Genomic DNA, 135364 nt, shown 5'->3' on the forward strand with positions numbered 1-135364 from the left:
ACCATTTGCTAGCCTTGGACAAGTGATTTATCTTCTCCTTCAATTTCCTGTTGGGTAGCACGGGGAGAATGTAAAGGTGCCTCAAGGGCACTTAGTAAGCATCGTCGGAAGTAAGGAATGGAGGCTTTCGAAGAGAGCGAGGCTTGCACACGAAGAGTTTCAAGCGAGGAGAGAGGTCCCCGTGGGGGCACCTGGCGGCCGGCGGAGCGGGAAGGCGCCCCAGGCGGCCGGGGTGCAGCGCGCGGAGCCGGAGCCGCGGTGTCGCCGGGCGGGCGGGCGGGGGCCGGCGTCGCGGGAGGAACGCGCCCCGGCCCCAGCAGGGGGCGCCGCCGCGCCGCACTGCAGCATCTCGGCGGCGGCGGAGCGGCGGCCCGGCCGGGCTGAGCTCGGTCCTGCCGCAGTCCCGCGGCCGCCAGTCCGGGGAGCGCCCGCGCCGCGCCCGCGCCCGCGCCCGCGCCGAGACCCCGCCGCCCCGTGGGCTCGCAGCTGCAGCGGCGGCTCCCGCGCCCCCGCGGCCCCGAGCCTGGGGAACGCCAGCGGCAGGCCGGGCTGCGCCGCGGGGCGGGGCGTCGCGGCCCCGGGGGGCCGATTCCCAACTTGCGGGGGACCGCGGCTCTCCCGGGCCTGCAGAGTGTGAACAGGTGAGTGTCACGCACGTGCCCAGGTGGCTCTGTCGGGACGACTTCCCGCACACCCTTGGGGACCCCCCTTGCCCCCGAACGCGTGGCCTGTGGGTCGGCCGTCCTGGTCACCAGCACGGCTTCGGGGTCCGCGGGGAGGGAGGGAGGTGGGGGCGCCGGCGCCCCGAGCTGACAGCGCCCTCCCGGCCGGACGGAGCCAGTGCCCCTTTGGCTCAGGCTGCAGGGCAGGGCTCTCAGGTGAGCGCGAGTGGCCCGCGTCCGCGATGGGCTTGTTGATCGCTCTGGGAGACCTGTTGCTTTTGGAGCAGAGCTGTCCCCACAGGGCGTTGCACCCTTACCCTGGTCGCGGTGGGTGCTGCGTTGCAAGAGGAGGGAGAACTGAGCAAGGGAGAGGAGGAGAACTTGACCTCAGAGCTGGAGAAGAGGATCTCATTCCCACCGCCAGGCTAGATGCTTTGCTTGCCTGAACAGCTGCGCTTTATTTGGTGACAAATACAGAAGTTAGAAAAACTGTTATCTTATAAAGATGCTTGCTTGCTCCCCCCCCCCCCCACTCACCCACCAAAGAGGAAGTGGAAAGCAGAAATTTTGATAAGTATAGTCTTGGAAATGATGAATGAATCTTTTCTTTCAATAAATGTAAAAAAAAAAAAGAAAATCAGGTTATTGGTGACCGAAATGTCACAGGTCTAACAGATTGTAAGCTCCTGGAAGGTAGCCACCTTTGTTTGTCTGTGGTTAGCATGATTGTGGAATGATCAATGAATGTATTAATAATGACTTAAGATTTGGAGGCTAGCTTTTTTTTTTTTCTTCTTTCTAAGCTTTCTTTTAATTCTTTTATGTTTTGAGGGGGGCAATCACTATGCTTTAAATCTCTTAAATATTTACATGTGATTTTAGTTTTAGGAGCGATAGAAACTCAGAAGTTTTTGTCTTAGTAAAGCACCATCCACATAATAAGTCAATGGCAGCTCCTAGACCCAGCCAGGGTATTACTATACAATAAATTAAAACAAATGTTTTTAGGCCCATGTTATGGAAGATCTTGGATCATAAACTATTTTGAACATCAGAAATTGGCAAAAGGTCACTTGTTGCAACAATATGCACATTTATCTTTGTTTTATATCTTTGTCAAATGTAACCTCACATTTTTATGTGAAAAACAAGCTGTTGAAAGATACATGTCAGCTTGTGTCTTCCTTTAAGTGATTTTTCTAAACATAAGCTTGACAATGAGCAGCTGTATCTTTATAAGTGAAAAAATTAACCTACACAATTTCTCTCTCTTATGTGAAATTCCTGTACTGCTGAGGCCATTTGGGAGTTAATGAAATACTTGACTTAGCAAATGTTTTTTTACAAATCACATTTGATGGCTACTTTCATGAACTATAAATCAGATAGATAATTACTTAGGTTTTATGTGCATGGGAATGAGCGATTTTGCATGAAATAACAAATTGTTGTTTATACAAGCTTCAGACCCTCCCATGGTCTATGTTTCAAAGAAATGCTTGCCATTCTCATTTAGAATTTATATAGTTATGTATCTCAATATATTCTGCTTTTGTGATGCTTCTGTGATGAGGCTCTGAGGTTTAAGCATAGGGTCTTTCCTTAATGAATACATTAAAATGACAAATAAGGAAATTCTTTTATCTTGAGCCAAAAGTAGGGGCCTGGACAAATTGCAGATGTTAAAGCTTCTGGTTTTCATACTATTAGCGATTACAGAGAAATTTTTTTTTGTTATTGGGGGTGACATAAACAATAGCTAATTTAGATATTGACCTCTTTATCCTTCAGAGGAAGCTCTGGCCCTTTGGGAATCAGCAAGTTCAAAGTTAGTTAGGTCCAAGTCCATGGCTAAGATACATCAGGAAGAAAACAATTACGCATTAATGTCTTTGTAGAGTACTTTTCGCAGGAGGATTTTTACTTTATCCTTTCTTTTGAGAAACTCTTTTGAAAAGTTGTAGATGACAAAACCCTGGCAGGAGCCGTTTACACGTTAGATAACAGATTCGTGTTGCAAAAATATCTTTGCAGTCTGAAAAAAAAAAAGGAAGAGAGGATGAAATGAATGAATCACTGATGTGATTAAGTTTAACATGATGAGAGTGAAGTCTTATATTTAGGCTTAAAACCCTGATTGCTGAAGTTCAGAACGAGGGAGTCTCCAGTTCCTGTGAGAGATGTGAGTCTTGCTGTGAGTGGCTGTGCAGCCACAGTGCCAAGAATAGAGAGAATCGTGATGAATTTTGATAGGTTAGTTTGTCAGGTCATATCTCAACTAGTGAACGCAGTGGATGCCATGTTTTTGGTGATCACATGACAAGTACCAGCAAAGAGGACTGCATGTGGTAAAGAGAGCAGGCAATGGAATATTCCTCAGCCATTAGAAACGACAAATACCCACCATTTGCTTCGACGTGGATGGAACTGGAGGGTATTATGCTGAGTGCAGTAAGTCAATCGGAGAAGGACAAACATTATATGGTCTCATTCATTTGGGGAATATAAATAATAGTGAAAGGGAATAGAAGGGAAGGGAGAAGAAATGGGTAGGAAATATCAGAAAGGGAGACAGAACATGAAGACTCCTAAGTCTGGGAAACGAACTAGGGGTGGTGGAAGGGGAGGAGGGCAGGGGGTGGGGGTGAATGGGTGACAGGCACTGAGGAGGGTGACAGGCACTTGACGGGATGAGCACTGGGTGTTATTCTGTATGTTGGCAAATTGAACACCAATAAAAAATAAATTTATTATTAAAAAAAGAGAGAGCAGGCAAGAGTCAAAAACAAGACCATACAGCTCATAAAGAACAAGGGAAGTACCAGGTCTCATTTTCCTAGGAAGTAGTAGCCTAGGATGGGACAGAGGGTCCTAATAGCTGCTAGGCTATGTGAAGGCTTCTGAATGAATGTAAACAAAAATTTGACTTGATGTCAACTCACCAGCACTGACCCCAAGTTCCCGCAAGTGGTAAATCAGACGCAAGACAGTTGTCTGATGGCTGGAGGATTCCTTCGGTTGACCCCAAGGCTCTTTCCAACTTCACATATTCGTGGTACTAAGAACCTAGGTGTCATTCCTAAAATACTCACCTCTATATAATGTGCTTATATTGTATGTAATGTCATTTCCTAAATTTTGGACAGTGTTCAGTGTCAAAGTTGTTATAGAAAAGGAATCAAATATGTGTACCAGGGGCATTGTGCCCAGAAAAATATAAAAATATAAACTAGATAGTATATATCAATTCCTGGAACATGTATACCTGTCACATGACCCAATCATGTGATCTAGTATGAACTGAGCTCAAATTTGACCTTGAAGTACAAATCTAATCATTACAGTAGGATAGATTAAGATGAAAATATATTATTCAGCCCCATGGAATAGAAAGAATTCCAAATGTGACTCTCCCCATCATACGAGTTGTGTATTGGGTATTTAATGATGCATGATAAATACAAGTAATCACATACTTCAAGTACTTGTTATCAGTTAGTGACCAAAAAACAGTGCCTTCATAAATACACGACTTAAATAATGCTATTTTGTATGAAAATGCGTATGTTTTAGAACCAAAGAGAACTGAGTTCAGGTCATGAGTCTGTCACTTATTAGTTGACTGGTTTGTAGTAGATGACTATCACCCTTTCACAGGATTGTGATGGAGATCAAAATGGAAAATGTTGATCAAGGGAATGGTGGCTGGCATGTATAAGGTGCTCACTAAACACGAATTCCTTTCTTCAGTCACTTATGAGTCTCCAAATCTCTTTTGTTCAGGGATTGCAGATTTACAATGATATGGTGAATCCTAAGGCTGGAAGCAAAAAGATTTTCTCAGCTTTTTAGTTTGAACGACAGTGAATTATTTACGGACACCCGGCATGGCTAAAAGTGCAGAGGTCAAACTGGCAATATTTGGGAGAGCAGGTGTGGGCAAGTCAGGTAAGTTTTTTGTTATAGTCTTCGTACTCTGTGTGTGTGTGTGTGTGTGTGTGTGTGTGTCTTTGATACTGCCTCCTGGGATTAGGATGATGGTTGGCATTTCTCATAGTCTCATGTGTTGCTCTTTTAGGTGAAGTCTCTTTCTCTTTATCTAGAACTCTTACTTTGCATAACCAGGTTTATGTACTGTTTTGCTCATTGATGATGAAGCAGCTCTGCCAACAATACACAAAGCAATGGATATATCATAGGTCTTGGTATTCTGAGGAAGTGTATAAAATAAACCTCCAAAGAAATCAGATTGTGGAAATGAAAAAATATAGTTTTCCTTTTTTCTCTATGCAAGATCCTGTGGGGCCAACTTTGTATCTCGTTCATCTTGGTATTTGTAGCAGCCAGCCCAATGTCAAGCATGTGTTGAGTGCTTAATAAATCCTTGTTGAATGAGTATATCCTTTCAAGAAACAGAATTGGATTATTACCCAGCACTTCTAAAATTTGGGGGTTAGGATTGGGGAAAATGTAGAATTCACAACCTCAAGCAAGATAGCTATTGCCAGTGTCTCTGGAGTGAATTTAAATGATCGTATTGTGGCTTACACTAGTAATTCAGAGACTTTTTTTTTTTTTATTCCTCACCTAAGAAAAGTCTTGTAAGACCTTAAAGATTAAGGGGGGAATTACAGATGTGAAAATGTATCTAATCCAATTTTGAAAAATGTATCTCAGACTTTATAATTAAAAATACTGCTGAAGTAGATGTTGCTAAAATCTAAGGGCAACATGGCTTCTTAGACCACATTGTCTTGATCTCTTACTGGAGGAAAGAACCATAATTGACTTTGCACACAGAGCTCTGGGGTTAGGAAAAGACTCAAACAGATATCTAGTAGGAGCCTGTGTATAGAGGGAAATGCATTTGGGTCGTCCAATATAATAGGTAATCCACATAATCTTAAATAAACACACATGAGTAGTTTTTAATTCTGTGACCAACCTCTCTTTGCTAATCCAGCTCTCTGGTTTAAGTTCAGCAGTAAATCTTCCCTCTTCTAAGGCTTTCTCTCTCTCTCTTTTTCTTTTAATTTTCTAAAAAGTGCTCTCTTCTGCGTCACCCTTTCTTCTTACTGCTCACTCTTGCCTCTGGCAGAAACCAAACAAAGAAAATAGATAGTTGGCAAGGCTTAAAAACTGCCAGCCTTCACAAGATTGAAGATAGTTGAACTCCTCCCCATTAATCTCCTCAGTGTTTTCCGATGGCGTGAGAACCTAATTTCCGTAGCTGGTGGAAGGATCTGGAGAATGAGGAAGCTGTTCCAGTGCATGGAGAAAGAAGGGAAGGGACTGTGTGGGAGCCTGTGCTGCCAACAATAGCTTGTCTGAGTCCTTCGTGAGTGGAGGGTCTAGGCCTGGGGCTCCCTGTTTATTACTCATTCATTCAAACCTTACCATAGGCAGTAAAAGAAGGGAATTTTTAGAACTTTGATCATTTACCAAAATCAATTCCATATGGTTGGGAAAGTTAAGCATAAAAATTAAACTTTGGTGGAGAGAACTAACTAGCTGTATGTATAGCCACCCATTTCCTATCTTTACTGTCTCAGAGCAAGCTCCATACATCCTCTTCATCAAGCTTCATCAGCCTGAACTCTACCTATTTCTCTAGTCTTCTCTCAAATTGTTTCTCTTACTGCTTCAATTATTTCTCTCATTCTCCACCAACAGTTTCCCCTTAAGCATTTCTTTCACCACTGCACCATCTTTTTCTCTTTTCCAAACTTATAGAATGTGGGCTCTGGCCTTACTGTCTTAACTGTTTTTACCTTTCATTCATTACCTAAAACATGGCAATCTTCCACTGTGGTCATGTTTCTGAAACTGCTTTTGCTAGGTCATGACTGATCAATAACCAACAAATTTAAAGGAATGTTTCCTAGTTCTAGTCTTCTTAGAACTTTTTTTTACTATTTGGCACAACCACTTACTCTTTCCTAAAATTCCTTCCCTCCCAGGCTCTCATGACTTCACATTTCTTGGCTTTCTTGCTATGGCTCCATTGTCTCTAACCAGCTGCTTTCATGGAGGGCTCTTCATTGGCCCACTTCTCAGAGCCCAGGGCTTTCAGGGTCCTACATACCCATTTTATGTCTTCTCGCTCCATAATTCTCTCTAGGGGCGGTTCTTCACACCCACAGCTGAAGATACACCTGCATGCACAATCTAGATTCTATTGACCATGGTTTTATTTTATATAAAATACAGAAGTTGGACTTGTTCACTAAATTTCTAACTGAAAAGTCTTATAATTCTTAATGCATGTTCTTTGGACTGGTTTTTCCATCCACCTTATATACATTCTACCATTTGTATTTATTTTCATGTAGGCGACAATGACAATGATAGAATATATGCCTTAAACAATTGCTTTTTGTCTGTCATCGATACACAGTGTTTACCTATTTCGACATTACACTGTCTTCCTGAGACCTGGTGACCACACCTCACATTTAAAGGTAGTACTGGTTTGACTTTTGCATGGGAGACAATTCTGAGAGCTTTTCGCATAATTAAGTGAAAAGAACCAGAGAGTGGGGATCCCTGGGTGGCGCAGTGGTTTGGCGCCTGCCTTTGGCTCAGGGCGCGATCCTGGAGACCCGGGATCGAATCCCACATCAGGCTCCCGGTGCATGGAGCCTGCTTCTCCCTCCGCCTGTGTCTCTGCCTCTCTCTCTCTCTCTCTGTGACTATCATAAATAAATAAAAATTAAAAAAAAAAAAAAAAAAAAAAAAGAACCAGAGAGTACTTCGTATTTATCAACACTGAAACCTGATAGTAGCAATGTTGAAATCATGTTTATTCTAATTCTTTATTAATATAGATATATGATATCTCTACCAGTAACTGTACCACACATTCACTTTTCTATCCTACAGGCTGTATCAATCTTTTTAAAAACTTTTTAAATTTAAATTCAATTAATTAATATATAATGTATTGTTAGTTTCAGAGATGGAGGTCAGTGATTCATCAGTTTTATATAACACCCAGTACTCATTACATCACGTGCCCTCGTTAATGCCCATCACCCAGTTAGTTACCTCATCCCCCACCCCCTCCCAACCAGCAACCTTCAGTCTGTTTTCTCTGATTAAGAGTCTCTTTTTTTTTAAGATTACTTATTTATTTATTCATGAGAGACAGAGAAAGAGAGAGAGAGAGAGAGAGGCAGAGACACAGGCAGTGGGAGAAGCAGGCTCCATGCAGGGAGCTTGACTTGGGACTCGATCCTACGCCTCCAGGATCAGGCCCTGGGCTGAAGGCGGTGCTAAACCGCTGAGCCCCCCAGGCTGCCCTGATTAAGAGTCTCTTATGGTTTATCTCCCTCTCTGATTTCGTCTTATTCTATTTTTTCCTCTCTTCCCCTGTGGTCCTCTGTTTTGTTTCTTAAATTTCACATATGAGTGAGGAAAAATGAAATCTTGCCATTTGTAATGACATGGTTGGAACTAGAGGGTATTATGCTAAGTGAAATAATTCAGAGAAAGATGCTTAGCATTATGATCTCACTTATAGTCTGTATCAACCTTATACGTAGCTTTTTTTTTTTTTAGTCTGTACGAAGTTATACCTGCTAGGATGTCACTGCAGCTCCTTGTTTTCTCAAATGCCTCCCCACAGATCATCATGATCTTCCCATGGGCTCAACAATCTGTTTCTCTCCAGACACCCAGCAGAGGAAGCATTCTTGGAGGGAGCCAGCTTGTGATCTTGGAAAGTGGAAATGGAGTGTCTCTGATTGCTCTGATTCAGAGGCTTCAAGTCTTACATGTACCATCTACTTTTTCCCCACACTCACTACCAAATTAGAAATTGGGATAAAGATCATGTTGTCCATTTGCAATTAGAGAGCAGTGTAGACTGGAGTTGGGAGTAGGAGGTCTGGGGTCTCACCGTTAGTCTGACTTCCAATTCTACACTTTATTAGTGGTGTGAACGTGGGAACTTTGGCAAGTTACTTAACTTCTCAAGTCCATCAACTATAGAAAGGATATAGGAGCACCTGAGTGGCCCAGTTGGTTAAGCCTCTAACTCTTAATTTTGGCTCAGGTCATGATCTCAGGGTTGTGGGATGGAGCCCCCCATTGGGCTCCATGCTGAGTGCAGAGTCTACTTTTCCCTCTCTCTCTGCTTCTCCCCCTGCTCACATGTTCATAAATAAATAAATAAATAAATAAATAAATAAATAAATAAATAAAATCTTTTTAAAAAAGTATCTAATCGTGCCTATCTCAAAGAATTGTTAGGATTGAATCACCTATTAGATGCAGATGTCTTAGAAAAGCACCTGTAGTAAATGCTCCAGTATTAGCTTATAATATTATAGCTTTTCGAGGTATGCTCATTTTAATTTGTAAGTTTTCTAGTGAAAACATGCAATCAAAGATACATTTACATTCAAGTGGGCGTTTTAGTTTTCATTAAATTCAGGAAGTTTATAAGGCAAAAATTCTATATTGCTACTTTGCATACCCTAAGCATGTACACAGGCACAAACATACACACACACATGCACACACACAGATTTTCTGTACATGTTATGTACATGAGATTGCACATATATTAAATGAAAACAGCAATATCAAATTTTCAGCAGTATCCAATTTTCTCTGTCTTTTGAATCCAAAGTCTGGTTAATGTCAATTATGGTGTGACTACTAGTGATCATAACAATACTTCTTGTGGCTTATATCTTGAAAAACAGCCAGAAATATGTTTGTGTCATCAATAAATCATCAGCCTTAAATTTGAAAGTGCTTCTGGTATGTAGTAGACAGCTTCTTAAGCCACGTAATAGATAAGCCCTCTGTGTTTAAAACAGAATTTAACACTAACCAGAAATTTTTGGTTGACAGGCTGACCAAGTGTTGTTAGCACGGGCATAATTTAATAATATGTTGATTCTTAAGGAGCACTGAAGGAACATGTGATGTGTGTGTGTGTGTGTGTGTGTGTATGTGTGTATCAGTATTTACATGGTCTTCTGTATTGGGGGGATTCTTTCCTTTTTCCTTTTCTGTCTAATTTTACCTTGCAGTTCTGTCTTCAGGGGAGCTTGCTTGCTGACTCAGCATGGTGAGCGCTGTGGGGGATGCTGCAGACCACAGAGCCACAGTGTCCCAGCCCATTCCATTTTCTCTTGCCCCAGCAGGGTAAACATTTCCTTTCACTGGCTGAGAGTAGAGCGCTAATAACATGGCATGTGGGACATAGATTTCCTTACTTGTGTGTGTCAGCCTATAATTTGACAGGCTCCAAGTGATTAAAGCAGTGCTACCTGCAATAAAACCTAGAATGCACATCATATTTATTTAAATGCTTCCCGGCTTCATCTTATTCAAATTTGTAGTAAGTGCGGGAGTAGCTGAGAGAAAAGCCACTGAAATTTTAAATTTAGTTTCACAGCTGACATTCTCATTTTAGAATTGAAATATTGTTGTGCCATCGCTAAATATATTTCTTGAAAGGGCTAGTCTCAAAGTTAATTGAGTAATGCTATCCTCTAATTCAAAAGCCAATTGGTGCACTCATCCGTGAAGGCTTAAGTTCATAGATTCAGATTGCTGAGTTATAAATTGGGGGCTGAAGACAAACAAGCTTGTGATATATTTTTACTTGGCACAGAGAGGAGTGATTTATTTCCCCCCTTTTTAATTTGTTTCCTTGTTCTGTTTGTTTTTCTCCTCTCTCTCTCAATTATAAAAAAGTTTTGAAAACCTTTTTTTCATTTTATTTTTTAGTAGGACAGAGACAGTTCTGATTTTAAATATGACTCTTCTAGTAAGTACCAAATACTGCTTTAACATATATGTGTGCTTTATGACTGGGGTATGTACATGAGATTGCACATATATTAAATGAAAACAGCAATATCAAAAGTATCTTGGGGAGGTCAGTTTCCTTATGTTGTACAACCAATCTTTGCATTTTAAAGATTTGTTTATTTATGTTAGAGAGAGAGAAAGAGAGGGAGTGTGAGCTTGGGGAGGGGAAGAGGGAAAGTGAACCTCAAGCAGATACCCTGCTGATTCTGAAGCCTGATGCAGGACTTGATCCCATGACCCTTAGATCATGACTTGAGTTGAAACTAGGAATCAGTTGCTCAACTGACTGAGCCACCCAGGTATCCCCCAACCTTTGTATTTTAGAAGTTTTTCTCTATATGTAGCTATATGCCAGTTCATTCCATTTATTGAGAATGGTGTAGTATGATGCTTGAACATCATTTTCAAAGGACTTCTGAAAGAAGAAGAGAAAGATCTAGGCAGTTTGGAGTATATAAGCATCTCATTATGATCATATAATTATTTTCCATGCTTTCTCAATTACATAAAATCTAGGCAAAACTTAATATTATTCTATAATGTTTCTATGTTTGAAAATAAAAGTGATACCCCCACCCAAATAGTGACTAAAATGAACTCATTGGGAAGATAAAACAAGTTGATCTGTGACTTCAATAACATGTAGGCTCCAGGTCCAGTTTCAAAGCCACAAGTATAGGAAATGGCCTCAGCTGTGTATATCACATGAAAGCACATGTGATTTGCACTGACAACACTCCTGTAGCACATTTGTTACCTACTTACATTCTTAATCAGCTCTTCAAGTTCTTGGTCATTCTTGCTTTAAAATTATATAACCTTAATGGTAAATTTTCTTTAAAAATTTGGGTAAGAAGAGGGACAGATTGCGTCTAAAGGTGGGTACAGAAATTCCACAGCTCCTGGACATGTGTATGTGTGTGTGTGAGTGTGTGTGTGTGCATTTCCTAGGCGGTTGTTGAATTTGAAGGATTATCAGAGATGAGGCCCATTGGTGGTTCCTTGTATAGTTAGTTGGTGGTTAGAGAAAAAAAAATTGGCTTTTAAAGGGCTAGGCCAATGAGAGGAAGTTGGCATTGAGACAGGTTTGGATGGGGCTAGAAAACTAGCTGTTTTCCTGTCATAAAATGTTAATGATATGGTTACCTGTGGCTTTCAAGCATTAAGACTTTCTTTTACCTGCAAACATAGAAAAGCAAAAAGAGATGAACAGCCTAGGTGAGTTGATTTTCATTTGTTTCTTCTATCCCAACAGGAACAAAGGGGTATTTTCAAATGACAGGTGTATGTGTAAAAACCAGACTTTGGTGCAAGCTATAAGTCATGCTGACCTTTATTGTATGCCCAGGAAGAAAAGCAAAGATAGGAAATGGTGAGGGAAAGAAAAAGAAATGATTAAAAGGAAAGAAGAAATTAAAATCAAAATCAGTTGTTAGTTGGTGGGTAAGCATCTTTTAGGTTGGCAATGACCAATTCTTAGATTTTTGTTAAGGAAAATATAATTAAGGAGGAAACAATACTGGAAAACAAAACAAAACAAAATCAAGATGTTTATCAAAGCCAAAGGGACATACCTCTGTCCCTGCATTTTTCTATTGGAATATATTATTAAAATTCAGGTGTCCTTTATTTTTAACTTATGGCTAATTTATTCATTGGAATAGTTTCCTGTAGTTAATTGTCAATCATCGCTTGGTTCCATTTTGCTCTCAACTTGTTTTCTTGGCAACTGACAAGGACTAACTTTAAGGAAAGGGAGTGAAGAAAATTGTAAATCATCCATGTAATTCCCCTTTTTATTCCTGGTATTTCTCCAACTTATGAGTTTGGGGAAATCAGCCAAATTTTCAAAGTGGTACTGTCCTTGAAGCCAAAATTCCAGTGCAAACGCATCTCTGTTGCTACAGCTGCCTTTGAAAATTGATGTGGTTTCAGAAAACTGGCTGTAATTTCTTCCATCCCATTAAAAAATGAGAGCAGTTACGTTATAAACACAAAGCAGTCTGAAAGGTAATTTCAGCATGGAGCAAGCAAATATGTAAAGCTTCTGTACATACCTATGAGTGAGAGGTTGTTACATAGATCACCCAGCTTCTTGGGGCACAGCCAAGTCTAGAATCCTAGTTTATGACTCTTGCAGGTTTGCTACTAAATGTTTTCATTCTGTATCACCTCATTCTTTTCCACATTCTTTTGAACACCTCCTTTTAGGGAATGAGGTGATCATTGGAATTTTAGGATATGAACCTTGTAAAACCTGATGAGTTTTGTTTTTATAAGAAATTTCCAATAATCAATAAATAACCAATGCATAGCAAATCCTCCTGGGACTCCTGGGTGTGTTGCCAGCCAGTACAGCTATCTGAGATTCTCAGCAACCTGCGTATGTAAGAAAGTTCCCCTATAATGTATTTCATATCTTACAGCATTGAATCAAGTGTAAAAAACTGATGAATCATCCTCTGCTAAGGAATACATTTCTTATTTTTTAAAAAAGAAAGAGCATGGGTGGGATGGACAGAGGGAGAGAATCCCCAGGAGACACTCCGCTGAGCATGGAGCCCAATGTGCAGCTCCATCTCATGACCCTGAGATCACAACCTGAACTGAAACCAAGAGTTGGATGTTTAACCACCTGTGCCACCCAGGCGCTTCAAATTTCTCATTGTTATCAAAAGAATGTTTTATACTATGTCCTGTCAATATGATCTCATTTTTTTTATAAAAAAAGCACTCAACTGTACTTACTGAAAGGATTGGGGTTAAAACTTCAGGTTTAGCACTGCCTTCAGCCTAGGGTGTGATCCTGGAGACCCAGGATCGAGTCCCATGTCAGGCTCCCTGCATGGAGCCTGCTTCTCCCTCTGCCTGTGTCTCTGCCTCCCTCTCTGTCTCGCAAGAATAAATAAATAAATCTTAAAAAAAAACACTTCGGCTTCTTCCTGTTCATACCTCTTTTTATCATATACATTTACTTGCTTGCTTGCTTATTTGTTTATATAGCAATACAAGTAGGAAGCTTTGAAAGTACTTTGAAAAATTACAAGTGTGATATGAATTCGGTCTTCATACTATCATGCTCTTGTTGTCAGAGTCTATGTAGTTCTTCCCCTATAGTTCCTTCACATTTCTGTTTGGACAAACAGTATGGTGAGTTCTCTGACTATCCCACTGCTGGAAGCCCGAGGAGAACACACAGTCCCGCAGGTGGCTGTTACTGCTCCTCTACCGAGTACATAACATTCCAGACTGTTCCGAGGCAGCAGTTTCTATGCCTTAAGAGTTTGCCCTTTGAAATATGTGAAATGAATAAACATTGAGTTGGGGTTTTTTTGAGGATCAGTATGGAAGAGGTCAATATGCGAGAAGAGTTTAGGAAAGTAATTCAGACTTATGCCTTATCGGGGAAGGAAGCGTGACATGGTATATATATTTTTTGAGGATCAAATCCTATCCTTATTACAAAATTAAAGTGTAAGACATGAAAATATTTTTAATTGAAAGGCTTCTCAAATAATATATAAATGTATGTATCCATATATTTCCCTACAATCTTAGAATATATTTCACATTCATTCAGTTACTCATTTAACAAGTATCTGTTGGACATCACCTTTATGTTCTAGAGTAGTTGCATATGCTACAAAATTCATGTCCATTCCAACAAAGGAGAACAGTAGATATATACCTACTCATCATTATGTCCCCAGACCCTCACACAATATTTGACACAGACTGGATCCTCAATAAAATGAATAAATTGAGTTAGACTCAGTGTGGGCTATCCATGCTTTATAATTTTATTAACAGAGATATATTTTAATGATCTCCTTATTATAACTAAAGTCATTTCCTCAGCTGTGCCTGAATATCTCCAGTGAAAGGAACTCAGTATGACTTGATGTAGACCATTCTATCCTTGAACAGTTGGCAGTCTGTTCCAGAGAAACAGAACCAACAGAATAAGGACACACACACACAATTTATTTATTTGTTTATTTATGCTAGCAAAACTGTTATCTATAGAGCAAGCTGGCAGGCTGGAAGCTCAGGCAGGAGTTAATGTTGTAATCTTTTGGCCAAATTTCTTTCACTCTGGAAACCTACGTTTTTGCACTAAAGGCCTTCCAGTAATTGGATGAGGCCCACCCACATTATTAAAGCTAATCTCCTTTACTTAAGGTCAACCGACTGTAGATGTTAACCACATCCACAAAGTACCTTCACAGTTACTCTTACCGTAATCTGTGATTAAATCACTGGGCACTGCTTTAGCTCAGCCAAACTGGTACATAAAACTATCACAATAGTTATTCCTGCTTGTTACTTTACCTTTGGAACCAAAGGTAGTTCATTAGCTTCTACTCATTGACTTGAAGCTTACCCTCAGAGTTACATGGGGCATTTCAATGCCTCTTCCTTGTGACAGCTCTTAAGACATTTGAAGATAGCTAGCATGCCTGGACTCATGCTGAGTTTTCTCTTCCACAGTCTAGTTACTCATAGTTACTGCATTTGCCCTACAGAGAGTGGTTTCTAGCCACAGCACCATTCTGGCTGTTTCATTTGATCTGTGCACCCCATGAAGTATGGGACCTGGAGGAGAATGCAGACATTTCAGAAATGGGACATCCAGACCAGATCAAAGCACAGCTCTGAATCTGTGGCTACACATCCTGCTTTTGTTAAGACATCCTAAGGTCATTGTTGCCTTCTGGGTGACAGCAGATGCACTGTTGGCTCATGGGGAGGTTACTGCAAATGAGGTTTGTTTTGTTTGGTTTGGTTTGGTTTTAATATATGGTGTTGCTGTGTCAAATCTTCCCAAACTTATATTTTTGTACGTTTAGTCCAGGTGTAGGGATGCCTGGGTGGCTCAGTGGTTGAACGTCTGCCTTCAGGTCAGGGTGTAAATCCCAGGGCAGCCTGGGTGGCTCAGTGGTTTAGCGCCACCTTCAGCCCAGGGCCTGATGCTGGAGTCCTGGATCGAGTCCCATGTCAGGCTCCCTGCATGGAGCCTGCTTCTCTCTCTCTCTCTCTCTCTCTCTCTCTCTCTGACTCTCATGAATAAATAAATAAAATCTTAAAAAAAAAAAAATCCCGGCAGTCCAGCAATCAAGTCCCCCATAGGGCTCCCTCTGTCTATGTCTCTGCCTCTCTCTCTGTGTCTCTCATGAATAAATAAATAAAATCTTTAACCCAGGTGTAGAAGTTTATTTTCATCCTTTTAAACATAGTTTCGTTAGATTTCACCTATTCTCCTGGCCTATTCTGGAGACTTTTGGATCTAGTATATGTATCATCCTTATTTATTTTCTGTTATCTAGAAATATGTTGGTTTTAAACATTATGGGCCCTTGATGCTCTTATTCATGCATAGAATTTTCCACTTTGGTATAATTTAGCTCATTGAAATGATTAAGAATCCCAATGAGTTTTTTGGGGTAATTTATAGCCAGTAAAGAAAAACAAAGGTCTTTGGCTCTAAGTGTGGGGACATTACCAGCATATCACATTACTTCTGTGTTCATTAAATAAATTCTATTTAGATTTGCCTTAGAAAGAGTGATGTGGGAGGATGGCTTACAGTTATAATCCCTTGTTTAATGTTATATTTAGCATTTCTTGTTTTTGTCTCACATTCTTAGGATTCAAGGTATATCATTATATAAAGTGTATAATCGTGATCAGCTTTTATTGGTCCAAGTATCTCTTCTCTACAAAAAGTTGTTTTTTAGGGGCACCTGGCTGACTCAGTCAGCTAAGCATCTGACTCCTGATTTCAGCTCAGGTCATGATCTCAGGGTCTTGAGATAGAGTCTGCCTAAGATTCTCTTCTTCTCTCTTTGCCAAACTCAGGCCACAAGCACTCTCAGTCTCTCTCTCTCTCTCTCTCTCTTTCAAATAAATAAATCTTCTTTTTAAAAAAAGAAAGGAAGTAATTTTTCAGACACTCATCCAGGATTTGAATGTAAACTTCTGTACTAAAATGGAAGGATTTATGTGATTCGGAACTGCCACTGCAAATCCCCACTGAGTTTGGAAAGAGATTTTCTTCATTAGGTTATCCCAGTTGCTAGCAAACTTTAGCCTACCTCAGAATCACATGGAGGGCTTGTTCAAATACATGTTTCAAGAGGCTCTGGTTCAGTAGATCTGTAGTAGAGTCAGAGAATTTGTATTTCCAACAAGTTCCCAGATGATTCTGATGCTGCTAGTCTGGGGACCACGTTTTGGGAACCATTGTGTTAAGCTTGCTAAGTACTCAATTTCCATTTGAAATAGGTGTTTGCAATATTGAAAATGCATAGAGCTCTTCTCCAGCTGTGTGTTAGAAACAGTGAGTGCCAGTCACTGCCATAAGTACTGGTGATACAGTGGTAAAAAAAAGGATGGGCTATCTGCCCTCATGAGGCTAATCTGAGTGTGAGTGGATTAGGTGAGCCAAAAATACTCTCTGGGACAAAGCAAATGTGAGGTTTTTCTGAGGTTCCTTACAACTAGAATTTTTCACTCTTATGGTAAGTTTTCTTTTAAAAAAAGAATATATACTTCAACAACTGTGACGTGCTGAGCTTTGGTTTTGGGATGAGATGTTTGACAATAGTAGGGGTCAGTTCAGCTAAACTGCATTGTTAAGTGTCTGGAAATTAAACATATAGCCTAAGACCACAATACTGAACTTTCTACTGAGAGAAGCTAAGCAGTCCACATAGGAATTGAACCCATAACCTTGAACTTTTCATTAACACCAAGCTTCACCGTGTCAAGTTAAGGCAAATGTAGAACTAAAGTAAGATAGTTTGACTGTTGGAACAATGACTTGGAAAAATGATTTTTAACTGCTTTTTGACAGTGGCATTTATAAAACTTATGGAATGGTATGTAGAACTCTATTATTGACAAAAGTTCCTAAATTTCCACTCTGGGGGTAGAAAGATAACATCTTTTTCTCACTGATGCATTTCCTGGTTTTTAAAAATATTTCTTTTAATTCTCTTTTGTTCAATGCCATTGGGCAGTAATTTAAGAGGTAAAGCCAAAAATTTAAAAAGAATAAAAAATTGTGAATATTTATTTGTCTGAAAACTATTTGACTTTTTTGTGCATTATGAACCCCATAAATTACAACTGAATCTAACAACTGAGCCAGCTTCCTAGTCATTTGGCAACACATGTTAAGTTAGAGGTTTTAAAGGAAGATTCAGCCATGCATGGTGATATGAGTAATGGTTATCTGTTCCAATGTCAGGGACATTTTTCCATTCAAATATTTTATAATCTTAAATTAATTTTTCTACAGTGTTCCAAAAGAGATGAAAACAGGAGCATAGCAACCATGAATTTGGATCTTTGAGTCCCAAAATTTAATCCATGATTTCCTGTCTCTCACTTATCAATTTACAAATGTTTATGAAATTTCCTCCTATGTTCCCAACTCTTCCACTCTCTCCGTCCTCCTATCTATAATGTCAGTATTTGTGGGGAAAGTCCAGAGAACTATATCCTTGTTTTTGTCTTCCAAGACCTTAGTGCTTTGTTGGATATGTATGACTTACAATAACAGGAGCATAGCAACCATGAATTTGGATCTTTGAGTCCCAAAATTTAATCCATGATTTCCTGTCTCTCACTTATCAATTTACAAATGTTTATGAAATTTCCTCCTATGTTCCCAACTCTTCCACTCTCTCCGTCCTCCTATCTATAATGTCAGTATTTGTGGGGAAAGTCCAGAGAACTATATCCTTGTTTTTGTCTTCCAAGACCTTAGTGCTTTGTTGGATATGTATGACTTACAATTAGAAATCAGCTAGCGATAGTTTGTGTTCCAGCAGAATGATTGATTTTTATAATTTTTTATCCTGAAATGTTTTTAAAAAGAATTGTCAGAGTTGCAAAACAGTACAGAGAGTTCTCGTGTATGCATCACCTAGCTCTTCCTGGTGATAACATTTTATATAATCACAACGTATTATCAAAACCATGAAATTACATGGACAAAATGCCAATTGCATTGCATGGATACAACTAAGCTATAGATCTTAGAATGATTGATTTTTTTACTCAATTCTGGCTCAGGGCCCATTTGGAAAGATAGTTGGGGAGGAATACAGAAGGAGAGCCTTCGAGAAAGGATGGAACTCTTCATGAGTTTTCAAAAAGTGAAATCTGATAAACTACTTATCAGAAATTTATAGAGGTATAATTGCAATTTAGCAATTTAGATCATACATAACATGTTCTAGCAGTTTAGTTCAGACCATAAATGCTGGAGGAATTGAGAAAAGGAAGAGAAATCAGTGGAAAATACTTGGAGAGACCTTGAAGGAGGCTTCTCTCTTATTTCTTATCTTTCAAGATTATGATGTTTTCCTCATACCAATTCACATATGTCATGAATGTTGGGAATTAGAAGGGGGGAAAAGGACAACAAAGTGAAAAAAGAGATAGGAACTGAATGGTAGTCAGGAGAGAAGAGCTTTCACCATCATGCTGGTTCAGTCCCAGGAAAAGTCCTCTAAAATATGCCCAGAGCTAGTTCAGCAGTCCTCATTCCCTTCAGTGGCAGAAGCACAGTCTTGGAGCCCAACAGATCATTTGGGAAGTGTATGTGTGATTAGCTTACTTACCTTTGGGGAGCCCAGTTTCCTCTTCAGTAAAATACAAATGATAATAATCATCTTATATGTGGGCTCTGGTGCACCCAAACCAAATGAGATCTAATAATAGTCAGCAATAATAATAACTAGCTAATGCTTACAACATCAATTATAAGCCAACCACTATTATAGGACACAACACATATGACCCCAAATAATTACCTCAACTACTCTATAGATTTGGCCCTATTACTATCCCTTCTTTACAGATGGGTAGCTTGAGGTCCCAAAGAGTAAGTAATTTGTGCCAGGCCACACAGGTAGTGACTGGATTCTGGCAAAGCTGGAATTCAAACCCAGGCATTTTGCCTTCACTGTCTGTCCTTTTATCTATGATACTTGTGAAGTTTTCTAACAAAATGTCAACCACAATACTAGAAATACTCAGTGAGTGTTTTCTTTCCCTCTCCTGCCCCCCTTCTCTTCCTCAGTACTTAGAAGCACTCATTTAGATAATTTGGTATCTATGAAAACTACTTTATTTACTTGATCCATTACTAAGGAAAATGAGGAAACAGAACAGAGAAGACGGTGATTACTAAGAGATCTTATTGCCTTATATTACATTTTTATTCGGCTCAGTTTTAAAAATAATATTTCTATTCCAAATTCTGCCTATGATTTCATGCTAAAACCTCTCATTTGGCTTTTGAGACCCAGCAGTATGTGAAGGAGGTGCTAAGGGAAGAAGATGGAAATTATAAAGACAGAAGAGCCTAACATTGCATATGTGAAAAATGTGAAGTGTGTTAAATATCCTCAGTGGGAAGGGAGGATACATTAATAAATTGACCTGGAAGAGCCCCAAAAGCAAAACTCAGAAGCTTTTTAAAAACATGAAAGTCCTAGCATGTCAACATTAAGGAAAATGTATAGTCAAGTCAAAATTTTAAAATGATGTTGTGTGTTAAAAATATTGGATTGCAGAGATTTCCTCCATTATTTGTCACAATAGGAGAGTGTTGTTTTTCTTCACTGAAATACAAGATGTTCTTGTGAACCAAATAGCTGAAAGAACCAGGCTCCTACACAGGGCAAAATGCCAGAAGGCTTCAAACATTTTATGAGGGCAGATTGGGCAGGTTTGGATCCCATCAGATAACTCGAGATCCTTTATCTGCTATGAATAATTCGTGATTAATTATTGCTTGAGACTTATAGGTCAATAAATTTGTTAAAGTATGATGCTGCTTATAACTGCAAGGGACTACCATTATTTATTGTTGCCAATTATTTTTAATCCGATAATTGATAATTCATTTTATATTGTAATTATTCAAATTACATTTTGGTGGTGCTATTTTGGATGAATAATTGGCATAAACAGTTGTGATGTCAAGGTGGAAACTTTGCATATAGTTTTTCAGGTCACTGTTTCAGATTCAGTAAAAAGGAGGTTTTTTTCAGTGCAAATTACAAAATTCTCAAACCAACCATCATGAGAAAATGTAGCTTCTGTAAGTGCATTTTACTTAAAGTATCATGAAACAAGATTTTTAAAGATTATCTTTTATTTATGCAATATTGCATTGCCATAGTTAGTAATTAAACACTTCTATATTATTTGATACCCTATAGAATAGTCATCAGAGTCTCCCAAATTCCTTTGCTTAGTCAAGCTTATTTTAAGCACCTTGTATTAAGTTCTGACACAATTTGTACTATTGATATGTTTATTTCTAACATGTCCTGGTTTGAATGACTCCAAATTTACTATAATTTTATGACAGTGAAAGGGTTTTGTTTTATTGGTAAACAAATGCAAACATAAAGAAAGCAATTTCCAAGAAATATCAAGTTTATTTTAATCTTGGAGTATTTTTCTATGAAGATATATCAATAAAGGTGGAAACGAAACTGAATTTTAAAAGATACTGGACTAGCCATTCAATTAAATTAGGTAATTTTCTAATCTCCACTGTTACTTGATGAATGTCTGTGTGTGTGTGTGTGTGTGCATGTGTGTGTGTTGACTAAGAGTATTACTCCAAAAAGTCAAAACCTAAACCCTCTATGAGTACTAGTGTTTCCTAAGTTTGAAATATATGGAAAATTCTGAGATTCTAATGGGCTTAATATTTCGTCTTCATTTAGTTTCATATGTAGCTTTTTAGAGCTGAAGACAGAATGGAAAGATTAAAGTGGAATGCAGTAGACATATGGGGACATACAGAAACAAAACAAAACAAGATACCCACTCATAGTCTTTTGGAATAAACAAAAGGAAACAAAATACCCACTCATGGTCTTTTTGAATGCCATCACCAAATGGAAACATTTGATAAAATATGTTAACTATAGAAACAGTAACAACTGTGTTATTTTAAAATATTTGCATTGGAAAAAGATTACCTCCTGTTGCCACCCAGAGCCTCACCCATAGCTGGTTTATATGAGGTAGTTAATGAGATTTGGGGTTTTGGAGCTGGTGAGAATAATGTGAGCTTTGGGACTATGAACAGATATAATAGACTGTAAATATTGAGAACCTTAGAATGTAGTGAATATATTTGCATGTGGAACTCCCATTGGGGGCTGTGAGAGCATTGCAATGGGCAGAGTAATGACTCCCCAAAGATATCCATGCCCCAATCTCAAGAACCTGTCAATATATTTTCTTACATGGCAAAGGGGACTTTACAGATATGATTGAAGTTATGAACCTTGACCTGAGGAGATTCTTCTAGATTGCCCAGCCTAATCCCATGATTCCTAAAAATTGAAGAACCTTTCTAGGCTGAGGTCAGAGATGTGCTGCAGGGAGGCTAAGGGAAGATGTGACTAAGAAGGAATGGTCACAGAGGTGTAATGAGGTGCTGGCTTTGAGGACAGAGAAAGGGGACCATTGGCCAAAAAATGTGGGTAAACTCTGGGAGCTGGAGGAGGCAGGGAAATGGATTCTCTCCTAGCCTCCAGAGGAGCCCTGATAACTGTCAGGGGCCTACAAAAGTATAAGATGATAAATTTGTGTTGTCGAGTAGTAAATGTGTAATAATTTGGATTCTTGTGCATGAAAATTGAGGCTCCTAGAAAATTTGGCTGCATACAGTGTGAAACTGCTGAGAATCAATATGTTCTATCCAGAATAAGTTCTCTGAGTCTGTGTCTACATTTGCCCCCTTGCCCCGAAGTTCAAAATAGTCTGTGAAAACTCAGGAATGGAGTCCTAATAAGACTTCATGGAGACCAACTGAGTGGAGATGACCAAAATCCTAAAGAATCATAGCTAGTTAGTTTCCAAGTACAGGGCATCACAGTGAGTGATCATTTGAGTGACGCATGTTCTGGGTGGACTGGAGTCCTGCACCCCTCTTGGAAAAGGAGGGGCTACCTTAGAGAATGGTACACATAGGAGAGGAGGCTATACCCATAGTTGTTCAAACCATGCACATATCTCAATGGATGCATCCTCACCAAGGGAGAAGACAGTAAGAGAAATAAAAGGGAGAGTTTAGTTCACCACTAAAGAGAACTGAAGCATTGAATATGGGGATCCAGGCCAAGTGATATCCTCATAGACAAAGCAGTTTATGATCTTTAGGCATCTTGGTTTTCTATGGGCCCTAGATAACCTGGGCTTTTTTAGGGCAGACACCTAAAGGAAGCAAAGCTGGTGGCACAGGATGAAAACCAGTCTCCCTAATACAGGTTGCTCAGCCTCTGAGTCAGGCTAAATAGTGCCCTGGGTCAGGCAGGGCAGCCTGTCCACTCTCTGTGCACTGCCCACCCCCATGAGCACACATGCTGAAGACAGATGGGTGTAGTGTGCCCTGGTCTGTGTAGTCAGGAATTTATAAGGTGCAGGGCTCACATTCCTAAAATGACTTAAGTTAGCTTCATGAGAACATTCTGTTGTCTAGCATTGAGAGCCCCTAAACAGTGAATAATAAAAATAGCTTCCTTCACAGAACACCAGGCATTTTACAAGATACTTTACTTATAATACCTCACTTAATGGCTCATCATAGCACCACCATTTCGGTCTTGTTATGATCTCTGTCTTACTGATGAGTAAATGGAGGTTCCAAGAGGTTTAGCAACTTGCCCACAGCATAGATGTAGTGAATGGTGGGTCAGAACTGGAACCCAGGAGCTCAGACTGCAAATGCTAGCTCTCTTCAGTTCTAGGCCTTGCCTGCTTAGACTGTCCTAGTCGAGAGTAGTTCAATTTCGCCAATCCAATAGTATCAGAGAATGCAAATATCTCCCAATTGTTTCACATTTAACTATTGGTGATTTATGAGATCCCCATTGGCCTCCAAAAGAGTCTGCATTTTATGATACCTTGCTAATAACTATAATAATTTTATAGCTCAGTAGCCAGACTTCTTGAATTCGGATCCTGGCTGCACTGCTTCTTGGCTTCCCTGTAATGAAAGCTACAGAATACAGGCATTTTTGTGTTATGACACGTGCAACAGCCCCAGCATCCAGACTAGTGTTTGACACATTGTATGTAGTTGCTCAATAAATATTTGTAGAATGAAAGACTGCCCCAGGTGTCATTGTAAGTATTAAGTGGAATAATCTATGAGCATACTTAGTGCCTGACAACTACTGAAAGCTCAGTCAGTGTTAGCAATTGTTATTATACATGAGATGGAACCCCTCGACCTTACTTTGTGATTAGAAACTTTCTCCCTTGTGCCTGACTTTGCTTTCACCTCTCTTCTTGCTCTCACCTAGGACTCTTCTGTTTCAGTGTCAGCAGTTAAGAAGGATCACACAGTATTTGTAAAATATAAACTGTGAATGCTGAAGAATAGCTATTCCTCTCCAGTACAACACAATAGGGGTAAAAAATCCCTTTCTTTGAATGAACTACTGCCTGCAACTGGGGAATCACCACTTCTGCGGGTCTTTAAAAAATGATTTATTATCCGAGAGAGGTGGCATGGATTTTGTTTTCAGTGTGAACTAACTATTCACCACTCACCAAAAGCTTTCTCTTCACTTGTATGTTTACTTGAGTTGACTCGGCATATTTTGGGTGCGAGGTCCACAGTCTTGGAAGTAGAGGAGACCTGACTGACCTTTGCACGAGGGCTTAAAACTCAAGCACAGTCACTCATAGGAAGCCTGAGCTGGGGGTTGCATCTGTTTGAGAAATACTTCTCAAGGGAAAAGATCGGCTAAGACAAGGGGTCATTTTCCAGCATATCTCTGCCAGCCTTGTAGCAAGCTGATGTTAATTATCTTCATCCAGGGTCAACTCTTCAGTCAGAAAAGCTGTGCCTGGGTAGAACAAAATGTTTTCCTTTTTTCCATCAACAAACAAAACCTCTGCATCCACACCATTTCACATGGATGGTGTGCACATCCCACATATCTCTAGGCCTGGGCTGCTTTCTAACTTGACTCAGGATGGATCCTGTTCAACAAATTGTTGACTGCAGAGGGCTTACTGACATAATTTGTGGAGGAATAGCCATTTCTTTCCCAGATTTTAAATGTCATGAAGGGAGAAGAGATGTCATTGGCTCATATTCCTCAGGTAGTCAAAGGTCACACAGCTTTGAGAGTGTTGCTGTGGGTAAAGCATGCATGCAGTCCAGTGAGCATTCTGGGTAGACACCTATGTCCTTTTCACATGCTTGTCTGTCCACCTTATTTTAAATATCTCAAGATACATAAAACACAAAACCATCTGATTGAGTGGCTCTCCATCTTAAGTTGTTCATAAATCTAATTTAAATGTGATTTGGTAATGGGAACATAGGATGGTAACTGAAGCTGCAAGCCTTCTGGGGAGGAGGCATGTTAATAGTGTATTTATCATCAGTGATGCAACTTCTAGGTATCTGCTTGCCTCAGTTTGGTGCCATATGGCAGCCAACTCTGATTTCCTCCCACCTTCCTGAACTGATTTTCTTTTGACCTCAGTTCAGTTTGAGACAAATAAATGCTGATGGATCTGGGCAATTAACTAAACCAACAGTTAAAAAAAAAAAAACAGCCAAACTTGTTGTGCATTAAAAAAGTAAATGGAGATTTTCCATGAATGGTTTCAGAACCAGGATACACAATCATCCCCAGAGCAGAGTGAAGGCCACCTACTTAGCAGGAAGAAGATGAGTAGGCAGGAAAGATTGGAGATTAATAATGACCTGTCTCTGATGATCCAACTCTTTACTTCCTAATTAGGTACCTTTGGCATTTGGGACAGTGGCCTTTGTACATAACATGGGAAGGACAGGTAAGGGGTCTCAAAGAGTTTGTACCTCATTCCATCCGTATTGGGTTAGGCTAATCCTTAGCCCATATTGGACCTTACCCATAGCAACCCTCTTGAAGGCAGTGAGGGAATCTCTGCCATTCTGCCACCATCTCTGGGTGACTCATTAGAATCTTTCCCTACTTGTCATTAGCCACAACTATAATGATGTTCAGGAGGACTTTACCCAAGTCACTTTGCAAGCATTAATTTGATACACTCTAACTTTCTGGGGAATGTGTTAAACCTTTGTATATTGGAAGACAATATATTGGAAGACAATATATTGGAAGACAATATATTGGAAGACAATATATAAAGATCCTTAAGAAACACACACACAAAAAAACTCTCAATTTCTGATACATGTTGAGGGTGAATCCTTGATGTAAGTTACTCTGTGCCATCTAACAACCTGGAAATTGATCTTGCTTAACTGGTGGATATTGAGATAGTTGTGGAAATTATACCTGGAGAACCTGACAACCACCAGTAGGATTTTCTTAATGGATTTCATCAAGTTCTCAGTGGTCAGACAATCAACCCAGTATCGTGCAGCAACCAGAGGGTGAAGTATGGACACAAGCAAGAGGTCCTGCTATGGTCAACAGAATTGCTTTTAACCAATACAGCAAAATAGCACTCCTTTCTTGGCAGCTGTAAACTGGACATCGTGTTAAGCATTCCTGGAAGAGATGGGCTCCAGGCTTTTAAACAACACCAAGACTGTATATATAGTGCATGAATCTGAGATAATGGAATGCTAGTAAAAGAGCGAAACATTCCGACTACAGATTTTACTGAACACCAACCTTTTTCAAGAGATCAGGCTTCTTTTTTTTTTTTTCTTAATTAAAAACATTCCACCTAATAAAAGCTATTTTCAAAAGCATAGGTTCTGAGGGAAGAACATATATATTTTGAGACCTAGGGAGCAGCAGACAATATATGAGACAGTAGAGAAAGAGTGCTTCAAAAGATCAGTTTCCAGTGACTTCTAAATGATCATTTATGATCATACTTAAATGTCTTTTGCCTTTGCTCCCTTAATAGCAGGCCTGGAATGTGCTGTTGAAGGAAGTCAGTGTTTGTTATTTAGAGTCCAGCCTGGATCCTGTGAATGTGTGTCATGCAAGCATAGATGTCCTACAGCTGCACACTCTCTTTTACCCTTCAGCATATTATTTAGCATAATCCCCCCCAAAGTTCTCAAAACAGGGAAATAATCTTAAATCCTTGCACAGTTTGTGAGTCATTGTTTTGATTGTTCTTGAGGTACTTACTTTTTTTCCTGCTGGCAAAGGAAAATCTCAGATTCAAATCCTTTTGGGGGAGGGGTGGGAAAGTAGAGACTAAAAAGGAGCAAGGCTCTTTTCACCGATTCACTCCTTTTTGTAGTATAATAATAACCTGAATCCTTTGCCTTCCATTGAAATTTAGGAACAGGAGAATGCATGCAGGGAAAATAATAGCCAAGTGTTTTTAGGCAGCGTTCCCTCCTTTGCAATGATATTTATACTTGCTCTTACTTACAATATATTTTCTATCCAAACCAGACTCAGAGTTAAAATGCTAGATTATCAGGAATATCTTCCAGCTCTAAATTCAGCACCCTTTCTATTATTTTGTATTTTCATATGTCTGTTATTATGTCATGGACCCTTATAGGTTTCTAAAACTGTCATATTAAGGGGAAACAGAAGAGAGAATTTCGGTGCGGGAAGTGTGGGAATGGGTGTGGAGTTCAGACAGGCAAGTATAATTCTCTAATAAAAGGAATCAGGATTCTCTGGAGAAGTGGTTGGTTCCAGGGCTGGGGCAGACAAATGAAAGATGAGCATTGGATATCTTGTGGTGTCAGAAAGTAAGGAAGAACTGAAAAACAGAGCATGGAGGCATGCCTACTAACCTGAAAGGGCTTCCAGGGGTGAGAACTGAAATCATTTGAACAAAATACGAACATAAACCCAGTACTGATTATAACCCTGGGGGAAAACATGGATATTCTTGCATCCATACTGATATAAACAAACTATAAAATGATCCCTGGAAGTATAGTCTTCACTTGATCTTAGCCAAAAGGCCGAGAAGCGATTGGAAGTATAGTCTTGCAACAAGTAAGTGACTAAAGAAATAAAAGAGGAAGAAATGACAAACCTTCCTTATAAAGAAATTCTAAATACTAAAGAATGAACAAAGGAAATAGAACATTTGAACACCATGGTAATAATTGCTGCAGGCAACCATGGGTGGGTTTAGTGGGTAAAAGTTTAAGCAGAAACAAGATATTTGCATAGTCTGAATGTTTCACAGGGAACAGGGGCATCCCTCCATACGTTGAGCATCTGGCTCTTGATTTCGGCACAGGTCATGATGTAGGGGTTGTGGGATACAATTCTTGTTGTCCCATGTCCCATGTCAGGACCTGCACTCAGCACAGAGTCGTTTGAGTTTCTCACTCTGCTCTTCCCCCCTGCCCATGTGCACACACTCTCTCTCTAGTAAATAAAGAAAACTTCAAAAAAATTATAAAGGGAACAATAGTAACTGTACAGTGAAGAAACCTGGCAGATACCACCTTAACCAAGTCCTAGAGATTAGCATCACTAGGAAGAGGGCATAATGCCATAGTGATACGATGCCCTGAGAAGGACACATCATCTTGGTGGCATTCTTTCCAGTAACCCCAATAATCTCATATCTGATCACAGATTAACATCAGACAAGCCCAAATTGAAGGACATTCTATATAAATAGCTGGCCAGTACTCTTTATAAATGTCAAGGTCAAGAAAGACAAAGAAAGACTGAGGATCTGTCACAGATTGGAAGAGAATAAGGAGATGTGGCCATCCTATGTGCAGCATGAGATCCTACATTGTATCCTAAAGGGGAGAAAAAAAGGGATATTACTGAAAAAAACTAGTAAAACCAAATAAGATCTGTAGTTTAGTTAATGGTACTGTACCAATGTTAATTCCTTAGTTGTGGTCATTGTGCTATGGTTATGTAAGATGTTAACATTTCATGAATGTGGGTGAAAGCAATAGGGAACTCTACTATTTTTACAACTCTTTTAAGTCTAAAATTATCTCCACACAAGAAGTCTTTGCATATGTGATATTTAGTTATCTCTCTATACTTTTCAACACTAGAAAATAAATGTGAGACTTTTGGGACAGTGGCAAGATAGCTGCTAATCATAAAACTTGTCATTTATTCATTCAACAGCTACTCAGCAGCCCTAGGTTGAATCACTGTTAGTTTCAGGGATTTAGCAGCTAATAAACCAGGTAGATCCTGATAAAGCAACTAGTGCCAGGAAAGGGGATGTGCATGCTTCTGTGGGGACACACAGAAGCAGCACTTAATTTAGGCTTGGGGAATAAGAGATCACAGAGCTAAAGATGAATACAAGTTAGCAAGTCTGGGTTGTTTGGGGAGAGAGGAGGCAGGAGGGGTATAGGGATATGTTTCAGGCAGAAGAAATAGTAGAGCAAGAGTGGAGGCAAGAAAAAACATGGAAATTTTGAAAAAACAACAAGCATCGCCAATTGGAATGGATCATGGAGCTCAGGGGGAGCTAAAGAGGTGAAGCAGAAACCAGACTATATTAAGAAGTTTGTAACTAAAATGAAAGGCACAGCTAGTAAAGCACTTTTATTGGGGAGCTATGCTATCATATTTATGTTTTAGAAAAATCATTCTGGCTTCTGTGTGAAGAATAGATTATAAAGAGGGATAGGGCAGAGGCAGAGGTTCAGGGAGACCAGTTAGGAAGCTGATCTAGCAGTCCCAGCAAGAAATGGCAAAGACCTTGACATGTGGTGAGCTTTATAGAGAACCTGGACAGATTTGAGAAATTTCCGGAAGGTATAATGAACAGAAGCTAATGTTTCTTTTGTGTGATGGTGGCGAGGGTGAGGGGCGAGGGTGAGGGACACTTCCTGTTTAGAATGCTCAGTTCCCCATCCAGAATCCATCCATCATTTCTTAGTCTACACATAGATCCACACTATCATATATGGCAGTGGCAGCCTGTGACTCAAACGTAATCATCTGGAGCTCTATGATGATGCTTGTGTGGGTATGACAGACATACCTGGAGAGCGTCTCTAATGAGTTACATCCCCTTCCCTGGAGCTTGGGCATAAACTGTAGCTTGTTGCTAACCAATAGAAAATGGCAAGAGTGGGATGTCACTTCTATGATTAAGTTACATCATGTATGACTCCATCTCAGCCAACTGAAGTGAGAGACCCCTGTTCTGGCTCTGAAGGAATAAGACACCATGTTGTGAAAGGGCCTCACGGCAAAAAGTTACAGGTAATCTCTAGGAGCTGACAATGGCCCCTGACAGCCAGCAAAGAAAATGAGCATGGGTCTTACAACTGCCATGAATTGAAATTCTACCAGCAACCTGAAGAGGCCTGGAAGTGTATCTTGCCCAAATCAAGCCTCTGATGAGACCACAATCCCAACTGACTCTGCAATCTGGTGAATTTCCTGACCCAAGGAACTTAAGAGATAATCAAGGGTGTTTTGAGCCTCTAAATTTGTTATGCAGTTTGCTGTGCAGTCACAGAAACTGAATCTACTTGCTCTGGATGACTTTGTCCTCTCTTTTGTGTTTTCTATCTTTAGCTGTCCATTATTAAACTCTTAAACCAAGGGTCTTTCTTCTTGTTTTTATCTATACTTATGTTTTCAGGCACTTAACCTAGATGTTCCAAATATCAAAAACTTCCTTTGGTTCTAGTATTATAAGTGTGTTAATTTACAAACCAAGAAACATCTTACCACCTTTGGATCTCTCTAAAATGATGGGCACCCATTACCAATGACATTTGCTTTCAGGTGTTTCAGCATCCCAAAGGCCTTCTCTCTGTTTAAATCCTGAGGACCCACTGTAGACCCCAGCTGGCTTCCCATGTTATCCTGTATCACTTGCCACAGGCACTATGGACCTAATGGGTGTTTACGGTTTTATTTAAACTATCACTATCTGCTTTAATTCTTACAGTTCTTCAAACCCCTCTAATCGTATCCTTAGCCTGGACTCTATATAGTGTAACCTCAATTCTTCCCTGTCTTCCTGTTACTAAGAAAATTAACATTTTAAGTTAATGCTAAGAAATAAATAGATTGGATGCCTGGGTGGCTCAGTGGTTAACTGTCTGCCTTCAGCTCAGGGTGTGATCGTGGAGTCTCCTGATGGAGTCCCACATCGGGCTCCCTGTAGGGAGCTTCTCCTCTACCTGTGTCTCTGCCTCTCTCTCTGTGTGTGTCTCTTATGAATAAATAAACTTAAAAAAACACAAAGCATTAAAAAAATAGATTGTTATGAAAATAATTTATTTGGGGATGTTCACAGTCTAAGAAATTATAGAGATTTGTTAATGTCAAGCTCCCTGGTTTGTATCCTTACTGAAATTGGTGATAACTAGAAGGCTATAGCTTTCTGCCTTTTCCATGAACTTTTGATGATGAGGCTCACCAAGCTCTCCACTTCTTAGCCCTCACTTTGGTGAAGGTCATGCAAATTCTCCCAGAAGCTCCTTCTTCCTCATATTTTAACTAGAGAACATTTATGCAACCAATGTTTATTTACTACCTACTGTATGCTAGACACTGTCCAAACTCTGGGAATATAACAAGGAACAATTACTTAAAAATAATGGAATTTGCATTCTAAAGGGGAAGAAATAAAATAAGAAAAAATAATGCAAATTATGTCAAATGATCATAGCTGTAATGGAAAAAAATTAAAAATGGGAGTAGAAACAGTGTTGAGGGTTGCAATTTTAAAGAGTGATCAGGGAAGATTTCAATGAAAAGATGTCATTTAAGCAAAGATCAGAAGAAAGTGAGGGAGTGAGTCTTGTGGTTGGCTATCTGAATAAAAAGCATTCCAGGCAAATGGAACAGTAAGTGCAAAGGTTCTATGTATGCAAGGACACTGAAGAGGGAGGCCAATTTAGTTGGAGAGGAGCGGAGTGGAATGGAGGAAGGGAAAGAGGTCAGAGAGATTCTAGAAGATGGTGAAACCATATAGGTGCTTATAGGTCAGTGTAACAACTTTGACTCTTACTGGAATGAGATGAAAAGCCACTGAAATATTTTAAGCAGAGCAGTGATACGATATGGTTTGCATTTTAATTATACTGTTCTGATTTCTATACTAAGAATACAATAGGGTGTGTACTTAGGGCAGAGAGATTTGAAACAAGGGTGGGACAGAGAAAGAGTTAGGCAGCTATTTCAATAATCTGGGTAGAACAAAAAAAAAAAAGAAAAAGAAAAAGAATCTGGGAAGGACAGTGTAAATAGAGAACATTTCCATCATCACAGAAAGTTCTACTTGACTTACTGGGAAGTGGTACAATATGGGAAACCTTGGCTTCTTTTGATCACTGATGTCAAGAGACCAAGAGTGCTCTCTCTCTCTCTCTCTCTCTCTCTCTCTTTCTCTCTCCTGAGAGGACATGTTGTCTGGGGTGTTCTTTAAACTCCTGCCAGTGGTGAGTAGAAAACTGTGGAAGGAATAATAGGTTCCTCCTTCTCTAGAACATTTATTTCTTTCTAATAATTATCATTTTGGCTGGAAAGGCTCTGTTAAGGAAAAACAGATAAAAATCTTACTATTAAGTACACATTACATGCTACATACAATTTTAATATGCTATTGGTATAAACACACATTATATGTATCTGTTATATGCTACATACAATTAACTCATTTTTTTATCTTCACACTAAATATGTAAAATGTATTCCCATTGTTTGGTAAAGCCAAAGTGTAGAGAAGATAAATTAGTGTAGGCATTAGTGTTAGAGCAAGAACTGATCCCAAGACCACTCCCTTTTCATTGATATACTTCATACTGTCTCCTTTCTGGACATTTCTTCATGCATGATGATCAAAGAAGAATGTCAGTAGGTTAGAAATCTTTGTACATGTGTTTGTGTAACTTCCTTATTATATCAGTAGAAACATTGTGACCTTTTCCAACTGACAGTGCTTACCCAAGCTTGGATCTTTGAGCAGAGTGTGCTCTCTTGTCCTTTGTCAAAAGCTTATTCTATTAGAGAATGAAAGATAAACATCTCTTCACCAAGGAGAAGCTGACCGTGTGAGAAAAAGAAAATGCTGGTAGAAGTATATGAACTTTGGATTGGGTGGGGGTGGGGACAGAAGTTATGGTCTTGACTTTGCCACGATTAGCCTTGTGACCTTGGGCAAGCAAATAATCCATGTCTCTGGATATCTATTCCTCATCCTTAAAATAAAACTACTGCCTGTTTAAGAACCCATACTAGTTCTGGAACTCTGTGACCCAGCTTGGCATCATCTATTCTTATTTACTATAATGGGAAGAAATTTTCTAGGTCCTTGTGTCTTCGGTATTTTTTTATTTCCTGATAATGCAAAGGAAAGCAAGATATAATCCTATAAAAGAATAATAAATGCTTACTTCATTGTAGTTCTCCTAGGACAATTGAAAAGGTCTCAGAGTATTTAGTTTTGCTATTAAAAATAGCTAAATGACCAAGAAGCAGCAATAAATATATTTGGCTTTAATTCACATTAGTATCAGACATTGTCAGACTTAAGAGTTAACAGTGGTATAGCTGGTCGTTGACATATGGGCCAATTAGTAATGGTGCTAAGACCCCAGACCTAAGGAACTTTCTGGCTGCCAGTCAAGTCAAATTTAAATTTTGTATTAATATGTTAATATTTAGCATATGGTTGTGCTGAATATTGCATTTACTCTCCTTTACATTGTAAGCCTTATTCTCCAAAAAGAATAGTATCTTTTACTTGGGGTTCATCATGGTCTCATCCTACTTCTTGATCTGAACACCTGTTCTATCACCTCTTAGAAGCTCAATTTTTATAACATCTATTCTTCTGCCCTTCCCATCTTTTCAACAATTATCTTGATCCTAACCCCCAGTGTAGTGGAAGTTTTATCCATGGTTAAGAGACTTGGTGAGAGATAAATTAGACGGTCTAATTATCTCTGTAGGAATCTTAATTGAAACCAAGCTATCCCGTGTTAAGTTTTTTTAAATAGGAAGAAAAAGGAGAAAACAAACCAGGCACCCAGGTCCTCCACCATTTTCTGCTTAATAGCGAAGTTAACAAGAGGCTTTTCCTGGGTATTATTCATTCACTGGGATCATTTCGGCTGTCCCCAGGGCCATCGACTCTTCCCAGCTGCTCCATTAATCTCCAGGAAATCCCCAGCGCTGCAACTGTCACTGTATAATTAAATGCTTTGTTATTTTCCGCATGGTCCTGGACTTTGGCAGCTTATTTTCATTAATAGCAAGGCCTGTTCTTTGTCACTTATCTCATATGGCTGTGAAGAAGTAGTCTCCAAGTGTTTTTTTTTTTTTTAATTTCTTCTTTTTTTTTTTCCTTTTTCCTTTTAAAATTTTATTTTAGAGAGACAGTTTATGCGTTTGTGTGTGAGGGTGGGGGAGGAGGGGTGGAAGGAGAGGGAGAGAGAATGTCAAGCAGATTCAACAGTCAGTGCCAGGGCCGGTGGGGTCGGGGGAGGGAACTAAGAGAGAGGGCTCCATCTCACCACCCTGAGATCATGACCTGAGCTGAAACTGAGAGTTGGACACCTAACCAGCTGAGCCACCCAGGTGCCCCTCTCCATCTTTTTTCTGAGTCAGTCAGCTTCCTTTTCTTTCTCCTTCCCTTTTACCTTCTCTTCTCCTTTTCTCTTCTTTTCTCCCCTTGCATCTCTCTGACTCAAAACCAGATTCTCTCATATATCAGATGGATATCAACTATTTTTTAAATTTTCCTTCTAATCTCTTCTTACTCAGAAGGTTTTAAGTTTTAGAATTAAATATGTATTGCTTTTAAATGTCTTTCTCCACAAAGGTTAATCTTTGGGTTGAGCACATGGTCCAGGAAATATCCAGATGATATGGTTGCTATAAAAGCTGAACAGGAAAAAAATAAAGAATTTCACTATTTGGCATTATGGTAGTAATTTTTTACTTGTGATCACAAGGACCACACCTTGACAACACAGGAAGGTATTTAAAAAGCATTATTTTTTCAGAGATTCCAATCTCAGAATTTTCCCCTTGATGCTCTGTTAATGCTTACAACTAATGCCATTGCTTTCACATAGATAGAGAGGTTCTTGGCACTAAATGAGATGCCTTCCCCTAGCAGAAGGTAGAGGCATCCAAGGAGATCTAGCAGAATCAGGGATTCTAAGAGCAGATGGTCACAGAATTGAATTGCAAGCTCCCTAAGGAGCTTCCTTACCCATGCTTTGCATCTCCTCTCCATTCATTCTCAGCCTTTGGGTACACATTAGAATTATGTGGGGGGGGGGGCACCAGAATGTACGATTGGTTGATCATCTGGCTCTTGGTTTTGGCTCAGGTTATGATCTCAGGGTCGTGGAATCGAGTCTCGCATCATGCTCTGTGTTCAGCACTGAGTCTGATTAGGACTCTAGCTCCTTCTCCTTCTGCCCCTCTCCCCTACTCTAAAATAAATTTTAAAAATCTTTAAAACAATTATGGGGGGTGGAGCTTTTACAAATCCTGATGCATAGGTCACACCCAAGACCAATGTGACAAGGAATTAGAGGAGGAGAGAATTAATTGAATAATTCCAAAGAAGAAATAGATGATAAAAATAGCAAAGAGTTCCCATTGGAGGCCATTATAAATTTGGCACCTGCTTAGCTGTCTCACTTTCTCCTTAAAGAGGACAAAATAGAAGTACCTGGATGGTTCAGTCAGTTAAACATCTGCCTTTGTCTCAGGTCAGGATCTCAGGGTCCTGGGATTGAGCCCTACATAAGGCTTCCTGCTCAGCGGGTAGCCTGCTTCTCCCTCTCTCTTTGCCTCTCCCTTCACTCTGCACACACACACACACACACACATTCTCTCTGTCTCTCTTTTCTCTCAAATAAATAAATAGAATCTTTTTTTAAAGGACAGTGTGGTGGAGCAGATGATGCTTAGCTTCTGGAGTCTGACCAAATGCAAACTAGCACTGCTGCTTAAAATATGAAACAACACTCTTGACCTCTCTAGGCCTCAGTTCTCTCATTTGTACATAAGAATAATTGTATCTAGTGCATATGTGTGCCATGAAGTTTAAATGAAAAAGTTATAAGGCGCGTAGACAGTGAGCGGCACTTGCTAAGAACCTAATCAGTCATTCAGGTGTCATGTAGCATGATAGTCCTTTCCCACACTTTACTCTTGTTTTTATGCTTCCTCTACTCCCACGGACTCACTGTGTCTGGTGCATTAGTCACAATTCTCTTTCCTACCTCCATAGTTTTATACAGGGTTTGTACCCTAACCACAAGCAGCTATCCCCTTTGCTCACTCAGCAAAGTAATATTTATCCTTCAAGGATTAGCTCAGTTTTTACCTGCATAGTGTTCCTCACCTTACCTGATCATACTTAAGTCCTTTTGTGACTGTCTTCCTATACTCCGTACCCATCTTGTCAAGGGTAAAGTATGTTAATGGTTTAAAGCCCCATCTGTCTTCCCATTCAATCCTCAGTTTTTAAGGGCAAGAATGAAATCTTTTGTCTGTAAAAATACATGGAACAGAGTAGGCATTTGCAAATATTGTTCAGATGAATAAACAAATGAATTCCTTTAATGTCTTTTTCAAACACACACGAGTGGTTGGAGTTACCCAGAACACTGTCAGGAGTGAGAAAGGAGAGGGAGACCCTGAGAACTAGTCCTACAAAGAAGGAGATCACCTGGTAGTCAGAGCTAAGAAACATGGAAGTTGAAAAGGGGAATCTTCAAATAACATTAACCTCTCAAGAAAATAAAAATGTTTTGATTGTGTATTGCAAAATTTAATTCATTAAGCTGAATTGAATTGTAGGCTTCCTGAGGAGCTTCCTTACCCAGGTAGCTTCCCTTTTTCTACCAACTCTAAACCAGTGGATGCATATTGGAATTATCTGGGAGCATTTAAGAAATCTGAAGCCACATCCTAGCCCCAAACATTAGCATTTTTCAGTTTCCCTAGGGACTTCATTGACAAGCCAAGTTTGTAGCCATTGCCCAGCACAGAACTTAGGTCACTTCCTTGTTCACCATTGGAGGCTCAGAATCTGTTCCCTGATTGTACAACTGAGCTTTCATTCATGCCCCAGCTTCCTCATCATAGCTAAGAATGAGAGCGAATTTCAGTGTTTTCCAAATACTGAATTCATCAGCCCTATAAGTCTTCAAAACAGACAGGGAACAACTAATTTGTAGCTTCAGGGAATGAGTCTTTGTTATTACTGGGTTTTGTTGTTGTTGCCTGTTCATCTTTACTGTCAAACTAATATATTACATCCTTAAAGCAGTAAGACAACTCTAAAACTCTTGTGGCAGAAGGAGCGAAATAGAGTAATAGCACTTCTGTTTCTGCCAGTTGACCATTCAGATGTCCTCTGACCCTTACCAAAGCAAACAGGAAATGCTCCATGTACACAGTGGCTGTTCAGCATATAATGGCCACTAGAGTTTCTCAAAACTGTGGCTTGGAACTTAATTGTTGATATCAGTGTAGAATTGCACAGCATCGTATGGTAAAGGGAAGAATTCATGAGGATCAAGATTTCTTTCACTCCTAGAAGCAAAAAAGCGTTTGTTACACATTTGAAAGTGAAGGAAAAGAAGAGAGGAGGAGGAGGACTGTTTTAAACTCTGACTTGCCTTACCATTTTGGAAGTCAAGAAATACTGACTTCCCGTCAAACTTGAGAGCCTATGGTTTCATGTTGAAACGTGCAATGCCAATATGTTGCTGGTTGCTTTTGGAACCCTTGCATGCCATAGAGAGAAACTGTTAAAAGCTCATCTTTCATCAGCATTCCTTGAGGGGGTGGAAAGGATGTTCCTTATAGATTGGCACAGATGAATATCATTAAGCAGATTGCCTTCCCCCTGTTCAGAAGTGTATTGCCATAGAAAAGGCAGTTTCACTCTTTAATCTACACAGATGTTTAATGTAGTAACTTGTCCCTTGTGTGCTTAAAACCCATATATTGTAGGGGTGCCTGGGTGGTGGAGTCAGTTGAGCATCCGACCAGTGGTTTCAGCTCAGGTCATGATCTCAGGGTTGTGGGCTCAAGCCAGGCATTGGGCTCTACACTGGTCGCAGAGTCGGCTTGAGATTCTCTCTCCTTTCTCCCTCTGCTCCTGCCTCTTGTGCTCTCTCTGCCTCTCTCTCTCTCTCTTTCTCTCTCTAAAAATAAATAGATCTTTTAAAAAAAACCATATATTATAAAGAGAGTTGAATCTGTATTACTTTTCTATGGCTGCATAACAAATTACTGCAAATTTAGTGACTTAACACAGCACTCATTTATTATCTCACAGTGTTCATGGGCCAGATGGCCAGACTGATCATGGGTAGGTTCTCTGCTAAGGGTTTCATGATGATGTCATCCAAGTGCATTCTCATCTGGAGGCTTGACCAGGAAAAAATCTGCTTCCAAACTCATTTAAGATTTTGACAGAATAGTGAAAGGGAGCATAAGAGAAAGGAGAGAAATTAAATGGGGAAAAATTAGAGAGGAAGACAAACCATGGGAGACTCCTGACTCTGGGAAACAAAGAGCTTCAAAAGGGGAGGTGGGTGGGAGAATGGGGTAACTGGGTGACAGGCACTAGGGAGGGCACATGATGAGGTGAGCACTAGGTGTTACACTGTATGTTGGCAAATTGAATTTAAATAAAATGTTAAAAAGTAAAAAATTAAAAAAAATATTTTCACAGAATTCATTTTCTTGCTGTCAGCCAGTGATCTCTCTCGGCTCTACAAGCACCCACAGTTCCTTGCCACATGACCTCCTTGCAATATGACAGCTTACTTCTTCAAAGCTGGCGAATAAATCTCTCTCACTCCGGTCTGGGTAACATAACATAATTATGAGAATGACATCCCATCACCTTTGCTGTGTTCTATTGGTTAGAAATGAGTCACGGTTTTCACACTCAAGAAGAGGTGTGAGGGGAGGGGTTTCCACAAAATTGTGACTCACTGCTGTGACCCTACTGTGTGTGTTCACCACAGTATTCTAAACAGCTGCTTTCCTGAAATTGTTAATTTATTAGAACCAACTTGATAAGGATGGCACAGTGTAAAATTAAAAAAAGAATATGAAGATTATGTGCTCTATGCTTGTCTAGCTCCATGGCCTTAGACTAGTTACTTAAATTTTGAGATTCAGTTTTATTTCCAGTAAAATGGGAACAACTAACATCTCCTATAGGAATTATAAATACAAAGTTACACATGTGTTCAAAAGTTTCTGAAAGGTGTTCAGTAAATCTTAGTTTCCATTAAAAACAGTGATCAGCAAAGATTATTTTAGTATGTCTATCCTTTAAACCCAGGATCAGATCACTAAGATTCAAGATCTCTTTACCTCAACTTCTAGAATTTTAGCAATGAATCCGGAAACAGCACTTTATAACTTACTGTCTTTAGCAGGTATGACTTGCTATAGCAGGATCAAGTTCCAACGGAATCCTTCAGGACGAGATTATATAGAGGGAAAAATAATTAGGCAAATAGAAGTATCCTAATAACTTTAGACTTTTCCCCCTCCCTGTGAAAAAGATGAAAGAGGCACATTTTTCAGCATGGAGAGATAATGACGATTCTAGAATATCAAGCTTTAGGTCACAAAATTTCATCCCAGCCTATATTATTCCTTTTTAGATAATGTGTTTGAGGTTTGGGTTGTAAAAGGACACAGTTTTAGGAATATAAACCATATCTCAGGAGCAAAGAAAATAAGTATTTTGTGTTCTATATTCTAGTTGTTGAAACATTGCAGAATTTAAGTTCAATTTATGTGCGTTCTGGCAGTTGTGGCAATCAACATAAGATCTAAATGTTTTGGGGGGAATGAATATTATATAAACATACCATCAGAAAAAAATTGTGGGCATATGCTTCCCTAAGATCTTGTCTGCTTAGGAATGAAGTAAATGTTGGGGAATCACATGGAGGTTATTTGTGCAGTGATTAGTCTATGTTTGACAAATTGTTGGAGTTGCTTTTCTGTCACTATAAGGTTAAGGGAAAATAAAATTACATGTAAAACAGATTGTTGTTCCTTATGTCTACCCCCCCTCTTTCTTGTGATAATTTCAAATCATACGATCTAAGAGAGACTTTATAAGCACCTTAGTTCATATTCTGAAGGAACTTCCAAGAGTTGGCCCTTTTAAGAAGAATTACAGGAAAATCACAAGTTGCCCCCAAACTGACTTGATATGCATTTTTCACAATTCTTCTTAGACTGCTTTTATGACACACTGTCTGTCATTATGATTTGCTGTCATTGGATGCTTGCTATTTAATTCATCGGTTTGATCACACTCTGTTCCCAGGTTTATAGCTTGTAATAATGATCTGGGTCTCTGTGAATTCCTGATAAATTAGGCCTGAATGATCATGTAACTGGTATGAGTAAGAACGTTTGCTGGATTAAAAAATTTCAAAAATTCTGGTTTATTACCTCTTCACTAGAAAAAAAATTATAGTTTATAGTCCTTTTTTTTTAAAAAAAAAAGATTTTATTTATTTATTTGAGAAAAAGAGAGAGAAAGCAGGAGCAGCAGGGAGGGGCAAAAGGAGAAGCAGACTCTCCAGTGAGTGTGGAGCTCAATGCAGGGCTCAACATCAGGACCCCTAGTCTATGACCGAAGGCAAAGGCAGAAGCTCAACAGACTGAATCACCCCAAGCATCCCTATGTTCCTTTTTTAAAAAGAAGCAAGCCACAAATTTAGGAACAGTAAATGACATATTTGAAGATAAATAAGACCTTTCTGCAAAACTACTCCTATATACAAAGGAACATCTCTCGCTTCTCTTGGACCAGGCTCATTTGGGTTAACTACATGTCACTACCACACTCATGTATTATTCACATTATAAAAACTATAAAGTGTAGAAATTTTTAAAAGATGAGATTAAAATTAATAGAAACAGAAGTTTGGGTATGTGCTTCTTGTCTCCCTTTGGAGACTACTGGTATGGATGAAAAATGGACTAAAAGGTGTTAAGTGATTTACCCAAATTTTCCTTTCTCCAGTTTGTGCTCACCGTCATGTTCTGACTCATGAGTGTCATTGGACTTGACATATGTGTCTTGGTTGCAAGAGATGGAGGGTGATAGCAGGATAAAGTAGGTTTCCATAAATTCACATCACACATTTTACTTTAAGAAAAGTTACTTGGCTTCCTACAAAAATTTGATAGGAAAATAGAGATATTAAGTGTTAGTTTACAGACTCCCCAGTATGTTCTTCAGAGAAGCTGAAGAAATACATAGTTCTGATAAAACTGGGCATTATTCCCAGCTGGATTTGTGACAGGCTTACCCTGAAATGTGTGTAGTTAGGGTTAATCAGGATGAGACTTTGCTCTCCACACTCTTAAAGGGCCTGTGTAAAAGCTGTGCTTTCTATGGATTTAGGATAAACTATAATAAAGTGATTTTTCTAAAATAATACATGAAGGCCAGTTATTTAAAGAAAAAGTATCCTAATAGCTTTCCAATTTTTTGACATCCCAGAATGAGATTGCAAAATAAATATACCGTGCATAAAACTTTACATAACATCAGGGAAAATATTCTTCCTGCATTGTACACCTGAACTAGAAGTTTGGATCAAATGTGATATTTTATGCCTTCATTGGTTTTCTTTCACTAAAAATTGAGTTAGATGCCTATATTTTCTGGCTACCAGAAAGAAAGACTTTTATTTATTATATATATTTCAGAAAGATGATGCAAATTTTTGAGTTGCAAAAATGATGTTGAATAAGTATACCATTACACATTTAAATTTGTAAAAAAAATTATTATTTGTGTAGATTTTATTTTTTATTCATGAGAGACCCAGAGAGAGAGAGTCAGAGACATAGGCAGAGAGAGAGGCAGGCTCCATGCAGGGAGCTTGATGTGGGACTCTATCCCAGAACTGTGAGATCACGCCCTGAGCCAAAGACAGATGCCCAACTGCTGAGCCACCCAGCCGTCCCAACACAATTATTTTTATTCAGCATTTACTATGTATTTTTTAAAATTTAAATTCAATTATCCAACATATAGTACATCATTAGTTTCAGATGTAGTTTTCAATAATTCATCAGTTATTATATATATCATATAACACCCAGTGCTCATCACATCACGTGCCCTCCTTGATGCCCATCTCCCAGTTACCCTATCCCCCCAAATCCCCTCCCCATCAGCAACCTTCAGTTTGTTTCCCAAAGTTAAGAGTTTTTCATGGTTTGTCTCTCTCTCTAATTTTTTCCCATTCAGTTTCTCTCCCTTCCCTTATAGTCCTCTGCACTTTTTCTTATATTCTGCATATGAGTGAAACCATATGATAATTTTCTTTCTCCAATTGACTTATTTCATTCAGCATAATACCCTTCAGTTCCATCCATGTCAATGTAAATGATAGGTAATCATCCTTTTGGATGGCTGAGTAATTATCTATCTATCATCTATCTATCTATCTATCTATCTATCTATCTATCTATCTATCACATCTTCTTTATCCATTCATCTGTTGCACTTGATCTTAGACAAAAGGCCAAGAAGTGATCCATTAATCTGTTGAAGGACATCTTGGCTCCTTCCACAGATTGGCTATTGTTGGCTTTAGCATTTAGTTAAAATCCTCAACTAAATTTAATGAGTCAACTTGATCACAGATTATTATTATATATTTTCCTGCCACTCTCCTAGTTTATGTTAAAATTTAAATGATATCCTGACTGAAAAGACATTTTCTAAACTATTAAAAATGATATGATAACAAGTTATTATATTATGCATTATTACATAATATTATATTATTATTACATTTCAGATTATTATCATTCATTGAACTTCTGGTCTTCCATCCCATATCTCCCATCACTTTTTCATAATGTTTGGGCAAGCATCTCCCATTAATACCTTCTTAATGAGATAATGTCTGTAAAATATTTTGAGGTCATCAGGAAGTGAAAGATCATTATTATTAAGTTAGAATATAGAGATGAACAGTTTATATCACTTGATGTTGGTATCATTCTGGAATCAACATGTATGAAGAAAGTACATGTTTTATAATTTAGCAATAGGCTCATATTTCCTAGAACTTATGTATTCTTAATGGTGTTAGATGAAAAGAAATAAGACATGTATTTTATGTGATCTTCTATCTTTGAGTCAATATTTGATGATTTTTAACCTCCAAAACTCATATTAGCCATTTTGTTCCCATTATGTTTAAGATAAGGGAGGAATTACTTGGTGTAGATGGACAGTGCTTTTCACAAGAACCCCCTTCAAGTATAGTCTGCCAGTTATTTTCTTCTTCTGGGATAAAATTGTTTCATCAACTGTAATTTAATTCTTCAGAGTATAAAAGAGAAAATGACTGAATTTCCAGATGACTCCTTCCAATCATCATAATGACATTCTCTCAGAATTTACTCTGAATAGCAGAACCATTCAGCTACATCTTTGCAATGAGTTCATGGGGCATTTTCCACCTGGCTGTGTATGTGTGATCTCACTTCTCATCTCTCTTTCTCCTTATTGATAGAAACTTAGAGGGATGCCCTTTCAGACTTTAGTTACTTCCTTTCTTCCCAAATGGGTTGGAGAGCAGGTTCACCCAGCCATAATGATAGAGCCTAACATTTATTGAGCTCTTCTGATATTTCAGGAATTGTTCTGAACATCTTACATATATTAATTAATTTCTTTTTGTATTAATTTCTTAACAACCCTATGAGATAACTAACTTTATCTCTGTTTACAGTTGGGGAAATTAGGGATAAGAGGCTAAGTAGGTGGCACAGCCAGGATTTGAAATCTAGCCAATACCTTACACTGCGTCCTGACAATAGCTGATTGTTCACTCTTTAAGTCTGCAAAGCCCAGCTATCAGCTACCTTGACGAATGGGATATCTGTGAACACAAACAAGGAAACAAATCCATCCAGCTTTTGAATTGGATATGGAATTTCATAAAAGTGTTCTAGCTTAATATTTCAGATACTGTTTGGATTAAGATTTTTCAGGATGAAGATGACTAGCTTGTTGGCTGTTGGGTCTCGCTCAGAGTATCCACTGTTCTGGGAGGGATGAGGATTTTATTTGGACTGTTCTGTATGTGCTGGTTCTAAATAAAACCAGTCTCAGATGCAGAAGAGGAACCAAAACCAAATTTTTAAAGCTATTCATGTCTATGTTCGTTTTTTTTTCTGGCCTATGTATGTTTGCCAAGGAAACAAAAAATAAGTGGAAAAAGATAAGCCTGAATACAATAGGATTGTCATTATTAATCATTTATATGGATTAGAAGAATCAAGACTGAGAACAGATAAAATATCTTTATAACTCATGGTCTGCCTAACGAGAAGCAACCTGGCTGTGTGGCCTTATTCTCCAGTTTAGATAAAGAATACTAGAAAATTCTGCTTTCTGCTCACAAAGTTGGGAACCCCTCCTTCCATCCCTTACCACATCCAACGGGGAAGATACATCCCTATGGAGTCAGGAGTGAGGCATCCATAAGTGAGGCTGACAGCTGATAGATCCACCTCAGAAATTGCTTTATCAGTAGTGCAAGGGATGGATGGTGGTTTAGAATCACCTAGTTTCTTTCGGATAGGAGGGCTCCACAACATTCCTATTGACTTCAGCCAGTGTGACTCCAGTCTCAAACCTTGTCCCTCTAGTTAGAGGGTGCTATGGATGATTTATTGGATTTGCCTCAAGGGCGTGGGATTTTATGTTTGAACATTCTTGGCCACAGTTTTCAGAGCTACTGCTTGCAGGAAACTTGGCTGTCGAGGCTGTGCAGAGGCAGGGCTCCTCCTCATGCCAGAGCCATAGCCGCTAGCTCAGGCCTTTCCACCCAGGGCCTCAGCCCTCCCACCTCTTATGCCAGAATAAAAAGGAGGGGTTTGAAGAAGGCTCCTAGGGGATGAATGGCTGGAGGCAGGGGCCCCAGGACCCATGGATGTGCTTTATGGGTTCATTTCACACTGGAAATAAAGCTAATCTTTATTTTTTATTTTATAATTCAAAACTTTATGAACTTCCTATGTAAGCCCTTTGCAGTAAAATTTCAAGATCTCTATTGCTTGTATAATAATAATCCTCTCTGTTTGAAAGGACAGTATTACATTATATTTCTTGCCTTTCCAGTTAGAAGAAGTTAAATTCCTACCCAAGGAATAGTGCTATCCTTTCTTTCTTTCATTTTCTTCCACTGGAAACCTCCTGAAATAGGATCATATGCATGGATTTCATGTCTCTTCCTCCTTCTTCTCAAAACTACTAAACTCAGCCCACCTGCTTTTCATTACAGCTTTGGCCTGGCCACTGACCCTGATGATCTGTGTCCAAGCTTGTGAAGTGCTGTCCCATGTGCTTCATGCAAAGTTCAGACACAATCTTTTGAAGCTCCCGCTGTTGAGTGGATAAGCTGCCATAAAGCATGACTATAACTGGAGCTGCCCACACTATATCCCTCAGTGTCTCATTTTGCTTTCTCTTAATTGGTAATTTTCTCCATGAAAAGCAGTGAATCACTGTGTTGTGGCTTTCAGGAATGGCAATTGGAATAAAAAACCCATACACATTTTCTCACATGTCTCTTAATGCCTTGATATTTTTGGATGTTACATGGCAGCGAGCAAATGTTTCCTAACAATTTTTTTTTTTTGGAGAAAGATGCAACCTAAATATGAATGATAATGCATTCAGGGGAATAAGCCAGATAATTCAGAAAGTTTTGGTGGAAATTCAGAAAATCTATAGTTTTAATTGCAGCAGTGTGGGGCAGGAGGTTGCTTTTAACAGGAACAGAACTCTCATCCTGGACTTGAACAGTGATTGATGGCAGAGACCTTAATGCAGTTCTATAGTCCCATTTAGATAGATAAAAGGAGTTCAGGGCCCTAGCTTTCAGCCTTTCTCCAAACTGCATTGGTTTTTGAGACCCTTTTAACCAAACTGCCTTTGAGATTGCAAAAGTTATGGCTGATCATGTAAGGAGAAAATCACTGCTGTCTTTAGAAGCAATTGTGTTAATTAAAGGACAATAAAGGGGTTTAACTTGGTTCCAGAATAGCTAAGAAGTAGCTACCCTCACCCTCCTACACAGACATTCCTACCACTCACTCTTCCTCACCAGCCCCCATAAACACCGATTCTCTCTCGCTTTCCCCCTTTTCTCCCCTTTTTTCTGTTACTTCTACATTTCTGATGTACAAAATTTTCTTCTAATGGGGATATGGGGAAACAATTGTGATTTAGGCAACATATCATCTAGAGAAAGTAATAAATTATAATTTCAACACAAACTCTTTTTTTGTGAGTAAAGGGACAGAAGCTTATTCAGTTCAACACAAACTCTTAGTAATTAATTTGGAAACTTTTACTGTAGGCACTCACTTCTTGTAACTGAGATTAAAGAGTCATAGCTGAGTTTTAACGCAGTTATAACTCCAGAAAAAGAAAACAGTTATATCCTGATGGGGAGATCTCTTCAGGGAAGCATATTTTTTTTCACGTGTCTAATGGGTGGTCATCTTATGGACTCTCCATGTAAATTGAGAAACATATCCTGGATGAATGCCTTTGAGGTCTGTAGGAGTCAAACTCTCCTTTCAATACAGTCATTTAATTCGTGTTTATGATTTAGTTTGGTTCTCACAATAGGTTTTATTATATGTCTTACAGATGAGGAAATTGAGGCTCAAATATAATAAATAACTTGCATAAGGCCACAGTTAGTTATTAAGAGATGAATCTGGAACTCAAGTCTAGGCCTCCATAAATCCAAAGCATATTCTCTCCCTAGATATTCTATAAAATTAATGAAAAAAAACTTCTGATGGATGTTGTCTCTATGCCTTCCTTGATAGTGTATTGATTATTCCTGATACTTTAATTTTGCAGAATTTAGATCTAAGTCTATGCATCAGGGCCAACATCCTAGTATTCATATTTTTACTTGGGACCCAGAGAAATATATAATAGTAAATATTGCAGAAATCCCAATGATGTCATTTCAAGTGGGGGTGGGAAGGTAGCATGTTTTAGCCAGAAGAATGATTGAAATATAACTAGTCATTTCTAGACAGCTTGGAGATACTCTTGAAATTACTTCATTATATAATCATGTTCTTCTTAATACATAGCCCAAATGAGAGAATAGCAGAATATTCCTAAATTATAGCACTTCTTTTTCCCTTTCCTGCTCCATTTTAGTGATAGAAATGTGGAATCAGTTCCCTCAGTCAACCAGGGAAGGTCTCAACCTATTTGGGAAAAAACTAAAGAGAGATTTGGTGACTATAACATTTAAATGTCTAAATGTATGTTTCCAACTCCATTTCTTCCATGTGCTCTGTGCTTCTAGTTAGCAGCACAAATAATTTAATAGATGATACATGTTAAAATGAGAGATGGAATCAGAGAGATCACAATTTTAGTCTCTCATTTTATCTCTTGCTTCTTCATTCCTCATGTCCTTCATAGGCTCCATCTTTCAATTTTTTTTTTTTTTAATCTTTGTCCTAGGCTTTTAGGTGTAGTCTAGGTGTTTATAAGACAGGAGGTTGATAACAAATGTTCTTGTAAGCTGACAGCTTAGGTGTCCTCAATTCTAAAATATAAGCTGCTTTTTGTATTCAAACATAGGGCCATTAAACTTATTAGGAAGAAATATACTTTGAGGTATTCCACTAAGCAATGGTATGAATTTCAGGAGAAACTCATAAATAAGTCTGCTAAATTACAAAGGGATAACTTTAAGGTTTTTAAGAAATTAGAAGTTATTATGCCAAAATATATTCTTAAACTTATTTGGAAATAAACAAAAGATTATGCACCTCTGTATAACTTAGATATAGAAAAATTCAGGAAGGGGCAGCCCGGGTGGCTCAGTGGTTTAGCGCCGCCTGCAGCCCAGGGCGTGATCCTGGAGACCCTGGATCGAGTCCCGCGTCGGGCTCCCTGCGTGAAGCCTGCTTCTCCCTCTGCCTGTGCCTCTGCCTCTCTCTCTGCATCTCTATGAATAAATAAATAAAATCTTTAAAAAAAAATAAATAAATAAAAAATAAATAAAAAAAATTAAAAAAAAGAAAAATTCAGGAAGGACATTTTCAATAAAATCAATGGTTTTCATGCATATGATAACATTTTAATAAGATGGCATAAAGATTTAGTGACCAAATAAATTTGTTTACTCTTGTTTTTTAAGTGTTGTGTGGTTAGTTAAGAGTAATGAGTAATGAATTCTTTTATTGAAAGATCAAACATTAGAAAGGTACTGTAAGGTAATGCATTTCCCAGTAGAAGAAACTTCACATTATTCTTGCTTAAATATATGTATGTATTTTACTTTGTACATATATATATTTTTATATATATATTTACTTTGTGTGTGTGTGTGTGTGTGTATATATATATATATATATATATATATATATATAAAATACCAAGTAAAAATTTGTGTGCTCTGGTATTTTTTTTTATTAAAGATTTTATTTATTTATTCATAGAGACAGAGAGAGGCAGAGACACAGGCAGAGGCATCATACAGAGAGCCTGACGTGGGACTTGATCCAGGGTCTCCAGGATCACACCCTGGGCTGCAAGCGGCGCTAAACTGCTGCGCCACCAGGGCTGCCCTGGTATTTTAAATTCATGATTATCCTTATAGTCATTAAAGATGGATGGAATTTTTTTTCTCTCCATTGTTTCTTAAAGAATTTATAGGCATCACAGCAGGCAGCTAGAAAAATGTATTTCAGCAAACTAGCCTTCTACCCATTTTCAAATTCCAGTGTACCAAAGTTCCTGAACTCCATTACAGAAAAACTAACCTATCAGCATCTATTTCACAATTTTCATTATCCAATCCTACTTTAAGCTGATATGAATCTGTGTAGATTCACATACTCAAGCAGGTATATACATTGATAAACAACAGCAATATAAACATAATAGCTATAACAGAGGAAATGGAAAAGTCCTTCTATGTTCTGCAAAGGTCTGATTGCAAAGGAATATTGTGTTTTGTTTTGGGTACTAATGGTAAGAAAGGCATAACCAAACTAGAAGGAATAGATAGGAGAGTCACTTAGGGGATTGAATCTTTGATATAATATGAGGAACTATGTAAATGAAGGAGCTGAAAAGAAACAGAAAAATTTAGGTTTCTGCCAGATGTCATAAATTCATGAATTTTGAACTAAATACGCAACCACCTAAATAAAATTGATGAAAATGGAGGTGAAGAATCATTTAAAATATATGAAAGGTTTTAATCAAATTTCATTTCCCTCTAAGAATAAATAATGGTAGAAGACTTCTGGAATGGCACAACGTAGACCCCTGTAGATTTCTCCTTCTATAAAAGCAATGAAAACAGTGGCAGAATCATCAAAGTCAACTTCTTAGACCATTGTCAATTAACCAGTCTGTAATAATCTGAAGAGTTTATTCAGGGAAAACTAATGTACCTCATTAAGAACTATAGGATTCGTGGCATTTCAACTTGATTTACTATTATCACTCTTTTTCCAGCTCTGTAGTAGCTTTGAAAACCAGCAGCCTCACAACCATGATAGCTGTGAAATATGGCAGCTTTTCAGGCACTGGAGGGACAGGCAGATCAGATTTGCAGCTCCACAAAGAGTTCCAACTGTAGAACATTGTCACTATTTGACTTATTTCACAGCCTCTGGAAAAGGCCATCCAAAGTGGTGGTGTTATTTGATGTGACTCAGAACACCTGCTGGAGGAAAAGCCTATCTTTAGGGCATGTGTCAAAAAATATCAGTGGTGATTATTTAACATCACAAATAGCTAAGAGCCTGGCCAGAAACTTAAAAGGAAGTTAAGGGAAATATGATGTCCATAGGGGTTTTTTAAAAGCTCTAGCATATTCCTGGGGATCTAAAGGGCTGCATTCATGCACAGGGCTGTATGCATGCCCAAGAAAGACCTGAGAAGTTCCCAATATCTCACCTCTGGCTGACCTTGAATCTTTGTGCAAGCAGAAAATAAAATCTAAGGTAGAGTGGTAAACTGACTGCCTGAGCCATTGAAATCATGCCCCAAAATACACATACAGCCTGATAGCAAGGGTTGGAAGATTTAGTTTTTCAAGACATTTAAAGAAATATCTGGCCAATCATTAGCTGATTAATAAGGTAACCAAACAGAGACTTTAGCAGTTACACGCTACAGAGAATACAAAATTTACAGGATTGGTCCAGGAAAGTTACAAAACAGCAGCAACACAATAATAAGAAAATAATAATAGCAACAATAAGAACTTGGTTGGGAGAGGATAGTCTAATTTCCAAATTTTCCACATTATATTACTTAGAATGTCCAATTTTTAAGAAAAAAATAGTAGATGTACAAAATAGTAAAGTACACAGGAAAAGAAGCAGTCAATAGAAACTGTCCCTGAGGGATCAGACTTTGTTTAGACTTACTAAACAAAGAATTTAAATTAGCTCTTAAAAATATGTTCAAAGAACTAAAGGAAAATATTCCAAAAGAATTAAAAAGGAAAATATGACAATGAAAGTCACTAAATAGAGAATATCAATAAAGAAATAGTGATTATAAGTAAAGAACCAAATAGAAATTTTGGTCTTAAAGTTACAAGAACTAAAATGAAAAATACAGGAGAAGAACCCAACAGCAGGTTTTAGCTGGCAAAAAAAAAAAAAATAATAATAATAATAATAATCAGCAAACTTGAATACAGCTTAATTGAGATTATCCAGTATGAAAAACAGAGAGGAAGAAGAAAAAGAAACAGCTTCAGGGTGCCTGGGTGGCTCAGCGGTTGAGTGTCTGCCTTTGGCTCAGGTCATGATCCCAGGGTGCTGGGATCCAGTCCTGCATTGGGCTCCCTGCAGAAAGCCTGCTTCTTCCTCTGCCTATGTTTCTGACTTCTCTCTATGTCTCTCATTAATAAATAAATACAATCTTTAAAAAAAAAGAAACAGCTTCATAGACCTGTGGGAACATGAAAAATATCAAAATATGTATCATGGGAATCCCAGAGTAGAAGAGAGAAAAAAAACTCCTCAAATTTGATTTTAAAAAACCCATTAATCCACATATCCCCCAAAGCTCAAAAACTCTAGTAGAATAAACAAAGGAAGATCTATACCTACACACATTATCATAGTCAAACTTTCAAAAGACAAAGAGAGAATCTTGAAAGTAGGAGAAAAATTACCCATCATATATAATGAATCCTCAATAAAAGTGACAACTGACTTTTCCTCAGAAACCATAGAGACCAGAAGGAAAAAAGAATGTCCAAAGTGCTGAAAGAAAAAGATTATCAACGAAGAATTCAATATCCAGCAAAATTACACTTCAAAAATGGAATAAATTAAAACAGAAACTTCTCTAAAAACAAAAAAACTAAAGAATTTGTCTCTAATATATCTGTCTTATGAAACACACTAAAGGAAATCCTTCAGGCAGAATTGAAAAGACACAAGGGATACTTGACTCACAAAAGACACAAAGAACATGAGTAAAGGTAACTGCAGAGGTAAATATGGAAGGTAATATAAAAGGTTTTATTTTTTTAATAAATGACAACCAGTTTAGAAAGGAAGAAATAAAACAATCTTTATTGACAGATGGCATGATCATATATATAGAAAATCCTAAGGCATTCTAATGGGTTTCATTAACAAGTTTATCAAGGTTTCAGGATAGAGTCCATTTACAAAAATCACTAACAATCTATACACTATATGCCAACAATCAATTCTAAAGTTAAAGGAATAAAACAATTCCATTGATAATAGCATAAAAAGAATAAAATGCTTAGGTGTTAAGGTCACAAAAGTAGTGCTATACTTGTACAATGGAAACTATAGAACATTGCTGAAAGAAATCAACTACCACTGAAGTAAGTGAAAGACAGACAACTCATGTCCATGTATTGGAAGATTACTACTGCTAAGATAACAAGATGGCAGTACTCCACAAATTTTTCTACAAATTCAGTGCAATCCCCATTAAAATTTCATCTAGCATTTTTGATGACATTCATAAGTTGTTCCTAATAACACTAATATGAAAATGCAATAAATCCAGAATACCCAAAGAATCTTGATAAAGAAGACCAGAGTTGGAGACCCATAGAAGAAAGACAAATTTCAAAACTTACTACAAAGCTACAGTAATCAAAACAATGTGCTACTGTCATAAGGATAGACATATAAATCAATGGAATAAAATTGACAGCCCCAAAATAAATCTATATATATGACTGAGTTTTACAGACATACCAAAATAGTTCAGCGAAGAATGAAGAACTTTACCAACATGTGGTTCTGGGACAACTACATATCCACATGTAAAAGGATGAAGTGGGGACTTGTACTTCATACCATATATAAAATCTAACTCAAAATACATCATAGATCTTTGGGGGTCCCTGGGTGGCTCAGCAGCTTAGCACCTGCCTTAGGCCCAGGTTGTGATCCTGCAGTCCCGGGATCGAGTCCTGTACCAGGCGTCCTGCGTAAAGCCTGCTTCTCGACTCTGCCTGTGTCTCTGCCTCTCTCTTTCTCTCTCTGTGTGTCTGAGAGAAGAATAAATAAATAAATAAAATGAATGAATGAATGAATGAATAAATAAATAAATAGAATATTTAAAAATACATCATAGATCTAAATATAAAAGCTAAACTATAAACCCTTAGAAGAAAAACTAGGAGTAGGTATTTATAAGCAATAGTTTCTTAAATATGACATGAAAATGTGACAAAAGAAAAAGATAAATAAATTGGACTTAATCAAAATTAAAAACTTTTTGTTCCTCAAAGGATATTATCAGGGGGTGTCTGGGTGGCTCAGTCAATTATGTATATGCCTTCAGTTCAGGTCATGATTTCAGAGTCCTGGGATCAAGCCCCACATCAAGCTCCATGCTCAGCAGGGAGTCTGCTTCTCCCTCTCTCCCTCCTTCTGCTCCTGCTGCCTCGCTCTCTCTCAAATAAATAAATAAAATCTTTTTTTTTTTAAAGGACATTATCAAGAAAGTGAAAAAACACCTCACAGAATGGGAGAAATATATTCAAACCAAATATCTGATAAGGGACTTGTATCCAGAATTTACAAAGAAACTTTATGTTATATGATAAAAAATAGGACTATCCAGTTTAAAAAGTAGAGAAAATGAAACCCTTGTGCGCTATTGGTAGCAATGTACATTGGTGCAGCCAGTATAGAAAACAGTATGGCGGTTCCTTGAAAGCTTGAAAACAGAACTTGAAATAGATTTTACTTCTAGGTATTTAAAGAAAATGAAAACACTAATTCAAAATATATATGCACCCCTGTGTTCATTGTAGCATTAGCTACAATAGCCAAGATATGAATGCAACTCAAGTGTCCATCAGTTGATGAATGGATAAAGATACGGTATATATATGATGGAATATTAATCATAAAAAATAATGAAATTTTGTCATTTGCAATGACATAGATGGACATGGAAGATATTATGCTAAGTGAGATAAGTCAGTTAGAGGAAAACAAATGCCATATTATTTCATTTTATGTGAAATCTACAAAATAGAACAAACAAAACAGAAACTGAATAGATACAGAGAACAACCTGGTGATTGCCAGAGGGGAGGAACATGGAGAGATAGGCAAAAATAGGTGAAAGGGGTTAGCAGTTACAAACTTTCAGTTATGAAGTGACTAAGTCACAGGGATGTAATGTACAGCGTGGGTAATACAGTCCATAATATTGTTGTAACTTTATATACTGACAGATGGTAACTGGGCCTATTGAGATGATCATTTCATAACACATAAAAATACCCACTGTTTTGTGCACCTGAAAATAATATAATATTGCATGCCAATTATAAATAAATTTTTAAAGTGGACAAAATATTTGATTTGACATATCTCCACAGGAGATATATAATGAAAAATAAGCACATGAAGAGATGCTCAACATCATTAGCCATTAGGAAAATGTAAATGAAAACCACAATGAGATATTATTTTTCACCCACTTAAGATGGCTATAATCAAAAATACAAATAGTGGTGAATGTTGGCAAGGATGTGGACAAATTGGGACCCTAAAACAAAGCTGGGGGAATGTAAACTGGTGTAGCCACTTTGGAAAAAAACTGGCAGCTCCTCAAGATGTTAAACCTAGAGTTACTCTATGACCAAGTGATTCTCCTCCTAGATATATACCCAATAAAAAGAAAAGATATGTCTACACAAAATCTTGCACGTGAATGTTTATAGCAGTGTTATTTATAATAATCCTCAAATGAAAACAACTCAAACGTTCATAAACCGATGAATGTATAAACAAAGTGGTAATTCATGTAATGGAATATTTTCAGTAATAAAAAGGAATGAGTAGTCATACATGCTATAACATGGATAAACCTTGAAAACATCATGTTAATTGACAAAAGCCAATCATAAGAGATCACATACTATATGATATCATTTATGTGAAATTTCCACAAAGGGCAAATATATAGATACAGAAAGATTAATGAATGGTTGCCTAGGGCTGAGATGGAGAGTGACTGCCGAAGGGCATGAGGTTTCTTTTGGTGATTAAAATATTCTAAAATTAGATTATGTTGATGGTTGTGCAACCTTGAATATACTAAAAACATCAAATTATACATGTTAAATTGGTAAATGTTTTATGTCAATTATATCTTTTTAATAAATCCATTTTTAAAACTATTACATAGCTTAAAAAGAATAAACAAGAAGTGATAGGTGTTAGATGTGTTAAAATACTTTATTTCATGAAAAGTAGAGGAGGACTATATATGATAATTCTATTAATTGTTAGCATAATTTTTATTAGGATGTTTAAACAGTAACCTATTATCTTAGTTAGGCTGCACTCTTGGAGTGTGTGAATTCTTTCCCCCTGTGGAAATATATCACTTAGAAAATACTCTTTTTTATGAGCTCATTGAAACAGAATAATTTAATTTTATTAAAATTTGAAGACTTTTTCAGATTAACCTAAAACATTTCAAAATAATTCAATAACTATATAAAATAAAAAGAAAGAATAATTGCCTTGTAGGTATTCTGTTATTTACTTTGACTCATCACTCCTAATCACATTCTTACTAAAGTAAGTTTGATCATATTCCTGCCCCACTCAGAAACCTTCAGTGGCTCTTCTCTTCCAAGCTTCTCTGCCAGCCACTCAGGATCTCCCACAGTTTAATTGCAATCTACAGGCCAGCCTTATCTGCTGCTCTTACGTAAATTCTGTACATCATTCAAATGATTTGGCCTCTGAACTCACCTGGCATTCATTCATTCATTCATTTATTCCACTAATCTTTAAAATATTTGTTCAATCTCTATTATGTATCATATGTACAGTAAACTAAAGTTCTTGACAGAAATTAGAAGGCCACAAGGTAGAGCAGAAATTAGTGGTGTTATCAACTCAGACATACATGGTAAGGTCAAACACCAGCTGCAGTCACCAGCTCTGATTATAGCTTACTAACTAGGTAGATACAAACATCCCAAAGTGAGAAAAGTAGCATCACGCTGCAGAGTTTATGGACATAGTCAGGTAGTAAGGGACAAAGGTCATTTCTACTTGCTCTGGTTATTAGGGAAGTGATTTAGATTTTTAAAAAGTGGTTATTTAGGGTCATTTTCTCTTTAAAGAGCTAAAGTAGTTAGGAGGTGAGTGTATGGGAAAATGGGTGTCTTCAGTGAGAGCTGGAAAGGTCATTTAGATTCAGAGTGCCTTAACACTGGAGAATTCCACAGGTTTCCTATAACGTGACTGCCCATTGTATGTTCTACAAAATATGTTCATTCAGAGTAAAGGTCTGTGACCAGAAGTTAAACTAGAGTCTAGCCTCCAGGCCAGTATACTCAGAGTTTGGAAGCCACTGGCCCCTGCATGTTTGTAAGAAGCACTTGATAGCAATGATCCTGAGGACTTACAACTCCAGAAAGTGTGCCTTTAAAAAATTGGAAATGTTTCTTTTTTTAAATGGATCTTAGGGCGGCCCCGGTGACTCAACGGTTTGGTGCCACCTTCGGTCCAGGGCATGATCCTGGAGATCCGGGATCGAGTCCCACATTGGGCTCCCTGCATGGAGCCTGCTTCTCCCTCTGCCTGTGTCTCTGCCTCTCTCTCTCTCTCTCTTTCTCTCTCTCTCTGTGTCTCTCATGAATAAATAAATAAAATATTTTTTAAAAATTAAAAAATTAAAAAATTGATCTTTTTTTTTTTAGAGTAGTTTTGTTCACAGCTAAATTGAGTTGAAAACACAGAGTTCCCATACAAATTCATCCTTATCAATATCCCACACTAGAGTGGTACATTTGTTACTATGAATGAATGCACAGTAGCAAATCATTGTCATCCAAGTCCATAGTTTACAGTAGGGTTTCCTTTTTTAATATTTATTTTAAAATCATTTAGAGCACTGCTTCTATTTAAATAAATTTATATCTTTATGTGTAAGTAGTCCTAAGTCTTATTATTATTAGGGTAGTTGAATTCAGTTGTGAATGCCAATTCCATGTATGGATATCTCACTTTAAATTTGGTGGGCTTTACAATAATTAACAATAGAAACATGTTGCAAGCTGGGTCTTGATATCTGGTTTCCCCAGAATTGCTTCATTGTAGATCTGATACAACATGCACAAACACACACGTACACACACACACACACACACACACATTTTTTTTTTTTAGATTTTATTCATTTATTCATGAGAGACACACACACACACACACACAGAGGCAGAGACACAGTCAGAGGGAGAAGGAGGCTCCATGCAAGGAGCCTGATGTGGGACTCGATCTGGGGTCTCCAGGATCAGGCCTTGGGCTGAAGGCGGCGCTAAACCACTGAGCCACCGGGGCTGCCCACACATGCACACTTTTAAGTGGGTGATCTGTTGGTATGTGCTCTCCTTGTTTCGTAGCTCATGTTGTGTCTGGCTTTTGCTAAAGTTACCACCTCCTGCTCTCCATAAGACATTGGTAAATTATTAAAAGAGGGCATTTAGTCTAGTCCAGAGATTGGTGTCACATGAATGCCTAGCTAGGAAAACATAAAAATAAGATTCTATACACATTTGAAAGGGAGCCCTTTCTGTCTAGAAGGAATATTACAGATGTCTTTATGGGTTATCTCTTAGAGAACCCACTGTGGGCTGAAACCAATTAAACTTCACCATTTTAAACCTTAAGGTTCAAGTTTGGGTTTATGGTTCATTTCACTGGCAAGCCAGAACTCCTATTCTCTTGTTTTATTTTCTTGCCTTGAGATCTCTTTGTTGTAAATTAAATCAACTCCCTAAGTCATTAAAACAATATTATCATACAAAGAAGAAAGCTTTAGTGTACCAGCAGAATATACTCTTTAATCGGCTGTTTGTCCATCCAGCATTCATCCATCTATTATCTATCTGCTTACCTACTTTTCTTTTTATCTATTTAAATTTGGTTTACCAGAAAAGAACCATCTTAGAGATGGGAAGACCTTGAACTTTCTGAGACAGCTGGGTTCTGCCTCTGTACTTGAGAAAACTGATAGTCTACATCTTTGCTTCCTCATCTGTAAATTGGGGAAATAATACTAACTGTACAGGTTTTAAAGGTTAAGAGAGATCATGTATTTAGAAATGACTTTATTACCTATATTCCACAGTGGAGAAATGTTAGCATTATGGGGGTATGAATGGTATGAAACCATCACCTGTCTGGTCAGTCTACAGAAAGGATCCAGCAGCACCGGAGCAAGAGCAAAGGCTGGGAACATGGACCAGGGCGAACTAACAATCCACTAAAAATCACAGTGAGAATACACTGTGCCCGTAACTTGACACCAAGAAGAAGGAAACCTTGCCAATTTTAAGGCTTAACAGTTTCCAAAGCGCTCTCATTCATGTTATTTAATTTTTTTATTTGATCACCAAAACAACCCTTTGAAGTAGTCTGGGTGCATGTTGGCCCCATTTTACTATTGAAAACGTGTGGGGAGTCAAGGGCTTCCTCCACGTCTGGAACTAGGGAGCATTAGAGCTGGATGGAGGCTGAGTCTTCAGACTCAAAACCAGAGGCTCTCACTGCAAGGTTGCTCCAGAGCTAACAAGGTGAGCAGATGAGGGAGGGTGGAGGCTGCACTGTGCTCATTCTTCACTTCTGGTTTGCAATGCATGATTGAAGCTACAGAGGATGCATTCCCATCATCCGTATTGAACCTGAAAATAGCACATAAATCTCAGGAAATGTAATGGTTAGGAAAGTAGGGGACTCTTCACCTTTTGTTATGATGGAATGCACTGTTCAAAGTGGTGCCTTGGAGCTCTGAGTGTGACGACAGAAGGGTAAGAGCTTAATTGGTTAATTAGGTGAGAAGCAATCATAAGCCAAACTTGCAGGTATAATGAAGGAGAAAACAGAGGTCTAAAACTGACCTTACCTTTCTCTCACGTCATAATTTCTAACTATTATTCAATTTTCAGAGGACACATTGTAAATCTGTGTTGCCAATCTGAAAGCCTTTTGCCTTGATTTGGGCAAAAGAACCGATTAAAACTTTATTCACTTTTCTAGCCAGAGGGGGGCAAAAGATTAAACCAAAAACAAAAAATAGATACTTGATGATTTTGTGTCTTTATAAAAATGTTAAAAAGAGAAATCTATACACAAAAAATACTATTTTTTTGAATGTAATTTATCAAACAAGATTATTTTTTAAGTTCATACTTATTTTTAAAATCACCTTTTTCTATTCCAGCTTCCATCATAACCAACTTGCAAGACTGCTTGTTTCTGAAGCACATGTAAAGGGTTATTTTAGATACCAGTACATATGTTGGCTCCTCCTAAATAGTGATTCTCATTGTGTGGTCTTCAGACAATGAGCATCAGCATTACCTTGGGAATGCAAATTCCCAGGCTCCTTCCCAGACCTACCACATTGGAAACTCTGGAGTTGGGGTCCAGGAATCTCTATGTTACAAGACCTCCAACTGATTCTGATGATTTTAAATTCTGAAAATGTCTGTTCCAGAAGAATCAGGCATTGACTTGGCAGTGGGGTTCTTTCAGTACAAAATCTAAATCCCTTCTGATTTCACTTGGAACAAACAGGGAGAAGCAATCTAGAGACTGGATTCCTCTCAGGGGCAACTCAGCAGGAGGTTGCATTCAATCCAGGCTAGGTTAAGTCTCAGAGAAATCCTGCTATGTTTGGTCCTCCAAGCAGGTCCAATTGAGAAAGCCAGATTAGGCTAATGGGAAGAAATCTTTACACACACCCTATACTAGGTAAGAAAAGTTATCTTCTGCATTTGGCAGCGGAAATATGCAAGTCTTGCTTATGCATTGTCTCCTTAGTAAGATTTGACTTACTTGCATGACAATACATTTTAATTGAGGTTTTGAATTTAGAAGATAAGAAAGAGTATGAGTACATGGGATAATATAATCTTAGGGTCAAGGGTTCTTAAAAGTCATAGAGTTCAGCTCTTTGTCAGGCAGTATTATGGTTATTTACAAATAATCTAAATAATAATGATAGCAAAGTACTATATCTTTTATAATTTAATACATAGAAACTTAATGTAGTTTCCAAATAACCTGTATATCAGGGAATATGAGTATCATCATCTTCATCATCATAAGGAAACTGAAGCTCAGAGAGGCTGATTGGCTTTTCCAGAGTTCCATAATTGCATGGGAGAATTCAAACTGAACTTCATATTTTCCTATCCTCTTTGCATCGTACTTCCCTAGAATCAAGGAATTAGATTAATTTGGATGAATTGGATGAATATGATGTTTTATTTGTAAAAATTCTCCTTGCAAGCTCATGAGAGTGGATATTCCATTTCAATATATTTTAGATTATAAGAAACCCTGGGATCACTAGCTCTGCCTCCTTGGTCCCTTGCTCTTGGCAGCCACTTTCCTTCATTGCCCCTGCTACACATCATTGTCCAGGCAGGCAGCAGGGCAATCCCTCATGCCCTTAAGGGATCAATAACAATAGAAATGCCTTTGGGATTCTTGCTCAAATTAGAGATGATGGGTTCTGATGGAGCATAGTCCTTCAGCCTGTGCATACAGAAATGAATGTCTTGAATTCTCTCCAGTAGTGGTAATGATTATACACCACCTACATATCCTACATATCCCAATTATCCTGTAACTCATGACCTATACCTAGGAGGTGATCAGAGGAGTTCATTATAGTTCTGGAGCAGACTGTGATCCAAGCACCTCCTTGCTTTTGTCCTTCTATCTCTAAAAGAATGAAGGGGAGGGATGGGGAGGCTAAAATTCTATGATTAGCAAATTGTGGATTACTTCTGGGGGGTTTGAGTGAGATGGTTAGGTGACACCTGAAAGCAAAGCTGACTTTCAGAGATTCTAATGATGTACTAGGCTGAAAGTGGCACCATTTTGTTTTTATCTTTTTTAAAAACTTCTTGGATCTCCCTTGAACCAACTTCAGGGCACCATGGTCCCAGTTTAAGAAAAACAACCTGCTCATGAAAGCCTTCCCAGCACATCTGAGTAGGGTTGTCATTTAAAGCCTCTCCAGTCACTGCCTATTGCAAATGGAGGCAACTGGTGCATGGTAACTCATACCCCCATCCGTGACAATAAAATCATTGGCCCAAGAGCAGGCAGTGCATGAAATGAGGGATCTCAGGACCCTACATCATCCATTCATTCTACAAGGTCTCTTAGGGAAGCCTAGAATGTGTGTTTTCTGGAAGTACAGTTGTTTGAAAATGTTACTCCGAGCAACAGATGTTATTTTTGGAGCCTGAGCAACTTTATTTTAGTGAAAAAAAAAATCCTTGGCAGAAGTTAAAAGATTGTTGGCTAGAAGAAGTGGTTGGTATATGGGGTTCCAATCTAGTCTCCTCAGTTGTACCATAATGATTTATACGCAGAGCCAGAAATCAGTAATTGCAATTTTTGAGTGGCTGCCACCCTCCTATGACTAATGCCACCAGGAGTCCACAGGGAAGCAAGGAGACTTCCTTTCACCATCAGCTTTTGAAGTGCCACCGAGAGAGGAAAAATGGTCAAGCAGCTGATTGTGTCCTAGGATCCACTGGGGTTTCAGAACACTTTGTTCCCCCTTTTCATTTAGCTCAGAATCTGCTCTAGAGGAGCAGTTGAAGCCTTGAAGAAAGAGCACAACCTTTAGTGCCAAGAGAATTATTTACAATTTGCTCTTACATTTAAATTTTCTGAGTAGCACTCTGGCTTAAGGCAGTTGAATGGAAAACTTCACCAACACTCATTTGGATTCTTCCTGGGGGCAAAAGGTCAAGTTTCTAAAGCAAATTTAGTTTTATTTCTATCTTATTCTCATATGTCTTGGACTATTTTGTGCTAATTAACAGCTCTCAGGGGTGGCAAATTACTGAAGGAAAGATAAAGAAGGAAAACTCAATTTTAATGCTTAATGGAAAACAGGGGCTGTCTGAATGCAGGGAACTAAACAGTTCTGTTGCCCCCACAGCTGATAGCCTTCAGATGAAGGCAGGTGCTGTTGACCATATCAAGGAGGTCCCGTCTGGAGGGTGGGGACACTGAGTCTGGGGACGCTGACTGGTGGCGATGAATGACATCCCACTGATGGCTGCACTGGGATGCCAGGTGATCAGTTAATTCTGTATCAGTATCCTGTTCCAAATTTAAGAGTTCAAGCTTGTTCATGTCCCTTGGAAGAGGGAATTAGAGCTGCTGAGGCTGTCAGGGTCTCAGAAAAATCCAACAGGTTCAGAGTAGACTCATATGGTAAGCTGGAGCCTAACTTCATACACTAACTACCCCATAACTAACACTCCACTGAATAGATATATTGAATTGCAGTATACATGTATGATTGCTTTTTAAGTGATTCTTTTCTTTTGTTAAACCATGTAAATTCTTAAATCCTTTTGCACTGATGTGTTGAACCTTATTGTACATTCAATTAAGGCAAACTTTTATAATTTTCCTTTTGTTTTCAATGACCTTGAAATGTTACAGCATGGTATTCTATGCAACTAGTTCTCCTCCGGGTTTGACACTGTATTTTTCACATTGATTTAATGGTTGAGTGTAGGCTTTCTTGCCTGGCAGGGTTCTCATACGGTGTGTAACCATAGATGCATGTACTTGTGTTTTGTGTAAGTGTTGAAGTGCAATGATGTATAAAAAAGTGGACTCACCTGTTTTTAAAAATAAAACATTGATAAAAGGTGAAAAAAAAAAACACTTTAAAGCAAATAGATAGTGAGTTTGGAGCTTACTTCTGAAGTACCAGAGAGGAGGATGGACAAATCCAGACCCCACAGTCACTGAGGTCCTAATGGAAAACTGGCTTCAATCAGGACTGGCTCAGAGATTAATGTAACAGCACTGCTGGGGTCAGACTGCATTAAATGTGGGTGTTTTGGTCAACTACCTGAGGCATTTTGGATTTTTTTCTGCCCTTTTCTGACTCTTCTCTATTTCAATGGAATTACATTTTCTAGGCTCCTTTGTCCTTTGCTTTACTGGTATGGCCACTGTGAGGCGGTGGCAGAAGATTGTAGGGTAGGAAAAGGAAAACCACAGTATTTCTCCTTCTTCCTCTCTCTGCATCTTTTTGTGTCTCCTGTGGTTGCTACCTTTCCTCTAGAGTTCTAATTACCTAAAAAAAGAAGCCTATCCCCCCATGGTCCCATCTCCCACATGCAGTCTCCACTGACTCCAGCTCCTTCTGGAAGGTTCCAGATGCCCTGGTTACCCACTTTCTCCCACTGTCCTGTCAGCTCTAGTTGCCATTATAGCTTTCTGCTGTTGCCGCCCCATCTCCTTCCTAGCTGGATTTCCAGTTCTTCTATCATTTTGAATAACAATCTCCCTCTATTAAATGCCCTCTGTGTGAAAGACCTACACTGGTATTACATTTACCTGGCTAGAGCCTATGATATATTCTCACTGTGCAAACCTGAAATTGCCTCAAAAACCATCTGACTATTAAATTACTTCCTTTTCACTATTCCAGATTTATGTCCTATTCCCTACTGAAACAGTTCTTTCTAGCCTGATTCTTCACATCCATGTTGAATTTTAGTTCTTTTGGGTCACCTATCTTTTTAGTCTCAAATCAGTATATCCATTTAAAAAATTAACTGCATTATTTGAAATACAATCTGGAAAAATGGTCCTATGAGTCACAAAATGAAATTATAGACGTTAGTCCTCATCGTATCTTCCCTCCAGCCTGAATCATTGACTTTTCCTATTATGCTATTCCTTTCTCTTCTTTGAATATCAGGCCACCTGGCAGAGGTAGTGTCTGCTCAGGTTTGTATAGTGCTTCCGGCATTGTTGGCTCAGAGCAAGAGGAAAGTTCTCGTGATCTCCACCCACATCTGTTGTATTTCAACAGAAGGCAGAAATGCCATGTCACCATGAGGCTGAGGGATCCTCATTAACACAGCCAAGGGCCCAAGAACAAATAATATTCATGTTGCTTCAGCAAAGTTTGTCAAAATTCTTAGCAAAAATTTAGGCTTACCTGAATATCTGCCTGGTAAGAATGGTAATGGTAAGAATGGTAAGAATTTAAATTGTTCACAGTACAAATGTATGCTAGAGGATTTCAAGGTCAGGCACTACATTGTAAGGAGGCCTGTGCCAGTCATTAGCTATGTGACCAGAAGCAAGACTTTTCCTTATGGGTCTGTTTTCACATTTGCAAAGTAAGGGAGTTTGACTAGATAATCTCTAAGAGCCCAGAAATATAAAGTTATAACTTTCTGGTAAATTCAATTGTGCTTTTTTTCTTATTCTTCATACTTTATTTTCCCTCCTTAAGAACAAAAGAGCTCTTCGTGAGCATAGAGAACAAAACATTCCTTTGCTTCTTTTCCTGATCGGATACTCCCATCTGTATTCCCCCCTAACACCTTGAATCATAAAGCATCTCTAATTATCCCTTTGCCCAAGAAGCAGTGCTTTGGCAGTTAGCTCTAAGAGTGGGAGAAAAGACTAATGGGGCTTTGGAGTCTGTGTTTTCGGTTTGTGTAGTTAACCTCCATATACCCAAGCTCCCCATCCTTCTTCACTGGAGGATTAACTTGGTATGTTGGAAGACTAGATCTCCTGAAATTTTTTCCCTTATTCTAATTGGCTCACCCCATGCTTTCTCCTGGTGGCAGTGCTCTGTGAGGGCTGTGTGTACACTGGGTTTACTTGGTGCTTAACCAGGGTAGGCACTCATTTCCACAATGAGATTTGAATTTTCCTGCTCTCAAATATTTCTCCTCTCATCACCCTACCATTGTCCCATGTTAAGACCTTAAAAGCTTCATAAGAGACTTGATTTTGATGAAGGCAGTATCTTATCTTTCAAGTCTTAGTTAGACAACACTTCCTTAGGAAAGTTTTTCATTTCTACCCCTAGGGTGGATTACAGTATGTTTCTACAATCCTCTCTACTTTCTTTACTCAGAGTACAGAGACTAAAGCCAGACTAGGTTTAAATTCTGTCTCTTTTAGGTAGTTACTGGGGGAAAGTTACTTAAGCTTTACAAGACTTTTTTTTAATTGTAAAATGGAAATGACAACAATATATACATTCATGTTTGAGGGGAAGATTTTTCATGTAAACAGAGCATTAGTAAATGCTCAAGAATATGGTTTCTTGTAATTATTAGATTGTTATTGACATTACTGATTAATTATGCCCATCTCCAAAGTTTAAGGTAATCTCTAATGCTCTCTTATGTCTTATATGAGCAGTGGGACATTAAAATTTTCCTCCTTTGTGTAAGACCAAGATCCACGAAGTCTTTCTTTTTTCATACTCAAGAAGATAGACTTGGCCAGAATTCTTTTGTTTCTTTTGTTTTGAGTCTGATTGATTATTTTATCAATAAATATAAAGAAATATCTGAAAGCAATAACTAAAATAAAGAAAACTGAAAATTCTGAAAAGCTAAAAATAAATCTTAGAAGAATACATACACACACACACACACACACATATATATAGTTAAATCAATCATTAATCTTTATTCTCCTTCCTGTAAAAGTAAAATGAATCATCTTTATGTAAGAACTAAAGATATTTTTGTACTGGCAGGGCAGCAAATTATGCAAAAGAGTGAAATACTGTCATGGTTGTGCTCAACAGATGATGGGGACCTATCAAAAGGGCACAGGAACCAGCTCAATAGGGCTCTCACTGGACAATACTGAGACAAAATCAATACTGACAGTAATGGATTACAACTCATTGAATAAAATAAGATTATATGAGTCTATGGCAATATAAATAAAGACTTAGAACAGAATATCAACTACTAAGTGTAGAGAGAATGGCAGATTTAGAGAACTACCATTTGGGCAGTGTTATATTACTAATTGATTCAGACATGTCATCGGTGGTTTCTGAAACTGATGGTTGAAAGTTTGATGAGGATCAAGCTATTTACATAGTCTCAGAGTACCTTCCCCAAATTATTATTAATTGCAAATGGAAAAATAACAAGTTTACAAGGGAGAAAACATGAAAATTCCCACCTTAATCAAGGGAATAAAGTTAGCATCACCAGTGATGAGACAAACCAACAGCCTGTGCCTTCTGATATGATGTACTGAGGACACAGTGTTACTTCTGTGGCATTTCTGCCCCCACATGCACAAGCTGAATCTAATCATGAGGAAATATTAGACAAACCTGATTGGGGAACATTTTAGTCTGTCCCTCTTCATAAACTGTATACTCTTCAAGATGCTGTTGTGCTCTTCAAAAATCTCAAAGGCTTGAAATATTTTTTAAAAAGAAGAATGAGGAGATATTATAGTTTAAAAGAGAGTAAAGATAGAGGCATCTGGGTGGCACAGTCATTTGAGCATAGACTCTTGATTTCAGCTCAAGTCATGATCTCAGGGCCATGAGATCAAGTCCTGAGTCCGGTGCCATGCTCAGTGGAGAGTTGGCCTGAGGATTTCCCTCTCCTTCTTCCCCTCCCCCTGCTCACACACACACACTCTCTCTCTCTCTCTCAAATAAATAAATAAATCTTAAAAAAAAGAAGACTGAGGAAATATAACAGTTTAAAAGACAATAAAGATATATAACAACTAACCGGAATGTTTGCTCCTGGATCAGACTCTAGATCAGGAAAAAAGAAATGAATTATAACAGCATTATTGGGACAGTTGAGGAAATTTGAATATGAACTATGGACTAGATAATATTGTATCAATGCTAAATTTTCTGGTATTGATAATTATACTGGCATATTAGAAAATATCTTTATTATAAAGTACATATATTGAAATATTTAGAGATAAGAATGCATAGTATCTCCAACTTACTCTCTAATGGCACAGAAAAATGTAAATACATACATGTTCCTTCTATATGTAGCTATATATATATAGAGAGAGAGATTGATCTATCTATCTATCTATCTATCTATCTATCTATCTATCTATCATCTATCTACGTATTGAGAGAAGGGAGTGAATGATAAAATAAATCAAGCAAAGTGTAAACAATGTGTGGATCTCAATAGAGAGTATATGAGAGTTATTTATTCTATATTCATAGCTTTTTTCTAGGTTTGAAAGTACATTCTCAAAAAAAAATGACCCCAAAAATATGGGAAAGCAAAATTCCCCCATCAGCAGATGCAATCATCTGCATCTCACTGGAATGAGAAAGGAAAGCCCAGCTTCCTGAAATAAGCAGCCAAAACTCTCATTTCCTAATCATTAGTTATCTCTGTGTGTTTTGTGTTACTTATCTTTATGTGTTTTGGAGTTATAGTTCTGTTTTGCTTTGTTTTTAATTTTTGCATCTTTAATTATAAGGTGGGAACTAAAGGGGGTAAAAATGGGACACTCCTGTAAGTGGGCCCTACCATTTTAGGGACAGGACATTGATGATCAGTTTTAGTACCATATTTTCATGAAACAAGAATATGGTTATTTCCCAAGAATGGCGATAAATTACATTCTTCAAGTCAGCCCCAACTGATGGGAATTTGTATGAAAAATTACTTGCTAGTTCTCAAGCTTCTTGCACTTCTCTCATGACATTTTGCCAAAGTAAAACTGGGGGTGGCTGGATTGTAAAATATTTCCCAAAATCACAAAATATTTTAGAGCTGATACCAGACATACACTTATCTGCTGACTACACATAATTTTAAGCTATTCTGGTATGCCCTGAGAATCTGCCTTATGCAATCCAAGGGGCCTCTTCCATCTCTTCCTGCCTTTTTAAACCAAGGAAATTTAAGAGTCCAGAATGAAAATCAGAGAACATCGAGAACATCTACTAAAGGGGAGAATCTAGAGTAGGTCCAAAAAAAAGAAGCTGAAAGAGCAGACAGGCCAAGATGTTTGACAGATCTGTGGCCGGTCTTCATTTTCTCATTTCAAACAGGCAAGGGATACTCTATGACTTTATCTCATTTCACCCCTTAATATTTCTGAGGTGGGCACTATTTTTATCTCCTTTTAGCAGCTCAGATGACTAAAATTTAGAGAAGTAAAATGACTCACCAAATGTGAGTGGCAGGGTTGAGATTTGAATGAACTTCTCCATAACTTCAGAATCTCACTAAACTTTAACTATCCTGTTTCATGAACTGTATCGATCAACTCACTCTACTTTTTCTCCTGAAGACTCATAGAATAATGATAGCATCATCCACTCTTGCATAATTTGTTGCATATCCCAGTTTATTTTTTTAAGGATTTTACTTATTTTATTCATGAGAGACAGAGAGACAGAGGCAGAGACATAGACAGAGGGAGAAGCAGGCTCTATGTGGCAAGCCTGATGTGGGACTTGATCCCATGACCCTGGAATCATGACCTGAGCCAAAGGCAGATGCTCAACCACTGAGCCACCCAGGTGTCCCGCATATCCTGGTTTAGATAGAAGTACCAACAACAATTATAGGTTTTCTGACCTTGACAATTTCAGTCACAAGCGTTCCTCCAATCTCCAGGCAACAGCATTTGGTACTCACAATGTTATCTGTTGGCATGCTGTAAGATTTTGAAATGACTTCTGAATCATCAGAAAGATTAGAGATTAAATTAACATTTCTTAAAAGTGGGTCATCATAATACAATGGCTTAAAAACTGATGTGGCATTGACATTATTTGTGGTAAACTTCTGCATCAGGGTAGGTTTACCTCTATAGTAGTTTTTAACCTGAGGTCCAGACCCACCAAGCAGCCAGCAGATAGATTTCAGAGGGTCTGGGAACTTGAATGGGAATACATTTCATCTTAATTTCCACTAACCTTTAAATTTTATTTGATTTATTAAGAAGTTAAGAAATTAAATAATTTATTAAATTTTAATTTTTTAAGAAATTTAGCACTGCCTTCCATTGTGAATGTCAATACATACAAATCACAGTATTGTTAGCAATACCTGTGACTTTGTCACCAATAGAAATTACAGATATTTTCGATCCTGCCAATTGTTGCTAATATTTCAAAATGTCATTTATATTCATAATTAATTTGAAATTATGGGGGCACCTGGCTGGCTCAGTCGGTAGACTGTGAGACTCCTGATCTCGGGGTTGTGAGTTTGAGTCCCATGTTGAGTGTAGAGATTACTTAAAAGTAAAACCTTAAAAAAAACCCTTGAGATTATGATAATTTTTAGGTAATTATTAAACTTGTGACTCGATCTTATTTTAAATGTTAACAAAGAAATGTAATGGCTATATCACACATTTGCTTCAAAAGTATTTTTATAGTAGTATGTCAATATTTTTTAACACTTTAATAGTGGTATCTCATCCTAGTTGGCTTTATTTGTAATTGTATGTCTTTATTATTATTATTATTGTTGTTATTGTTGTTATTAGAATTGGTTTATAGCCTATGCCAAAATGGTACATGGCACAAGAATGGTTAAGAATTCTGCTCTGTAGCATAAACACTATCTTAGCCTTAGTGGGGAGTAACAACGGCTGCTTTCAGAGCCCCCTGGGGCATTGCAGTGACCCCAGGAATGGAGAAAGGCTCTAAATGCTAGACAAGATAATTGTGAGGTACTATTACGCATGTCCAACCTGGTGCTTCCCAGTCAGAAGAGAAAGAGCCACCCCCTCCTCTCTCGGACCCCAAGCCCTTCCAGGACCAGAAGCCTGGGCAGTTACTCTGCCCAGCCCCACTGCTTGTTGTCTTTCCTACTCCATTTTAATGAAAGCAGATCTTCTGGCAGCAACTCCAGTGGACCCCAGTGCTCTGGGGAGTTGGGCCTGTGTTAGCAGGCTACAGGGGTGGATGGGAGCCAAGACTTTTGTGATTCTCTCCACTCTCATTTGCCTGTGAAAACACAGCCCAGAAGGACTATGCTGGAGGGTTGATGATCTTAGCTATATATTTGTGTTACTGGAAACTTAAGTTATCCTTTTATGTGTCATTTTCTCTAATTTCTTTTTTTTAATCCTTTATTTTCCAACAGGCAGATTCTGGTCACACCTACACAGGTGGCACCAGGTGTGTGCATATTTTTCTGATAGTTACAATGCATCATAGACCCTTACTGGAAAATGAAAGATGAAAAAACGTAGTGGTGTTAGATTACTTTAGATATTCTATTATTATGCCGGCATTTTTTCCCCTTCACCTAGGTTTCCTTGTTTGGTTGTCTTTCCACCCACCACTCCCCTCCGCACCAGAGTATCTCTTAGCTGAGTTTCTTATCATAACTTATCATTTTTTTTAAAGATTTATTTATTTAATCACGAGAGACAGAGAGAGGCAGAGACACAGGCAGGGGGAGAAGCAGCCTCCCCCCAGGGAGCCTGATGTGGGACTTGATCCTGGGATTCTGGGATCATGCTCTGAACCTGAGAAGGCAGATGCTCAATCGCTGAACCACTCAGGCATCCCACAGCTTATCATTTTAATACATACATTATTCAGTGTCTTTTCCAAGTCTCTTTGTGGAGTGAGTACCACGAAGAGATGTGGCATCAGTGCTGAAATACCAAAGCACGTGTAACCTACATTTCAGAAAATGAAAATGTGTGATACTATAATTTCATTTAAATTAGCTTCTCTTAAGTTTGTTCATCAACTGTCTGGACAGACCCATTCTTGAAGTTTAATATATTTTAAAAATAGTAATAGTAAAAATTCTGTTGCATGATGGTTTTTAAGGCATCATCTTACTAATACATGGCGGAAATATTTATAAGCATAATTGCTGAGTGTGACTGAGACAAGTTTTAATCTACACTGATTTCCTTGTTGGGTAGGAAACCAATGACCTGCCACCTAAATAGAAGCAGAAGATTTGCTGTGTTCTTGGGCCTCAGTGGATAACCATGGTGGCTTCTGGTTAATTCTAGTGTTTGTTTGTTTGTTTTACGTTCTGCTAAATTCTTATTAATCAGACTACTCTAGCTATTTGGTCAAATTTTCCTGGAATAAAATGAAATACAATCTAACCTTGATTCTCTTCTGATTATTGAGGCCACTTCTTCCTTTATGAGGAGCAATAATCAAAATAGAATTTGTTTTGCTTCCTCGTGTATATAGTATGCGAATTTTTACAACAGATTTGCCCTTCTAATTGTGCCAGTCTGGCACATTTTTAAAGGAACTTGCCTTACATAGGTGGCAGTGTGAGATGGTTTAGAACCAGATCAGGTGGTTGAGTCTAAAGGCAATCTGGACACAACTTCTGGGCTCTGTTGATTGCCAAGAAGGCTGAACAGCTCAATGGCAAGCCAAAAGACAGGGATACATATCTGTGTGTGTTTGCTGGTGTTGCCATAACGAAGTATCACAAACTGGGCGGTTTAAACAACAGAAGTATATTATCTGACCATTTTAGAGGCTGGAAGTCTAAAATCAAGGTGTCAGCAGTATAGTTGGCTTTTTCTGAGGCTGTGAGGCAACATCTGTTCCAGGCCTTTCTCCTGCTGGTCATCTCAGGCATTCTTTGGCTTATAGATGGTGTTCTCCAGTGTCTTCATATCATCTTCCCTCTGTACATATCTATCTCTGCATTCAAACTTCCTCTTTATAACGATGCAGTCATGTTGGGTTAGGGCCCACCCTAATGACCTCATCTTAATTTGATCATCTGTAGAGACTCTATCTCCAAATATGGTCACATTCAAAGGCACTGGGAACTAAAACTTCAATATCAATATTAATTCACTATCAATTATATCCATTACAGTGTCTATCTTGAAAAACCACCAGAGAAGATCATTATAACTATTAATAAATGTATGTGAATCGTATCATTTGCTTTCAGCGAATTTATTTATTCCAGATGTCTTACTTAGATGGTAGAATGCCAAAAGTAATGTACCATGAATGTTCTTTTTCTATAAATTATAAATGCTATTCAATTCTTCCTACATTTTCCAGAGACTGTGATTCTTTATTATTTCCTCATAGACCCTGTTGGCATTTTCCTAAATCTCACTGTTTCCTCTTAACTTATAAACACTAGACTCTCCCTCTTTTATGCTGGGGTAGCATGTCTGGGGCCCTGTTATTTGGGAAATTTAATTCACTTTCATTTCTTTCAAATATTCAAAGTCTGTGCCACTGGTTTATGTTTTTCACTATCCAGAAGAGTAACCTTCACAATAGTTGGCTGTGTTCTCTTAAAGTAACAGACAATTATAATCAAATCTAAAATTAAGCATCCATCATAACTTTTCCTGTTCTTCCTTTAAAAAAAAAAAACTGAAAAAGCCTTGGGTGACACTTGGGCTCTGTGGAATGGCTGGAAAAATACTGACCGAGAAAATAAATGTGTAACAATCTTTTCCATTACTAAAGGGAAATTGTGGCATTAATTTTTTTCTTAATCTCTGGACTAAGTGTAAATATATGACTCACCCAAACTACCTCACTCTTAGGCCATAAATATTAGGAGTGATGACTTATAAGGAGGTCATGTTGATGTGTAGTGAGCAAATGCTTGTCTGCACATATTAATTTAATAAGAAAGTAGCATTTTTCTAAGTGCATGACATGAGAAACAATAGATAATTCAATAAAAATACAAAGTGATGATATTTTTGAAGAAAAGTTATGACAAAAGAATCCTTTTTTTCAAGTAATAATAATAATGTAATTGGTTAATAATAATGTAATAATGTATTGGTTCTTTAATACCTAAAAACCTATAATAAAATAATGTAATGTAATTACATAAAATAATGTAATAATGTATTGGTTCTTTAATACCTAAAAACATGTATACCCGATCTTGTTCTAAAAAAACTTCCTGTTAAATTTCAAATACTGTGTGAAAATTAACTTTTAAAAAATATAGTTGTTCGTACCAAATTTAAATTCCTAGTACATGGGAAACTACAGGGAAGTTTTCCAGCTGGGTTGGTTCCCTCAATTCAAGTGATAAGTGGCAAACTTCACTCCTAGGGCACTGCTACATGGCCTGAATTTTCAGTGGCACAAGTGAGACAGTGCCATGTGTTCCCAGTTCTGAGAGCAAACCCCTACTATGTCCAGGATCAGGCAGGACAGGATGAAGCTCTGAGTTTCCAAGAGGTGGCATGCCTCAGAATCTTCTCTGTTAGGGAAACAAATAAACAAAATACAACCCACTATGGATAACAGCTTCAGAAAATATTAAAAGCTCATCAGTTACAGTAGGGGGCTTAGAAATATCACTTAGTCTCTAAATAGGTGCATTTTAAAGTTTTCCAGGGGTGCCTGGGTGGCTCAATTGGTTAAGCAGCAGACTCTTGATTTTGGCTCTGGCCATGATCTTGGGGTCCTTGGATGATCCCCGCATCAGGCTCTGCCCTCAACAGAGAGTCTGCTTGTGGTTCTCTCCCTCTCCCTCTGCCCCTCCCCCTATTCGCCCCCTCTCTAAAATAAATAAATAGATCTTTTAAAAAAAAGTTTTCTAAATCAATGTTCAGACAGCCAGTGATATTAAATAAAGGCATTATTAGTTTTTCTTAGTAATGAAATTTCTACTTCTGTGACTTTACTAATACTAGCTTCTGCTTTCCTCTGTAGCAGGTTGATATGCTTCTGTGCCTTCCTCTAATGGCTTTCCAAAATGACTGTGGCCAATATTCTCATTGCTGAGCAATAGCATTTGTCAAAACCAAATAGCATAGATCTTCTATATGTTACAGTTTGTGGGTTTCTTCATGTGCCCCATAGTTTTTCAGATGCCCTGTGCTTGTCTGACTTGCTTTAAGGAGGAAAAACCTTACCTAATTTATGGGGAAAAAAGCAAGCAAAATAAAAGTAGAATTCTGTTGACTTAATCACACTGGTTTTCTCTGCCTAGAACTCCAGAGGGGAGTGGGCTGTTCACCTTTTCCTGAGAAAGTTTTGTACATACATACTGGTAGTGCCCTCTAGTGGATAGTAACAATTCTCTTGCATCACTCAGATCCTGGACATCCATTTCACTGGAAAGATTTGTACCTTTTGCTACCACTTTGTACTCCCCTCCCCACCTCACCCCCATTTTGCATTGATAGGGTTTTCTTTCAAAGTGACTTGGGATGCTACAGTCTACCACAGATGTCACCAGTGTGTGGTTTGTGAGAAATATTTAAGGTGAATTCAACTGAAGTGAGTTTCAGTTTTTGCCACTGCCCTTCAAAGTCGTCCAGTTGCCAGTATGGGTGCAATTTAACTGTTGCGTGCAAACCCTTGGCTTGGTTGTGTTTATATAAATGGTTCAAAGCCATGGACTTTGTGTCTGGCAAGCTGCTTCCAAGAAACAAAGGAGAAATAAGCGTGTTTTCCATTTAAAAGACATGTGGTTCTTATTGCCTTACAGAAATTGGTTTTGTTTTCACTTCATTTTATTTTTTAAAGTTGGTTTTCCACCGTGAAATGAAGTGTGTTCGTTATAGAAAATGTTGAAAATACAGAGGAAAAAAATCACCCACAGCTACACCAAAGCCAACACTGATTTTGGTTAGAGCCTACCAACATAGACTGCTTCCCTGGAATATATCCTAAGGGAACAGACTCTAATGGACTGAGGGTGAGCGTGTCATTAACTTTCCATGCAGCTGTTTTCTCATTTTATAAAGTGCAATGATAATATTGCATTTATGTACTTTCATTTTCTGTCCCAAATTAGGTATGGCAATTGCATAATAATAATAGCAGCCATTTATTTAGCACAGATTTGCCAAGCCTAACCCTCACATTGCCATTTGCCTCCTAGAAAACAGCAATTTAGCTCACACTCAATTCTTCCCTATAACCTCCCACATCTCCTAGGATTTGTTCTTGTAATACTAATAACTGCCATTTATTAGGCTCTTATTACACAAGATAATACAGTGGTTAAGTATGTGGCCTGATTGCATTTTAATTCTGGCTTTCCCCCCTACTATCTGTGTGATCTTAGATGAGTAATTTAAAGTCTAGTGCTACAGTTTCTTCCTTTGTCAAATAAAGGCCCTCTCCCACAGGATTTTTAGGAGAAAATTAAAGTCCCTATAACAGAACTGGGTACATGGGAAGTACTCCACAAATGTTAGCTGTTATTATTAATAATTTATGTGATATATTAGGCATTATACTGAGTTCTTTCCATTTATCATGCTATCTAACCCTCATAACAATCCTGTGAGTTAGATATTCTTATCCATATTTCATATAAGGAAAATTATCCTGGGACACCCGGGTAGCTTAGACTCAGGTCCTGATCCCAGGGCCCTGGGATCAAGTTCTGCATCAAGCCCCCTGTGGGGAGCCTGCTTCTCCCTCTCCTTATGTCTCTGCCTCTGTCTCTGTGTTTCTCATGAATCAATAAATAAAATCTTAAAGAAAAAGAAAGAGAAAAGAACAGAAAGAAAGGAGAAAAGAGAAAGAAAAGAAAAAAATGAAAAGAAAAGAAAGGAAAAAAAGAAAAAAAAGAAAAGAAAAAAGAAAGAAAAGAAAAGAAAGAAAAGAAAAGAAGAAAGAAAAGAAAAGAAGAAAAGAAAAGAAAAGAAAAGAAAGACAAGACAAGACAAGACAAGACAAGACAAGACAAGAAAAGAAAAGAAAAGAAAAGATGATCCTGAGAATCTCAGGGACTTATACTAGTCACATGGCAAATTACTGCAGAGGGCCTAAATCCTACCCGATCTGACTGTCTGTAACACCTGAGCTCACCATATATTTTTGGATGTGGTGAGTTAACTATTAGTTAGCTTCTTTGGTTTTTATGGATGTATAAGATACATAGTGAAAAATGCATGTAAAAAAGAAAAATGCACAAATCATGAGTTTAAGCTGTGCGAATTTTCACAAGTCAAAAGCATGTGAGAAATCAGTGCTGCCCCATTCCCAGACTCTCAAAAGTCTCCTTGTGCCTGTGTGCCATCACAACACCTGCAGTGGTCACCAGCAAGCTCATTGCTAACACATAGATGGTTTGCCTGGTTTTGAACTCTATATACATGGAAGTAGACAGTATAACCCTTTTTGTATCTGGTTTCCTTCACTTAGCTTTATGTTTGCAAGATTTATCCAAGTTGTTCATTCATTTTCATTCCTTTTTTTTTAAAGATTTTATTTATTTATTCATGAGAGACACAGAGAGAGAGAGAGAGAGAGGCAGAGACACAGGCAGAGGGAGAAGCAGGCTCCCCATGTGGAGCCCTAATCAGGACTCAATCCCAGAACTCTGGGATCACGCCCTGAGCCGAAGGCAGATGCACAACTGCTGAGCCACCTAGGCACCCCCATTTTCATTCCTATATAGTCTACTATTACGTGTCACATCACAATGTATCTGTTTCCCTCTCTGACATTTGGGAGATTTCCAACTTGGGACCATTATGAATATTGCTGTAGTGATAATGTAGTGACATGACTTTTGGTCAACATATGTATGTCTTTCCATTGGATGAACCCCTAGGAGCCCAGTTGCTGGGTAAGCATATTTTTAGCTTTAGTATGTTATTGCCATATAATTTTCCAAAATAGTCTCAGCAATTTATACCCCATAGAGTTAACTTTCAGCTAATATAAGAGAATTAGAGGCCATTTTTTAAATTTTTAAAACATATTAGAAGACATCATTTGATCTAAATCACTTTGGGATCTAAAAAATGAAATCCATTAATAATTATGAGCTCTTGAAAAGCACTTAAGTTTAAATTTACTTACACAATAGAAAGAACTCATTTGTAACATAGTTAAATTCTATAATATGAATGAGATATCAAGAAATCTAAATTTAGAGGCTAAAATTAAAAGTAAGCAAGGATGTGGTATTTATGGCAAAGTAGTTCATGAACAGAATAGTCTGCTTGTGTTCTGGCAAATTTCTCATATAGTTATTATTACCTAGTAATCCATAAATGGTGTGACAGAACAAGTTGTTCAATATCAAGGATCTTGTCTTAATCAATTAGGGAGATTAGGAGTCATAAGAGTCTTCAAATTCTTAGCAAAGAAATTACTCCAAAGAAATCTTATTCTGAGGTGCAAAATGTCAACCAGAAGAGCTGCTGGGAGAAACTTCAGATCTCCACATGTTCTGCCTTCTGCTCACTGCTCCTGCCAGCCCCCAAGACCTTTCCTGAACTCAGGGAGCATGGCATGAGAATGAGGGCCTACATCCTGGATAATAAAATGTTCTCATCTGCTGTCTCAGTACTTGGTAGCAATTCTCAAGAATTATATGTCAGGAAGGAAGGATTCTAATGACATGATGAGAATACAGACCAAAGTATGCCATGATCAATTAGTAATGTCTGTCACGAGCACAAAAAGGACAGTGAGGGTCTATACGTCAGCCCCAGATATTTTATATACATATAAATATATAAAAATAATACAAATATATATTATATTTATTATATACTTATATGTTTATATAAATATAAACATTATATATATTATATATGTATATATATAATATATATATATCCTTTCTTTTAAGTATTTTATTTTCTGTTAACTCTAAATCCAGAATAAAAGTGATTGTCATGTTGGCACAGTCAAGCATCTGGCTAATTGTTTAGTGCACATGGCAAAATACTGACATAGGAAGCATCTTGGTAGATACATCTCCTTGCATTTGTCCAATACAGCTTTCGAGATAAATTACTAGAAGTGGAATTCCCAACACTGGAGTTAAAGCTCCGTACTCTTTTAGAGAAGAGCACTCTGCACCCCCCCCCACCCCCAGTTTGTGGCACAGGTCACATTCTGCCGTGTACTATTGCTAAGCAACTGTCTTCCCGTCAGAACTGCAGAGCCCTGAGGTATAAGTTCTCTTTTGTGCTTCTGTGTTTCATCCTCACCCAATGACAATTACTGACAGCACCTGACACCATGTTACCTTTTTCCACAGTAGATGTGGATACAAACTTTTTGCTTTAAATATAGAGATATATATATATATATAGGGATATAATCCCTTATACCGAACCATCCAGGTGTCCTACATTTTAATATTTTAATATATTAAATATTTTAATATTGTTTTTAGAAAGCTAAGAATTAGGTATCAGAATTAAGCTCATTTAAGGGAAGCCTGAGATGCAGTAATAAAAAATTGGAGAAGATTTTCTTGATTTTAAGAAAGAACCAATAAACTCAGCCCTGTTTTTCTCAGTTTCTCTAATGAATTTAATGAATTTAATGGAACCATTGTTCAAATGACTGATGTTAGGGTACAGACCAAAATTTAGTACTAAGTGGACACATTAATATTGGAACTGGAATATTGGAGTAATGAAAAATCTCTAAATGCCTATGGAACAGGTACTTTTAATTAAAAGGTGACCCTGTAATTCACTTCATGTCCCCTCAGTACCTTTGCCCTTGGCATCAATGGCTGATTTATCAAGTCATCTCACAGAAAGCTCATTCATTAATAATACTCTTAGGGGTGCCTGGGTGGCTCATTTGGTTGAGGAACTGACTCTTGATTTCATCTCAAGTCATGATTTTATGATTGTGAGATCAAGCCCTATGTTGGGCTGTACCCAGCATGGAGTTTGCTTGAGATTTCCTCTCTCTCTGCCCTTCCCCACTCACATACACACACACACACACACACTCTCTCTCTCTCTCAAAATAAATAAAATCTTTAAAAAATAATTAATACACTTAGATCATTTCTTACAAAGTGTCTTGTGCTGAATGGATAGAAATATTTTCCCATCGTCCTTAAGTTTTATTCTTATCAGACTTAGTCCACATTCTTCCAGAAACAGGAGGCTCACTAAAGCAAACGATTACTGGCATTCTTCTTCATTTGTTGCTTGTTTGTTTTTTTGGTGTTGTTTTTAATCTCTACATTCTTTATTCACCCCTTCTTGTTTTATTCCAGTTAGCATTTCCAATATCTTTTGGGAATCTTAACAGTCCTCACAATGGCCAGTCTGCTTAGCCCTCTGGGTGTCCTTTGACTTTATTACCTACAACTCAGTTTATTTTGAAGGTACCTATATAGCCTTGTCTTCTGGAGAACTTCTCTGTATGGCTCTCCCCAACTTCAGTTCACATTATCTCAGAATGCATTGCAGTCACTCCCTAGACCGTAAGTCTGTTTTCAGCTTTGCAGTGTTTTCTTGGATCCATGTAACCATACTCCCTGTGAGTGGAGATCCAAGATCCAGACATTTGTCCATGTCATTCTGAGGAAATGTGATATACTTTACATATGTGTTTGATATTTCAGGCGCACAAGTTACTGTTATCCATCAAGATGCACAGATGTGCTATCTGACCTGAGATGGCATTTTTGATTCTACATAAATGATAGAAAGATTAGCCTCAGTTTTATAAACCTACATTTTCCCAAGTAGAAAGCAATTCATCAGCCTCTCTTTTCTTGTTCATCACTATAATACATGAATTTCTCACAATCTGCTTTTTACTGCATTTAGATCTCTTCAGTGAATCATTCTGGGCTAATATTTTGCTTGATGTTTAATTTTCTGAAATAGTCAATGACATGTTGATAGACGAATGTGGGTCAGTGGGCATGATTACAGGTTCTATGTGTACATGTATTTTAAAAAAAAACTTTAGTTTCCCCCATCTTTTATCAGTATAACAAGATGTTCACTTATGCCCTCACAGTTCTGAAAAATAAATATATCTGCATGATTACAGTCATACAGTCATAAAATGATTCCACTTTTCCTCTACTTTTATTCAGATTATTTCAGCCTGAATTAACTAAAGATCATCCCTCAAATATCCATTGTATTTGGATTATAAAGACACAGTTTTTGTGAAAGGATGTTACAAAATGCTTTTTTGCCTACAGCAAATTTTCCAATAGGAATAATGTTCACTTTCAGATCCAGATTTTAATCTCTTTGATTTATAATATTAACTTAAGGTCACATAATTCTGTAAACTAAAGCCAGAGAGCCTTTCTGGTTACCAGTACAATTATAACTTCCATCCAGTGTTTACCAGGGAATAGTGAATTCATTTTGTTAAAATGAGATCTGGCATGGACCTTATCCAGGCTTAACTGAAGCAAACATAGCTTGCTTGCTTTCTTTCTATTTCAGCAAATTAGGTTTACAAGCTGGACACAATTAAAAGCTTTAGAATACCAAGGAAAAGGCAGATTTGAGAGAGATATAGATTTTTCTTTTAAAAATATTTGACTGAAACCCAAATAAAAAGAAAGAAAACTGATGAGGGGTTGTTAGTGTAATATTTCTAAGTTGATTTGCTTAAAGCTAATCTGCATGCTTTTGTACTGTTTGCCAATCCAATGCAAAGGCCAAATGGCTAAAGGTAAACAGGATTTGGAGGCTGCTCAGGGATTCAGGGATTAGCCTGTAGTCTGCCCCTGACTTGCTGCTGTCGGTTCAAATGGCTGCCATCCTTGGTACCTCAGAGAAATGGCTTCAGTGTACACACACGTAGTTCTAATGCAAACCAAGAGTAATATTGTCAGTGAGGGAAAGACAAACACCACATGACTTCACTCGCATGTGGAATTAAGAAACAAAACAAATGAACAAACAAAAAAGCCAACTGGAGTACAGAGAACAAACTGGTGATTGCCAGAGGAGAGGTGGACGGGGGGATGGGTGAAATAGGTGAAGGGGATTAAGAGTACACTTATCCTGAAGAGCACAGACTAATGTGCAGAATCCTTGAATCATTGTATTGTAGGCCTGAAATAGAATACTGTATGTTAATTATGCTTCAATAATAAAATAAAAGGGAATAAAAGAGTAATGTTGTCCCTTACATGATGGTACGGTAGACAAAACAGCCTGACTTTGCAAGTTGGCGGACCTAGATTTGATTTTCAATAAAGCAACATAACTAGTATCTATATTATGGTATATGCATATTAAATATAAAAGTATAAAATACACATAATATTTACTATAATACAAGGAGCCTGGTACCTTGCAGCACCTAGCATTGGTTTCTTTACACTTTATTTTGGAACATTTATTTTTTATTTTATTTTTTAAGATTTAACTTATTTATTAGAGACACACACACAGAGAGAGGGGCAGAGACACAGGCAGAGGGAGAAGCAGGCTCCATGCAAGGAGCCCGATGTGGGACTCAATCCGGGGTCCCCAGGATCAGGCCCTGGGCTGAAGGTGGTGCTAAACTGCTGGGCCACCGGGGCTGCCCTATTTTGGAACATTTGAAGTTTATCAAGCACTTTTATTTATTTTTATTTTTTTAAAGGATTTTATTTGTTTGAAAGAGAGAGCATGAGAGGGGGGAGAGGGAGAAGTAGACTCTCTGCTGAGTACAGAAGCCCAATGCAGAGCTCCATCCCAGAAAGCCGGGATCATGACCTAGGCGAAGACAGATGTTTAACCTGAGCCACCCAGGCACCACCCCCAAACACTTTTACATATAGTATGGCGTTTTATAATCACGACAGTCTTGCAATATATACTTACTTGTCTTCATTTTGCAAAGAAGGGCACCAGAGCTCAGAAAGTTTAATTACCTTGTTTGAAATTCTAGGGAAACAACAGAGCTGGGATTCATATCCAGTTCTTAACTATCCCAAGAACAGTGTATTGTACTTCTCTATCCCACAGTTTCTCCCAAAGAACTTGTAAACATATTTTCTTTGTGATTGTGGGTGCATGTAGCTGGTATAAATTTCTCTACAACAACCTAATTTCAAATCTTAAGTCTTTCCTGTGTTCCAACGTGAACTTAAAATAGCTGATTTTATGTGAATTTCATCTGAAATTCAGCCTTTCCTTAGTGAATTTATGGTCCACTGTAGGGTTTTGCTGCCTCCCACTTCACTCCAGGGTATGAGATAGAAGATATGCAGGCTTTTTTTTTTTCTTTTTTTAAGATTTTACTTATTTATTTGACAGGGAAAGAGAGAGTGAGAGCGCACAATCAGGGAGAGCAGCAGAGGGAGAGGGAGAAGCAGACTCTACACTGAGCAGGGAGCCCGATGTGGGACTCCATCTCAGGACCCTGGGCTCATGACCTGAGCCAAAGGCAAACACTTAAATGACTGAACCACCCAGGTGCCCCAATATGCAAGCTTATATCCAGCATTGCAAGCTCTTTATCACTTGGGCCTGCAGGGGTCTACTGGCATTGGTATTCAGGTACACAGCCAGCCCTCTGTGTAGCCATTCCACTGATGAGCTTGAGCACATTTGCTGTTGAAATCCTCTTGTCCGACTATTGGATATGCTCAGGCCCACTGGCTCTTGATGGCATACCCGGAGCACTTTCTGAGCCATGGAACAAATTTTTGGAGGTGGCCTGGGTCCTATGTGACAGTGATTCTGAGACCCTGTTTGAAATCCCTCTGCTTGGTCATCCCATGAGTTGCCCCTACTGTTCTTCCTTAGACATGGGACTCTGTGGGCCAGGACTGGCTGTGAAGGAAAGGTTCCTCTTCTTCCTCTTCTAAATCCACTAAAGCTAACTGGAGATTGCCTGCCCTTTTCTCCAGCTCCACATCTCTGCCTCAGATTAAGAGGTGGGAGATAGAGGTCTATATCAAAATTTCATTTGCTTTTCTCTCTGTTTTTTTCCCCCTCTTCTTAGTATAGAAACAGTGTTTATCTCAGGCATCTAGGATGCGGTGTTTAGGAGTTCTGGCTACAATCTAATTACTAATGCCAAAATCTTGGCTTCCGGATGCTTATATCTATGAATAAATATCTGATTTTTCTTTGTACTCATGCTCTGGCTTAACTTCCCTTGGGTGAGCAGAGGTCAAGGTCTAATTGAAAGGAGGAAAAGAGAATGAGAAAAAAAAAAAAGAACAAGAAATTTTTTGCTAAAAAAGAATCCACACGCACATTTAAGTAAATGCCTCACCACATTTTCTCCCACTCTCATCTTACAACTTTCTGTCATTTTGTTCTAGTCTCATCGCTATAGCATTACACATTTAAACTATATTTGGTATACTGCTAAATAGTAGCTGAATATATCATTAAATTTGTGTGATTCACAATGTTACCTTCAAACAAATGATGACTGATAAATGTTTAAAATGGGCACATCACTGTGAATGGTTATGTGATTCAGAGCCATTTGATAATAGCTTAAAAGCCTAGCTTTACTTCTCCATTTCCTCTCCTCTCTATTCTCTTGAGCCCACTCCAATCAAGCTGTCATTCATACCACTCCATCACCAATGATTTCACACAGTGAAATCCAATTCTCCATCCTCCTTTTACTTATTTGCAGCTTTTAAAATGGTTGATCAATCCCTTCTTCACAAAAAAATTTTCTTTGCATAGCTTCCAGGATTCTGAATTCTCCTGTTTTCCTATTTACCTTTCTAGTCACTTTCACTGGCTTTTACCTCATCGACCCAACTGCTAAAACTTAGAGATGCCCCACAATTCAAGGAACTCCTATATTTGTACTGTCTTTGGGTGGCTTCATCAAGTTTTGTGTCTTTAAATACCATCGTTATACTGACATATTTACACACTTGGATCTCTAGTCTGGATTTTTGCCCTCAGCTCCAGATTTTTACATCCCACTGGTTCCTAATGTCCCCATTGCATGTCTAAAAGCTGTCACCCACTTATCGTGTCTGAAATTGACTCCTTATCTTTCCTCTACAAGCTTCGCTACCTGTAGTCTTTCCTCATCTGAGCAAATGGTACTTTGTCCCTCCAATTTCTTAGACTATAAATCTAGGAGTCATCCTTATTCCTCTTTTCCTCTCACACTCCATCACCAGTTCAAAAGCAAATCTGATTTTTCTCACCATTTCCTCTGCTCTTCCCTGGTTCAGCTACCATGATTTCAGTTATCCCAACAATCTCCCAATTGCTCTCCCTCTCCTTCCCTTGCCCTTAACCCTCATAGTGATCAAATCATGTCACTTCTTTCCTCCTAATGGTCTGATATTTCTCTGACTCCAGTCAACATCTGTATACTCACCTCCATGGCTCTGAATGATCTCACCACCCTTTACTTAACTTTCCCCCTCCATACACTCTTTCCTTTGTTCTCTCTGCTCCAGCCGCAGTGGCTGCCTTGTGTTACTTAAACATGCCAAGTGCCTTTTTTCCTCAGGGCCTTTACATGTGCTCTTTCTTCTGTCTGAAGCATTCTTTCCCCAGATAGTTAGATGACTCACTCCATTACCCACTTTGGGTCTCTGCCAGGATGATCAAGCCTTCCTTGATCACTCTTTTTAATGCAGTACTCCATGCCAGCCCTTCCAATCTCCTTTCCTCTGCTCTACTTTTCTCCATAGTACTTATCACCATATAATACACTATTTATTTACTTGTTTATTATTTAATATCTGCCTTCCTGTACTGGATTCTAAGGACCAGAAAGCCTATCAGATGAGACTTTGCTCTGTTTATGTCTCTAGATCCTAAAGGAACCTGACACATTGTAGTTTCTCCAAAAGTATTGAATGAATTAATGAACAAAAAAGACTCAGACCAGTACTGTTACTCAGTAATGAGCTCAAAGATATACACATAACAGTTATTAGTGAAAATATGTCACATAGATGAATGAAATGGGCTAAACCTATGAGAATTTTGTCTTGAACTCTAAAACTCACAGAAAAAAATATATATCCTTAATTTAACTTTTCTATAGTTTTTGTCTTTGTTCTGAGATTTTCTATGGAAGGAACCACTAATTACTGATGAATTATCCTTTAAGGGGCTTACATACAAGACTGGTACATCTATAGAGTAAGTGCCTTTGGTAAGAGCTACCAACATGACTACCACTTTAATATACCATCCCGACTGCCAGTGTGCAGCAGAGCTTTAGAAAGCATGTGCTAAAGAAGATCATTGAAATAATCCTTTGGATTGGAAATTAGGGTTCTGTGAGGTCAGTCTATTCTGTATCCAAATGTATTCCCTGCTATGTGCAGATTGCTTTCGTATCCCACACTGAAAAGTGGGTTTGGAACAGCTAGAAGAGAGTTGGTTAAGTTCTGTGCTTTTGCCAATATATGCATCAAATTTGTGCCAATTATTTCAAAATGAAACATAACAGATGACAATATAGTTTTAGAAAGTGTGTAAAACATATGCCAGTGAATTTTTAAAATGCTTTGGCTTATCTAATTAGAGGGACTAGTATTACATTTTTCATTTCTGTTCTCCCACACTTCTTATGGGACCCAAAATATTATTATTATCCAGAGAAAATGCTAGAAAAATCCAAATAAAAAAATACTAATTGATAAATCACCACCAAATAATCCATAATTGGCACTCAAATCACACTGCATGAGCTTTATCAACCATATATTCATCTTAGGGTCATATATATAACAAATAAATGAACATGACAATAATTTGGTGGGCTTTTGTAATTTAAGAACAAAGGAAACAAAACATAAAGTATGAAGTGAAATCTTTTTATAAAATACTCTAGTAAGTGACATGGAAACTTTGCTCTGTGTCTATAAATTTCTAGCTGTTAGATTTTAGTTTTGCCTGACAATTTTGAGAAAGTGCTAGCAAGAGAATATGCTTATGTCATTTGTGTTGAAAAGAAATAAAATTAGCAAAATGAATCTGAAGTATAACATTTCAATTTGAATAACTCAATGGCTCTGGAATTATAAAGGCTAAGACATAACACATGTAAGGTTATGAGTCTATGAAAAAATTTGAACACAATTTTATTTATTAATAGAGAATAATCAAGAGTTTGTGATTATATATAATAATATATGTGAACTAAATATTCTTGTACAATGATGGGATGAGCACAGAGTGCTATACTATATGTTGACAAATTGAATTTAAATAAAACATTAAAACAATTTTCTTGTACAATATGTAAAGTTAGGTAAATTTGAGCAATTTTTTAAAATTAGAAGTAAACTAAATACTAATGATGGAATATTAAATACTTGTCAATCTGAAGTCTGTGTCCAGGCCTATGGTGTTGATGTAGGTCCGTGAAATTCGTCTTTACATTGCACACTTAAAAATATGTAAATAACACATTATTTTAAAAATGCTAGAATGAAGGTAATATGTGGCTGAGCTGGAAGAAGAGTAAGAGAATACTAAAAAGGCAGAAATAACAACAGGGTTAAGAAGCTCTGAAACCTACTTATTATATAAAGAAGGTGGACAATCTTCCAATTTCAGCCCTGAGATGTAAAGAGCTTCTAACTCATCATTCCTATCCTTAAAACTAGAAGAGCTAAACAAACAAAATCAATTACTTTTCTTGGACTACTTAAAAAAATGAAGCTTCTGGGCAATCCACTATATCCTAAAATCTGGAGAGAGAAAAATATTGAAAATCATAGCCAAGATTAGCTTACTTGGACAAAAACTAACAGAACTGTGGACTGTAGACAACAGGCAAGAATAGATAAGAAATGTAAATGGAGATGGAAACTTTATGAAAGAATAAGAATGATATTCTGGGAATGGAAAACTATGTAAAAGAAATGAATGCCTTTGATAGATTCATCAGTAGACTGACACACTTGAGGAAATAATGAGTAAACTTTCGTTGAAATTTCCTAGGCTGAAATGTGAAGAGAAAAAGCAGAATATCTAAGAAGTGTAGGATAATCCTAAAAGGCATAAAATCGGGTGCCTGGATGGCTCAGTCAGTTAAACATCTGCCTTCAGCCCAGGTCATGATTCCAGGGTCCTGGGATTGAACCCTACCCCAGACTCCCACTCAGTGGGGAGCCTGCTTCTCCCTCTCCTTCAGCTGCTCCCCTTGTTTGTCTCTCTCTCTCTCTGTCTCTGTCGAGTAAGTAAATAAAACCTTAAAAAAAGTATAAAATGCATATAGTTGGAACATCATAAGGAGAAGACAGAGAATGGAAAAGAAATAATTGAGAGAATGACTAAGAATATTTCAAAACTAGTAACAGACACCAAAACTATGGTTCCAAAAATCTCAGAGAATACTGAGCAAGATGAATACCAAAAAAATGTACACATAGATATATCATAATCTGAAAAAAAAAACAAAACAAAAACAAAAGCCAAAGCCAAAGGGATTATCTTGAAAGAAACTGGAATGGGGTGGGATCATCTTAGTTGTAGAGGAGTATAAGAATTATACAGTCCGCCTCTCATCAGAAACCAAGCATGAAGAGAATGTAGTGAAATATTTTAAATGTTGAAAATAAAAATAACTCAACCAACCTAGAATTTTATATCAGAAAGGTTGTAAAAATAGAAATTATCCTTCACAAGTAAAGAAGTCAAGAAAGTCAAACAAAAATGGACAGAATTCATCACTAGCAGAGCTGCCCTGCAAGAAATATTCAAAGAAATTCTTCCTAAAGAAGGAAAATAATACAGATCAGAAACTCAAATTTACATAAAAAAGGAAAGCATTGCAGAAAGAAGCCAAAAAAAGAAGGCAAAATAAAATCTTTTATGTTTCTTATCCTTAATAGACCTAATGGATAACTATTATTATTTAAATTATTAATGGTAACTATGTATTGATAATTATAGCATTTGGATAAGTGAAATGAATGACATAATGACATATAAGAAATGAATGACTATTCTAAGAGATGAAAGGAAGGTATTGGGAATAACTTGATATAAAGTAACTTCCATAAAGCAGTATAGTATTATTTTAAAGTGGATTTGATTGTAAATTTATATTGTAAGCTATAAAAAAACACTAAAATTTTCTTAAAAAGAAGTAATTGATATGCTGACAATGAAGCAAAAATGAAATCATATAAAGTACTCAGTGAAACCCAGAGAAGCCAGATAAAGAGGGAAGAAGAAAAAAGAAACAATAAATGCAACAGATAGAAAGTGATTGCAAATATAGTAGATATTAATTTAACTATTTAAATAAACATTCGGAATGTGAATGATCTCCATAAACCAATTGAAGAGATTGTCAGGATGGATAAGAAAACAAAAACAACTAGTGGTTGTCTACAAAAACTATTATATGCCACAAGCAAGTGGTGTTTAGCCCAGTATACAAGGCTAGTTCAACATTCAAAGACCAGTTAATGTATTCATCCTATCACATGAACAGGCAGGAGAAGAAAAAAAATGACATGATCATAATAATGGATGCAAATAAAAGGCATTTGACAAAATCTAACACCCAGTTAAGATGAAAACTGTTAGCAAACTAGGAATAGAGAGGAGCATTCTCAATTTGACAAAGAACAGCTGAAAAACCTATAGCTAATGTTATAATTAATAATGAGAAGCTAGAAAGTTCTCCACTAAGATCAGGAACAAGGATAGGGTGGCCCATTCACCACTCCTTTACAATGTGTGGATATGGAAAACTGACCCTAAAGTTACAGGAAGAGGCAAAAGACCTGGAATAGCCAACACAATATTGAAAGAAAAGAACAAAGTTGGAAGACTGACAGTACCTGACTTTCCAAGGTATACTATAAGCCACAATAATCAAGACTGTGTGGTATTGGCAAAAGAATTTACAAATAGATCTATGGAACAGATAAAGCAGAAATAGACCCACATAAATTATGTCAAGTATCTTTGACAAAGGAGTAAAGGGAATACAATGAAGCAAAGATAAGTCTTTTAGACAAATGGTGCTAGAACAACCAGACATCCACATGCAAAAAAAAATGAATCTTGATACAGATCTTATACTCTTCACAAAAATTAAGTCAAAATGTATCATAGAACTAAATACAAAATACAGAACTATGAAATGCATAGAAGATAATGCAGGAGAAAAATTAGGTGACCTAGGGAAAGGCAGTGACTTTTTAGATATACCGCTAAAGGCATGACCCATAAAAGAAATGACTGATAAGCTGAACTTCTTCAAAATTAAAACTTCTGCTCTGAGAAAGACATTGTCAAGAGAATGAAGAGACAAGCCCCAGACTGGGAGAAAATATTTGCAAAGGACATTTTGATAAAGAATAATTATCCAGAATATACAAAGGACTTTTAAAACTCAAAAATAAGAAAAATAACCCAGTTAAAAAAATGAATGAAATATCTGAATAGCTACCTCACCAAAGAAGATATACAGATGCCAAATGAATATAGAAAAAGATGCTGCACATATGTCATTACAGAATTTAAAATGCAAACAATGAGATACCACTATACACCTATTAGAATGAACAAAATCAAAATACTGACAACACCAAATGTGATATATGGACATGGAGCAACAGGAGCACTCATTCGTTGCTGGTGGGAATGCAAAATTACATAGCCACTTTAGAAGACAGTTTGATGGTTTCTTACAAAACTCAACATACTCTTAAAATAAATACAATCCAGCACTCACCCTTCTTAGTATTTACCCGGGTGAGATGAAAACTTATGTCCATACAAAACCTGCACGTGGTTGTTTATAGCTGCTTTACTGACAATTGCCAAAATTTGGAAACAACCAATGTGCTCTTAAATAACTGAGTGGATAAATAAACTGTGCTATATGCAGACTATGAAATAGTATTCAGTACTAAAAAGAAATGCTGTATAAAGCCATGAGAAGACATAGTGAGACCATAAATGCGTATTACTAAGTGAAAAAAGCCACCTGAGAAGGCTGCATATTATATGATTCCAACTATATACTATTCTGGGAAAAGGCAAAACTACAGAGACAAGAAAAAGAATAGTGATTGCCAGGATTTATGAGAGAGGAAGGGATAAATAGGCAGAAAATCCAAAACTGCTCTAAAAATAATCTATTTTTTTAAATGGGCAAAAGATCTGAACAGACACCTTGCCAAAGAAGATATATGGATGGCAAAAAAAAAAAAATCAAGTGAAAGGATTATCAATATCATTTATCACTAGAGAACTACAACAAATGAACAAACAAATCAACAGCAGTGAGATAATACTGCACACCTGCTTGAATGGCAAAAATATTAAAACAACAAAACAAAATTGACAATACTAACTGCTTTCAAAACTAGGGAGCAACAGGAACTCTCATTCATTATTCATGGAAATGCAGAATGGGAGAGCCGCTTTGGAAAACAGTTTTTCAGTTTTTTATAAAGTTAAACACAATTTTATCATAATCCAACAATTGTGCTCCTACATATTTACCCAACTATCTGATAACTTATGTCTATATACATACCCTCATGTGAATGTTTATAGCCGAAACATAATTGCCAAAAATTGAAAGCGTCCAAGATGTTCTTCAATTGCTGACAGGATAAACAAGTTGTGGTATACAATGGATTATTCAGCAATAAACAGAAATAAGTTCTTGAGCCAGGACAGGACATAGAAAAACCTTAAATGCATATTGCTAAGTACAAGAAGTCAGATTGAAAATGCCACATAATGTCTACTCCCAATTATGTCTTGACACGTTGACTACTGGAGAGGAGTGAAGGAGGAGTCATCCATTGGGTTTCACTTTGTTTTTTTTTCTCTGTAGCACTGGAATTGGTCCCATCTTAATCCTCCTGTCTCTAGCCTTGCCTTCGTCGCCCTTGTTCATCTTGGCATGGAAACAGCAGTGCCCCTTATAAAATGAAAAGATGATCATGGCATCTTTATGTTTATAATACTTTAATGGCTTCTTGTCATTGTAAGCATAATTTGGTATTTCTTAGTTTGGCTTATCAACACTTCAGAATGTGGATAATTTTCTAACCCAATCTCTCACAATTCCTCTGTAGTTCTCCATTTACACTGTGACTTTTTAAGTTCCCTTTTATGTTGTTGTTTAATGAGGTTATAAAGCTAGCAGTAGGATTGGTATTGGGGCTGCAAGTAGAGACACTCTATTGCTAGCAGTAACCCCCTCTGGGCTAGAGTCATAGCCACAGCCTATTACATCTGTATGTGCCCAGATATCCAGGAAGCAAACTGAGTCTGGGGCAGGGGTATACATGAGCAGAGTAACTGGTAAGTTCCCTGATCCTTTATAAAAGAAAGTGATTATATGAGATACTTCTCTGTTTCCCTGGGATACTTAGTGACTCTGAATCACTTTTATGTCACAACAAAGTCCAGATGTTTTCAGTTGCCAGTTTCTCGTGTTCTTTAGCAAAATAAGCATAGAAAATATTCAGACATTAACACCGTATATGTTTCCTCTTTTAGAAAAAAGCAAAGTTAAAAAAAATACAAATTTCATATCCAAATTTCTTGAAAATTTAAAAAAACACACCAATACAGTACAGATAATTCTGTTTAAATATGCTTTGGTATAAAATATTATTTTAATAAAACATATTAAATTAAAAATTATTACATTAAAAACTCTGGCTTGGAAAATTTAGTAATTTCTTCTTTTAGAGAGAGAGAAAGTGTTCAAACAGGGTGTGAGAGAGGTAAGGAGGGCCAGAAGGTGAGAGAGAGAATCTTAAGCAGTCTCCCAGCCCAGTGCAGAGCCCAATGGGGCTCAATCCCCTGACCCTGAGATCATGACCTGAGCTGAATTCAAGAGTCAGATGCTTAACCTACCAAGCCATCTTGGTTCTTCTAGTAAAACATCACTCTTATTCTTAAACATCACTTGTAATTAAAATGAATAATAATTTTCAATTTGCATAAACTGGTTTGAATTCTTGGGCACAGAATCCATAACTTTATTAACCTCTATACAAACAAAAAGATAAAGTCAAATCAACTGATTACCATATTCCAAGTTTAATTCCTCTTATTTCTATTTTCAATTTAAATTCGGAATAATTTGTTGTTATTCAGTCATACAAGTTAATTTTTAAATTTAAAACAAAATCTTTTTGATTTTACATTCTTTCTAAGCATCCCCTAACCTCTGCTCCCTATCAAACATATTAGGAATTACAAGTCAGGATTCTGCCATTTTTCCCATTCTCATTTGTCATCCTAAAATCCAGTTTTTATATCAAATTAACCTTTACCTTACCAACTCTTAGGACTTAGCATGCACTGAAGCTTGACTTTCAGGCTGTTTTCAGAGACAAGTGTTTGCTTTATTAATTCTTAGAGATTATAGCACTTATCCTTAATAAATTCCTTGTGAAGAGAACTGACATTTTTCCTGTAACTCTGTCTCTCAGAGTGATATTTTTGTCAGAATGCAGGACAAGTCAAAATTTTCAGGCTTAAACCTAATAATTTAAAAGCAATCCCTAGACGCCCATGTGGAACTAATTTACTTCTCATTTTAACTTGTGGCATTACAAAGCACTCACTTTTATATTGCCCTAATTTTAAATTTCCATTAAATTACTCCATTTCTGTGTTTTTATATGGCTTAAGAGTTTTTATGTCAAATTATTTTGACCTTCCCAGGGAGCAGAGCAAAGAGCGGGGATAGGAGTCAGAGATGGACTGCTTCAGAAACTACAGCTATATGAACAAATTTTTGTCCCTTGGCTTGAACAGTTAACTTTTTTAGTTTAGCTGGAAATTTTGAGGGGTTGAGATAGGGGAAAACATAGGAAACTAAAAAGATCACCATAGGATGAGAATGAACAGAGTTTTGTGCTAACTTCTCTTTTCTTACTTTAAACTGCCTATATGGGACACCTTAACCATGGCCATTGCATTTACTAATCACTACAAAGTGTCACTAGGGCAAAGATCACTTCTTCCAGCTTCAGGAGGGTGATGTCAGCTGCCTATATGTCAAGCAGTGCCTGGGACATGATAGATATTTAATGAACATATGATGAATGTGTGATAGATGAGTAGATGAATGGAAGGATAGAGGATAGATGGATGGACAGATGGATAGATGGAACTTCTCTATCTGGATATTCTCATTAATGTCTCTTGTTCCACTTGCTCAAACCTAACCTGACTTGCTCTTTTTTCCCCCCCTCACTAGCTCCTATTTCATTATATTCTGTCTCAGAGAATATGCTGCCCCAGACTTTTATGCCCTATGGACTAATTTCTCTGTCTCACTCTGCAAGTAAACAATGAACAATTTCCATAAGTAACCAGTTCATATTAAGCCATCCCCCTACTCAGATTGCTGTGTGTTCATAGACTTCAGAGTAAAATCTGAGCTCTTAAAGGTGACATAGGAGCACCTTCCTGGTCTGATTTCTGAAGAAGCTCACAACTTACCCTCCACAAAACTCTACCCTCAGACCACTCAACCTACTTTGAACCACATGTGATTCTAGACCAGGCTCTTCCACTTCTAGGCCTTTGAACATTCCTCTTTGCTTGGAATGCCCTTCCTACATTCATGAGCTTCAATTCATCTAAGACCCAGCTCAAAATTTAGTTCTTTTTTTTTTTAAGATTTTATTTATTCATAGAGACAGAGAGGGAGAGAGAGAGAGGCAGAGACACAGGCAGAGGGAGAAGCAGGCATCATACAGAGAGCCTGACGTGGGACTCGATCCAGGGTCTCCAGGATCACACCCTGGGCTGCAGGCGGCGCTAAACCCCTGTGCCACCAGGGCTGCCCTCAGAATTTAGTTCTAATGTGAAGTCATTTCTAATATCTTGCTTAGGGGATCCTCTCGGCCTTGTTTTCTTTGGTGCCTAGCATGTGCTCAGTAAATATTTATCAATTAAATGGATATGTGTAGAACTCATAGGGGAGGAGGGAGAAGAGAAAGATTTAGTAACAAAGACAAGTGGAAAATTATTAAATTTAGATATCAGTATTTCTGAAATCTGAATTCCATGTCCATATCTTTGCTCCAAGCCCCTCTCTTTAAGATCTGACATTTTATATCACACTGTTTGCTGTATGATTTTTGACATTTCCTTTGTAGTCTAGCTCCTCAGTTCAGAAAAGGCTTTTAGCCCCATCCCACTATGCGTCCTGAGATTCCAAACTGGCACATTCTTGGTCTCAGCTGTCATGGACAGTTCTTTAGCCAAAACTTCAAAAAGCTGTCCTGGCTCCCACATGATGTGACTACTAGACCAAGGCTCAGTCTATAATTCACTTTGATTTTAGGCACAACGGCCCATATTTCTTAGAGGAGGCTAGAGTAATCATAAAAAAGAGAGGACTGGGACACCTGGGTGGCTCAGGGGTTGAGCACCTGCCCCTGGCTTAGGGCATGATCCACGGTCTCAGGATCGAGTCCCACATCAGGCTCTGCCTGGAATCTGCTTCTCCCTCTGCCTACATCTCTGCCTTTCTCTCTCTGTGTCTTTCATGAATAAATAAATAAAATCTTTAAAAAAAAGAAAAGAAAAGAGAGGACTGCTAAAAAGAACATGAACTTGAGGGTTGGTGGTTGAGGAAAGACCCAGGAATAATATATGAAGGACCATAAGTATTGGACTCCAGAAATGGGAGAACAGGGAAATTTGATGTATAGTATTTTTTTTTTGAGTCCTCATTTAACAGAAGGATGATATATCTAGGTGACAAAGGGAAGGAGGTGAAACTGAACTTCCTCTTATATTTTAGGTAAGCCTTCTGGTTTGCAGTCTCTAAGATGGAACAGAAGCAGTTATAGGCTTGATGCTTGAGACAAACTACTTGGATTTTGTCTGTTACATTTTCTCTTCCAGAAAACACAAGATTTTTTTTGTTCATTTTGTTTTGTTTTTTTCTCTCTGACGCACTCAAGTCAGTTGGACTCACCTCCGTCTGGCTTTCCTCCTTTTACCCAGACATCCTAATAGGACTTAAATTAAATAATATTCTACCTATAGATCTTTTTATTTTTCCTGAAACATACAAAGGCACAGACTCTCATCTCCTCAAGAATAGAAACTGTATCTTGTTTTCTTCCCTGTTTCCTTCACTGCCTAAAATGGATCCTGACATTCTGGGTTTCCTCGTCGTTGTTGAAAGAATGAACTTGCAAATGTCTGAGGAAACGAGTAGGAAGCAGTTGCTTATCATGTTCTACCCTACGTCTATATCATTATACACTTGTTTTCCTCCTTTGCTGCATCCTTAAAGACCTGCTTCAGAGAAAAACAAAAATCTTATTTATATAAGAGTTTCCTTTTTGAAATTCATATTCTCTTTCTGTGTTGCCATGGTTTCTGGTCATGGATATTCCCTCCACCAAGGATGAAGAAATCTAGTGATGAACAAAAAAATGTGCTTTTCCAAAGCATGCCTCTCCATAGGAAGTATGCTCACTTTGAAAACAATGTCAACCATTCAGAATTAGATCATATCCATAGAAATACTAAAATATAGCGGTATGTATTGAATATTGGAAAAAACAGGAGGTTTAAAGGAAACAAACACGGGTTTAATCTCAGTTCTGTCACTTTACTGCTTTGTAAAATAGACAAGCTTATTTACTTCTTGGTTCAGGTCTCTTACATCTAAGTAGGAGCCTTAATTCCTACTTTTAAGAATGTTGTGAGACATAAATAAGCTTGTGGTCAGGATTCAATACAAACTGCCCTTCTGATATTTAGTGTGTCAGAATTCCCAATCATGTTTTGATCTAAAACAGAACTAAAATCTCCCTAATCATATTTTTGAAGAGTATATACACTTTTAATCCAACAACTAATGTCATTTAGTAAGTGGATTCTTGGTTCCTTAAATTTAATTTATTTATCAATAAACTGTCTCTGCAAACATAGAGTATAATTCCCTCTGTTTTCTGTAAGTATGTTTATTTCTACTTTTGTGAAGCTTTTTACCGCTGCAGTGTTGGAGTTAAACCTGAGGCTTCTATCAGTATGGGATCAGGGATAGTGGTTCTTCTCTGGCCTAGAAGAAGAGGCATCATGGATCACGCCCTTCTCTGTCTGTCAGGTTTGCGATGGGCATCTGCACTAGGCACTGGACCTGAGAAGGGTGATATATATTCAGTAGAAGGTACTTGAAAGAACATGTTATCTTTAATATTTTTTTTTTATGATAGTCACAGAGATAGAGAGAGAGGCAGAGACACAGGCGGAGGAAGAAGCAGGCTCCATGCACCGGGAGCCTGATGTGGGATTCGATCCCGGGTCTCCAGGATCGGGCCCTGGGCCAAAGGCAGGCGCCAAACCGCTGCGCCACCCAGGGATCCCAGAACATGTTATCTTTAAATGATAAAGACACCCTAGCGTACAGACATAAGTACAATGGTAATATAGAAGCCAAATAATTTATCTAGTTTTTAATTGTTTTCTCATTTGTTTCTCAAATATTTATTGAGCCTGTTTAATGGTATCAGGTGATGTGCCAGCCACTGGAGATAAAGATGAACAAGGCTTAATCTACAGCCTCAGAATTTGTAAGGCACATAGAAATGTAAATTAATATCTACAAAAACGGTTGTACATGCTCTATAATAGGGAAGAAACAAACGAGTTCATGTCAGGTAGAGAGTGATTGATGGTTTGGGAAGGTCAGTGATTGACAGTTTAAAGGGGAGGTAGTGCCTCACTAGTTACAGTTAGAAATGCTATGTGGTGAATAGTAACTCCATCTATGAGTCTATTCTATTCTTTGTTTTTTTTTTTTTTTTAAGATTGTATTTTTTATTCAGGAGAGACACACAGAGAGAGGCAGAGACATAGGCAGAGGGCTAAGCAGGCTCCCTATGGGGAGCCCGATGTGGGACTCTATCCCAGGACCCCCGGATCACAACCTGGGCCAAAGGTAGACGCTCAACTGCTAAGCCACCTAGGTGCCCCGAGTCTATTCCATTCTAAATACATCTTTCTTTTCCTCTTTGATTTAGTTCTATATCACCTGCTTAACATGTGGACTAGTTTTTAGCTTATTTGGATGTTTAAGGGTACATAGTTTGTTTTTGTTTTTTTTTAAAGATTTATTTATTTATGATAGACATAGAGAGAGAGAGAGAGGCAGAGGGAGGGAGAAGGGGGGAGAAGCAGGCTCCATGCTGGGAGCCCGACATGGGACTTGATCCCGGGGCTCCAGGTCACACCCTGGGCTAAAGGCAGGCGCCAAACTGCTGAGCCACCCAGGGATCCCCTTAAGGGTACATAGTTTTAAAAAAGAAATGAGCCTGGAAGTATTTATGGAACACCCAAAAGAAGTTATGATCTTTGCATTATATAAAATAATAATAATGATAAGCTCTAAAAGACACCTTAGAAACATACAGTCAACTACAATAAAATGATGAAGCAAAATTGTATCATGAGGATGACTACATTGTCTTCTGTATGTTTTTATACACCATGGATTACAGAATAAAAAGAACAGTATTAGTGTTCTACATTAATTCTATTAAAGAAACTCATGAACGTTAAGAAGTTTATATCTGAGACATTTCAAGCTTTATTTTTCCTAGAGACATTTCAGACTTTATTTTTTATTTTTTGCCAGGGCTTTGATTCTTTTCTTTTGTAATAAAAGCAGTGTTTGTGATCACACAATATATTTTCTTCAAAATGCACCCTCTATGTAAAGTACAAACAATTTCACCCCCGAAGTTTTCAAGTTAAGAGTTTAATAAGGAGGAGGATCATATCAGCAGGACTCAAAAGCTGTCCGGTAACAAATTCCTCATCTGTAGAAAGAGGGGATTCCACTAAATGAGTCAGGGTGGGGCACTGAAAGTTGAGCAAACGTTCCAGAAAGAAATGTAAATAATCTGAACTTCATTGATGCACACAGATACATATCCATAGACATATACACATATACATATACGCTGTGCTATAAGGCAGTGAAGGGTAAAGACACATAGTTGGCTCTTGAACAATGTGGAGGTTAAGGACACCAACCTCCCATACAATTAAAAACCCATGTATAACTTTTGATTCCCCTAAAACTTAAGTAATAGCCTACTGTTGACCAGAAGTCTTACCAATACCATTAAGTCAATTAACACATATTTTGTATGCTATCTATTATATACTGTATTCCTATAATAAAGTAAGCTAGAGAAAAGAAAGTGTCACTAGAAAAATCATGAGGAAAAGAAAATATATTTATGGTGTTGTACAGTATTTATTTAAAAAATGTGCATAGAAATAGACCCAGACATTTCAAACCTATGTGTATGTAAAGTTAAGGTAAAGCATCTGACCTAACGGTGCACACTCACCAAATGAAGGTGGGTAGCAAAGCTAGTGATAGTGCATTACGTTTAAATGCTTTCCCATCATAATTTTTATGATTCTGCTTACATTGATGTGTTTATTGAAGTGAGAAAACAGTTCTCAAATGGTATTAAATTCTCTCATCTTTCTCTTTTTCATTATTTTTCAAATCCTTTATCTATTGTGACATTTTACCTATAGTTTATAAAATTCAACCTGAAACCAATGTAGTGTTGATTTGGCCACCCATGCAGGCTTGGGATTACACACCACTGCCTCTGTTTTCTAATGGCCAGGTAATTATACTGTATGTTCTGTAAAAAGGAAGAAAGAAGGAGGAGGAGGAAGAGAGCTACTCTCTCCTGGTCTGGCAGTCTAATTTTGAGAAGTTTCACATTTAGGATACTGGGTATGTTTATTATAATGTCTTCATGTAGTTTTCAAGCTTTAAGAATTCTATTGAATGTTGAAACATTTGGTTGTTAAAAAAATAGAAAAATGATTTGGATAACATGTTGTGAATATACTGGCAACCCGTGGTGGGCTATGTTTGTGCTAGTATTATCCACTTTTGCCTTCTTTCCCTTCAGCAGAAATAGTTGTGTTTGGTTTTTTTTCACAGAATAATTGAGACTCATTGCAACATAAATGTTCTGAACTTAGTAGACTCTTCTGGAAGATCATTAAAGACTATCTCAAAGTTACTGGTCTTACAACTTAAAAGTAACTATGTTTTTCTATTATTATTTTTTTTATTGGAGAGAGTGCACAGAGAGAGAGCACAAGCAGGAGGAGTGCCAGAGGGAGACAGAATCAGAAGCAGACCCCCTGCTGAGCAGTGAGCCTAATGTGGGGCTTGATTGATCATTACCCTGAGATCATTACCTGAGCTGAAGGCAGACACTTAACTAACCAACTGAGCCACCCAGGTGCCCCAGGAACGATGTATTTTTTTATGAAGGTCCCACAGGTTACAGAATGAAAACCATACACATCACTTAATACATATTCATAATAAGTTCTCATTATCATATGAATGTAGAAGACAACAAGCACCATCTTTGAGCAAATATTAAATCAAGGGTTTCACTGGGTGTGTTATCAGGATTACAGGCAGAATTCAAAAGGAATTTAGGTGAAGAACAGTGTTCTTTGAAGTATGCTTAATTGAAACAGAAATTGTTTTCCTGTCCTAAAACAATCTGAACTGGCTGTTTTAAACACAGTTAGCGGGCTTTTTCCAGCACAATCAGTTGACCACAGTTTCATAAGCACATTATAATTTTCTTATAATAAATACTCATTGTTGCATGCTGCTGAGTTTGGGGGTATATATTTGTTCAGCCGCAGTAGCTAATTGATAGAGAAAGGAACTGTTTCACAAAGGAGGTTATATTTGAACTAGATTTTGAAGAATGATTAGGATTTTATTTGTTGGATAAGGACCTTCAAGGCAGCAGGAACAACATGATTAGATGCATTCAGAGATGAACATGCATGATATTAAATAGTACAAGCAATCTGGCAGGCTGATTTAAGCACAAGGAACACTACTGGAAGTGATTGAAATTCAGGTTAAGAAAGTGTGTGAGGATCAGGGGAAGCAAGGGAATCAACTCTGAGCCATAGGGTAGTATTGCTATCCATATATTATAGATGAGAAAGCTGAAGTTTGGAGAGGACAGGTAACTGGAAACTGCTTTAAGTGATAGAGCATTCAATATATATCAGTGAAGATAAGAAAGTTCCCTTCAGACAAAAGGACTAGATTTTCACATTAAGGATACTTCTTCAAGAGACCTATAGAGAAGAATAATAACCACAAATATTTTGGGGACCATATATACTTAAGGATCTACAAAACAATGTATTATAAACACTGTTAAATGGGTCACCTCAGGTTATTTTGTAAACCGTAGAAGTGAAAAATAATGGCATCACAAGAATTGTTTTAAGAACATGAGCCTGAAAAGTAATATTTGAAAGTTCGGTCAGAATCTCTCTTGAGTATATTTTTAAATTTTTTTGAGGCTATCATGTGTGTTAGTGTTCATTTACCTTGAAAAGTTCATTTCTTTCTGAAAGTTGGTTTACCATACAGATCATATTCAATCATGATTTTATTTATTTTTTTAAGATTTATTTATTTATTTATTCATGAGAGACACAGAGAGAGAGAGAAAGAGAGAGAAAGAGAGAGAGAGAGAGGCAGAGACACAGGCAGAGGGAGAAGCAGGCTCCGTGTAGGGAGCCTGACCTGGGACTCGATCCCAGGTCTCCAGGATCAGGCCCTGGGCCGAAGGCAGGCACTAAACCACTGAGCCACCCGGGCTGCCCCTCAATCAAGATTTTAAAATATGATTCTGATCATTAAAGTTGGTACTTTTGATATTTTCTTCTTCTTGATAATGACATTGGAAATTATTTTGAATAACTCACCCAGGCTTGTTAATTTTTAGAAATGGCATAATTATTTTAATATAGAAATGTTACCTTTTAGCATTTGCTTATAAATGAACTATCCGATGGAATTATTAAATTGATGTCCCATTAAATAATATTTCCTTGGATTAAATTCTACCTAGTGAATTTTCCATTTTGCTAGAAGCCAGCTTTCATAGATAATCATGAAATTCAGTTATAGTAATATAAAAATAAACCACATATAATGCAGAGTTATTCAAATAGGTAATACATTGAGCAAAATGTTCTTCTCTGGATTAACTTTTAGACAAGTTTGGCTTATTTAGTGGAAAGGTAGGTTTTCAAGGCAAAGGGAAGAAAATAAGATATTTCAGAATGCAGAAACTTACCTGCAACCATTTAAATATGTCAAACCTCAAAACTTCAGGGAAAAAAAGATCTTATATCAGATTGCTAGCAAACATAAAGATTATCCATACCACCATTTTACATCAAGACTTTTGCTTGGGCTAGTTGGGATGAAGAGGAAAAGGTATTCAAAAGAAAATTAAATCAATTTTGTATTAATCATTTAAAAAAACTACAGAAGTATAATTTGTAGGAGGATTATGAAGTACCCATTAGAAGGCATTGCAGATTATATATTTATATAACCTTTCAAGAAAAAGTTATGGAAACATGGCATGGTTTTGTTGTGAACTCTCTTGCTTTGTTTTTTCTGCTTCTTCTCTCAACCCCTGGTTGTTATCTAACTGCTAAGAAGAGTGAGCTGTAACAAGGATTGATGTATCTTTTTCATCTATTCAACAAGTGTTTTGCAGTCTACTGTGTGCCAGACAATGTTCCAGATACTAGAAAACAGTGATAAACCAATTAAATGCCCTCAGGAATACAGATTCTAAAGAAAAAATCAAGTAAAATAATAATAACAATAAAATAGCTTTTCAGTTTTTTTATTATTACTATTAGTAGTAGTAGTGGTGGTAGTGATATTAACAGTACTATTAGTAGTAGTAGATTTACGGAATGCATGACTGGGGGAGTGGCAGGAAATGACCTCACTTATTTACTGGATTATTCCAAAGTCCTAAAATAACCTGATAGAGTAGGCACTCAATAAATATTTATCCAATGAGATAAAGTCAGGGAGCATTTGGGGAAAAGATGTGGCATGCGATGATTTAACAGAAGCATTGGCTGCTTTGTGGAGAATAGTTTGAGGGAGTTCTGGGAGTGCAGCTGAAGGATGAACACTACTGAGGAAGCAATTGTATTATCATTAACAGGTGAAACCATGTGATGAGAGTGGTAGTGGTGGAGGAGGTGAGACATGGCAAGACATATCTCATGTGAAAGTCATATTTCCTAAATAAAATTATAATCAGATTTGTGGGTAAATAATATTGAAGTTCTATGATTCCGTCGGTAAATGGTGAATGTCACAAAAGTACCTCAGACACAATGTAAATAATAGAGCGTTTAACAGAAATCCCTTCCACAGATGTAAAGTTATTTTCATTCTTGAGACTAATAATTTTCAATTAAAATACTTTTGAAAGCTTAAAAATATAGACAATGTGCTTGTATTTTCCATGAATAATCTGTGTTTGAGAGAAACAAAAACATGTCCTTCAAGAATAAACATAAGGCATGTCAATTCTTCAATGTGGTTTGGATGTTTTTTGCTGCATTTGAAATAGACTGAATTGGGGACGCCTGGGTGGCTCAGTTAGTTAAGCATCTGACTCTTGACTCCGGTTCAGGTCATGATCTCAAGGTCATGGGATCGAGTCCTGCATTGGGCTCCCCACTCAGTGGGAATCTGCTTGTCTTCCTGTACTCTCCCTCTGTCTCTCTGTCTCTCTCTCAAGTAAATAAATCAATCTTTTAAAATAAAAAAACTAACTCTGGGAAACGAACAAGGGGTGGTGGAAAGGGAGGTGGGCAGGGAGTGGGGGTGACTGGGTGACGGGCACTGAGGGGGGCACTTGATGGGATGAGCACTGGGTGTTATGCTATATGTTGGCAAATTGAACTCCGATAAAAAAAATAGAATGAATTTTAAAAGTATGATACTATTGTTAAAATGGCCATCAAATAATAATGTGTGTCTCTTAACAATATTAGAAATGTTTAGATTGATTTCAATGATAAAGCCTAGCAACGCTGCCCCATTGGAAGGTGGCCTTCTGCAACTGAACCAATAACTCAGCTTCTCAGCGACAAACATGACATCTCAAAGGTCACCAGAATCCTGTTTATATTCATAGAACGGCTTCCTTAGAATCCAACCACAGAGATAATTTACTCTAATGTGAGAAAAATTCTAACAAGCTTGTTAATATGGTTTATCAGTCTTGGGAATAACAAAAGTAACAAAGGAAGCATACAGATGGATTTGGAGGTGGTCTCAGTGACTGTGGCAAAAAGAGAAAGCCAGGGGCACCTGAATGGCTCAGTCAGTAAAGTGCCAGCCTTTGGCTCAGGTCGTGATCTCAGGGTCTTGGGATCGAGTTCCACATCAGGCTCCCTACTCTGTGGGGAGCCTGTTTCTCCCTCTCTCTCTGCCACTCCCTCCTCTCATGCACTTGTACTCTCTCTCCCTTTCTCTTTCTCTCTCTCTCTCTCTCAAATAAATAATTTTTTAAAAAAAAATTTAAAAAAGAGAGAAAGCCATGGTATTTGAGAGAAGAAAAAAGGCTATGTACATATGAATATATATACTTAAAAACTAAAATGATTTAAAGCCCTAGCATTCTAGAGTTGTGTTGCTTCAACCATTCTATGGATTCTGAAAGTATTACTGTGTAACTGCATAGGGTAGTAATCCAGGTTGTTAACTAAGATCGAGGCATTTTTTAATGATTTGGTTATGTTCAGTATACTCAGTTTTGAAAGGGAATGAAAGGGAGTCTCAAATACATTTTAGAAAGATTTCTTGAAGAAATAATTGAAGTTTAAATGGTCTTAGAATTGGGGAAGTTCAAACTTCAGTTATGTAAGACTTTAATTTTACTACTTTATTGCTTAAAGACGTCTGATCAATGTATTTTTCCAGTTGAAACTTTTAGAGTTAAAACTACATATTCTAACAAAAGATGAACTATGGATACTGTAGGCAGTTAGTTATGTTTCCTAACATGCTAATTTAAAAACAGAAAAATATCTGTCTACTGCTTACTGCTTCTTACACACCAAAAAAAAAAAAAAAAGATTCTCAAGAGAGTGAACAGTGACAGACTGAAAATTGCAGATAAAACCACAAGTACACTCACTGTGGGAAGTATTATAGGGTCAGTGGCCTTGCTACTTTAGGCACTGCAAATATTTTGGCTTAAATTCAGACACACTCTGTAATTAGAAAGAACATTGCTACTCTCAGTCTCCAGCCAAGCCACATATGTTTGTGGTCTGTTTTATGAGGTTCTCATTGCAATTTGCACTGTGATCTCTCATATAAGACACTATGATAGGGACGATACACTTCTGCTGATCCTGCAGGGGCAACAAAGAGAAACTAACAGTAACCTCCAAATAACTAGTTCTGTTTCTTCCAGGAGTATCCTTAGATACTCTTACATCCAGGGCCTTTTGGTAAAAATAAAAAAAAAACCTCTAATAATAGATATTTTTAAACTATAAAATGTGATAGACATTCTTTAGTGAGGATCAATGGGATCCCAGGAAGACCACAGAAGGTCTTCAGAGGGCTCATTAGCCTGCTGAAGTTGTTTGCCGAAATGCACATAATATGCACTTCACCAGGGAACAGATTCCAAGCTCTCATTCCATTTTCAAAGTGTCTGTGACACCCTTTTCCAAAAAAAAAATAATTTTAAAGATTAAAAGCTGCTGTTTTCAATACACCTACAGGAAAATGTTGAGCATGTGTCCCATCGGTTGTTGGTTTTCTTTTTTTAAGATTGTATTTATTTATTTGACAGAGAGAGAGAGAGAGCACAAGCACACAGCAGGGGGAGTGGGGGGAGAGAGAAGCAGACTCCCTGCTGAGCAGGGAGCCCGACTGTGGGGCTTGTTCCCAAGACCCTGGGATCATGAGCTGAGCCAAAGGCAGACCCTTAACCCCTGAGCCTACCAGTTTTTAAGGACATTGGAGCTGACACATTTTACCAATTCTCCTCTGTCACCAGGTTCTAGTCAAGTATTATCTGGATGGCCCAGGCCTTAAATTAAGTTCAGAATAATGGATAAATCACAGGCTCTGGAAACAGACTACACGGCTCAAGTCCTGACTTGGCCACTAACTAGCTATGTGAACTCAGTGAAATTTGTTGAGCTTTCAGAGCCTCGGTTTCCTTATTTGAAAAATGGAAACAATCATAGTATCCGCCTCATGGAGATGAAGTAAGGGTTGAGAAGATCAGGCAAGTAGTGTTTCACACGGTTCAGGACCCTACCTCTGACTGTACTGTTTTATCAGTTTCATCTTTGATGAGCTTTAATGAGTCATTAATAAAATCCTTAATTTTAAATAGCTGGGTTTTTAAAAATATTTATTTAGAGAGAGAGCATGTATACACACACACACACACACACACATACACAAGTGGGGTGGGGGGGACAGAAAGAGAGGAATAAAGAGAATCTCAAGCAGACTCCCCCCCCCACCAAGGCTCAATCTCATGACCCTGAGATCATGACCTGAGAAGAAATTAAGAGTCGGCTGCTTAACTGAGCCACCCAAATGCCCCTTAACTATCTATTTTTTTAAATGCAAATTACCACCTAGTGATCTTTTCATTACAGTTAAAATTCTTTGTGTTTTCAACTCACTGCTATTAATTGTTATCAATATTCAAACTTTAGACACCTGTATTGTGACACATCCAAATTTATTGTTTTGCTAAAAATTTTATATGTGAGCATTTTCACATTGTGATGTCTTTTGTTTGTTTAAACCCTGTAACTAAAAGAACAAATCTAACCTGTTAATGTACCATTAAAACATTATACAAGTTTTTAGGCCACAATATGAAACTGAAAAAGTACTTGAATAAATGTAAATAAATGCATTGAGTTTATGTGCCAAGAAATATAAAGCACTATGGTTGTCTGAGCTATTTTTCTTTCGATACAAGGATAAGAACTATAAGAAAATTAACAAATTTGTTTGAAATGTTGCTTTTTTTTTCCACAGCTCTTGTAGTGAGATTCCTGACCAAACGGTTCATCTGGGAATATGATCCCACTCTTGGTAGGTCAAATTTTGTTTCCTCCTCTTTCCAGTCAAAGTTTATGACCTAAAAGCAGCAATGACATTTTCTGTTGCAACATTTTGAAGCACCTACCAGCTGCTTGGGAAGTGCCTTATCAAATCATGCAAAGTCTTTAAAGAAACTAGACATGTGTCTCATGCTGTCTGTGCTTAGAACCATGCAGGGTTTTCATGCATAGATGAAAAAAAAATAGGTCAGACTGGAGACAAGACAAGAAGGAAGTGGGTACAACACGATGCCCTCCCTTCGGGAAATGTAGTATCATTCATTCTAGTGGGAGAAGGAGGACACCAGTGGACAAGACTAATCTGGTGTGGAAGAGAATGGCATGCCGAGGGGAGTATTACAATAAAATAAACTGTCTGAATACTGATTTGGGGTAAACATAAAAATAAACTGTTCTCTTCAGTGGATCTGAGTAAAGCCTATTTAAAAAAGGAAAAAAGAAGCAGCAAAAATTAATGTCTGTGGATCTTGAAAGTAGCATAATATTGATGTAGGAAGCATTCATCATGCTTTTAAATAGTCCAAAACATACCTATACCTAGTCCAATAGATACCTATTTTGTTGTCATCCTCAAAACAATGCTGACAATCCCTGGGTTCTAATTTCAGCTTCAGATTTTACTCTGAAATAATCTTTTGAGTTTTTGCTCGTTACACATCTGGGACCCAGGCTGGTTTTGTAAAGGGCAACAACTTTCAATCCAGAGAAGGAGGGAGAGACATTGTTTCCTTACCAGTAACAGGATCCAGCCTGAGCTGGCCTTAGAATAGTGTAATGGGCAATTATTCCTTTTTTTTTTAAATTTCATTTTGTTTTGATTTGGTTATGACTCCAAGCTTACAAGTGTTCAGGTAAAAAGGGATATTTCTTTCCATATATGCCTCCTTTTATTGCTTTTATTCACTTATTCAGCAAATATCATAAATCATCTCCTATGTATCAGATTATTCCAGGTGCAGAGGATACATCAAAAGGCAGAAAAGGAAAGCCTCTGGATTTTTGAACTAACAATCTAGTAAATACAGAAGAGTCATAAACAAATGTATGTCAAACAGTGATAAAAACTATGAAGAAAAACTGACCAGAGACAGGAATACAGAGTGATCTTTTAAGTCTATTTAATTTTTAGCTTCTTGATCCATGTGGGACTTACTTTTGTGAGAAGTACAGGCTCAAGATCCAACAGTGTTTCCAAATAGTTGACAAATTGTCCTGCAACTATTTACTAAATAGTCCCCACCTTTTCTCACTACTTCCAAAGCTGTTTTTTTTTTTTTTTTAGTACATTGGGTCATTTACATTAGGATGCAGCTCTAGATTTCCCTTTTTTTTTTTTTTATATATCCACCACCAATACCACACACTTTTCATAACTGTGCTCTTTAGAACATTTTGACACACAGTAGAGAGGTCTTCTTTCTTAAGCTTTATACAAAATTACTTTGGCTAGTATTTCTAGTCTATTCTCTAAGGCCAATTTTTAAAACTCTATAATAGCATGACATGATTTTCTGGAATTGAATTAAAACTATAAATTATTTTGAGAAGATTCACATCTTTATGGTATTCAGTTTTTTATGATCTAATAACATGTCTCTATTTTTATTAGTCTTTACTTCTCTGTTTTTGCTTTTAAATCGTTTTTCAACATCAGTAATTTTTAACATGCTTTTAATATAAGTGCAATCTCATCTTAAAATGATATATTTGTATCAAAAATGCACTTGTTTTTAAAAAATCATTTATTATCTATTTTTGTCCCACTCTCCTCTTATATTCTTATTACTTATATAAGCTTTACAAAGATTATAGTTCCTGAGAATCTTAATGGTTTACCAGAGTTCAGTAGAAAAATCCTGATTTTACTTAGCAATCCTAGTATATTTCAACAAAAGATGAATCTTATAAAAAATTATCTCTTTTTTTTTTACCTCTCTGAATATGTTCCAGTAACTAATGTTACTATTTTTAGTCTTAGGTGAATCATTGTCCCTTTTGTTTTATTCCTTCTGAAAAACAACTGCTGTTAATAGAAATCTGCCTGCATTGGTTATTTATAATACAGGCTTCCCTCACTAGGAACAATGAAACTTTATTGAGTGACCTTGTACTGTACTGTTCAGAAAGGATTACTGCTGCTAAGCAACAAGAGCCTTGATCAGACTTCAGGAGTATCTGATGTATGACTCACTTCTAGGTGAGGGTTTCATTAACTCACCCTGGAAACTGATGTGTGTGTATGTGTGTGTGTGTGTGTGTGTGTGTGTGTGTGCGCGCGCATGCTAGAAGTCACCAATGTTCAAGCCTACAGGAGGTTCCCATCTATTTGATGCAAGATGAATCAAGCATTTCCTGGGCTTGACTTTACACTATCATAGCGTTTCAAAACCACCACGAGAAAGGAAAGCTACCATTAAAAAGCTAAGTGGCATATTTGCAAAAACAGCCTTGAATTCTGAATCCAGAGCCTTCCTCAAAAACCTGGAACATACTATAGCACTCTATAGGTAGCAACATTTTTTAATAGTGCAGTGTTTTCAACCTATAATAGAATTACTGCTCCATGAGAAGCCAAAGACTATGAACACCATTCGACATATTAGGGAAGTTGAATATTTACTGCTCTGAAGTACATCTAAGAAGAAAATGTTTGCAACTATAATAGCAAATGATTCCCAGACTTTTCATTTCAGTAGGTTTTGCTTTTTGGTCTTCTAAAGAGAGGTATTATCATAGGAACTGCCATTAGAGATACAAACAAGACACAGAGGTGAGAGAGAACTAAAATTATTTAAAACTAATTTTAAACTAAATATTCTTTTTTTAAAAGATTTTATTTATTTATTCATGAGAGATACAGAGAGACAGGCAGAGACACAGAGGGAGAAGCAGGCTCCATGCAGGGAGCCTGATGTGGGACTCGATCCCGGGACCCCAGGATCGTGCCCTGGGTCAAAGGCAGGTGCTCAACTGCTGAGCCACCCAGGGGGTCCCTAAATTAAATATTCTATTTGCACTTGCATTTCATAGAAATGGCAAGTATACTTAACATCCAAGTGTTTTAAGGCTATAATATAAGAAAAAAAGTTCAGTTCTTTACATTAGGCAATTTTAGTTTTCCTTAAATTTTTCTCATTTCACAGTGAAATGTTTGTCAGGGATCAGAGCTGGTCTATGACTAGCATTTGAAAACCAGCACTGAAGCCTTTGAGGTTTGAGACTTGCACCATCTGACCAGCAAAAGTGCTTTATGGTGGTGAGTGTAGTGTTCTATTTGCAACAGGGTCTGTGTTCTGATTAGATCCCCAACAGGAACTGAATCCCTGCTTCTGAGAGTCCCTCAGAAGAGTGCTGATTGTGGCAGAGCATATGGACAAAGGCTTAGGTGTGTATGGTTGTGTGTGTGTGTGTGTGTGTGTGTGTGTGTGTGTGTGTGTTGGGTGTCTGGAGAAGAGAGAGACTGCATGTCAGCACTTACCACTACTATTACCATCTTAGAGGCACCTTTTACTCTGTGTTCGAATGGATTATGGCATCTCTATGTCGTTAGTAAAGGCTCAGATAGGAAAGAGGGTAGGAATTGGGAGACAGACCCAATGACACTTAGATTTTGTGATTGGTTCTTCCTTCCTGCATCACAGTACCCACTGTTTGGAAAGAAAGGTTTACACAAGAGACAGGCACACCCAGAACAAATTATCTGAATTGGATACTAAAACAGAGGTACTTAGCCAACTCATGAAACTATTCAGTATTGGCACAGCAGGGAACATTGAGGTCGTCATTAGGCAAATAAGGAAACAAGTCGAGTGAAGTAAATTCATCCCAGATTATGTGGCTTGTGTGTGGTTAGACCAGTAACAGAACTCAAGTCAGTACAATTTCCACTGTAGCATAAATCAACATTACTAACTGCTGTTGTAACTGTACTGGCTAAATGTCCATATTAATATGTCAAAATATACAAAAAAAGCTAAATCAGTAAAGGATTAAGCATCTACAACATCTCTTTGAGCATCAAGTTCTCTTGGAGTATACAAAATATACTTCTATTGATAGAAATGTTACTGAATGCAGGTTTTAGATCATGTATTGTTCATATACAATGCAATTCAGATATAATTTTTAATATACCAAATTGCATCTTGAAACTAATATTGGTCTTTAGTGTATGATATTTTGGTTCATTTAGATATATGCCTTAAACAATCACCCCCCCCTTCCTTTTAAAAAGAAAAAAAGACTCGGAATTTCTATTTTAGGTTAGCATAAACAAAATAAAAGGTGTGTCCACTCTCACCACATATACACATTTTCTCTTGTTTTAGAATGAATAGTGAAGTTTAATTCCAAAAAGTGCTTAATATGTTTTTTTAGAATTAGCTTCATTAAAGTTAGCGCTTAGAAGCACAACATTTTGCCTGCGTGGGCTATACTTCACTGTTTACATGAAGATATGGGATTCTAATGAGAGAGAAAAGGCTTAAAGAGAAAAGGCTCAAAATGGCATGAAACCAATGCTCAGCTTAGATGAAATCACTGCTACTCCCCGCTGCTATGTCTGTGGCAGACATTCCCTCATTTCCTGCATTCCATCATTTTCGTTTCAGTTAACAAACAGCCAAAGAATCACACTTCATACAATTTTCATTATATTTTATTTCCCCCCTACTGTGGCCTTCTGTGGTTGAAATACATATCCTATTTATCATGGAAGCAACAGAGAAAAATGTCCCTGTCTGTCAGACAACTTTTGGTGTAAAGAAATGGAAGAGAGCCCAGAACTCTGTTTTTCAGGCCCTAAGGCTGATGCCAGCCCTTTTTAAAAGGAAGGTGGCACAAAGGCCACCACAGAACAGTAGTGGAAGAAACAGAAATGGTATAGATCCTAACATGCATGCTGCTGTCTGGGCCTCTCCTTGTCAAACTGGAGCACTGAAGATGCAAAAGGAAATAGTTAAGAGAACATGTATAGAGGAGAAGTTGCTACACATGGTATTTTCGAGCATTAAATTACGCAAAATAATAATCTCTCATTTAACATAAAGAGTAGGAGGATGGAATGTTCTAGAATTGAGAATCATTGTACATACCACATACAGATTACCTATTCTAACAGAATAACAATACTGCAAAATATGCTCTTTTAAAATATATTGAACATAACTTCATTTTTAAATTGTACTTTTCAGAAAAGATTTCAGCCATGTGCCATGCCTATGGCAATGTTCATGACACAGGGCTGATGGCAGGCAGAAGGCTGGGTTATGCTACTTAGTTAAGCTTCCTTTCTGCAGTTTGTCTTTTAGGTAGGAGATTATATTTGTAGCAAAGTAACAAAAACTGTGGTTAAAAAAGAACTGCCTCTTGTGTCTCCCCACTCCTCCCACCCCAGTATATTGGTATCATCAAGAATTATAATTCTTGATTGCTTTTGGTGTGGTTTGATTAGTCTATTTTACTCCATTGGGATCTCAAGTTCAGTTTTACTGGTGAGAAGTCTAATGTCAATCTGAGTCATGTCCTTCTATTGGTGATGTGCTTTTTTTCTGTTGACCCTTTAAAATTTGTCTTTATCACTGATATCCCTAAATTTTGCTGAGATGTTTTATATATGTTTCATATATATATGTTTTATTTATATATGATGTTTTCCTTGTTTGTCCTTTTAGTTCTTTTGATCTGAACTGTTTCAAGGCCTTCCCTCCTGGGAAATTTTCAGTTATAACAGCCTCAAGTATTTTCACTGCCCCCGCCCCCCTGGTGTATTTTATTCTCTTTGAGGCTCATTTTATAAGAGATAGTAACATGTCTATTTCAATTATCCATCTCTCTTATATTTTACTTTTACAGTTTCCTTCTTCTTATCATGTACTGATGCCTTCTGGAAGAGTTCTTCAACCTGACCTTCATTGGCTCAGTCAATCATTTGTTGAGTTCATTATTTCAACTGTTTTAGTTTTTATACAGAGCAGTACCAGTTGGTATTGATTTTAACCTCTGGCCATGTCATGTGGTGAAAGGCACACTTAGACCACCCAAAGTTCTTGTATCTGCTGACTTCTCCTCACCCCAGTAGAGTTTGGGGACCTCTCTGATATTACCCTACCAGCCTTCAGCTGGCACTGAGCTATTGTCGTTTTTCTACCTTGAAGAGGTAACATGAGCAGGAGAACTCTGCTTCGTTGCATCTCTCTCTGTGCAACCCAGCCCTCCTCTGCTTTCCTCACAACCACCAAACATGGGGCCTAACTGCCGTTTACTGCCACAAGGGTTTTTCATAGCTTTACATGGTCATCTTTTACATGAATGGCTTATCCACCTTATCTAATGTCCACTGCATTTCCAGGACTGGGGTCTTGAAGGAAATGAACAACTCCTGCTTATATGTCATCTATTCAGGTATAATAACTAACGGTGATTCCCTAAAACAGGATTTTAGGAATATCAAGGTAGAAGGCATTTTGTGGGAATCATTTTCTCAGTCTAGGATGTAGAGGCCTTATTTAAGAAGGAAGAGAACATCAGGAAGCTGGCCTCATAGGAGAATAAAATGAGCAAAGAGACAAAGATTCTCTCAGGCGATATACCCTCATGCTATATACCCTGAAAATCTGTGACTCGCACATGAGAACCTGTACTTCTAGGATTTCAAAGAGTATAGAAATGGCAGATTCTTGCACATCCATCCTCTTCTCCCTAGGATGCACATTCCCTTATGCTATATAAACAGATGTACTTCTGTAACAACTTTGTAATTTAAGCATCAAATTAAATCATGGACTAATTTGCTTTTTAATATTTTTTGCTCATTCTCTCAGAATCCACCTATCGACACCAAGCAACCATCGATGATGAAGTTGTCACCATGGAGATACTAGATACTGCTGGTCAGGTGAATAGAGGGTTCAGATAAAATTTTCCTGGATCAAATAAAAATGAGATGTATATATGCATACTATGAATAAAATTAAAACACCTTCCTCCAACTAACTAATGATGCCTAAAGACTTTTCTCTTTGATTATCTAGTTATTTATATACTAACATATATGGAACAGCTTATGTAAGCATACCTATATAAATTACCCAATACTTTAGCAGGATGGGAGGAGGATTGAAAATACTATAACATCCAGATGACATCATCTAGAATAGAATTACCCACATATATTTTGGCAAGATATTAAGAGGTTCATGGTTAAGTATTTTGAAATGCTCTGATAGAGTTAAACAAGTATTGTTATAGGGAAGTTCTCAGAGCCTTCTATGCCAAGGTATAAGATGAATCCTTAAGAGTTTCAGTATATATTACATTCTAAACTTATATAACCTCCAAATCTTTTTTCAGAATATTTTAGGAATCTCTCCTGTAATATTCTTTCCAGACTTCACAACATCCTATTGAAGATTTGAGCTACATAATTGTATATAATAAGCAATCCATAACAAAGGAAGCTAACATAAATTTGTCCTAATGTCAGTAAGTTCTGAGATTACAGCTAGGTTCATAGCTAGGCTTAGTTCCCACGAATAAAATGACCAATAGGAGTGAAAGTTAGGAAGCTGAAAGGTTCCATGGTGCTCTATCAGTGACCTATGACCTGAAGAAGACTTGAACTAATGTATTTAATCCAAGAAATGTTCTTGAAACCAGCTAGACACTTTTATTTCTCATCATCACCTCATTATATATGCTTTCCCTGCCACCCATCCCTGATTCTAGAGAGACATGGTAGGGACTTACATACCTGCAGAGTTATATAAGCCCATGTGAGCAATGCATTTTTAAATCTCGCATGCTGCTTTCCTAGGAAAGAGTGATCACCCCCTTTGAAAATCACTTCATATGAGTTTCTATCATTATTGGGATGGTGTAATATTTTGGGAGTGTTTAGATAGAAAAAAAAGCCAAAAGCCCTTGGCTTTGAGTTTGACTCACTATACAATTTTTCACTGTTTTTCTGTCCCTGGTGCCCAATTGTTTATGATCTGAAGGCAAAAGAGATTAAAGCAAAAAACGAAATCAAAACCACTTACTAAGCTGTGCCTCTAAATCTGATCCCTATAGGGTGGCAAAAGAGCTACTTGTTTGTTACCTATTTGCCGATTCTTTAATTGTGATGAAAAGCCTTGGAGGCAGTGCACTCAACTAAGATAACTTCTTTATAGTTCTTGTAATTGTGGATTTAATAATATGTCCAATAGAAAATTAGAAGCAGAAAGTAAAAGGTCTATGCAGTTAGAATGTTTTTAGTTCCTTGACATATCTGTCTGTGAGTAAGTAATGCTTCTATTCCAAACTGATTGAGAAGGTAAGCTTGTATGGGCATACTATCAAGACATTTTAATGACACCAAACATAAAGAATAGTATTTAAGGACTAATTATTAGCATGAGCAACATCTATACACTGAAATGACTTCCAATTCCCCAACTGCCATTGTTTCCTTGTCAACAGGAAGATACCATTCAGAGGGAAGGACACATGCGATGGGGGGAAGGCTTTGTGCTGGTCTATGACATTACTGACCGAGGAAGTTTTGAGGAAGTTCTCCCACTTAAGAACATCCTGGATGAGATCAAAAAGCCTAAGAATGTGACTCTTATCTTGGTTGGAAACAAAGCTGATTTGGACCACTCCAGACAGGTTAGTACAGAAGAAGGGGAGAAGCTGGCCACCGAATTGGCATGTGCTTTTTATGAGTGTTCTGCTTGCACTGGAGAAGGAAACATCACGGAGATATTCTATGAGCTGTGTCGAGAGGTGCGTCGCAGGAGGATGGTCCAGGGCAAGACAAGGCGACGAAGCTCCACCACACATGTCAAGCAAGCCATTAACAAGATGCTCACCAAAATCAGTAGTTAGGTGGCTCTGTTCTTGAAAAGACCCTACTGAAGTGGGTCAGGTAATTAGAAACACTTTCTTGCCCATTTTTACCCCCTTCTTCGTCTCAAAAGAAAATACTCCATTCCTTGTTCTGACATTGAGAAATGTCTGGACTTCCCATTGTTCCCAGGTCTTCCATATGTTGAGAAGTTATAGAGTGTTTTATGCGATTTTAGTGCTGACGATTTCTCCCTTTCCTGCTTGAATAAGATCCACTCTATTGCTGTTTGAACCTGTAATCACCAGAGATTATGAAATGGCTGGGTTCATATTAAGCTATTTTTAGGCATCCTCACCTTGCTTCAATAGGTTGAAGGCTTTTCAAAGGCATTTTGAAATTCCATTCCTTGTCAAAGACTGCAAATGATCATCTTAAAAGTGTAAGATAATAGAAAATACAATAAAAACCCAGGAAGAAAGCTGAGAAACTGGAGCAGGGAGTAGAACCCTAGTTTCTATTTGAAATGAGAATTTTCTTACTTGTCTTAAATTATCTAGTTTTTCTTTTAGCCCTTATTCTGCTCTTAAATTCAAACCTGTTGTCACAAAGTTTTCCACTGTAGTAGAGTTCCATTTCATTTTGAGTGGGTTCTCTCAATGAGCTCTTGATCACTGTACTCTGATTCTTCTGTCGCTTCAGTAAGATTTCATCATAAGAGAGGCAGCAGGATCCTTCAATTCAGATCCTGCTGGGCTATTTCTCACCAAGCCCAGGGCAATGTAAAGACATTAAAGGCTTTTTTCACCAAACCCTGATTTTTATTGAATGCTAATAGAGAATTTAGAATTAGAGGTGTCTGATTCATTTATCTCTCCACTTATCATTTTAGCAGAAAGACAACAGTCCAAAACACAGGAAAATTAAGAATGAAGCTAAACTACCCTTCCATTGGGGAGCCAAGGATTTAATGCTAGGCACAGTAAGAAAAATTAGCTTCTGATTCATTAAATTGGCTATATGACTTCTAATATTTTGGATAAATTAATTCACTCAGTATTCAGAAAAGAATGAGTAATTAAAGTTCACTATACCTGGATAAATGTGTGTAAAACAGATCCTTATATTGTGAAAGTACAGTCTATAACTGATAAAACTTTATGATTTTTTCCCTATTATGCCCCCACATATCAAGATTTGGGCACTTTATTTTAGAAGAAAATATATATCTTTTACATATGTGTGTATTTATAAATGCATAGATATATGTATAAAAATTTGTAAGAGCTGGAGGCTTTAATTCACCAGTGCATTTGGACAACTTGGTGTAACTATTTTATGTGATCCAATAAAAAGCATAATTTTCACATTCTGTCACATCCAGCAGTCTTTCTTGTGATAACATGAAAAGTTTGTAATTTTAGAAGAGACGAGTAGACAATCAAATTGCAGAGTTGACAAAGCAGTGCATGTGATATAAAAATAAGCTTCTGTTCATAATAATAGCTCTTTTGGTAGAATGCTTAGGTGATATTTTAGGCACTTTGTGTATTATCTCATTGAATCCTCAAATACCCTATGCAAGAGATATTGCTCTGATCACAATTGCAGGGATGAAGGTATTGAGCCCCAAGAAAAAATGACTGCACAGCTATTTAGTAGGTGGAACCAGGATTTGAACCCAGAGGGACAGTGTGACCATAGAGCCCATACTATTTATTATCCAATACAATTTATTAGTAGACTGATATATAGCTCTTCTTCTGGAGCTGTGGGGATGAAGACAAGAAAGAAGAAAATTTAGGGAAGATTTGCTTCACTTATGCTTTCATTCATTCATTAGGAAATATTTATATATAAGTTGGGCATATAACTTAACACAATTTACTCCATTTGTTAGCGTCTTAGCTGAGCATTGAAGAATATATACAAGCAACTCAGGAGAGAAAGATGGTGAGAATATTCTACCCAAAAGGAATAGCATGGAACCAAAATAAGGAAGCATGAAAGGTCACGGAGTGTAGTAATTAAAAGCAATTGAGCCATTTATATCATTCTTAAGGGGAAAAAAAACAGAATGGAGCACAGAGGGAAGGAATTAAAAGAAAGAAAAAATAATAAGGCATTTGGGAATAAGAAAAAATGTCAAAAATTCATAAAACTGAAAATTTAGGTAACCAAATATTAAAGGTTACTTGGTAGGTAACCTGTGATTCATTTTCAGTAATGTCCATCTAGACAGGGTATAGAAGGGGAAAACAGAGTAAAATTCTTTTCTAAATGTTACCACCTTCTAGAATCACAACCTCTTTCACTGTCTCATACCTATACTTGCAGATGAATCTTAGCCAGTTCTTATAAAGAGCAAGTTCCTAAGGAGAGTAAAATACCTGGGTGCTATTTTGGGTCAAACACTAAGGAAATGAAATTCACAGGCAACAGCACCAACAACTTCCCTAGACATATACATACAAATCCAGACCTGTTAAAAATTCAAAGAACCACTGGCATACGTGCCAACGAGTAATTACAGAAGAACATGAGATTGCACAAATATAAATTAGTTATTCCTCTCATGCCTCAGGCTTCTCCACAAACAAAGGTTATAAATAAGTTGGGGGTTTTTTTTAGAATATTTTAATGATGGAAACCTGTGTGTTCTTGAATAATGGGTTATTATCACCACATTACCACTACCAACATTTGCTGTTTGTAGTTGTTTTCCTTTTCTTCAAAAAACTTTATTTCTAAATATTGGGTTTGTATTCATATGCCTCACAGCACTGAGAGAAGGAACCCACAATTCAGGATCTTCCTTTCAGATAACATGTATAATACACATACATAGATAAACACAATATTTGGGGTTCAAAGTATGATACCAACTAAGATTTCTTCTTAAATCAGCCTGTGTCCACTTTGAAGATTATAAGAAAGTGGCCAGTTCATTGGGCCAGATTTAATCAGAATAATTTTGAATTCAGTTGTCCTGAGCTTATTGGGGGATTCTGAGGGGAAAAAAAAATGACATAAATATATTTTCTCCAAAGATGTGAAATGCTATGTTTGGCATACATATATGTCTGTTTTCAAACTGTCTGTTCTGTTTCATTGGTGTATTTGTCTATTCATGCTCTAGAGCCATGATATTTAAAAATTGAGTCTGATAATATGTTAAAATAGTTCCTATTAGGTATCAAAATTAAGAATAAATGTTTTGGCTTGGGTATTACTCTGCTTTGATACTATACAACTGTACTAAAATGGAATTTGAAGGAAAATTTGCTGTTTATGCTTTGAAACCGGTACCCTTTTTTTTTTTCAGCTTTATTGAGATGTAATCAGCATGAAACATTGTGTAAATTTAAGGTATACAAGACGATGATGTGATACATATATATATACTGTGAAATAATTACCACAATAAGATTCATTCATATTAATCACATCACATAATTACCTTTTTTTGTGGTGAGAGTATTCAAGATTTACCCTCCTAACGACTTTCAAGTATATAATAGAGTATTGTTAACTATGGTCACCTTACTGAATATTAGATCCCTGGAACTTACATTTTAAATGAAAGTTTGAAGATTTTGACCAACATTCCTACATCTCCCCCACTCCTACCCCTGACAACCAGCATTCTATGATCTGTTTCTATGACTTTTTTAGTTTCCACATATAAGTGAAATCATATATATAGCATATGTCTTTCTCTATATGACACATTTCATTTAGCTTAATGTCCTCAAAGTCTGTCCATGTTGTCACAAAAGACAGGATTTCCTCCTTTTTTCTGGCTGAAAATATTCAAATATGTGTATGCATGTATTAATCTCACTTTTTAGAAAATCTATTTATCCATTGATGAACACTTGTTTCCACATCTTGGCTACTGTAAATAATGCTGCAATGAATGAACATGGGAGTCCAGATATCTCCTTGACATAGTGATTTTGTTTCCTTCTAATATATACCCAGAAATGGGATTGATGGGTCATATGGTAGCTCTATTTGAACTTTATTGAGGAAATTCCATAATGGCTATACTATTTTGTATTCCCATTAATAGTGCACTAGGGTCCACATCCTCACCAATACTTGTTGTCTCTTGTCTTTTGGATAATACCATTCTAACAGGTATGAGGTGATATCTCATTGTGGTTTTCATATGCATTTCCCTGATGATTAGTGATGTTGAACATCTTTTCATGTGCCTGTTGCCCATCTGTATGTTTTTTGGAAATTTTTCTATTCAAGCTGTTTACCCATTTTTTATTTGGATTATTGTATTTTATTATTATCTTGCTCTTGAGTCATATGAGTTCCTTAAACATTTTGGATGTCAACCCTTTATGTGAAACATGACTTTCTAATATTTTTTCCAATTCCATAGGTTTTTCTTCTTCTTTCTGTTGTTTCTTTTGCTGTATAGAAGCTTTTAGGTTTCATGTACTCCCACTTGCTTATTTTTGCTTTTGCTGCTTGTGGTTTTGGTGTCATATCCAAAAATTCATTGCCAAGATCAATGTCAAAGAGTTTTCTCTATGTTTTCCTTTAGTTTAATGGTTTCAGGTCTTACATTTAAGTTTAATCCACTTCAAGTTAGTTTTATCAGTGGTATAAATTAAGGGTTCAATTTCATTCTTTTACATGTGAATATCTAGTTTCTTCAACACTGTTTGTTAAAAAGATTTCTGCATCTAGGGCCCTTTTACAATCTCTGGGGGCCCAGATTGCAATTTATCCTGCCTGGTTCCTTGCCAGCTTCCTGTGATGCAGGTGGGATAGAGATGATACCTAGTATATAGGGCCCTTCCAGGACCTCCAGGGACACAGATGGGAGTGTCTCCTGCAGGGTCCCTGTGGCAGCAAAACTGGCCATAGACTGGATGGGATAGACTGGACCCCAGTTATAGGGCCCTTTCACAATCTGCAATCTGACCATATTTGGTGGGTTTTACCTCCAGGGTCTCCTGGACCACAGGTGAGAGAGGGTGGAGCCTGTTCACAGGCCATGTCAGGGTCTGTAGGTGTCACTGAGGCCTGTATGTCTATTACCCAACACACAGGTGGGTGTGACTCCTCCTGGGTCCCTTAGCCTATGGTGCTGGTGACAGACTTAACACCAAATAGGGCTCTAGCTGAGTTCTCAGATATATAGAGCCTGTTTATGTGTCTGTAGCTGGGATTCCAGTTGGCAAGTCGGCCACAGGCTTGTGAGCCTGTCTTCTCAAAATGTCTCTCCTCAGTCTTTGACCAACTATGGTTTCAGAATCTCCTACATGGGCCTCAAAGTCCCCACAAAGGCACTTTTTCCATGAATAAATGCCAGATTTTTATTGTTGAGGGTAGAATACATGTGAGGGAGGTCTTATTCAGGCATCTTGCTGATGCCATTCCTAAACAAGTTAAGACTACTAGTTATTTGGAAGCTGAGCTTCATTTGCGTGATTGTGAATGAAGCAAGATTTACTTTGCTTCAGTAGAGATAGATTTTCATTTTTAGCGTTAAAAGTATAACATTCATCTTGCCATGATGGAGTAACAGATAGGAAATTTACCCTTACATATTAAACAAGTAGAAACAATCAGGCAAAATACTTGAAACAATGGTTTTCAGACTTTGAACAACAAGCATTCCAGTGGTCCCTGAGAGAAAGGAAAAAAGTGAGGTAAACTGAAAGCATGCCAACTTACTGCCAAATGGCAAATTGCAGGAAGTAGTGCATACGCAGACAGAACCTGGCAGTCTTACTGAATTGAGGAGACAAAAATCAGTTTGAGTAGGCCAAATTGTAAGAATTTTGGGGGTAGAACTTCTGGAAGGAAAGGATCTTTACAGAGTGAAACTGTTAGAGATCTTTAGAATGTTTCCCTGTAGTCTTAGGTTGAGTATGGACTTTCTCATGGTGAGGAAAATTCACTTGAGGCTGAAGAAAAAAAAATACCCCCCCAAAAAATAGGCCAAAACTTGGGGAGTGTACTTAGGGCTAGGAACAGTTTGTATTTCCACTGGTCAGAGTAGAAAGACCTTGTAATACTTAGGGCATCAGGTAATACACAAGATCTCAAGAAGATATTGTATTAATTATGACTATAAACTAGTCCAAGACCAGGCTTCTAAGTATCTGCCCCAGTAAAACTTAAAAGCAAGTCTGAAACTTTTTAAAGTGAGTCCAGGTAACTTGATTTTGTACTAGAAACGCGCCTCATACACTATAAAGTGTTAAAATCCTGCACCCAAATGGTAAGTTACAATGTCAGTATCCAGTTGAAAAGTAGCATGAGGGACGCCTGGGTGGCTCAGCGGTTGAGCACCTGCCTTTGGCCCAGGGCGTGATCCTGGAGTCCCAGGATCAAGTCCCACATCAGGATCCCTGCATGGAGCCTGCTTCTCTCTCTGCCTGTGTCTCTGCCTCTCTCTGTGTGTCTCTTATGAATAAATAAATAAAATATTTAAAAAAAAACAGTACCATGAATGCTAAGAAACAAGAAAATATGACTCATAAATAGGAACAGAACAAGAAATGAGATGATCACATTAACAAGGAGCTTAAGACAGCTATTACAAATATGCTTTATATGCTCAAGAAGATAGAAAAAGACATGAGCATAATAAGGACAGAAATGAAAGGTATAAACAAGGCCCAAATGTAACTTTTTAAAAATGTTTTAAAGATTTTATTTATTCATGGGAGACACACAGAGAGAGGCAGAGACATAAGCAGAGGGAGAAGCAGGCTCAATGCAGTATTGATCCCAGGACCCCAGATCGTGACCTGAGCCAAAGGCAGATGCTCAACCACTGAGCCACCCACATGCCCCCCAAATGTAACTTTTTAAAAAAGATATGTATTTATGTATTTGAGGGACAGAGAAAGCAAAAGCAGGGGGAGGGACAAAGAGGGAAGGAGGAAAAAATCTCTAGCAGACTTTGCTGAGCACAGAGCTTGACATGGGGCTTGCTGAGATCATGACCTGAGCTGAAATCAAGAGCTGGATGCTTAACAGACTAAGCCACCCAGGAGCCCCCCAAATGTAACTTTTAGAGTGGAAAATAAAATATCTAAAATAATAAAACACTAAATTGGATTAACATTAGATGAGACCCTGAAGAAATGACCAGTGAACTCAAATGATGACACAGAAATACAAACAATCCAAAATGAAGCAGAGAGGCAAAAAAGACAAAAAACTCAATAATGAAGAAGGGATCAATGATCTGTGAGACAAAATCAAACAATATAACATCCATAATAATTGGATTCCCAGAAACAAAAGAGAAGGATGATGGAACCTCAGGAATAAAAAGCAGAGGAATCCATACCAAGATATATCAAAATCAAATTCCTGAAAAGCAATGATAAAGAGAAAATGTTTAAAGCAGCCAAGGGTTGGATGGGGAGATGGAAACACATGTGTACAGTGGATAAGAGAGAAGAATGATCAGGGGCATCTGGGTGGCTCAGTGGTTGAGCGTCTGCCTTTGGCTCAGGGCATGACCCCAGGGTCCTGGGATCCATTCTTGCATCGGGCTCCCTGCAGAGAGCCTACTGCTCCCTCTGCCTGTGTCTCTGCTTTTCTCTGTGTCTCTCATGAATAGATAAATAAAAATCTTTTTTTATAAAAGAGATAAGAATAATCAAATATAATTATATTATTTGAAGGTAGGCACTGCCCCCCAAAGAAAAGAAGGTAGGCAGTGATGAGTTGAATGACGACATTGTAAATGTTAGAACAACTTGCTAAACTACAGACCAATAGTCCTCATGAACATAGAAACAAAACTCCTTATCAAAATTTTAGCAAATCAAGACCACACACACACACACACACACACACACATATATATATATATATATATATACATGCACCATGATCAAAAGGGATTAATACTAGCAATTGTGAAGTCGGTTTAACATTCAAAAATCAATTAATGGGGGATGTCTGGGTGGCTCAGCAGTTGAGCATCTGCCTTCGGACCAGGGCATGATCCTGGAGTCCCGGGATCAAGTCCCACATCAGGCTCCCTGCATGTGGCCTGCTTCTCCCTCTGCCTATGTTTCTGCCTTTCTCTCTATGTCTCTCATGAAGAAATAAATAAAATCTTTAAAATTTTTTTTAAAAAATCAATTAATGTAATTCACAATTTTAACAAATGAAGATATAATCTTACAGTAATCTCAATGGATTCATAATAGTATTTTTATAAAGTCCAATACCAAATCATGTTGTAAAAAAAAGAAAAAGCCTAAGTATTTCCCAGCAAACTAGGACTAGAGGAGAACTTCTTCACTCTGAAAAAGAATAGCTTCAAACTTTTTTAAGTTAATATGATACTTGATGTTGAAAGACTGAAAGCTTTTCCCTGAGAAAGGGAACAAAGCAGAAAAAAGAAAAAAAGAAAAGGAACAAAGCAAATATGCATGTTCTCATCACATATACACAGCATTATACTATTCTAGCTAGTGCAATAAGGTAAGGGAATGTAGAAGTAAATACTTTTTATTTGCAGATGGCATGATCATTTGGATAGAAAATTCTAAGGAATCTACAAATAGATGCAGAGATTTGCCATGTCCATGGGTTGGAAGACTCAATATTGTTAAGATGTTACTTTTCTCTGATTTATAGATTCAAAAAAATGCTAACCACAATTTTAGCAGGCTATTTTGTAAGGTGGACAAGCTTATTCTAAAACTGATATTGAACTGCAGAGGGCCTAGGATAGTCAAAAGAGTTTTTGAAAAGAAAAATGTTAAAGAACTTATACTGCCTGATTTTAAATGCTTTTTATAAAGCTATAGTCATCAAGATAACATGTTATAAGAGTAAGGATCTAATTTTTAAAAAAAAGATCTATGGAACAGAACAAATTGAGCAGAACTATCCTGTAAGATTGATTGATTTTTGACACAGGTACAAAGATAATTCAGTTGAAAAAGAATATTGTTTTCAACAAAGGATGCTAGAACTATAACATATCTGTCTGCAAAATAAATAAACATCAACTCATACTTCCTATTATATGCAAAATTTAAATTCTAAATGGATCTTTGACCTAAATAAAAGAACTAATACTATAAAACTTCCAGTAGAAAACATAGAAGAAGATTTTTGTGACCTTGAGTTAGGCAAGGATCTCTTAGAGCACAAAAAGCACAAATAAAAACTAAATTAAAAAGTTGTTATTTTGAGAGACTTTAAGAAAATGCAACAGAAAGTCAGATGGGAAGAAAAATATGGGAAATACATATCTCACCAAAGATGTATATCCAGAATATATGAAGAACTCTTAGTACTCAAGACAAATATTCTGGTTAAAATATTGGGCAAAGTTTTGAATAGGTAATTCACCAAAGAAGATATACAAATGGCAAACAATTACATGAAAAGATGCTCAACATCATCAGACATTAGGGAAATACAAATTAGAAGTACAATGCATTATCTGTACACACCCACTAGATTAGCTAAATTTCAAAAAAGACTGATGATACTTGGTGGGGATGTGTCTCATACATCACCAGTGGGGATGCAAGATTGTACAGCCAGTCTGGAGAACAGGTTGACAGTTATTATAAAGTACAAAATGTACTTAACATGCAACTTAGCAATCCTTTCCTATTCCCAAAATAAATGAAAAGCTAGGTCCACATGAAGACCTATCTGCTAACATTACAGCAGCTTTATTCATAATTGCAAAAAAACCCCACAAACTTGGCAACAACTCCACTTTCTATCAATGAGTGAATGAATAAAAAAACTGTGGTGTATCTACACAATGAAGTGCCACTCAGCACTAAACACAGGAAACCAACTGCCTACCTCTCAAAGCATTACCCTAAGTAAAAGAAGCCAGGCACAGGATACTATATATGATAAGATTCCATCTATACAAAATCCTAGAAGAGGGAAGCAATAGTAAAAGCAGATCTGTGGTCATCGGAATCTGAAAGTAACAAATAGAAATAGAGCATTGGGGGATTCAAGGGAACTTTCCAGAGTGATGGAAATATGATATATTATAAATGTAGCAGTAGTTATATGACTTATACACTTTCTTAAACATTGTTTTGTAAATGTGAAATTGGTTCGTTTATTATATATAAATTGTATCTCAAAAATGTGGATTAGAAAAAGAAACCTATCTTTTATTTGGGAATTCAGCGAGGAGATCAAGTCAAAGAAAGCCTTCCCGAAATCTATTTAAAACAAATGCCTAACATCTCAGAATAGGTTTTTCATTTGCATCTTTTCCATTCTTAATAAGCTGTCAATATTTCATTTTAAAATGATAGTTTCATTTAAATTCTCCATGCTACTATACCATTTCAGGCTCCCCGGCTGAAGTACCTCCAATCAACAGAGATACATTGCAAGTGAACATTGTTCACATTCTATGCTAGTGAATCCAGATATTATTGCATTTTTTTCCTTAGGAACCGGTGAACGAGCATTTGGGCTTCCTGAGTTTGAGAGTGTATGTATGTGCATGTGTCTGTCTATTCCTGACATGTTTTATGAGAGAAGAAAATAGTTTATTCTATAAAGGAGTAGTTTTAAGAATAAAAACATCACTATTTAGTAACCTAGGGAAGCACTTAACGATACTTCTTGACATTCTTTTATGGTTTATGAGATCCTATAAACATTGTCATAAAAATGTGTGTTCTTTCATTCTTCCCCTCTCTTCACTGTTTGGGAAAGCAAGGGGCTTATTGTGAAAAGCACGGTATTGTAATAAATACAGGATATTGATTCATTTTATTCCCTAAGCTTCCAAGTCAATCTATACCCCTGGTAGGGTCCAACTTAAAATTTATGTTCCTAACATTTGCTTGTAAATTGGCTTTTTTTGGAATGCTGGATGCAATTTTCCTGGAAAGCCAAGTTATAAATCATACTTAGGTTCCCCAGTTAGTCCATAGGAGCCTGCTTAATACATAACAGCACTTTTCTTGGTGATAAATATATTAAATATAACATTTCAAAAAAGACAAATACCTTTCAGAACCTCTCCCGTGGCTTTCCCACACATTGTGATCTTCCCCACCCCCAACTCCCCATTTCCTTGAACCCTTGACTATAAACCTTCTTTGGGAAGTGGGGCAAATAGGAAATTTTTTAAAGAGGGTGACTGATAACATAAACACATCTAACTGCTAATATTTCAAATCACCCAGAAAAGTGAAAGAAAATATTTTATGTAGGAGAAAGGAGGGATTTTTTTAGAAAAGGAGCATACATCCACAGAAACAAGTACAATTTGTAAGAGATGAGCTTCTATCAGCTGCCTGTAAAGCCACAATGGACAAAAGGAAATAATACAGCATGTCCCAAAGTAACTTTCTTGAGTCTATAGATTGCTACTAGTTGTCATATAAAGATAAAGGGATTCTGTTTCAAATGAATTTGTGGATTCACATGAAAGAAGCAGGTTTCATTAACTGGGTGACTTGTTGAACTTTCATTTTGCTAGTCAATCAGTAAGAGGGGCATAGTGTTACCAAAACTCACTTGACTGGTGATATCCCTCCCAGGACTTGTGCTCCATGAATTATATTTTTAAAAAATAATGTTTTAATCTTCAAAGAATCTCTTCCATCTTACAAGGCTTTCCATCAGTAATGGGGAGACTTCTCTGATCTTCAGGGGGTTCATTTGTAGGATGTACTATCCCCTTAGAGTAATGCTGCCCAATAAAAATGCAATGTGAGCCATATCTTGAGGTTAAAGTTTTCTATTTTAAATATATTAGATCATTATTAATTGCCTAAATTTAAATTATTTAGATTTTAAAATGTTTATATTTAAAATTTTAAAGATACATGGAATTTATTTTAATATGATTTATTTAGTGCAATAGTCTAAGATATAATGAACATAAAACTTACTAATTTATAGGATACGTTACAAATTTCTGCATTTTTAAAAAAATATTTTATTTATTTATTCATGAGAGACAGAGAGAGAGAGAGAGGCAGAAACACAGGCAGAGGGAGAAGCAGGCTCCACTCAGGGAGCCCAACGTGGGACTTGATCCTGGGTCTCCAGGATCACGCCCTGGACTGAAGGCGGCGCTAAGACTGAAGGCGGCGCTAAACAGCTGAGCCACTGTGGCTGCCCTGCACGAAGTCTTTGAAGTCCAATGTGTACGTTGCACTCATAGTGCCTCTCAATTTGGACCAACCATATTTCAAGAGCTCAATAGCCACATCTGATTAGTGGCTATGGGATTGATTGGCGCAGTTATAGAATATTTTAACATCTGTTGAGTCTTAACCCTCCTTTATTTTGAACAAATCCAGTGAATAAAAAAATTGCAATTAGAATCCTGAAATTTGGACAGCCTGGGTGGCACAGCGGTTTAGTGCCGCCTTCAGCCCAGGGTGTGATCCTGGGGACCCACAATCAAGTCCCACGTTGGGCTCCCTGGGTGGAGCCTGCTTCTCCCTCTGCCTTTGTCTCTGCCTCTGTGTGTGTGTGTGTGTGTGTGTGTGTCATGAATAAATAATAAAATCTTTAAAAAAAAGAGAAAAGAATCCTGAAATTTTAGTAATGAAGTGTTCTTAGAAATCATCTAATACAGTCCCTTTCAATTCTATAGCAAAGTAATGAAATAGTGATGAGATTGGAACACAGGTCTTTGGGTGGCCTGGTGACATTCTCCTGGGCTTTCATATACGATACTGTTTTAAAAATGACAATATCAGGATTGAATTTATGAAACTAATTGCTAGCTATCCCTTAAAAAACAATCACTATAGAATTCCTCTTAAAAATTGCCCACCTTCAGGAAATTAACTATGTGATTTTTTAAATAAAAATTCAATTTGCAAACACATTTTCCAGACTTTAGCTACTGTATAAAGCGATACCACCTGCTCATTTTTAGTGCCAAGCTAAAAACAGAACATATTTTGTAGATTATAAAGATTATAAATTTTCTTCTTGTCTGTTGCTACACTTTCATTGTATGAAGCACTTAAGTCAATACAAACATATAATAAAGTCAGCTTCCATAGCCAAGTTAGTAATATGCTCGATCTGCATTTCTCTGATGAGATGGGTATACAGCTCTCATTTACCTGCTCAGCGTTTATCTGTAAGACCAATTATATCACGCACAACTTGAATCTTAAAATTCATTTTACTAGTTTTTCTAGCCAACTCATTCTATTGGACCTTGGGGAAAATAGAAATATGAAAAAAAAAATCAGCAAATTGAGATTTAATTATCTATACATTTACCAAACTATTTTTCTATGGAAAATTGAGATATTTCACATCCACATTGACTTTTCACAAAAAAATGGGTCTCCAGTTTGCTAGCTTCATTTTACTACTCTAATTGTTGTTCATCATAAATATTATGCACTCAAGTCAACCAGAGTACTAAATGAAACCTTTTATGGGGAAAAGGAATAGATCAAAGGATAGGTGAAAACAAAGCAGGCAAAGCACTATCCATCCACATTTCTTAGGAACAATGACGATAGGCAAACAAGACATAGGCTGCTGTGATTCTCTTCCCACTTGAAGTTAATTAACAGTGAATCAACACCCTATCTCCAGCTACCACCTTGTCTAGAAACAATCTGTTAAAATCATAGCTCAGAGTGAGGAACAGAAATTATGCTGGACAAATGTAGGATGCTGATAAATGATCTAAGCGTGACCATAAAACATCATGAGCAATTAAAGCAGATTGGAATTGTTCTCACCAACTGCAATTCCTGGGCACCAGCTCACAAACCATACTGCTCTATCTGAATTCTGCTTGTCCTAACACTAAGCTACACCCAGGACTGCCAACCCTCCAGATGTTACTTCCATGCTGCAAATCATGTTCTCATTAGAGTCAAGGGTAAAATCATGTGGGAGCAAAAATCTGAACTCATAAGTAAATAGCCCTTTCTCCTCCATCTTTCTCCATCTTAGTCAAAACCTATTGGGAGACTAATAGGAAAGATCTTATCCCCTTTCTACACAGCTTGGAGGGACTTTAGGAATCCCTGGAATTCACGAAATACTGAGTACCCTATCCCCTGTTGCAATGTTTCTCAAAGTATAGCCCATGGAACACTTTCAGTAGAGTGATCTGGGAAGCTTGTTTAAAATTTATATCCTAGACCTACTCTAGGCTTACTGAACTAGAATATATGGGAGTAGAGCTCAGAAATCTGCATTTTAGCAAGCTTCCTAAGTGGTGATTGTATACATCAAAACATGACAACTTCTGTTGGGCCAAAGAACACAAGAAACCAATATCAAATATATCAAATATCTATATTCTGAAGAGTCTATGAATTTTATGGGGCAGGGGAATATCTAAATTGTTATTGTTTTCTCTTATCCTATAATAGGAAATGTCAGGTATTATTATTATTGTGCAAGAGCCAGGGTTATCCAATGTTCTTAGAGTTATGACAGCTTTGACAAAAGCACCTGAGTAAATTTGTATAGTTCCTGAAGATGGAATGAAGCTGAGTTTCTAATAAAGCCTCTCACCTCCAACTTTATAATAATACTTATTTAATTAAAGTGGTAAAAAGAACTCGGGCCAACATAATGAATCTGAATACCAAAGTCTCTATAATCATCTTATTTTTTATCCAGAACAGACATTATCTTGAAGTAGTCTTGGCATCATTTTTAGTGATGGCAGTCCTCACTTAAATTGAGCAGAAATACATCAAAAGAATGGGGATAAGAAGATAAATATATTAATTTCTGATGCTTGCAAGGCAGTATCCCAAGAGGTCAGCTTCTCCCAGTAGCCCACGGATAATTAAACTGCTAAACAACCTTAGTGATGTCAGAACAAGGACAAAGACTTCTGTAATTTACCCTGTGGAGAGAGAAAAGTACTCCAGAGCTTGTGAGGAGGCGTTGAGGCTGAATCCTGCCTGAACAGGATGGTGATTTGTGATATAGCCTAAACTTGTCAAGGGAGGAGTGAAAATTATTTAGCTTGGGTGTTGAGAAAGACATAGGGAAATAATTACAAACATTACATGAAACTTTTTCCATCTCAAGCATTCGTATTATTTTGCATCATTGAAAAGATTGGAGATTTAGGCACAAATGACTCGAAGTCATAAAAATCTAGAAAGTGTTAGGGCACCTGGGTGGCTCAGTGGTTGAGCACTGGCTTTGGCTGGGGGCATTTATCCAGGGGTCCTGGGATCAAGTGCCAGCAGGGAGCCTGCTTCTCCTTCTACCTATGTCTCCATCTGCTTGATTCTCATGAATTAAAAAAAAAATCTTTTTAAAAAATCCAGAAAGTGTTGACCATGTGGAAGGATGCTTAGACTTAACACTTCTTATTGTACGATAAAGCAAAAGAAATTTACAACTACTTTATCAGGAATGCAATTTTAAGAAAAATTTCAAAAAGATTTCTAGTAATTAAATAATAGTACATAAAAGTTAATTAATATACATTATATTAAAGCTTACTTAAAAAGTCAGTAACATTATATTTATTCAATGTTTGTTTTATTCCTGTGAGCTTAATAAATACTTGTAAGTGTATTTGACCATCTATAGCCTTGTTTTGTTATATAAGGTCCCTGAACTTTTCCAAGGCAAATTCTTCTGTCATAGGGATTTTTCAGGAACTTGAACTTAATGGTTCAAGAAAGAATACAATATATTTTACTTTCTTACTTCACAGTTTTCTAAATAAATACTGCCTTTTCTTTAACAAACTCATTTCTGTGGAACATAAGAAATACATGTTAGTACATTTTTCGTCATAGCTGACAGAAACTATGCAATGGATGAGTGGGAAGGTCAAGGATAAGGGTTTCAGGCATGGATGGATCCAGGGAATTAAAACAAAATAGGATACTGTCTCCCTTCATTCTCTGTCAAGAAAAACAAAACCAGCTACTGGTGAGCCCAGGCGAAAGAGGGCTGGAAAACCCCCCACAGAACCTAATTGTCCTCATGAGGATCTTAAACCCATCCTTAAACCATTTACTGTGGTCAGCAAGTTGGGTACTCTAATTGCTCAAGACCATATTTGTTCCCAATTCCTCTAGCTGGAGAAAAGATCACCTCCACCTAGATAACATGTTGTGATTTCCCTATAAGAAAGAGGTTCTAGTTCTAGGAGAATGGGGATCTACTACTGGATTACTTTTTGTTTTTGTTCTTTTAGTTTCTAAAACATTAAACCAAACAAAATGGAGCTCCATGTAAAACTGTTAATGTGCCAGTAGATATATTTCTCTCTGCTGCTCTCTTCTCTTCATAATTATTTATTAATTAAAAGGGGATCATTTCTGGCTAAAGAACATAGGTTGGCTTCGTGTTTTCCTCTCATTGTGGCTATTACCAGGTGGTAGGAAAGAACTGTCAACTTTCAATTCTTTGTGGATGAGTTGGGCACACTAGTATTTCCTGACCTAGGAAGATATACCCCTATTAGATTGAAGCGGTTTCATGCCTCTCAGCAGCCAAGATCAACTCCCCATAAAAGTCATTCAGAAAATTTTCCTAGGGTTCTTCCTGTGATCCTCTAATGAAAAGAAACTACATCAAGAACCCACTTCTGGATTGTACCAGCCCATATCTCCTCTTCTTTTCCCACTATTTCATCCCTAGAAAAAGAAGATCATTTTTAGATTCTCTGTGTGAATTTTATTTGTCTGGTGCCTCATCATTAGCTCTTCCTTTATATAATTTTTAATCAGAACCTCTGGTACTCTGTGTTTAGTGATCTGGATTCTCTCTATTAGCAAAGTTATACAATTAGCAGCTTCCCCCATTTTATTCTTAAAATCACTATTTACTTGTAATTCATAATTCTCTGCCCACCCAGACAATTTATCTCCACATTCAGTCATTTTTCTAGATGAAGTTTATTTTCTTACAGTTATTTTCACAACTGGGGAAATACCCTACTGTTATTATGCTTCATCTAAAAGAATATTTCTGTATCTGCCCTTTTATATCTTCAAGTATTTATACTCAAGAGGCACTTTCCAGAAAATTATTTTAAAGAAATTTTTTAAATGTATGGCAAATACATAATACCAAAGGTATAAGTCACACTGTTGAGTCTCATAATAACAAAAAACAAACAAGCAAATGAAATTTTTTGAAAGGAAGCAACTTACATATCCAATAAGGGTTTTTTTTGAAATTATAGCATAGGCAAATACATTTTACACAGACATTGCGATTATTTATGAAGTTTTAAAAAACATGAGGAAGTGCTTATGACGTTTTTAAAAAGATTAATAAGATGTAAATTATACAGATAAACCTTAACCATATGAAAAACATGCCTACAAAGAAAGACTGAGGGGTGCCTAGGCAATTTAGTTGGCTAAGTGTCTGGCTCTTAATTTTGCTTAGGTCATGATCTCAGGGTTCTGAGATGGATCCCCACATTGGGCTCTACACCAAACGTGGAGTTTGCATGAGATTCTTTCCCTCTCCCTCTGCCTCTCCCTTCCTCTCTCTCTCCCTCTCTAAGCCTGAAATAAAATGCTGATGTGCTTGTCTCTTACTGGATTATAATGTTTCGGTGTTTGTCAAATAACCTGCACCTGTATAACTTTTCAGATAAGAAAAAGAAGCTATAGACAGTATTAAAAATAGATACTACCTAATCTTAAAGATTAATCTTAAATATCTTCAGCTTCAATAGCATCTTTTCAATGAACATTTTTTTTCACAGACCTTTCTCCTTTTCCTTCTTTGTATTCACAGATTACTTGATTTATAATGATTATTTTTTAACTTGCATTGTGGTGATGTATGTTTTTGTTAGTTTCATGAACTAGATCATCATTCATTTAATTGTAGGAGTCATGCCTTGTTTTGATTTTGGCTTCCATAGCTCTGAGAACAAGGTCTTTTAAAACCATGGTGCTCATTTGCAGTATAATTATTATATTAAGCCAAAATCTTGAGAATTACAGTTTTCTCAATTTTACTACAGCCTCTACTTTTCTATATTAATGAACATTTAAGGATCTGGCTAGGGACTTAAAAAAATTAAGCCCACATTTGGTCCATAAATAAGAGCAATCAGATACCAGCTACGTGAATACAAGATCAATCTCTGGATGAAAACTGCCATTATTTCCAGGAAAGAGTTGGGGGAAATAAAGGACAATGTACCTGAATTAAAATTATAGCTCAAAGACAAAGCCAAAACTTAAAACTCAGGAGCATATAATCTGTGATCTTTGTCCAAAAAGAAAATGTCACTTTTTATTTGATGTGTCTGCATCCACTCAGTCACAGTCAAGGCTTGGTTTTGATCCCTGATTCTGGCTGTGATGATGGAGCCAAACCACCAGCTTAAAAATGTCTCGTTAGTAAAGCCAGTTATTTGTTTCCATGAAACCCAAAATAAACCAGTTGTTAAGACTTTTTAAAATCTGAGGTTAGCAAATTGATCTGTGGTCTTGCTTTGCCTAAAATATGACCTTAAATGTGAACTCTGAGTAGCTGAATATGGATACAACCAACTCATATTGCAGGGTCTGACCCCAGCCAGAATTCTGAAATGAGTAGTTTGTCTTGTCTCCTCTTTTCTTACTCAGAGCCACTCCTTCCAGTCTCTCTTCCTCTCATTTTCTCTCAATGTCTGCTGTTTTGTGATCCTAGCTTATCACAATTTGCTGTACAGCAAACAAATAGGTTCATCACTAAAACCTAATTTCAAAATAATGATTTCTTAATGAATTTCTTAACATCTTAAGTAAACAGATTGTCCAAAATAATTTAAAAGTGAAACAAGATTATATTTTTAAGTCCCCTTTCCTCTTTTTACTTCTACAGTAGCTCCTCTGGCACATTTCTGTTCAAACCCTCAAAAGAAAAAAAAGCCGCCCCACCCTTCCTCATTCTATCTGCCCATTTCTCCAGATTCTGTGCTATAAAAACTCAAAGGACAAATCTAAAAGTGAAATGGCTTTCTTTTGGTGGGCAATCAAGAGGAAAAAACTGAAAGAGAAAAGCTGACCATCTTTGGTAGGGGGGAGGAGGAAAGGAGACACTTGGAAAATGTTTACATTTTTAAATTTGCTTACCATGTTTGCTTCCCATAAATGTCTTCAGGTCTTCACATAGGAAAGAAAAAACTAACTTATATTAATTATTATCAATCTAAATCCTTTCTCATTTTCTTCATATGAGCCATTTGGAAAGCTGAAGACAAAATATAGTAACAAAAGTTAAATATTGAGTGTTTCATTTATGTTAGACATTGTGATATTTTCAATGTGTTATTTAATATCAGAATCAAACCTATAAGTTAGATATTACCACCACTTAACAGGTGGGGAAGTGAAGGTTTATATAAGGTAAAGCTTTCCCAATGTCACTTACTAGAAATAATAGCATACTAAGGGTTAACCCCGATATCTTTGACCATAAGGCCCAATTCTGAAACACTCTTTTCTATTGTATGATTAGACCAGATCAAAGGATAATATGTATTAGTTACCTTTTTATTTCCCATGCATCAAGTGGGTCTGGCTTCTACATCCTATGGGAGAAGAGTAACAACAAAAAAAGTAGCCATGTGTACTCCCAAATTATACTATCAGTTTATTTTAGGTCAATAAGTTCTGTAATCTTAGAATATGCTAGTAATCTCAGTATCAAGTTTAGTATCTAGTAGATAAGGACCATGTCCATGTTTGTTTCTCTTTTTTTTTTTTTTCCATTTTTGTCTAGAATAGCCAGAGAAAGTGGTATCTTGATGAGTTAAAAGATGTGGTAGTCTTTGTGGTACATTTACAAAGTAAATATAGAACTTGAACCTGGAAAGTAAGAGAAAGTTATCACTAAAATAAAAGGCAATCACTAAGGTATCAGTCAGGAACAGGAAAGAAAAAGAAGAAGGAAAAGAAAAGAAAAGAAAAGAAAAGAAAAGAAAAGAAAAGAAAAGAAAAGAGAAAAGAAAGAAAAGAAAAGAAAAGAAAAAAAGAAAGAAAGAAAAAGAAATTTTACCCAGTGTAAGGAGAATTGATAGAATTTTTGGTTATGGTTTTGATAATCAGTCTTATTTTCTCATATGGCTATAAAATAGGGATAAATCTTATTCATTGTCAGATTTTTACTCTCAAATAGGAAATCATGTATTAAATTTTTATAACAAACCTCTCCAGTTAAGGGCAGTGACAATAACATCTCCATTTTATAGTAAAAGAATCGACTCAGAGAAAATGTATGCAAGGGTACTGTGGTAGGCAGAATAATGGCCTCCATTATTGTGAACCAGTGAGTATGTAGCCTTATTTGGCAAAGGGGACATGGCAGATGTGATTAAATAGAGGACCTGGAGATGGGGAAATTATCCTGGATTGTCCAGGTGGACCCAAACTAATCACATGGGTCCTTAAAAGCAGAGAATCTTCGATGGCTAATATCAGAGAAAGAGATGTAACAATGCCAGAAGCAGGGTCAGAGAGATGTTGAGTCAACCTACCATAGTTGGCTTTGATGATGGAGGAAGGGAACCATGAGCCAAGAAATGCAGACAGCCTCTAGAAGCTGGAAAGGACAAGGAAATGTATTCTCCCCTTGAGCCTCCAGAAAGAGGACAGCCCTGCTGGCTCGTGATTTTAGCCCAGTGAGACCCGTGTCAGACTTCTGACTGCCAGAACTGTAACATAATAAATTAACATTGTTTTAAAGCTCTAATTTTGTAGTAATTTGTTATATGAGCAATAGAAAATAGATATAGGTATACAGTTAATACGTGGTAGAGGGAGGACTAGAATCCTATTTTTGCTAATATTTGAACACTTCAGTCATATATTATCACTTTAAATATTATTATAGTTATAATATAGCAAAATAACCTCTGAGATACCATTTCTATTTTTCAGATGAGAAAAGTAAGACTTGGAATGGTTACCTTACTCACCTATATAACCACCAGTCAGAGCTACATTTGCTGTGTTTCCAGCATCCCAAACTACCTCCGCAGATCAGGGCTCTTGGTCTGTAACACAAACTTACTTCAAGACTCAGCTTGCTATTAGCAAAGTTATGAAGTATATGAAGTGTGTTCCAAACACTCTTGCGTGTGCAGTGCCCATAAGCAGCCCAGAGATCCTCAGAGGTAGGACTTCTAACCCATGTATGCTGTTATGAGCTGAATTGTGTCCCCTCCAAAATTGATGTGTCGAAAAGCTTAACCTCAATACCTCAGAATGTAACTGTATTTAGAAGTGGAGACTTTAAAGGGTTAAAGGTAAAACAGGGTCATTAGAGTGGGCCCTGATCAAATCCGACTAGTGTCCTTAGGAGAAGAAGAGATTAGGACACAGACAACAAGACAGAAGGATGACCATGTGAGGACACAGCAAAGTGACCATCTGCCAGCCCAGCAGAGGCCTCAGAAGAAATTAAACCTGAACACGCCTTGGTTGTGGCCTTCTAACCTTCAGAAATATGAGAGAATAGATTTGTGTTCTTTGTCTTCCACTCTGTGGTATGTTGTTATGGCAGCCCTACAAACTAATATACATGTCCTCCCAGGAACCAGGCGTCATCCTCATCCTCCAGAGATGGACTGAGTATTCAGTTGGTCTGAGTGGGGCTTATGCACCAGATTTTTATCTGTTCTTTTTAATGTACAGAATGTTTGTGGAGAATACAGAGATAGCCCTTCGTAGATGAGTAGGATTTTAACAGATGGAGAATAATTTCCAGTCATTCAGACATATTCCACAAAATGTTCATTTGACTATTATATAGGGCAACATTAACTTTTTTAATAGTAAAAGACTTACTTTACCTAGTTTCCATGCAAGTGTTTCTACTGAGAATTTTTATTACGTCTGAACTATGGAAGGTATTTACATAAAGGAAAGTTTGCCAGCTTAGATATTGAGAGAACAGTTTGAGTTCTGTCTTTGCTCCCATCTGGGTAAGGCTTCAACCCACTTAATTTTTCTGGTTTCACATTTCCTTCAGTGTTATACCCCTCACCTTTTCTTAAAAGTTCACAGAAG

General features: G+C 37.4%; 1 protein-coding gene across 2 annotated transcripts; it reads left to right on the forward strand.

Moving 5' to 3' along the window:
- Positions 1–476: 476 nt before the first annotated feature.
- RERG (RAS like estrogen regulated growth inhibitor) lies at positions 477–114727 on the forward strand. 2 transcript variants are annotated; one of them, XM_025995174.2, is made up of 5 exons: positions 477–641; positions 4446–4610; positions 104448–104504; positions 111355–111428; positions 112994–114727. In XM_025995174.2, the coding sequence occupies exons 2-5, from the start codon at positions 4550–4552 to the stop codon at positions 113399–113401; spliced, it is 600 nt and encodes a 199-aa protein (XP_025850959.1). In that variant the 5' UTR covers positions 477–641; positions 4446–4549; the 3' UTR covers positions 113402–114727. The 2 variants fall into 2 exon arrangements, with proteins under 2 accessions (XP_025850959.1, XP_072622064.1); XM_072765963.1 differs by lacking the exons at positions 477–641; positions 4446–4610 and adding an exon at positions 25305–25352.
- The last annotated feature ends 20637 nt before the right edge of the window (positions 114728–135364 follow it).

The sequence above is a fragment of the Vulpes vulpes genome, chromosome 8 (genome assembly GCF_048418805.1).
Source record: "Vulpes vulpes isolate BD-2025 chromosome 8, VulVul3, whole genome shotgun sequence".
Classification (NCBI taxonomy): domain Eukaryota; kingdom Metazoa; phylum Chordata; class Mammalia; order Carnivora; family Canidae; genus Vulpes; species Vulpes vulpes.

Excerpts from the sequence above, each read along its gene's own strand:
- RERG (XM_025995174.2), top strand. The coding sequence starts at position 4,550 with ATGGCTAAAAGTGCAGAGGTCAAACTGGCAATATTTGGGAGAGCAGGT. Across the intron at positions 4,611-104,447 it reads AGCAGGTGTGGGCAAGTCAG|CTCTTGTAGTGAGATTCCTG; the intron begins GTAAGTTTTTTG and ends TTTTTTCCACAG. Across the intron at positions 111,429-112,993 it reads TACTAGATACTGCTGGTCAG|GAAGATACCATTCAGAGGGA; the intron begins GTGAATAGAGGG and ends CCTTGTCAACAG.